This window comes from Eulemur rufifrons, chromosome 7 (genome assembly GCF_041146395.1).
Source record: "Eulemur rufifrons isolate Redbay chromosome 7, OSU_ERuf_1, whole genome shotgun sequence".
Classification (NCBI taxonomy): domain Eukaryota; kingdom Metazoa; phylum Chordata; class Mammalia; order Primates; family Lemuridae; genus Eulemur; species Eulemur rufifrons.
Genome location: NC_090989.1, coordinates 192221691 through 192365869, shown reverse-complemented (window position 1 = coordinate 192365869; position 144179 = coordinate 192221691). Strand labels below are relative to the sequence as shown.

General features: G+C 41.3%; 3 protein-coding genes and 1 pseudogene across 8 annotated transcripts; 1 reads left to right on the top strand and 3 right to left on the bottom strand.

Moving 5' to 3' along the window:
- Positions 1 to 40239: 40239 nt before the first annotated feature.
- LOC138385876 (ADP-ribosylation factor 4 pseudogene) lies at positions 40240 to 41100 on the bottom strand (annotated as a pseudogene).
- An 8774-nt stretch (positions 41101 to 49874) lies between these two features.
- MGAT1 (alpha-1,3-mannosyl-glycoprotein 2-beta-N-acetylglucosaminyltransferase) lies at positions 49875 to 67977 on the bottom strand. Of its 4 annotated transcripts, none has more exons than XM_069476242.1 (3): positions 67880 to 67977; positions 66543 to 66973; positions 49875 to 52439 (listed from the first exon to the last, which is right to left on the bottom strand). In XM_069476242.1, exon 3 carries the CDS (start codon positions 52313 to 52315, stop codon positions 50972 to 50974), a length of 1344 nt encoding a protein of 447 aa, XP_069332343.1. In that variant the 5' UTR covers positions 52316 to 52439; positions 66543 to 66973; positions 67880 to 67977; the 3' UTR covers positions 49875 to 50971. The 4 variants fall into 4 exon arrangements, with proteins under 4 accessions (XP_069332343.1, XP_069332344.1, XP_069332345.1 ...); XM_069476243.1 differs by lacking the exon at positions 67880 to 67977 and adding an exon at positions 67153 to 67727; XM_069476244.1 differs by lacking the exons at positions 66543 to 66973; positions 67880 to 67977 and adding an exon at positions 60831 to 61005.
- Positions 67978 to 96454: 28477 nt separating this feature from the next.
- ZFP62 (ZFP62 zinc finger protein) lies at positions 96455 to 110587 on the bottom strand. 3 transcript variants are annotated; one of them, XM_069473977.1, is made up of 3 exons: positions 110532 to 110587; positions 98023 to 100374; positions 96455 to 96935 (listed from the first exon to the last, which is right to left on the bottom strand). In XM_069473977.1, coding segments are annotated over exons 1-3 (2373 nt in total). In that variant the 5' UTR covers positions 110533 to 110587; the 3' UTR covers positions 96455 to 96915. The 3 variants fall into 3 exon arrangements, with proteins under 3 accessions (XP_069330078.1, XP_069330076.1, XP_069330077.1); XM_069473975.1 differs by lacking the exon at positions 96455 to 96935 and having other exon boundaries at positions 97486 to 100374; positions 110532 to 110555; XM_069473976.1 differs by lacking the exons at positions 96455 to 96935; positions 110532 to 110587 and adding an exon at positions 102222 to 102272 and having other exon boundaries at positions 97486 to 100374.
- Positions 110588 to 121057: 10470 nt separating this feature from the next.
- On the top strand, positions 121058 to 133278 carry LOC138385875 (butyrophilin-like protein 3). The gene is given in 6 exon segments (XM_069472072.1): positions 121058 to 121141; positions 130360 to 130471; positions 131193 to 131213; positions 131746 to 131769; positions 132075 to 132104; positions 132746 to 133278. Coding segments are annotated over 6 exon segments (804 nt in total).
- The last annotated feature ends 10901 nt before the right edge of the window (positions 133279 to 144179 follow it).

Here is a 144179-nt window from a genome sequence, read left to right as displayed (position 1 = left end):
AACTCTATTTTTCAAAATCGTTACAAGTTCTTGGACTGAAAAATATAATAACAAAATTTAAAAATTTACCAGAAGTGTTCCACAGCAGATGAAAGAATCAATGAACTTGAAGACAAATCATTGGAAATCATCATGTCAGAGGAGCAAAAAGAAAAATAGAATGGAAAAGAGTGAAGACAGCCTTAGAGACTCATTTAACATCACAAAGTGGACCAACATATGCACTATAAAACTTCCAGAAGGAGAAGAAAGAGAAGGGAGCAGAGAATTTATGTGAATCCTTAATGGCCATTTCCCAAATTAGAGGAAGGAAATGGATGATAAAATTCAAGAAGCTCAATAAACTCCAAGTAGGATAAACCCAAAGAGACCCACACTGAGTCTCATTATCATCAAACTGTCAAAAGGCATAGACAAATAGAAAATCTTAAAACCAGTAAGAGACAAATAATTTGTCACATACAATAGAGCTTCTATAAGATTATCACTGTATACTTCAGGGAAACCTAGCATGTCAGACAGCAGTGGAATGATATATTCAAAGTATTGAAAGAAAAAATTCAACCAAGAACAGTATCTTCAGCAAAACTGACCTTCAAAAATGTAGGTGAAATTAAGAACTTCCCAGTTAAACAAAAGCAGATAGATTTCATAACCACTAGGTGTAATCTATAAGAAATGCTAATAGTAGTCCTTAAAACGAAAACTAAAGAATGCTAGACACCAACATGAAGTCACACAGAAGTCTCTGATAATAGTAACTGTATGGAAAAATATAGACCTAGCTAGGCCCTTTTGCCCTTCTGTTCCTCCTGCCACATGAGGACACAGTATGTGCCCCTTCTACTGTCTATGAGGAACAAGCCCTCAGTAGACATCAAATCTGCTGGTGCCTTTATCTTGATATTGAACTTCCCAGGCTTCAGGACTGTGAGAAATAAATTTTTCCAAAACTGTAAGAAATAAATTATTTTTAAATAAATTACCTGGTCTCTAGTATTTTGTTATAGTAGTATAAACAGACTAAGACTATACACAAAAAGAAATGAGAAGGGAATCAAAGCATGTCACTACAAAAAAAAAAAAAACCAACAAAAGGCAGTGAGAGAGAAAATGGTCAAAAACTCTATAAGACAAACAGAAAACAATTAATAAAATGGCAGTAGTAAGTCCTTTCCAATCAGTAAGTACTTTAAATATAAATGGTTTAAACGTCACAAGTAAGACATATTATAGATTGGCTGAATGAATTTAAAAAACTTGGATTGAACTATATGATTTCCACAAGAGGCTAACTTTAGATCTAAAGATACATATAAGCAAAAAATGAGAGGATGGAAAAAATATTCCATGCAAATGGGAACCTAAAGAGAGCATGGGTGGTCATACTATGTCAGACAAAATAGACTTTAAGACATAAACTATCACAAGGGACAAAGAAGGACATTATATAATGATAAAAGGATCAATTCACCAGGAAGACATAACAATTATAAATATTAAATATATATGCACCTAATATTAGAGCTACCAAATATATGAAGCAAATATTAACAGAGTTGAAGGAAGGATTAGATGGCAACATAATTATAGTAGGAGACTTAAATATCCCACTTTTAATGATGGATAGAACAATGGGACAGAAGATCAAAAAGGAAATAGAGGACTTACCACTATAGACCAATTGAACTTAACAGACATATCTAGCACATTCCACCCAAAAACAGCAGAATACACATTCTTCTCAAGTGCACATGGAACATTCTCCATTTTTCCATGTGACCAGGTGTTAGGCCACAAAATGAGTGTTAAAATTTTAAGATTGAAATAATACACAGTATCTTTTCAGATTACAATGGAATAAAACTAGCAATGAATATCAGAAGTGAAATCAAAAAAATCACAAATACATGGACATTAATTATCATACTCTTAAACAATCACTGGAGTCAAATAAAAATCACAAGAAATTAGAAAATAGCTTGAGGCAAATGAAAATAAGGAAACAACATACCAAAATTTCTGTGATACAGAAAAAGCAGGGCAAAGAGGGAAGTTTATGTCAGTAAATCCTTATGTTAAAAAAAGAAGAAAGAAATCAATCAACAACCTAAGTTTAGACCTCAAGGAACTAGAAAAAGAACAAACTAAATCCAAAAGATAGCAGAGGAAGTAAATAATAAATACTAGAAAAGAGATAAAAATAGAAAATCAATAGAAAAATCAATTGATGAAACTAATATTTTGTTTTGAAAAGGTCAAAAAATTGATAAACTTATAGTTAGACTAGTGAGAAAAAACAAAGAAGACTCAAATAACTAAAATCAGAAATTAAAAATGATACATTACATCCATGCCACAGAAATATAATGATAAGAGAATACTATAAAAATTATACATCAAAAATTAGATAACCTAGAAGAAATGGATAAACACCTAGAAACACACAACCTATCAAAGTTGAATGAAAGAAACAGAATGTCTGAACAAACCTATAACTAGTAAGTAGATTGAATCAATAATCAAAACCTCCCATTAAGGACCAAATGGCGTCACCAAATAATCCCACCAAACACTTCAAGAAGAAATAACACCAATCCTCTGCAAACTCTTCCAAAAAAGTAATGAGGAGGAAAAACTCCTTAATTCACTCTATGAGGCCAGCATTACCCTGACACTAAAGCCAGACAAAGACACTACAAGTAAAGAAAACTACAGGTCAAGGCCGGGCGCGGTGGCTCACGCCTGTAATCCTAGCACTCTGGGAGGCCGAGGTGGGCGGATCGTTTGAGCTCAGGAGTTCGAGACCAGCCTGAGCAAGAGCGAGACCCCATCTCTACTAAAAATAGAAAGAAATTATATGGACAGCTAAAAATATATATAGAAAAAAAATTAGCCGGGCATGGTGGTGCATGCCTGTAGTCCCAGCTACTCGGGAGGCTGAGACAGGAGGATCGCTTGAGCTCAGGAGTTTGAGGTTGCTGTGAGCTAGGCTGATGCCACGGCACTCACTCTAGCCTGGGCAACAGAGTGAGACTCTGTCTCAAAAAAAAAAAAAAAAAAAAAAAAAAAAAAAAAAAAAAAAAAAAAAAGAAAACTACAGGTCAATATCCCTGATAAATATTGATGAAAAAGTCCTCAAGAAAATGCTAGTAACCCAAATTCAAGAGCATATTAAAAGGATCATACACCATCACAATGTGGGATTTATTTCTGGAATGCAAGGATGGTTTAAGATATTAAAATTAATGTATGATAATGTATCACATAAACAGAAAGAAAGACAAAAACCACATAAGCATTTCAATTGATGTTGAAAAATCATTTGACAAAAGTTAACAACCTTCCTGATAAAAAATACTCAACAAACTAGGAATAGAAAGAAACCATCTCAAAATAATAAGGCCAGATATGAAAAGCCCCAGCTAACATCATACTCAATGGAGAAAGGCTGAAAGCATTTCCCCTAAGATTGTAAATATAAGGATACTCACTCTTGCCACTTTTATTCAACATAGGACTGAAAGTCTTAGCCAGGTCAATTAGGCAAGAAAAAGAAATATAAGGCAGCCAAATTTTAAATGAAGAAGTAAAATTATCTCTGTTTGCAGATAACATAATCTTACAGGTAGAAAAGCATAAAGATCTCACCAAAAAATTATTATAACTTATAAAGAGAAAAATTTCAGGATTAAAGATCAATACACAAAATAATACAAATTACACATAATTAATATTCATAATAAATAATTAAACATAATTAATACACAAACATCAGTTGTGTTTCTATACACTAACATGAATAGTCTTAAAAGGAGATTAAGAAGACACTTCCATTTTTGTACATCATCAAAAAGGATAAATATTTAGGAATACACTTAACCAAAGAGATGAAAGATTGTACATTGCAATTATAAAATATTGCTGAAAGAATTAAAGACTCAAATAAATGGAAAGATATCCTGTGTTCATGGATGGGAAGACTTATTTTTAAGATGTCAGTACTACCCAAAGCAATCTATAAGTTCAACAAAATCTCGATCAAAATTCCATTGGTATTTTTTTGTATAAATAGAAAATCCATTCTAAAATTCGTATGAAATCTCAAAGGACTTGAATAGCTACAATCTTGACAAAAAGAAACCAAGTTGGAGACTTCACACTTCCTGATTTAAAAACTTATTACAAAGGTACAGTAATGAAGCCTCAAACACCTGGGCTGAAGGAGATCCTCTTGCCTCAGCCTCTGTGCCTGGCTAATTTTTAAAAAATTTTTGTAAGAGTCAGGTGTGATGGCTCACACCTGTAATCCTAGCACTCTGGGAGGCCAAGGTGGGAAGGTAACTAGCTCAGGAATTTGAGACCAATCTGAGTAAGAGCAAGACCACGTCTCTACTAAAAATAGAAAAAATTAGCCGGGCATGGTGGTGCACACCTATAGTCCTAGCTACCCGAGAGGCTAAGGCAGGAGGATCACTTGAGCCCAGGAGTTTGAGGTTGCTGAGAGCTAGGCTGATGCCACAGCACTTACCCAGGCAACAGAGTGAGACTGTGTCTCAAAACAAAAAAAAAAAAAAAAAAAAAAATTTTGTAGAGATGAGGTTCAGGCTGGTCTTGAACTCCTGGCCTCATGTGATCCTCCCGCCTCAGCCTCCCAAAGTGCTGGGATTATAAGCATGAGCCATTATGCTTTGTCTTTTTTCTTTTTTTCTAAATAAATTTTATTATGTATATTTAAGGTATACAACATGATGCTATGGAATACATATAGATAGTAAAAAACATTACCATATAGCTAGTCATGGTGGCTTGTGCCTATAATTCCAACTACTCACAAGACTTAGGCAGGAGGACTACTTGAGGCCAGGAGTTTGAGACCAACCTGGCAACACAGCAAGACTCTATCTCTGAAAAACAAAAGGTTACTATAGTGAAGCAAATTAACATATTCATTAACTTACAAAGTTACCCTTTTTTTAATGGCAAGAGCAGCTAAAAGCTACTCATTTAGCATGAATCCCAAATACAGCACAATTTTATTACTTATAGTCCTCATGTTGTACATTAGATCTCTAGACTTGTTCATCCTTTATATATGTATCCTCTGAGTTTTATCTCCCCATTTCCCCCCCACCCCTAGTAACCACTGTTTTATACTCTACTTCTGCATATTTAATTTTTTTAAGAGTCCGTATATAAGTGAGATATTGCAAGATTTTTCTTTTTGTGTCTGGCTTATTTCACTTAGCACAATGCCCACCAGGCATATCCATGTTATGGTGAGTGGCAAGCTCTCCTATTCTTTTAGGGCTGCATAATATTCCACCGTGTGTATATGTGTGTGTGTGTGTGTGTATATATGCATGTGTGTTTATATATCACAGTTTCTTTATCCATTTATTTGTCCACTGACAGACACTTAGTACGGGGAGTTAGCTACACTCCCCGCAAAGAGATTTTCTCTTTCCGATCAGGTCTCTCAGGCAGGGGTCGTCGCAAAGGATGAAAAAATAGTAGGAAACAGAAATAAAGGAGTAATAATATGCAGAGCCAAAGATATAGTTTATAAAGTAAAGGTTTATGAAAATAGACAAAAGGAGGGTGTCCGGAAGGATATATTTCTTCCCGCAAAAATATAAAAGACTGAAACTCCACACAGGTATTTTATAGGGTAGATACAGGCTCCCATTGGCAACGGGATTTACATTCTAACAGGCAGTTTGGTTTAGGGTCAAAGTCTTCTAAAAGGCTACTACTACAGATACTTTAACGAACTCTATCTAGGGGAACAATGAGTTACCAAATCTTCCTAGGGCAAAATTCTAAGTTTTATGATAAGGCTAGTACTTTAGCAAAAAACAGAGACATCTTGGCTCCAGTGATTGTGTTCTTGGAGACAGAGAGGATCTCAGAAGTCAACATGAGCTGTGCTTTGTGTTAATTACTTTAACCACATGGCCTGGCTTGGGCATTAGCATATCTATTTGATCAGCTCTCATCTCTAGGGGTCTTTGTTGGTCAGCTCTGGCAACCTATGGCCCTAGGTGAAGCCTGTCTTGTCTTTCAAAACAGGTGAGAACCATAGACCCAGTTTACAGCTGTCTCTTTGAAGTGCAGCTGTTACTGACCAATGAGACACCCTCCTGAGGTGAGGCAGCTTGTGAACTAACACATTTATTTTTTCTTTAAGGCAAAGCCTTATTTGACTTCTGAAATCAAATCTTGTCTCCAAAAATACAGGGGACATTTCTATAACTCAGTATTCTTAGGCTCAACAACTTAGGTTGTTTCCATATCTTGGCTTTTGTGAATAATGGTATAATGAATGTGGGAATGCAGATATCTTTACAAGGTGGTAATTTTATTTCCTTTGTATATATGCCCAGAAGATGGATTGCTGGGTCATATGGTAGTTCTATTTTTAATTTCCTTAGAAATCTCTAAACCATTTTTCATAATGGCTGTGCCAATCTACATTTCCACCAATAGTGACCAGGAGTTCCCTTTTCTCCACATCCTTTCCAACATTTGTTATCTTTTCACTTTTTGGTAATAGCCATCCTAATGAGTATAAAATGGTATCTCATAGTGGTTTTTATTTGCATTTCCCTGATGATTAGTGATGTTCGGCACCTTTTCACATACATATTGACAATTTTTATGTCTTCTTTAGAGAAATGTCTATTCAGGTCTTTTGCCACCCTGATCAGTCAGCAGCCATCAACACTGAGGCAAGATGCTCCACCAGCAAAAAGATTATGACTCACTGAAGGCCTAGGTGATCATTATCCTTTTTTAGCAATATTGGATTTCAAAATTAAGGTATGCAAATTTATAGACATAATGCTATTGCACACTTAATAGAATACAGTATAGTGTAAATATAACTTTTATATGCCACTGGGAAACCAAAAAATTTGTATGACTTGCTTTATTGTGATATTTTCTTTATTGCAGTGGCCCTGGAGCAAAACCCACAATGTCTCTGAGGTATACCTGTTTTATTAATATCAAGGATAAAGCTGGAGATACAAGAGCAGACTCTGCAGAAATCAAAAGGATAAGGTAATACTATGAACAATGTTACACATATAAATTTGACAACATGGATAAAACAGACGACTTCCTCAGATAACACAAACTAGCACAAATCGCTTAATATAGAATAAATAATTTTAATAGTCTTATAATAATTAAAGAAATAGAATTGGTAATTTTAAAACTTCCAAAATGGAAATCTCCAATTCTAGACTGATTCATGGGAGAATTTTGTCAAACATTTAAAAAATTAATACAAATTCCACACAATCCCTTCCAGAAAATAGGAGAGGAAGGAACACATCTCCATTCATTTTATGAAGATAGTATTATCCTAATGTCAAACTATTAATAAAGATAATAAAAAAAGAATATTACAGAGCAAGATCCCCCATTAATCCAGATGCAAAATCCTTAACAAAACATTAACAATAGAATTCAGCAATACATGCAAAGAATTACACAACATGACTAAATGGGGTTTATTCCAATAAAGCAAGACTGGTTCAATATTTAAAACTCAATCAATGTAATTCACCTTACTAATAGGCTAAAGAAGAAAAATCACACAATCATATCAATCAAGGTAGAAAAAGCATTTGATAAATTCAACAGCCATTCATTATAAAAGCTCTAAGAATAGAAGGGAACTTCTTCAACTTAGTAAAGAGCATCCACAGAAAACTATAGTTAATATTATATTCAGTGGAGAAAGACAGAACACTTTCCCTCCAACAATGGAAACAAAGTAAAAATATCCATTATCACTACTCTGATTTGTCATCATGCTCTAAGTTCTAGGCAGTGCAGAAAGAAAAGAAAAGGAAATAAAAGGCATACAGATTGAAAAGGGAAAAAACTGTCCCTATTTGCAAATGAAATGATTGTTCATGTAGAAAACCCCTGAGAAATCTGCAAAGAAAAAGCATACAGAACAAGTAACTCAGTGAGTTCACAGAATACAAATAAAAATTTAAAAATCAACTGTATTTCTATATAGTACAGTGAACACATGAATACTGAAATTAAAAATACAATACCACTTACAGTTGCTTGAAAACCACTTAAGTGTAAATGTAATATAAATGTAAATTGTAAAAAAAATGATATACAGAACATATACAGGACTTGTATGCTGAAAATCACATAATACTAATGAAAGAAATCAATGAAGATCTGAATAAATGAAGAGACATACTGTGTTCATGATTTGAAAGATGCAGTATAGTAAAGATGTCAATCATCCCCAGATTGAAATACATATTCAATGAATTGTAAACAAAATCCCAACAAAAACTTTTAATCGATATGAGAAAGATTATTCTAAAATTTAAATGCAAAGGCAAAGGAACTGGAAAAGCTACAACAATATTGAAAAAGAAGAATAAAGTGGAAAGAATCAGTCTACCCAATTTTAAGACTTATTATAGAGTACAATAATCAAGACCATGTGGTATTGGTAGGGAGAGATAGACACATAGTTCAATGGAAAAGGATAAAAGACCCAGAAATAGGCCCTACAAATATGCTGAACTAATTTTTGACAGACAAAACAAAAATAGACAGTAGAAAAACAATAGAGAAAATCAATGAAACTAAGAGTTAATTCTTCTAAAAGATCAACAAAATTCACAAATCTTTCACTAGATTAACCAAGAACGAATGTGAGAAGACAAATAACTAACATCAGAAATAAAAGAGGAAGGATTACTACTGATTATACAGAAATAAAAAGGATTAAGAAAGAATAATGTGAACTGTTGGCCAACAAATTAGATAACTGACATTAGAGAAATTTCTAGATGCACAAACTACTGTAATGTATTCAAGAAGAAATATAAATATGTAGTAAGTGAAGAGATTGCATCAATACTATTTAAAAGAAAAACTTCCCAAGAAATAAAAGTTTAGGCCTAGAAGGCTTCATTGGTAAATTCTACCAAACATTTTAAGAAAAATTACCACAAATCCATCTCAAACTCTTCCAAAAATAGAAAAGGAGAAAATACTTTCTAATTGATTCTATGACACTAGTACCCTAATGCCAAAGCCAAAATATCACAAGAAAATAAAGCTACAGACCAATATCTCTTATAAATATAGACATAAAAATCCTCAACAAAATAGTAGCATTCAATCCAACAGCACATTAAAAGGATTATACACTATGACCAAGTGGGATTTATTCCAGGAATGCAACTGTGGTCTGATATGCAAAAATTAATTAATGTAATACATCACTGTAATAGAACAAAGGGAAAAAAACACATGATCATCTGAATTGGTACAGAAAAAGCATTTGATAAAATATAACACCTTTTCATGATTAAAAACAACACCACCACCACTCAGCAAACTAGAAATGGAAGGGAACTTCCCCAACATGATAAAGGGCACTTATAAAAAATTCCATAGCTAACAGAGTTCATTGGTGAAAGACTTTATCTCAAGAGCAAGACAAGAATGTCTGCTTTCGCCACTGCTGTTCAACATTGCACTGCAAGTTTCAACCAGAGCAATTAGTCAAGAAAAATAAATAAAAGCCATACAAATTGGAAAGGAAGTAAAACTATCTCTATTCACAGATGGTATGATCCTATGTATAGACCATATGAAAAAAATCCACAAAATACTTATAGAGCTAATAAACAAATTTAGCAAAGTTTCAGAGTACAAGATCAGCACACAAAAATCAGTTGTGTTTCTATACACCAGCAATGAATAATACAAAAACGAAATTAAGAAAACAATTTCATTGACAAAATCATCCAAGAGAATTATATATCAAGGAATAAATTTAACCAAATGGTGCTGAAGCAATTGGACATTCATAGGCAAAGAGATGAAAGATTTGTACATTGAAAACTATAGTCTGGGCACAGTGGCTCACACCTGTAATCCTAGCACTATGGGAGGCCATGGTGGGAGGATTGCTTGAGCTCAGGAGTTCAAGACCAGTCAGAGCAAGAGAGAGACCCCGTTTCTGGAAAAAAAGAAGAAGAAGAAGAAGAAGATGAAGTAGAAGAAAACTACGAATCATTGCTGAAAGAATTTAGAGAAGACCTAAATAAATGGGAGAAGACCCTCCATGTTCACAGATTGGAAAATTTACTATTACTAAGATGGTAATTGATCTACCGATTTAATGCAGTTCCTATCAGAATCCTAGCTGGCTTCTTAGTAGAAGTTGACAAGCTGATCCTAAAATTTACATGTAAACTCAAAAGATTCAGTAGCCCAAATAATCTTGAAAAAGAATAAATTTGGAACACTCATACTTCTTGATTTCAAATTTTACTACAGATTGTCTACAATAACCAAGATAGTGTGATACTCACCTAAGGATAGACATATAGAATGGAGAGTTGAGAAATAAGCCTATACATTTATAGTCAATTGATTTTTTTCAAAGATGCCAGTACAATTCAAAGAGAAAAGAATAGCTTTTTCAGTGTGGGACAAGTGCATATCCACATATAAAAGAATGAAAATGGACCCTTATCTAACACCACATGAAAAATTAACTCAAATTGTATTATAGAACTAAACTAAAGCACTAAAACTATAAAACTCTCAGAAGAAAACATAGAAGTAATTCTTTATTACTTGGGTAAGGCAATGTTTTCTTAGATATGACACCAAAAGCATAAGCAACACAAGAAAAAATAAATGGGACTTTGCCAAAATCAAAATTGGTGAAAGTTTTTAAGGCTCTACTTTTAGATCAACCTGCTCTCATGGTGTAGTACTCCAAGATCACAATAAAAGTCCCTATTTTTTCTTTATTAAGCCTCTTCTCCTTGATGAATACTGAACTCAAAAGTTGACTACTACAAACTATGGAAATAGCAAACATTTAGTTCTCAAATGTTCAGAAGTTTTTGTTTAGCTTCTTAGCCTCTTGCCCTACACACTGTAAAAATATGGTCAATGTCTTAAGGGAAAACATGAATTACTTCTCTGGGTCACCCTACTCTTTGGGATTTTCAAATCCTGGTTGTCACAGAAGCCTGATATCCAATTTTGTCTCTCTAGCCCCATGAAAGAATCAAGAACACTCCTGGTTTCTTTACCCATTGTAGGAGGCCCCCCTCTGTATGTCTATCATTCTTTTGTCTTATGTCGATGATTGACGTAATTCCTATGGGAAGAAGTTGTTCATAAATTGCTAGTCCACTGCTGTGCAGTTCCTTCTACTGTGTGATCTTGGCTTTCCAAGCCTTCGTCACCAACAATTCTTCTGAATAATTTTTTGGGTTTTTTATTGTTGTTGTTGTTGTTTTGCTTTTCCAAGTAGCAGTGTGGTCCTTTCAAAATTATTGCAGCCAAAAGCAAAAGTCTGCATCAGTTAATCCTGACAGATAATTTTATTTCTATTTTAGGTATTTCTATTCATTCTGACTCTTTGACTTCCCTTCTAACAACATTACCAAGAAAATGATTTTAAGTGATGTAAGAATTTTCTTCTCAAACTAGTTTTGGTTTTGGGGTGTAACTTATTACTGCTCATTATCTATACTATTATAATATCTTATTAATTCATATTTATGAAAAGAACTCCACAGATGAGATTCTCACCCATTTGACATTGGCTAATATGACAATTATAATTTGTAGAATATGCTCAGAGATAATGTTTCTTTTGAATTTAAAAATATTCTGGATGATGGCTGTAAGGTGACCAACGTATGAATTTCTCAAGTGGCAAAGGGACTTCCTACCTGCATATGTTTCCTGAACATATTCTAGGCATTACTGTCAGTCCCAGCAACCACCACTGGGCATGGATTAAACCAAAGATTCCACTTTTATTCTTCTCTCCTCTCTGTTCTTTTGGACCATCAACATCTGTGTTGACATCCCAGAGGTACAAAATAGTGTGACTATAAAAATATCTCTGATTGGGCATAGTTATTTTATGAAGTACTATTTGTCAGCAGAGAATAATGTTGAACTTATAAGAAAGAGGTGTCATTATTTGTGATATTCTCGTCACATTCTCCATGATATGGGCTGGTGTCTGAGTCCAAGACACATACCAGAGCAAGCACACAGATATTCTCCCCAGAGAGGAAAGCCTCACAAACTACCTTTTGCCCAGTGGCATGTTTGGTTTTCATTTATTTAGGCAACTGTTTCCTCATTATGCTTTTTTCTATTTACATGAGAAAGATCTTATTGTACAGGACAGTAGTGTCTTTTTATCTGCCTGTTACTCAACTCCCTCCCTTTGAGGCTGTCCAACAGTGACAGCAAGGCTCCCAAATGCTGTATTGCTCTTAGGACACCAAGCTCTCCACCTCCAAAACAACTAAGTGATGGATGCCACATTAAGACTTTCTGTTGTATCTAAAGATTCCATGAGGAGAAGATTTCCATTTCAAATCAAGAGATTGCTTGGGGGAATTGAATATAGACTGTCTTCTTTGACTTAGCAATATGCACTTAAAGTTCTTCCACATCTTTGCATAGCATGATAGCTCTTTTTTTGTTAATTATTGAATATTTCATTGTACAGATGTACCTGTTTGTTTAACCACTCACCTATTGAAAGACATCTTGGTTGTTTCCAGTTTTTGGCAATTATCAATAAAACTGGTATGGGGATATCAGTTTTCAAATCAATTGAGTCAATACCTAGAAGTGGGATTGCTGAGTCATAGGATACCACTTAGCTTTTTGTTTTTTAAACTGAAAATATTAATTGGCTGAATTCAACTGATTTTTTAAAAAACTAGGGGTCTACGTGGTTAATGAATATTATCCCCCTGGTCTTAATCCAGAAAAACTGGTTGTATGAGGATGAAAATTATGCTAATTTTTCTTGGGTAAATTAAAGGACATATCAGAAAACATATGTAATTTTGCAACCTAGCTTTATTTTAGTGTTTTATTTCCACAAATTATATTATTTATGTACATTTAGCCAAGAATCACTACTATAAATGCCACAGATCTTATCATTATTATTATTATTACTAAATACAAAAAGAAAAAAAAACCTGCGAGCTGTTACAACTAGGGAGTCTGCCTTCTTTTCTTTCCTTCTTCTTTTCTCCAATAGTGCTAGCACATTATTCTTCCTTCTCTTTAAACTAATAAAATTCTGGTGACCATTTACACACTACGAAGCATTTAATAAAACATTTATTCACCTGCAAATTTTAGAAGTTCAGAGGAAGCTTGGAGAAATAGGAGTTACTGCTTCAGCTACTTCAGCTCCCTTGCTACCCACCTCTTCTCTCCAGGGCCCCTCACTTTCTGCTAATTGGTCGCTGTGGGGCTCCTCCTTCAGGGAGGTTTCTGCAGAGTAAACAAGCTAGGGTTGCTTGTGGGTTTGAAATGTGAGGTCATCACCCTTCTCACACTTTCCTGGGTATTTAGTATAAAAGCCACCTGCAATGATAAACTACATCTTCGGGACAGGCAGAAAGAACTCCCATCTACACAGATTAAAGTCTTCTAGGTCTGCAGGCACTGCTGGAGAGGTTGTCAGCTGAGAGGTGCTAGAAATTGACTTAGCTAATAGAAACCCTGGGTGTACTATTATCACATTATCCTTTGATCCGTTACAGATCCTTTTCCAAAAGACTCCAGGATAATGCCTCATCTCCACCACTTGGTGGGACGAGGGGGGGGCGGGGGGAATGAGAGAAGAAAATAAGGACAGATTTGGTGCTCCAAAGCATTTCAGAGTGAGACAAAGAAAATGGTCTGGGAAGCGAAGCAGGCAGAGTAATAGGAAGAGGAAGCAAAGGAAGCACAGGCAATTTCACCAAACCCCAGTTTGTTTCCCTGGTCTCAATTTGCTGTTGTGGCAGGTCAGGTTTACATAGTCTGAGGCTTGATAAACAGCCTTGGCACAGAGAAGACACAGTTCCACATCTTGGCTTCTTTGGCAGTTGGTTTGTTTATAACAGGGAGGTGAGAGCTGTGTGTCTTGGAGGGCCCTAGCACAATCTCCTTTGTCTTCTCCCCAAGAATTCTTCTCTCTCATCCCATACTAGAACCTTAAATGAATGATAAAGAATATGACAAGAATGTGACTTTCAACACATTAAACTGAAAAATATCTGTGAAGGTGAGTGTGTTCCTTTGTCTTCAGTCTCTGGATGCCAGGTTTTAGCTGGAAGGGCCTGAAAAGCCGAGATGCAGTTCTGTTCATGAGTGCCCCACTCAGGCCCATCAGCGTGAAACCGGCCGTTAAGCTTTCAAGCTTCTAGGAAGCTTTTCTTTAAAATAAAAAAGACACTTCAGTATATAATGATGGCCCTGGGGATGAACACTTGCTATTTTCTTCCCTCTCCACAATCTTGAATGATCAGGATTGGCTATGTTTTTGCTGAATGCCTTACACTCTGACAGCTCCACCTCCTCCCTTCCCTCAGCAAACACTTACTGAGAGCCTGTCAGGTGCCAGGCACGGGGAGAGATAAAATACAAAGGAGTATATGCATAGCCATCTAAAACAATGCAGGCATTGTTGTACAAAGGAGCATATGCACAGCCACCTAAAATAATACAGGCATTGTCATATGGTAGTTTAGAGATCGTGAGCTTTAAAACCAGTGAGTTCTGACTTTGAGTACTAGTTCTACCATATCCTGCAGATGTGGCCTTGGCCTTACGGACTAAGTCACCATAGGCTTCATTTTTCTACTCTGCAAAATGAAGTTTTAACATGAACAACCTCAGAGATTACGTATGACTATAAAATACGGTAATGCATGCAAAGCACTTTGCACACTGCTAAACTTATAGTGTGCACTTGAGAAATGTTACCATTATTCTTACTACTACCATTATTATCTAGTGAATAACAGTTTAAATTTACTTTCATATGTGTGATCTTTTATAATTTTTAAGATTTTAATCCTATGAAAGGAGTAATATTGTGGTATTGTTATTCTCATATTACAGAGGAGTAAACTAAGACCCAGAAAGGTTAAAGACCTTCCTGTTTACACATGTAGTGAGTGTGGTTGAGCCAGGATTTGAAGAGATGCCCCTTGCGTTCATGTTCAATACTTCAGAGTCTACATCACGGTATTGCCAGGCTTCTCTAATTTAGTTATTCTAAACAAGAATCATTTAATAAACTCATCCATTATTGATTATATAATGATAATGACTTTAACATTATCACTGATTTTTTGTTTTATATAATTTCAGCAACTTCTCCCAACTCCCTGATGAATTAACTCCTTTTATTCCAATTAATCCCTTCCTCTTCACCACCACTTTTCTCCTCTCTCATTCCCCCAGTGAAGAATATGAACAGTTTCTGTAGGAAAGACACTATATGGTGGAAAATGCAAGGGATTTATAGCTAGTTGCCCTGGATTCTCTACCACTTATATGCCATTTTACATATAATACAGGCTAATTAATATGAGCCTGTTTATATCTTTTCTACTTCCTAATGCCATTGTGAGATTCTATTACCATGATATGAAAGAGTAAAAAGTGACTTTTATCACAGTTGACTCTTATAATAAAGACTTTAAAGTAGTCAAAGAAAATGAAGACTTGAGTTTTCTTCCCCACCAGTCTATGGAATTTTGTCACCATTCCTTTGTTGGCCAAGTTCATGTTATTCAGATTTATAAGATATGCCAAGCTTCTTTCCAGGAAGGATATGAAAGATTTTGCAATAAAAAGCATAGAAACCAGCAGATTCTTCATGGGCCTGGTAGGAGCTGTCTGGATCTGAAGGAGCCACAGGGTCACATGGTGCAAGATCTTTGTTTAGATAGAAGATGAATGAGGTTCAATCTCGCATGCCTGAAGACAGCGGATAAGTAAGTAGGACATGTACAGCAGGTGGAGCAGAAGAGGAATAGGTAATGGCGAGGACTGGAAACCATTTGTTTAAAATTTACCTCCAGTAAATTAGTGTGTTGGATGAACATCAGCTTAGTGGTACCAGTGACTTATTTTTTTATAAGATACTATATATATATATATATATATATATATACACATCAATTTGTTAAAATAAAAGCCCCAATTTAAAAATTCTAAGTGGGTCAAACAAAATGTAGGCATTCCATATTTGATTCAAAGATCACACCCTTGGGATCTTTGGACAGACGTTAACTGAATGTAACATTTGGCAGTTGCTGCAGACTTAACAATGAATAAAATAAAAACCATCTCAGACTACTTGTCTACCTCCTGTCCTTCCTGTGTCACACACTGAGCTCTGTCCCCAGAGTGTCTAAACCAAGGAGAAGAAAGAATCTCAGAGCTTGAAGACAAGGCTCTCAAGCTAAGCCAGTCATTAGGGAAGCAGAGAAGAGAACAAAAAAGGTAGAGCAATCATTTAGAGACACATGGGACTATGCAACGTGAACTAACATACAAATTATAGGTATTCCTGAAGGAGAAGAATAACAAGCTAAAAGCATGGAAAATCTATTCAAGGGAATTATTGAGGAAAACTTATCTGGTATCACCAGAGGTCCAGATATCCAGATACAAGATAGTCATCAAACAGCAGGAAGATTCATAGCAAACAGGACATCAGCAGGATACATAGTAATTGACCTTGCCAAAATCAAAATGAAGGAGAAAATTCTAAGAGCAGCTGGATGTAAGCAAGGAAAACTCATCAGGGTAACAGCAGACTTCTCAGCAGAAACCTTACAAGCCAGAAGGGAGTGGGGCCCCATCTTCAATCTTCTTAAACCAAACAACTGCCAGTCTAGAATTTTGTATTCTGCAAAATTAAGTTTCACAACTGATGGAGAAATTAGATCTTTTCTGAACAAGCAAACAAGCAAAAGAGGATTTTTTATGACCAGTAGTGCCCTACAGGAAATACTCAGAACTGCATTATACATGAATCAGTACAATAGATACCCACCAGTGTAAAATCACCCAAAAAAGCTAAAGCTCACAACTCTCATAAAACAATAGCACAAGAGGGGAAACAAAGCAATAAGGTACTACCCAACATGATGAACAGTACAGCATCCCACATATCAATTCTATCTCTTAACATGAACAATTTAAATGTGCCACTCAAAAGACACAGGATGGCTGAATGGAAGAAAATACAACCCAATCATCTTCTGTCTCCAGGACACACATTTAAACCACAAGGATGCACGTAGGCTCAATGTAAAAGGATGGGAAAAAATATTCTATGCAATTGGTAACCAAAAGACAGCAGTTGTAGCCATTCTCAAGTAAGACAAATTAACTTGTTTTCCTCCTTTTAAATTATATTTATTTATGTACTTACAATCATAAAAATAACATATTGATTATAAAAAATCACTCAAAGATAATCATTACATACTTCTAAAGTATACTCAGAAGAGTATTTCAAACAGCCAGCATTTTAAAAATAAATTTGGTCTCCCAAGAGAATTCATTTAATGGGGACAGCAGATATGTATCTATTACATGTGTTTGTTAAGTGGTAGCATTGGTTTTTTTTTTTTCTTTTTATTTCAGGATATTATGGGGGACAAAACTGACTTTAAATCAATAATGGTAAAGATGACAAAGATGGTCATTATATAATGGTAAAGGGATCAATTCAACAAGAAGACATAATAATTCTAAACATATGTGCACCTAACATAGGTGCTCACAGATACATGAAACAAATTCTACCAGAGCTAAACAAGGAAATATACAGCAGCATCATAATTGCTGGGGACTTCAATACTCACTGTCACAGCTGGACAAATCATCAAAGCAGAAAATAAATAACAAAACAGTGGACCTAAATGGAACCCTGAAACAAATGGACCTAACAGACATTTACAGAACATTTTACCCAAAAACTACCAAGTATACATTCTCCTAATCAGTACATGGGACATCCTCCAAGATTGATCATATCTTAGGACACAAAATGTGTCTCAACAAATTTTTAAAAATTAAAATCATACCATGTATCTTCTCAAACCATAGTGGAATAAAACTAGAAATCAATTCCAAGAGTAACACTCAATTCTACACAAAGTCACAGAAATTAAACAACCTGCTATTGAATGATTACTGGGTCAATAATGAAATTAAGATGGGAATCAAAAGATTCCTTGAACTGAATGACAAAGGGGACACAAAGTATCTAAATCTATGGGATTCAGGAAAAGCATTCCTATGGGGAGAATTCATATCCCTAAATGCCCACATCAAAAAGTCAGAAAGATCACAAATGAAAAATGTAATACCACATCTCAAGGAACTAGAAGAGGAAGAGCAAACCAAACCCAAAGCCAGCAGAAGAAAACAAATAACAAAGGTCAGAGAAGAATTAAATGAAATGAATAAAAAAACCACAAAAGGTGAGTGAAACAAAAAGATCGTTCTTTGAAAAGATAAACAAAATTTGATAGACCTATTGCTAGATTAACCAGGAATAGAAGAGAAAGTATCCAAAGAAGCTCAATCAGAAATGAAAAAGGAGATATTACAACTGATAGCACAGAAATACAAAACATCATCCATGAATACTATAAAAATCTCTATGCACATAAACTAGAAAATGTAGAGGAAATGGACAAATTCTGGGAAACACAAAACCTTCCAAGACTCAATCAGGAAGAAATACAACTCCCAAACATACCAATAAGGAGCAGCAAGATTGAAGTAGTATTAAAAAGTCTTCCAACAAAAAAGTCCCAGATCAGATGGATTTACAGCCAAATTCTACCAGACCTACAAAGAAGAACCAGTACCCACACTGCAGATATTATTCCATAACATTGAAAAAGAGGAAATCTTCCCCACTCATTCTATGAAGCCATTATCACCTTGGTAACCAAGACAAGAAAGGACACAACAAAAAAAGAAAACTACAGACCAATATCCCTTATGGATATAGACACAAAAATCCCCAATAAAATACTAGCAAACTGAATTCAACAGCACATCAAAAAAATAATCCACCATGAACAAGTGGGCTTCATCCCAGTGATGCAAGGATGTTTCAGCATATGTAAATTGATAAATGTGATTCACCACATAAACAAAAGCAAAGATCATATGATCATCTCAATAAATGCACAAAAAGCATTTGACAAAATTCAGCACACTTTCATGATAGAAACCCTCAACAAACTAGGCAGAGAAGGAACATAGCTCAAAATTATAAAAGCCATATATAACAAAACCACAGGCAACATCATACTAAATGGGAAAAAGTTGAAAGCATTAATTGCCCTTAAGAACTGGAACAAGACAAAGGTGTCCACTGTTACCACTTCTATTCCTCATAGTGCTAGAAGTCCTAGCCAGAGTAATCAGGCAAGAAAAATAAATAAGTGGTATTCATATTGGAAAAAGGAAATCAAGCAATCACTTTTTGCTGATGATATGATCTTGTATCTAGAAAATCCCAAAGACTTCACCAAGAGACTCCTACAATTAATAAATCAATTCAGCAAAGTCTCAGGTTATAAAATCAATGTATACAAATCAGTAGCATTTCTATATACCAGTAACAATCAAGATGAGAGTCAAATCAAAGACTCAATACCATTCACAATAGCTACAAAGAAAATAAAATACCTAGGAATGTACTTAACTGAAGAGGTGAAAGATCTCTACAAGGAGAACTATGAAACACTGAGGAAAGAAATTGCAGAGGACACAAACAAATGGAAAAATATATCATGGTCATGGATTGGATTCTGAGGACACTGAATAGATACATTTGATTTGGGCAGAGTCCAGGCACTAGAAATTGAGGACTCCAAGTTTCAGTCAGCTTCTTTTAATTGCCACATTGGGGCCCAGAGGTCACCAAGGACACACCTGGTAAACAGGACTCATGGAGGTGAATTTCTCAGAATAGGTGGCACAGCTGGTCAGTGGTAGGATTGATCTGTAGGGACCTGATATAGACTTTAAGGCCATTGCACTCTACTATGGGGATCATTCAGAAAACAGCTTTGACATATTGGATACACTGTATGTGAATTAACACTTTGTTATTATTAATTCATATAATATCTTTGCCACAAGGGCAGCAAGGGTGGCATCCCGATGCCTTGCTGCAATCTCTGATCAAGCATTGACCCATTGATGATGGTCTTCCAGTTCAGTAGACTTAACAAAAAGAGGAAGGGGTTAATTTGGAAAAATTGTTCATATTGAGAATATGCTAGGCTCCTGGTGATCACCAGTTCCTTTTTGTTTTTTTTTATTTCAGCTTATTATGGGGATACAAAAGTTCAGGTTATGTATATTGCCCATGTCCCGCCCATCCCCCCAAGTCAGAACTTCAAGCGTGTCTATTCCCCAGACAGTGTGCATTGCACTCATCATGTAGTTATACCCCCATCCCCTCACCCCACCCCCATACCCCCGAGACAGAACATTCAAGTGTGACCATTCCCCAGACGGTGCGCAATGCATTCATCATGTAGGTATACAGCCATCCCTTCTCCCCACCCCCCACCTCAGTCCAATACCCAATTGGTGTTATTCCGAAATGTGCACTTCGGTGATGATCAGGGAAACCAATTTGCTGGTGAGTACATATGGTGCTTGTTTTTCCATTCTTGAGATACTTCACTTAATAGAATGGGTTCCAACTGTCTCCAGGAGAACAAAAGAGATTCCATATCACCATTATTTCTTATAGCTGAGCTTTACTTCATGGTATACATATACCAAATTTTACTAATCCACTCATGAATTGATGGGCATTTGGATTGTATCCACATCTTTGCGATTGTGAATTGTGCTGCTATAAACATTCGGGTGCACGTGTCTTTTTCATAGAATGACTTTTGTTCTTTTGGGTAGATGCACAATAATGGGATTGCTGGATGCTTTCCACAGGGGTTGCACTAGTTTGCAGTCCCACCAGCAGTGTATGAGTGTTCCTGTCTCTCTGCATCCATGCCATGTATTGTTTTGGAACTTTTTGATAAAGGCCATTCTCACTGGAGTTAAGTGATATCTCATTGTGGTTTTGATTTGCATTTCCCTGATGATTAGAGATGTTGAGCATTTTTTCATATGTTTGTTAGCCATTCTTATATCTTCCTCTGAAAAATTTGTATCCATGTCCTTTGCCCACTTTCTGATAGGGTTGTTTGATTTTTTTCTTGCTGATTTTCCTGAGTTCTAAATAGATTCTTGTTATCAGTCCTTTATCTGATGTGTAGCACGCAAAAATTTTTTCCCATTCTATAGGTGGTCTGTTTATTCTCGTGACTGTTTCTTTGGCTGTGCAGAAGCTTTTTAATTTAAACAGGTCTCATTCATTTATTTTTGTTGTTGCTGTGATTGCCTTAGGGGTCTTCTTCATAAATTCTTTGCCTAGGCCAATGTCTGTAAGAGTCTTTCCTACATTCTCTTCTAGAATTCTAATAGTTTCACACCTAGGATTTAAGTCTGTTATCCACCGTGATTTGATTTTTGTGAGAGGTGAAAGCTGTGGGTCCTGGTTCAGTCTTCTACATGTGGCTATCCGGTTTTCCAAGCACCATTTATTGAATAAGGACTCTTTTCCCCACAGTATGTTTTTGTCTGCTTTGTCAAAGATTAGATGGCCATATGAGGATGGTTTTATATTTGGACTTTCTGTTCTGTTCCACTGGTCTGTGTCCCTGCACTTGTGCCAATACCAAGCAATTTTTATAATCACAGCCTTGTAGTATAGTTTGAAGTGTGGCAAATTAATACCTCCGATTTTGTTTTTATTGCTTAAAATTGCTTTTGCTACACGGGGTCTTCTCTGGTTCCATACAAAGTGTAAAATTATTTTTTCTATATCTGTGAAAAATCATGTTGGTAATTTAATAGGGATTGCATTGAATCTGTAGATCACTTTGGGCAGTACAGACATTTTAACAATGTTGATTCTTCTGATCCAGGAGCATGGTATGGTTTTCCAACTGTTTACGTGCTCTGCAATTTCCTTCCTCAGTGTTTCATAGTTCTCTCTGTAGAGGTCTTTTACCTCCTTAGTTAAGTATATTCCTAGGTCCTTTATTTTCTTTGTTGCTATTGTGAAGGGTATTGAGTCCTTCATTTGGTTCTCTGTTTGACTGTTATTGGCATATAGGAATGCCTCTGATTTGTGTGTATTGATTTTGTATCCTGAGACTTTACTGAATTCATTGATCAATTCCAGGGGTCTCTTGGTTGAATCCTTGGGGTTTTCCAGATATAACATCATATCATCAGCAAAGAGTGAGAGTTTGATCTCTTCTTTCCCTATTTGGACTCCTTTGATTCTGCTCTCTTGCCTGATAGCTCTCGCAAGGACTTCCAATACTATGTTGAAAAGTAATGGGGACAGTGGGCAACCTTGTCTGTTTCCAGTTCTAAGTGGGAATGCTTTCAATTTTCCCCCATTCAGTATGATGTTGGCTGTGGGTTTGTCATATATGGCTTGTATCATTTTTAGGTAGGCCCTGTCTATGCCTATTTTGTTAAGCATTCTTATCATAAAAGGGTATTGAATTTTGTCAAATGCTTTTTCTGCATCTATTGAGAGGATCATATGGTCTTTGTTTTTGCTTCTATTTATGTGGTGAATTACATTTATAGATTTGTGTATGTTAAACCATCCCTGCATCTCTGGGATGAAGCCCACTTGGTCATGATGGATTATTTTTTTGATAAGCACTTGGATTCGATTTGCTAGGATTTTATTGAGAATTTTTGCATCTATATTCATAAGAGATATTGGTCTGTAGTTTTCTTCTTTTGTTGCATCATTTCCTGGTTTTGGTATCAATGTTATATTGGCTTGGTAAAATGTGTTGGGGAGAATTCCATCCTTCTCGATGTTGGAGAATAGTTTATGTAGGATGGGCACCAGTTCTTCTTTGTAGGTGTGGTAAAATTCAGGTGTGAACCCATCTGGACCAGGGCTTTTCTTTTGGGGAAGGTTTTTTATTGCTGTTTCAATTTTAGTTCTTGATATTGGTCTATTCAGGAATTCTATTTCTTCCTGGTTGAGCCTGGAAAGGCTGTGTGTTTCTAAAAATTTGTCCATTTCCTCCACATTCTCCAGTTTGTGTGCATAAAGATTTTTGTAGAATTCATAAATGATATCATGTATCTCTGTGGCATTGGTTGTGATTTCTCCTTTCATGTTCCTGATGGAGGTTATTAGAGATTTTTCTTTTCTGCTCTTGGTTAGTCTAGCCCGAGGTGTGTCTATTTTGTTTATCTTTTCAGAGAACCAAATTTTGTTTTGTTACTCTCCCTTATGGTTTTTTGTTGTCTTTTTCATTTAGTTCTGATTTTATATTAATAATTTCTCACCTTCTGCTGGGTTTGGGGTCGGTCTGTTCTTCTTTCTCCAGCTCTTTGAGTCTATTCATTAGGTGAGACCTGGTACCTTTAATCAGAAATCTGGTATGCAAGGAGAGAGTCCCAACACTCTTTACCCTCAAGGTCAAAGTTTTTCTGTCTCTGTTCTATCATACTAACTTTCTTCTGCCTAACCAAGCCCTGACCCTTGCCTGCTAATTTGCAAGTCCTTTCTTTGTAGGATATGTCCTGCTTCCTGATCCTCATGTCCCCAGGTCCTGCTGAGAATGGGCTGATCTCTAGAACCATGACACCCATGTCCACCTGAAGTGTTACATCAAACGTCTCACAAGACTGAGGCCACTAATCCCCTGTGTTCAGCTCAGCTTAACACATTCTCCCTGCATTGGCTATGTGTCTGAGCTCAGGAACTTGTTGTTGCATTTTACCAACCCCTCTTAGAGCTTCTCCCCACTTTTCCCCTGGGCTTGGCTGTTGGGGTCTGCTTCATGCTGACATCTGATAATCATGAAAAGAAAAGTTCTTCTTACCCACAAACTCCCTGGGAACCTTTTTCATTTTTCAATAGCAGTTACAAGTTACTTCTCACAGGAACCCAATTCTGGTAGATCCTACACATATTCCTAGTCCTACATCTCAGAACCCCAGAGATTTTGACCAGAAGGAAAGCCCTGCCCTGGTCAAACTGCCCCAGGAGTTGGGTGCACTGATCCTTCCTGTGATGGTCCCAGTGCATATAGCAAAGAAGGGTGAGGAAGGTCTCATTTGGGGGACACTCAATGAACACAAACTTCATTCCAACTGGCAGTCCTCCAAATATTGAAGGAAACAATGAAGATACAAAATTTTTACTGGATTCCATAGTCCTCAAGTGAAAGTGATAGCTTCAAAATGTCCATATCCTTTCATGTTTCCCAAATCTATCTTTCCAGGAAAGGAAGAAATGATGTTAGGCTGATGTTAGGCTGTTATAAGTGGCTCCAAATGACTTGTTTTCATCTCAGCCATCTCTAGATGTTCAACAATGGTCCCTCCACCACTTCATATTTAAATAAAAGTACAGTACCCACACTCTGCACTGGTCAGATAGAATTTTGAGGGTTTTGCATGTTTTTGGCATTAGACTTCAATAAAACCTTGACAAAATATATAGAATCAAAGAACAATAAAACTAATAAGGCATCTGAAAACATCCTGCATGAGAAATAGGTGTTTATATTGTATTTTTAATTGACACAAAACAAGTGTGCATAGTTATGAGTTACAGAGAGATATTTCAATGTGCACAATGTGTAATGTTTAATTTAGGGTAACTAGCATTTGCATGACTTTGGGTGTTTTTAATTGAGTTTTTTAGATTAGAAAATAGAATGTTCAAAGAGAAGCATGATAGCTTGTATAAAAATTTAAAGATCTGTTACATGGAGAACATGGTGAACTACTTTTGTTCCTCTACAAAGGCCAAAACTAGGACCAACTGGTGAAACGCACAAGAAGCCAGATTGTGGCTCAATATTAAAAAACAAATACAATGAAGCAATCTAAAAATAGACTGCCTGGAAATATAATATTCTTATATCTAAAAAGTTTCCTGCTCATTTAGAGGCTGAAAGTTGACTTCCAGAATGTTACAAAAATGTTCCTACATTAACTATAAGATTGGGTTAGATGGTTTCCAGCATCCCACCCACCCCTGATCTTCTATATTTTTGTAACCTTAAATTATCTTTTTAAAGTTTAACCCCTATTCATAATCCCCTTGGTACACACAAAACATTTTGACATTTGCATATTTGGTACTGTTGATTTTCTACATTACAAAGATCAATAATGGTCTGTGCTCATCTCTCTGTGTGTGTGCGTGCATCTGTGTCAATGCATGATCTCTATAAATAATAAACTTAAAATAAGAAGTCATGTTTAAAATTTTTTTCAATAGCACGTGGTACTGTATTCTTCATGGCAGTCTGCTTAATTAATGATATTGTCTGACAATAACGGAATCACATTCAAGACAGAAAATTTACTCTTCTCAGCAAAGGAGGAAGTCCCACAGACTCCTTCCAAATCACCTTCATTGTTAGAACACCCATCCTTAGATTTGAATCTAATTTCACTTCCTCTTATTATGCCTGCCTGTGTAGCTCTCTTATTAGTTTTTGGAAGATTGAACCCACTATCAAACCTTGCCAGGCACCAAAGCATCATTTTACCCATTCTCTGTCACAGTCTCCTCTTCTACAGACTCAAGAATTCTCTCATCCTGACCCCATTCCTCTCACACTAGAAAATATCACCCAAAAGTCGTAAGAGTGATCTTCAAGATTCTTCTATCAAATACACAATAACAACGTAACATTTGTAGTATAAAACCTGAAAATTACAGTTTGAGTCCAGTCAGCTTAGTTGACACTTCAAGGCTGAATCGATAAATTGCTTGCTTTAATTCTGACTCCCACATAGAACGTGGTCTCCAAATAGGATGGATTCCCTGCTGTTGTGTACTCCTTGAAGAAGTCTTCCTTGATTTATCCTCAATAAGTCTGGCCATGCTTCTATTCTTTGTCTCCTGGGACTAATGCCTACAATTTACTTTGCATATTAGAGCCTTGGCATCATAGGATTGCACTTTAGAAGGAACTTCAAAATTATTTTAAGCCTCACACTTTTTACGTAAAGAAACATATTTCCCTAAGTTTATGCAAGTTGGAGAGGGAAAAAAATTGAGTGAGAATATTTTTGACATGCTGTGTGCAGGTTAGTGAGCAGATGGGTCAATGGGTGGTGGAGAAAGAAAGACTCTTATCAGTGATGAAATATGTTCTCACATGATTTTCACATCTCTATGTTCTCAAACTGGAAACACAACATGGTGGAACACAGTGCTAATTGCTGAATGGAATATTTATAGTTTTCAGCATTTTAACTGTAAAGCCAGAGTAGCTCACCCAGAGAGCCTGTCCTCGAAAATCATGATCAAATGTGGTTCCCTCCTTCCAGCAGGGAAGACTACTGAGGCCCCCAACCCACAAGGTGGGAGCATCCTCCCCACAGCACACCTAACCAACTCAGACCTGAAAGGAGCTTGTATGTTATCAACTCACCTCCTGACTCTAAGCCTGAGTACATCAATTCTGTCCCAGGGATGTTGCCAAGACCTTAAGAGCAGTAGAGAAGTGGAGGGAGAATCATTTACCAGGTGTCCTTTGGAAACCTTTGGGCCCCAATGTGGCAATTAAAATCAGCTGACTGAAACTCCAAGATATGCCTTGGAGTCCTCAATTCTCTCTAGGCCCTGTACTCTGCCCAAATCAAATGGATCTATTCAGTGTCCTCAGAATCCACCTTCTCACTTGGTTTGTGCATCTTGGAACTCCTCACACTGCCCCTAATGACTCAAATCCTACCAACTCTTCACCAATCAGACCAAGTTCCACATCTCTCTTGGAGACTACCATGTTCACTACACATCAATTCTCTTCCTGTTCTGAACTCCTCATGTAATGCTTATTTTTTCCCCATTTTTGCATTGATTAATCCAAATAAATGTTAGCTTTCTTGATGACAAGCTTTATGCCTAGAATCTTGTACCCTGGAAAGCTAAGTTTTATATAAAAGGAGAAATTAAGACATTATCAGATAAAGAAAGACGAAGAGAATTCACCAAGACAAGACCAGCCATCCAAGAAGTACTCAAAACAGAGTTGTACACAGACCAGCACAAGAAACACTCACGAATGTAAAACTACTCAAAAGCTAAAGATCAAAGGCCAGATACCACAATGGCTCAAGAGAGAAAACATAGCAATGAAGTTCTACCCAACAGGATGAACAGAAATCTGCCCCACCTATCAGTTCTCTCAATAAGTGGCTTGAACTCCCCACTCAAGAGACATAGGTTGGCCCAATGGATAAAAAAATACAAGCCAAGTATCTTCTGTCTCCAGGAAACTCATCTAACCTGTAAAGATGCAGACTGAAAACAAAGGGGTGGAAATTGATATTTCAAGCAAACGGAAGCCAAAAGAAGGTGGGCATGGTGGTTTTATTTTCAGGTAACTTAGTTTTTAAATCAATAAAAGTAATGAGAGACAAAGATGGTCACTATATAATGGTGAAGGGTACAGTTCAACAAGAAGACATAACTATACTTAATATGTATGCACCTAACTTAGGTGCACCCAGATTCATAAAGCAAACCCTACTTGATCTAAACCAAATGATAAACAGAAACACCATAAGACTTCAACACCCTTCTGACACCACAGGACAGATCCTCCAAATAGAAAATAAACAAAGAAATAATGGACTTAAACAGAATGCTAGAACAAATGGGCCTGACTGACATTTACAGGACATTCTATCCAAACTCCACTGAATGTACATTCTTCTCATCAGCTCATGGGATATTCTCTAAGATTGACTATATCCTAGGACACAAAGCATGTCTTAAAATATTTTAAAAAATAGAAATGATGCCATGCACCTTCTCAGATCACAGCGGAATAAAAGTAGGAATTAACCCTAACAGAAATTTTCATTTCTACTCAAAGTCATGGAAGCTAAACAACCTTTTCCCAAACAATTATTTTATCAATAAAGAAATCAAGATGGAAATCAAAAGATTCTTTGAACTAAATGACAAAGGAGGCAAAAGTTATCAAAATCTGTGGGACAGAGCTAAAGCGGTGCTGAGAGGAAAATTTATTTCCATAAATGCCTATATCAAAAAGACAGAAAACTTACAAATAGGCAACCTAATGAAGAGACTCAAAGAGCTGGAGAAAGTAGAACAGACTGACCCCAAACCCAGCAGAAGGCGAGAAATTAATAAGATTAAATCAGAACTAAATGTAATGGACAACAGAAAAATCATATGGGAGATTAATAAAACAAAAGTTGGTTCTTTGAAAAGATAAACAAAATAGACACACCTCGGGCTAGACTAACCAAAAGCAGAAAAGAAAAATCTCTAATAACCTGCATCGGGCATATAAAAGGAGAAATCACAACTGATGCCACAGAGATACAAGATAGCATCTATGAATTCTACAAAAAACTTTATGTACACAAACTGGAAAATGTGGAGGAAATGGACAAATTTTTAGAAACACACAGCCTCCCTAGGCTCAACCAGGAAGAAATAGAATTCCTGAACAGACCAATATCAAGAACTGAAATCAAAACAGCAATAAAAAACCTTCCCAAAAAGAAAAGTCCCGGACCAGATGGTTTCACACCCAAATTTTACCACACCTACAAAGAACTGGTGCCTATTCTACAAAAGTTCCTCTACAACATACAGAAGGACAGAATCCATCTGAACACATTTTATGAAGCCAACGTAATTCTGATACCAAAACCAGGAAAGGATTATTTTTGATAAGCACTTGGATTTGATTTGCTAGGATTTTATTGAGAATTTTTGCATCTATATTCATAAGGGATATTGGTCTGTAGTTTTCTTTTTATGTTGCATCCTTTCTTGGTTTTGGTATCAAAATTATGTTGGCTTGGTAAAATGTGTTGGGGAGAATCCCATCCTTCTTGATGTTGGAGAATAGTTTATGTAGGATGGGCACCAGTTCTTCTTTGTAGATATGGTAAAATTCAGGTGTGAACCCATCTGGTCCAGGGCTTTTCTTTTTGAAAAGGTTTTTTATAGCTGTTTTGATTTCAGTTCTTGATATTGGTCTATTCAGGAATTCTATTTCTCCTGGTTGACTAGATGAGTGCGATGCACACTGTCTGGGGAATGGACACGCTTGAAGTTCTGACTGGGGGGGATGGCAGTGAGGGGAGGGGATGGGTGTATACCTACGTGATGAGTGCAATATGCACTGTCTAGTGAATGGACACGCTTGAAGTTCTGACTTGGGGGGATGGGGGTGGGGGGCGAGGATGGGTGTATACCTACATGATGTGTGCAATGTGCACTATCTAGGGAATGGACATGCTTGAAGCTCAGACTTGGGGGGATGGGGGGGTCATGGACAATATATATAACCTGAACTTTTGTACCCCCATAATAAGCTGAAATAAAAATAAAAAAAAAAAGGAAAGGATGCAACAAAAATAGAAAACTATAGACCAATATCCCTCATGAATATAGATGCAAAAATTCTCAATAAAATACTAGCAAATTGAATCCAGGTTCTTATCAAGAAAATAATCCATCACGACCAAGTGGGCTTCCTCCCAGAGATGCAGGGATGGTTCAACATATGCAAATCTATAAATGTAATTCACCACATAAATAGAAGCAAAAACAAAGACCATATGATCCTCTCAATAGATGCAGAAAAAGCATCTGACAAAATTCAACACCCTTTTATGATAAGAACGCTTAACAAAATAGGTATAGATGGGGCTTACCTAAAAATGATACAAGCCATATATGACAAACCCACAGCCAACATCATACTGAATGGGGAAAAATTGAAAGCATTCCCACTTAGAACTGGAACCAGACAAGGTTGCCCACTGTCCCCATTACTTTCAACATAGATGCAAAAAATGTCAACTAATACAGGCAAACTGAAATCAACAGCATGTTAAAAAGAACATTCACCATATTCAAATGGATTTCATCCTAGGGAGGCTTGCTGCTTTTGATTTCCTTTGTTAACTCTCTTTGAGATAAAGTTTTTTCTATATAACTTTTTTCCATGGGCTGATTTAGAACCCATAGATTTTAAAAAATTACCATGGTAAAATATACATAATATAAAATGAACATTTTTAAGTGTACAGTTCTGTGGTGTTAAGCACATTCACATTGTTGGGCAACCATCACCACCATCCATTGCCAAAACTTTTTCATCTTCCAAACTAAAGGTGTGTACTTATTAAACAATAACTCCCTATTCTCCCCTCAACCAGCCGCTGAAAAGCAACATTCTACTTTCTGTCCATATGAATTTCACTATTGTAGGTACCTCATACAAGTGAAATTATACAGTATTTGTCTTTTTGTATCTAGTTTGTTTCACTTAGCATAATGTTTTCAGGGTAGAACTCACAGATTATATTTTTATTATGTTAATGGTGGTCTTGAGTTTATTTTTTTAAGATTATTATACCATAAAATTGCCTTTTTATGGTGTGCAGGTCCAGGAATTTTAATACGTATAGAGATTTATGTAACAATCACCACAATCAAGACAAATAATAGTTCCATAACTACCACCCCCAAGTCCCTCGTGCCTTCTCTTTATTGTGATACCTATCCCTGTAGGAGCAGGAGCTGTGAGCTGGCTGTCTCCTTGATGCTGAATGGGTGTGAAGGAAGGAAAGCCGAGTCCAACCTGGCAGAAAGCCGTCTGGTCAGCAGCCCGAGAAGTTGAAGTAAATAGCCACGTCTCCAGTGACTGCAGTCACTAGGAGGTCTGGGAATGTACTTTGAACAGCGCATTCTCAAAATATAGAGATTGGGGAGTAAATGGCCATTTGTTTCCTGCCATTGAGTTCCCTCATCCCCTCTTGAGTTGTACAAATGAAAGCAATGTGCTGCTCACCAAGGATGGGACTCTTTGCTATTAGAACATCGAGGCCCCTGTGCCCATTTCTCCTGATAATTGGCTACTTTGTCTTCATTTCTGCGGAGCTGCTTGGTTTTGGGTTACCTGTGCTGAGCCGAACTCAGCATATCCCCACTCCAACCTGTGGCAACCATTGATTTTTTTTTATCACTGTAATTTTATCTTTTCAAGATATCATATAAATCAGAAATCCATTTAAGATTGATTTCTTTGACTCTAGATAATGTCATTGAGATTCAGTCAAATTTTTGCATGTATCAATAGCTTTATCCTTTTTATTGATAAGTGTTGGGAAGATAGGCTAAGAGACAAGAACGGTTTCAGGAGTTTTGCAGGGCTTTGCCTTGAAGGAATCTGTGGACATCTTAGTTCACAGAATAGAAGCTGCTTCCAACACAGGAGGCATTGTCAGAGGACATTTGCAAAGCAACATTTCCTCTTTGCTGCCGGCCATCGCCTTGAGCTTTTTTGCAAGGCAGAAGCTCGGTTTGGGTCTTTGGTGGAAAAGCTGATTAAAATGCCTGCCCAGCAGATAACGTGCAGCTGGAACTATCCTAGGCTTCAAGGCTATTCTTGCTTCACTCCTGACTACATGTCTCTGTGCTTAGAAGAAGTAGATTAGAGTACTACACAGACTCTGTTCTCCTTTTATACATTTTATCTTTAATTTGTATGCTCAGCTAGGTCTGCTTCTAACTTAGGACTTAACATGCTTATCTTAGAAAAATTTCATAACCATCTATTCTTGTAGACAGAATTAGGTAAGTTTCCCCTGGAAACCAAAAAATGATCTGTACACATAATTTTTTAACAAAAGACAACAATTTGCTGTAACAATAAATATTGATGTGGGATTTCAATCGGGGCATCAAAGCTAACGGGAATGCTGGAGTACCCCTAACTCCCCCATCATTTAAACTGCACTTTGTCTCCATCTCAATCACTTCTCCATTTATATTATTTCTTTATTTTGTATTATTTCCAAATCCCTTGCAATGATCCTGCCTTGGGGCCCATTTTGCTGGGAGAGTAGCTAACTCCCAGCAGATAAGTAGTATTCCATTGTGTGGGTGTGCCAAACTTGTTTATCCATTCACCACTGAAGGGCATTTGGATTGTTTCCAATTTGGGGTGGCTATGAATGAAGCCACGATTGAGCAATTGTGTACAGGTTTTTGTGTCAAAATAACTTTTCATTTCTCTGCACAAATACCCCAGGATGTTATTTCTGGGTCATACAGTAAGCATATATTGAACTTTATAAGAAACTGCCAAAGTGTTTTCTGGGGTAGCTGTACTATTTTACATTTCCATAAGCAATGTACGAGAGTTCCAGTTGATTTATATCCTGGCCAGCCTTGGTATTGTCAGTTTTTTTTTTTTACTTTACCCATTATAATAGGTGTATAGTGGTAACTCATAATTTTATTTTGAATTTTATTAATGGGCTAAAGATGTTGAATATCTTTTCATGTGGTTTTTTTGCCATTGTCTGATTCTTTCCAGTGAAGTGCCTATTTAAGGTTTTTCCCCCATTTTTAATGAGATTATTTGTTTTCTAATTATTGAGTTATGAGAGCTATTTAAATACTCTGAACATAGGTCAGATATGGGACTTGCAAATATTTTCGACTAACATGTAGCTTACCTTTTCACCCTTTTAACAGGGCCTCTCACCAAGCAAAAGTTTTTTATTTTGATGAAGTCCAATTTATTAATTTTTCTTTTTATGGATAGTTTATTTGGTGCCTTGTCAAATAATAATTTGGTACTCAAGGTCACAAAAGTTTTTCCTTTGTTTTCTTCTCTAAGTTTTATAATTTTATATTTAGATCTATGAACCATTTTGAGATTATTGTCACATAAGGGATAAGGTATAGGACAGGATGCATATTTTTGCTTATCATGTCTAATTGTTTCGATAATACTTGTTAAAAAGATCATCCTTTCTCCATTGAATTGTGTTTCAACTTTGTCAGAAGTCAAGTGTCCAAATTTGTATGTGTCTATTTCTGGAATCTCTATTTTATTCCATTGATCTGTGAGTCTATGTCTTTGCCAATACCGCATAATTGGTTAATTTGCCTGATAGCAAATCTTCAAATTAGTGAGTCCCTTCCACTTTCTTATTCTTTTTGAGAAACATTTTAATATTCTAGTTTCTTTGTCTGTTCATACAAATTTTAGTCAGCTTCTATATATCTATAAAAAATCTTTTTGGGATTTTGATTAGAATTGCATTAAACTTAGAAATCAATTTGTGGAGAATTGACATCTTCACTGTGTTGAGTCTTCCAATCCTTGAACACCATGCATCCCTTCATTTATTTAGTTTTCTCTGATTTCTCCCAGGAACATTTTTTTTTTTTTTTTTTTTTGTAGTTTCAGCACACACAGATCCTGGACATGTTTTTTTAGATTTATACCTAAATATTTCTTTTTCTGAGCTATCGTAAATAGCACTGTTCCTTAAATTTCTACTTTCCATTTTACATTGCAAATATATAGAAATATGACTGGTTTTATGTGTTGACCTCATATGCTGTGGCACTCATACTAGACTCATTTACTAGGTTTTTTTTTTTTTTTCCAGGATATTATGGGGGTACAAACATTTCGGTTACAAGTAATGATCTTTTTTAATATAGATTCTCTTGGATTTTCTATGGAGAAAATCATGTCCTCCATGGATAGGGACAGTTTTATTTCTTTATTTCCAATCTATATGACTCTTTTCTTTTTCATGATATGATGTTGTCTATAGTTTTGTGCAGACACTTTTATGAGATTGAGGATGTTCCCTTCTATTATCAGCATGTTGAGAGTGTTTTTATCATGGATAGACTTTGAATTATGTCATGCTTTTTCTACATCAATTTCCATGATCATGTGGTTTTTCTTCTTTGGACTCTCAATATAGCAAACTTCATTGGTTGATTTTTTAATATTTAACCAGCCTTGTATTCCTGGGATGAATCCACCTTAGCTGTGATGTGTTCTTATTTTTATAATTTCTGAATTCAGTTTACTAATATTTTGTTGAGGTTTTTCTGTGCTCGTAAGCATAATAATTAATTTTCTTGGGCTCTCTAGTTTTGGTATCAGTATAAACTGGCCTCATAAAATGAGTTGGGAAGTGTTCCCAACTCTTCTATTTTGGGGAAGTGATTATGAAATTTGAAGCTCTTCATTAGGTACACACACATTTGAGATTGTTATGCCTTGGTGAATTAACCCTTTTATGATTATGTTATATCCCTGCTTGTCCTGGGTAATTTCTTTTCTCTAAATTCTATTTTGTCTGATATTAAAATAGCCATTTCAGATTTTCTTGGCATATAATTTTTCATATTTTAATTTTAACCTATGTATATGATTATATTTGAAATTAGTTTATTTGAATAAACTAATTTGAGTATAGTTGGATCATGTTTTTTATTGGTTCTGACAATACCAATCTTTTAATTCATGAGTTTAGGTCATTTACATTTACTGTAATTATTCATGTTTGGATTCGTAGCTACCATTTTATTATTTGTTTTTTGTTTTTTCCATCTGTTTTTCATTCTCTGTTTCCCTTCTCTTGCCTTCTTTCAGGTTATTTGAACAATTTTAGTATTTAACTTTAATTTATTTATTGTGAGGCTGGGCACGGTGGCTCACGCCTGTAATCCTAGCACTCTGGGAGGCCGAGGTGGGCGGATCGTTTGAGCTCAGGAGTTCGAGACCAGCCTGAGCAAGAGCGAGACCCCATCTCTACTAAAAATAGAAAGAAATTATATGGACAGCTAAAAATATATACAGAAAAAATTAGCCGGGCATGGTGGTGCATGCCTGTAGTCCCAGCTACTCGGGAGGCTGAGACAGGAGGATCGCTTGAGCTCAGGAGTTTGAGGTTGCTGTGAGCTAGGCTGACGCCACGGCACTCACTCTAGCCTGGGCAACAGAGTGAGACTCTGTCTCAAAAAAAAAAAAAAAAAACAAATTTATTTATTGTGATTTTAACTATATCTCTTTGTATAGTTTTTTTGTGTGGTTATTCTGTGGATTACAATATACATACTTAAGTTTTCACAGTTTGCTTAGATCAATTTTACCATTTCAAGTAGAATGTGGACGCTTTACCACCATAGAGCCAGTTGAAAAGAATTTGAACCCCGACTCTGAAATCTGTCCATGGAGCAGCCTCAGGCAAGTCACTTAACATTCCTGAACATTTTCCTCTTTTGTAATATAAAGAAAATGAAATCTACCAATATGAGTTATTTTTAAAATTTAAGATTATAATCTATGAGGCATATATACACACATATATAATGTTGTGTGTGTGTGTATATATTATATTATATATATAATACTGTCTTAGAGCAGTGATTCAGTAGTCACTTATTTAGTGTTCACAGTGACTTAATAGAACATGACTACTGTGAATAATGAGAATCAAGTGTACATTGAAAACTTCATCAAATAGTGTTATAATTTTTCTTTCAACTTTATATTTTAAGGAGCTCAAAAAGAGAGGATAATCTATTATATTTACCCAAATATTTACTATTTCTATTGCTCTTCCTTCATTCTTGAGGTTCCAAGTTTCCTTCTAGTATTATTTCCCTTCTGTTTGGAAAACTTCCTTTAACAGTTCTTCTATAGCAGGTCTATTATAATAGCTATAAACTCTCTTAATGTTCCTTCAACTGAGAATTTTTTTTTTATTTCATCTTATTGTTATGGGGGATACAGAATTGCAGGTTACATACGTTGCCCATGTACCGCCTTTCCCCCCAAGTCAAAGCTCCAGGCGTGTCTGTTCCCCAGATAGTGCACGTTGCACCCATCATGTAGGTATATAACCCTCCCTTCCCCACCCCTCCTTCCCGAATCAGCACCTTCAAGCGTTACCATTCCCCAAACGGTGCGCGATGCACTCATTGTGTAGGCATACCCCCATCCCCTCCCCCATCCCCCACCTCAGTCTGATATCCGATTGGTATCGTTCCCAGATGTGTATTTAGGTGATGATCAGGGAAACCAATTTTCTGGTGAGTACATGTGATGCTTGTTTTTCCATTCTTGGGATACTTCACTTAATATAATGGGTTCCAACTCTCTCCAGGAGAACCATAGAGATGTCGTATCTTCATTATTTCTTATAGCTGAGTAATATTCCATGGTATACATATACCACAGCTTACTAATCCAATCATGTATTGATGGGCATTTGGGTTGTTTCCACATCTTTGCTATTGTGAATTGTGCTGCTATAAACATTCGGGTACATGTGTCTTTGTTACAGAATGACCTTTTTTCCTTTGGGTATATGCCCAATAATGGGATTGCTGGATCAAATGGCAGGTCTACTTGAATCTGTTTAAGATACCTCCATAATGCTTTCCACAGGGTTTATCTTAATTCCTGAGGCACATTTTTATTGGATATAGTATTCTGGGTCAACAGTTTCGAAGTCTGATTATTGTATGTTCAGGGCATAGATTTGGGGGAGTTTACCCTGTATGGGGATCAAAAAGCCTCTTGAATCTGTAGGTTTATGTCATTTGCCAAACTTAGGAAATTGTCACCCATTATTTCCTCATGTTTTTTTTTTCAACATTATACTCTTTCTCTTCTTCTTCTGTGTTTCTGACATCATAAACAATAGATCTCTTATTATTATTCCACAGATCCTTCTGGCTTTATTTTAAAAATCTATTTTTTTCCTTTGTTGTTCAGATTAGATACTTTCTATTGATCTATTTTCAAGTTCTTTTTCCTCTGTCATCTCCATGCTGTCATTGGGCCCATCCAGTGAGGTATTTTTGTTGTTGTTAAAATTTTCAGTTCTAAAATTTCCATTTGGCTCACTATATCTTCTATATTTTTCCTGAGGCATATTTTCCCCTTGTTTCAAAAGTGCTCATAATTACTTGTTGGAGTATTTGTATAGAAGCTGCTTTAAACTCCTTGTCACATTAATTCCAAATCTTGTCATTGGAATCTGTTGATTATCTTTCCCCATGTGAGTTGAGATGTTTCTGGTTCCTTGTATCTGAAGTAACTTTGAATTGTGTCTTGAATAATTTTAATATTATGTTGAGATTGTGGTTCTCATGGAGAATGTTAACAGTTTTGCCTTAGTAAGTAATTGATCTTGTTAGTTTCAAGCCACAAATTCCAACATGTCTTATGTGGTTTATGGTTCCAATGTCAATTTTCAAAGACTTTGTATTACTGTTCTGGTCTGCTCCACTTGGGTACCATCAAAGTGGTTAGTCTATGAACTAAGCGGTACTATTAGTTGAGTACTCAAAGTAGTTGCCATGCTAGTTATGATCAGATCTATGAGTGTTCAGCTCAAGGTGAGCTCAGGAGTTCATAAAAAGTTTATGGGGTCATCTCCCAGAACGTCTCTTTCTTTCTTTCTCTCCCTCTCCTTCTCCCTCTCTTTTTCTCTCTCTCTCTCCTCTCTCTTTCTCTCTCTCATTTCCCCAGTACTTTCTAGCTCCCTGGGGCTCCCCATTTTTGTTCTTCAGCTATAAATGTATTGCTTTGGTTTTCATACTCTACCATGCACTTCTGTAACTACACCCACATCTGGAGCCAAGAGATGGGAAGACAGAGAAAGAGAGGGGGAAAAGCGAAAAACAAGGAAGCTTTGTGGATTGGAGAGGAAGGTTTCCCTCAGGGTATTGACTTTTGTGGCTCTCATTGTGGGTTTCCACTGAACCTCTACTTTCACATGTTTTAATGATGAAAGGATCCACCCTTCAAGGATATAATGTATTAGATAATATTAATAATATGATTTTTGTCCCTATTCTATTAATGTAATATAGCATGTTTATTGATTTGTATATGTTGAACTACTCTTGCATTCCTGAGATGAATCCCATTTGAGCATGGGCTCCTTCTTTGGAGTAAGGCAGCTTTGTGAACTCCAGGCAGCTCCCTAGACTGGGCTCAGGGCCTGTGAGGACTGCAGAGTTCTCCAACAATAAAGACTGTAGGTGTTCAGAGATTTAATGGGGCTACAGTCTGCCTTCTGCTTACCTTTTCCTCACAGGGAGAGTCCTTCCTGGTTTTGATCTGATCCCAACTGGGGAAATGGGGTGTCAAAGGCAGGGTTTTTAATTCCCTTTTTTATGCAGCCATCTGAGTCCCAGTGCTCCACAGCAGCGGTCCCCAACCTAATTGGCACCAGGGACTGTTTTCATGGAAGACAATGTTTCCATGGACCAGCAGTAGGTGGAGGGTGGTTTCAGGATGATTCAAGTGCATTACATTTATTGTGCACTTTATTTCTATTGTCATTACATTGTAATATATAATGAAAAAATAAGCACACAACTCATCATAGGTTGGGTACCCCTGCTCTACAGGGTCTCTGTCATTCCCCTGTTGTACTCTAGCACTCTCTTTCAGATACTCTAGTAGAAATGTGGTACTTGTTGTTTGGGTCCTTTTTTGAGGGTGGGTGGGAGGGACAACTGTTAGGCACCTCTAGCCAGCCATCTTCTTTTTTATTCTTGTTAGCTTCACTCATTATTTAAACACAAAAAAATAATGATCTTTACATATATTAGTCAATTAAATTTACTCAGTTTATTAATAACTGTGCTCACCATTTTTTATCCCATGCCTTCTCTCTGTAAGAAAGTATTTATCTTATGTCTTCTTGCTGAAGCACAACCTGCAATAATTCTTTTATTGAGAATATGTGGATGATAAACTCTTTTACATTTTATACAGCTGAAAATGTCTTTATTTTATCTTCACTTACAAATGAAAATTTGGCTGAATATAAAATTTATTAATAGCTAATTCTCCCATCCAAGTACTAACCAGGCCCAACCTTGCTTAGCTTCCGAGATCAGACGAGATCAGGTGCATTCAGGGTGGGTGGTGATATAGAATCTCTTATGTTCTCCTGGATAGAGTTGGAACCCATTCTACTAAGTGAAGTATCCCAAGAGTGGAAAAATAAGCACCACATGTACTCACCATCAGATTGGCTTCCCTGATCATCACCTAAGTGCACATTTGGGAATAACACTAATTGGGTGTCGGGCAGATGGTGGGGGGATGGGTGTATACACACATAATGAGTGCGATGCGCACCATCTGGGGGATGGACACACTTGAAGCTCTGACTCGGGTGGGGGGGCAGGGGGGCATGTGCAATATACATAACCTAAACTTTTGTACCCTCATAATATGCTGAAATAAAAAAATAGCTAATTCTCCAAGCTCCTTTTATATTTTTTAAATCATGTTTTAGAGATAATTCCAAGCGGGTTATGAAGAAAATTTATTCATTGAGTTTGATGAGTTTTCCAAAACTTTAATGAAGGTATTTTCACCAATATATAATAAAATGTCAGCAGAGCTATCATATACTGGGCAGAGTCAGGCTGATACCAAAAGCAATATACAACATAAAAAGATACAGCATAAAGCAAAGCAATGTGGTGAGTATTTAAAACTATCTCAATATGAACTCTTTGCAACCAGGACAGAACTAATTAACTATCAAAGCCAAGCCACACCAAGGTAAGTTTGACCGATGGAAGCCAGGAATCAATAATACAGAGAAAAATAACTTCCTCAGTGCAAGAGAGTTGAATGGTGTTTTGGAGCATTCCCTGGTTGGTACAAGCAGTATTAGAAAATCTTTTTGTCAAGGAAGAGAAATGAACACATATGGAATGCTTCATTTTTTAAATCAGCAGACTGCCCCAGAAATGATAAATGTGTTAGTAAAGTAGCAAGGGGATAACTCTAAAACATTATTTGTTGTGGGCTCAAAGAAATTCAAAACAGTTATTTAAAGGTGTCAAATAGCTATGTCCAGGCATTTAGGCTTAAGGGAAGTAAAATTAAAATATGACACTTTTTTCTCCAGGAGAATTTCTTTAAAACAAAACATACTGTTGGCCAGGTATGGTGACGCACACCTATAATCCCAGCACTTTGGGAGGCCAAGGTGGGAAGATCGCTTGAAGCCAGGAGTTCAAGACCAGCCTGGGCAATATAACAAGACCCCCATCTCTACAAAAAAATAAAAAGCATTAGCTGGGTGCAGTGGTCTCAGGAGGCTGGAGGCAGGAGGATCCCTTGAACCCAGGAGTTCTAGATTACAGTGAGCTGTGATCACACCACTGTACTCCAGCCTGGGTGAGAGAGCAAGAATGAGTCTCTAAAGAATAAACAAAGAAAAATCAAGCATATTGCTAAATAGCAACATTATACCTGGTAAGCAATAATTGGCAACAAAATAAGTTTAACTGCTATAATATTCTGCCCAAACCAGTTCCAGATACTGTTTAATAACCAAGAGGCAAACTAATTTTGTCGTGACAAGCCTGGACCAATTCTATCAAACACATCCTTAGATATCCAGTTTCATTTAATATTTTGAAAGCTCATTTGACAACAAGTCATGTCCCTCATACAGACCACTTCCTTGTGTAACACAAGTAAGTGGCTCGAACTTACTATGTTCTGTTACAAAGAAACCGAAGACCTTATTTACCTGTCATTTCATTGATGGCCATAGCATTCAGCAAATCCTGTCTGTGTGCAAAAAAGCAGCAGCACTGCATCTCACGACTCATCTTCCTGAAGCATTTTCTGCAGCTTTTCTGCACCTTCCTGAAGTCTTGAATGATCATTGCTATCTACCACAGAAATAAGACTCTGAGTGTTCTGGAAGTAATGCCTCCAGAGAGGCCTAATTTTATCTTCACCACCAAAATCCCATACTGTGAAATAAATTTTCTTTCTTTTAAAAAATAATCAATTTTTAATTTAATTTTTTAAGTTTACTAATAGGAATTGTACATATTCGTAGGGTACAGAGTGATGTTTTGATATATATAACGTATGGTGCACAGGGTAATCAGCATACCCATTATGTCAAACATCTATCACGCCTTCGTGTTGGGCATGAACGTTCAATAGCCTCCTCCTAGGTATTTGAAACTATATATTATTGTTAACTTTAGTCATCCTACAGTGGTATCACTGGAACTTATACTTCCTATCTAGCTATAATTTTATATCCTGTAGCAAATCTCTCCCTGTTCCCCGCCCAGCCCTGCTCCCCTTCCCAGCCTCTAATATTCTCTGACAAATGTTCTTATATTCTACTGTGTGCATGCTAGAAACCAAAGGTAGCAATGGTGGCGACTGTCTCCCCTAACTTCAGGTAATACAGAATGGTCGTCTTGCCAGCAGCATCCAATCCAACCCTCCAAATGCGCATCTGCTTCTTGGCCAAGAGGCCAGAGAGAGGCAGCGAGGCCGGGGTGGGTGGGGAACAGGCATTTGCCACGGGAGCAGCGGGGTTTGGGCATCCCCGGCGTGTCCGCTCAGGCTCTGGTGAACTGAGTGAGAGGGAGGAGAAAGAGCTGAGGAAGAAAGGGCGCGGCTGGGACAGCTCGCCGGCCGGCGCGTCCGGGGAAGGCGGGACGGGAGTCCCCAGCAGCACCTCCTCGGAGGCCACGCGGCTCAGCTCCCTGGGCACAGAATCGCCTTCCCAGGATTTTGAAGTTGTCAGGCCACTGTCTTCTGGAACCTGTGTCACTGATGAGAGGTCTATTAGTCGAACTGTCACACTTGTTTTTCTATAATTCGGGATATTTGCAAGGATTTTCTTTCTAAATTATTGCCTTTACCATTCCTTGAATTCCCTTCTTCTGGAGTGCCTGTTAGATGGCTGCTAGACCCTCTCATCTAAATCTGCATCTTATCTGCTGTTTTCCTTCTCAGTATTCCTTGATCTCGCTGTTCTGTGTTCTGGGAGCTCTCCTTATTAATCAACACAGCAGCTAATGTACTCTATGAACTATCCCATCAGTGTTGTTTTTTTCTTGTGTTGCATTTTTGTTTCAAAAAGAATATATTTACTTGGGGGTAAAGGCGGTACATGGGCAACGTATGTAACCTGCAATTCTGTATCCCCCATAATAATAAGATGAAATAAAAAAAAGAATATATTTTATTTCTAAGATTTTATATAGGTTCTTTTTAGCTAACTTATTCTTGTTTCATTTCTACTTGTTTAATAACTTCTTGTTCTATTTTGGCTTTATAGAAAAGAAGGCACTGTGGCTTCTTTTGTCTTTTTTTTTTAATTGCGGTAAAATACACCTAACATAAAATTTACCATCCTAACTATTTAAGTGTACAGTTAAATAGTGTTAAGTATATTCACATGGTTGGGATCCCTTATCTTTCAAAAATATCTTTAATACACTTTTTAAAGTCTTTTTCTCTGGTTCAATAGTGAGCTCATGTTATTATTTTTTTATTTTATTTGTTATCAATCTTAGCATTAGATATCTGTGTTTTGGAATATTGTTTGGCACACTCATTTTCATTTGGAACTTTCAGTTTTCTGTTTTCTTTCTCTTACCCCTTTCCTCTTTCCTCTCTCTCTCCCTGCCTCCTCCCAGTTTATTCTTGGGCTCACACCACTTTTCTATCAGGTCTTTTGCTGCCTCCCCTCAGCCATCTAGGCTGCCAATCCAGAATCAGCATTTATGATGGATGTTACAAATTAATTCTCTGGCCAGGCGCGGTGGCTCACGCCTGTAATCCTAGCACTCTGGGAGGCCGAGGCGGGTGGATCACTTGAGGTCAGGAGTTCGAGACCAGCCTGAGCAAGAGCGAGACCCCGTCTCTACTAAAAATAGAAAGAAATGATCTAGCCAACTAAAACTATATATAGAAAAAAAGTAGCCAGGCATGGTGGCGCATGCCTGTAGTCCCAGCTACTGAGGAGGCTGAGGCAGTAGGATTGCTTAAGCCCAGGAGTTTGAGGTTGCTGTGAGCTAAGCTGATGCCACGGCACTCACTCTAGCCCGGGCAACAGAGCAACACTATGTCTCAAAAAAAAAAAAAAAAATTCTCTGAAGTAATGCTGGATATTTGGGACCTCTAATTATAGCATTTAGGACTATTTTACCATTCAGAAACTAATCTTATAATGACCAGTCCAAACATGGGGAAAACAAGTGCCAGACAAATCAGCCGTGGTCTCATTCACTATTTTTCTCCTCTTTTTCTGTTCCAGATATATTTATCTATATTTAACTAAAGATATTTCTTTACGTTTCTTTTATATTTAATATATTGTTATCATGTGTTTGGAGGAGACAATACTTTCAGAGCATTATTCCACTTGCCATTTTGATCTAGAAGTGAGAATATTAATAATACTAATATAAATAAATATGGCAGATAAGAATCCAGCCCCATCTCACTGATAAAACTGCTCATATACCTCCACTCAACTTCCTATCATCTCAACACTATCCCACCACGACCCTAATGAAGTCCATTGAGCTCCACTACTGCATTTCAGTGTGAACTGGTCCTATTACTAATGTCACATCATGGTTCTCTGAATGTGCTGAATGAAAAGAGGGTTTGAGGCTGTTTAACATTCCATAGCATGAGGTTCTGGACCTCTTTGAGAAGGAGCTGTCTGAGGTAAGAAAAAATGAGGCAAGGAGACAAAACTGTTTGTTGGCCAAAAAAGCTGAGAGCAACACAATTCCATCTCTTCATTGGACTTCAGCCCGCTCTAGATTGATGCTTCCACTTTTTGAAATGTGTTCAAACACCTCACTCATCCTTCACGCTGGCTTCCCACATGCTTGCCTCAAAGCCAAACCATTTCCTCTTCCTTTCTCCTGACAGAAGGGGTATAACAGTAAACCTTGAAGTTTTTAGATTGCAATTACTCATTTAAGTGCAAAAATCACTTCAGTTCCTGTCTGCCACCAAGTGGAGGCACCAAATTAACTCAGCATGAGCTCCATGTGTTCGCTCTCCAGCCCTCCTGAAGCAGCAGCCAGAATACCAACGAGAGTGTCACTGCCCACCTGGAGTCCCGCCAAGTCATGGCCTCGGAGAGACACAAAGGGGATCTTCCTCATTGCCCCTAATTTTGTGAGACAAAGAAACAGAAAGAAATTATATCCTTTTTATATAAATTATAGAGGCTTCGTTTTACACATGTGCATACTTGGAAATGCTAATTTGTGATGAGGCGTAAGTTGATAGGTTGCAAAAAGAGCCGGAGTGAAGTGAATTATGCCAGAGGCCCTAGGAGGTGGGAGGTACAAACGAGACAAGATGTGATTGGAGAAAAGGGAGAAGAAGGATGAACTGAAGGAAAAAAAGGAACCTAGGAAAAATTAGAGACATCAGTTCAGTTGGGGAAGAGAGGTGTTGGAACCTCAGGTGTGTGCCACCTACCTAGGGCACACACCTAACTGCTACGGATGGAGTTGGAGCCAGGCGTGCGTCACTGCTGGCTCCAGTTCAGGGAAGCAATATGCCAAGGACAGGGAAGTCAAACTAGCTGTTTCAGGTGAGGCCTCACCCAAGTCTTTGATAAAGAAACCTCAAGTGTGAGGCCCTCAGGCTCTATTCTGCAGTTACAAAACTCAGCCTTCTTGATTCATCCATCTGTAAGGAGTATGAGGAATCAATCCAGCCCAAATCCACAAGAGACGGTCAATGAAAAGCCCAGCACCTGACAATTCACACAGCAGTCAGTAGGGGGCACCCCAGCCTAAGGAAGACCAAATCCAGACCTGAAACTTGCTCGGCAAGCGGAGAACCAGAGTTAGTTAATGTGGGCAGTGGAGTTAGGTATAAATTTTATTTTCTTTTCATTTTTCTATATTTTTAGGTAATTATACAATGATCACATATTATCTATATGAGTAAGAAAAAATTATTTTAAAAATAAGATTAATTCTGCAACTTTCTATCAAATGGTACATACCATACACTATGCATTTGCCATATGGCAAAATATTTTATCATGTCAGTGGAAGAAATATAGGTCTTCTTGCTTCTAGTCTTTCAATTTCCCTGTGGGTTTGGAAATTTTCATAATAAAAATGAGGAGAATACTTAGAATATAAAATTGAAAAAAGTTTTGGGAAGTAAAAAAGATATTGACATCCTTTAATTCAAGGACAAATTCTACCTAAATAATAGAACCAGCCTCCTAGATAACACTATCCTCATCCAAGGGGTACTGATGAGTAAATGTTTAAAAATTCTTATTCTCACAATGTTTGTTTAAACATTCCTTTCTGGTTACATAAGATCCTCCAACATTTCAATGACAAAACACAGTATCCAAGAGTTTGGGTTACTATTGTTGGTTATCAAATTACCTCAGAACTTAATAGCTTAAAATAACCATTTCGTTTTGGCCATTATTTGTGGGTCAGAGATTCAAGAAGGGCTTGGCTGGGCAATAGTTACTTGGATGTCCCACGCAGTTGCCATCAGATGTTGGCTGGGTCTGCGGACACCCAAAGACTTCATGGGACTGGACATCCAAGGCAGCTCCTCACAGGGCCACAGAACATGCTGGTCTCCCCAGCAAGGCAGTCTTAGGATACTTAGACTTTTCCATGGCAGCTCCGTGTAGCTCAAGGCCCCAGGTAGGAGTGTTTCAGCAGACGCGACAGAAGCTGTATCCCATTAAGACCTTGCTTGGAGTTCACACACCTCCCTTCTGTTCATTCAGGGGCAAGGCAGCTGTTCCCACTGTGGGTGCTCTTGTTGCCTTCCTCAGGAAAGTCATCGAGGACCCTTGGTGAGGCCTGATCACCGTTCACCTATTCCTGGTCCTGAGGGGTTTTCCCTTTTTCTTAATAGAAACTTTGAAAAGTAAGCAAACATTATTTCCAAGGGAACCTTCTGACAGATTTTGCCACACTACCCGTGCCCAGGGCCGGCTGCATCTCACCAACCATCCTCCTCTTCTCATGGGTGTGCTGAGAGAAGTTTTAGCTGAACACATGGCTGCCAAATGAGGCTCCACTTCCCAATTCCCTCCTGAGCACGGGAACCAGACTGAGTTCTCGCGAGTGCAACGTGAGGGAAGACGATTTCTATGTACACTGGTTTCATCCTCTAAATAAAGAGGCTTGCCCTCCCTTCCCTTTCCCCCTTCCTGGAGGCTGGAATCAGGGCACCATTTTGGCTAGGAGCTGGGAGCCCTGTGTTGAAGATGGTGGAAGACAAAAGAGACAAAAGAGGAAACTGAGTTCCTAGTCCATCTGTCCTTGTCAATCAGCATTTCTGGGACTGTGGCCTTTAAGAACTTCTGTTGTCATGTGTGATCCTGCGAAAGCCTAGCCCCCTGGAGCACAGTACGATGGATTTCTCACACAACCCACTAGGGTTAGGGGCCCACCGGAAGTTTGATTCTGCCCCTCTCCAGGTCAGGGTTCCTAATGCACTACCTGAAATTTTCCCATCATCCTGCCCTCTCCAAATCCTGCCTGCCATTGTCACATGCTTGGTCTTCCAGGCCCAGTGTGTGGCAGAGCTTCCTGTAGTTGCCCACACAATCACTTTCTTGTTCTATTCTGTTGCTAAGGCAACAGAAATCTTAATTTAATTCAGCTGAAAAATGACTTTCTCCCGCTTCTTTTGCTGACACTTGGGCCTGTCTGATCAGTCCTGGCCAGGGATCTGTGATTAGGAGCCCCTGTGGGCTTCCAGGAGAGAAGGAGACAGCTGGCATCTACCTTTTCCACTTCTTCCTTCCTCTTTCTTCCTGCCTAAAATGTGAGTGTGATGGCTGGAGCTCCTGCAGCCCAGATGTGACACCTGCCATGAAATCCTCCCAAAAAGGAGGGTGAGGCGAGACATAAGAAGGCGTCAGGGGCCTGAGGGCGTCGGGAACCACCATGCCAACCTACACTATCTACTCTCATTCCTGCCAGGCCCTAGGATGCAGGCTTCCTGCTGGCTGCAGCTGGATCTGATTCTGGCACACTGTCTTTCAGATGAAGTATGAAGAGCCAGACTTCAAGGTAGCCAAGGGAGGCAGTAGGGGAAGTCTCAGAACTGCCAGGTCTTCTCTCTAGCAACCTCCGTGACCACCCCCCTATCCTTGGACATTTGTGCAGGGTGCGTAAGTGTGGGGGAACCCAGGTGAACACTAGGGAAAGGAAAGCAATGGAGGTGAGGATCCCCATGGGATTTTGTTAACGTTGCTTCCACACATACTATCAGTAGTTAATCTTCACAACCAGCCCAGGAGGAGGTTCCGTTAGCCCCACCTCACAGGAAGGGGCTCTGGCAGGACGAATGAGTAGTCCTGAATCAGCCACACAGGTGGTGGCCCCAAAGCAGGAGCCAGCCCTCACACTGACTTCAACCTTCAGGACTGGTTTTCCCTGCCTCGGGACAGATGTGGCCCCTGACCTTGGCCCCAAGTATAAACTCCCTGCGACTTGACCAGGCCTAGAAGGTGGGTGGGTGAGAGAACAGATGGAAGTTCAAGGACCCCTCTGGTGGCAAACCGGTGACCTCTATCTACAGAGATCCCATCAGGAAGTCTGAAATCCCACTTTTGTTAAAGATATTTAAAAAAGAGGGCAAGCTTATATATTATATAAATTTATATAAGTCCTATAAACTTATGAGCAAAACAAGTATTTAGATATCTTTATGGGTTTTACCAATAAATATTTTATCTATTTATGCATATATGTGAGGAAGAAGTCTGGTAGATACACAACCAAGGTGTAACACACAAGGGAGAGTGTGGAGTATGGATGTTATTGTGTTTTGGTTTCCTAAAATGAACATGTAATAAGAAAAACCAATACATTTTAAAAGGGGTGCTTTGTGTCTAACACTCCAAATGCCCTCCACTCCCACTTCCTGTCCTGCCCTGAGCTTTGCCTCAGTTCCCTCCACAACCCAAAACTCGTAGGGCCGGGGACTTCATCCAAGACATTTGTCTACACTGGGGGCAACTCATCCACAAATGAGATCCCACCAGAGTGACCCAGGTAAGAAAGGACTCAAAGGGACTGCGGAGGGAAGGCTGGAGGGAAGGCAGGATGGCTGTCCTGAGCTCTCGGGGCCATGAAGAGAGCAGGAACAAGAGCAAGAACGAGCAAGGACAGCAGGAGGTAGAGGAGGAAGGGGTCAGGGCACAAGTGGAGGCAGAAGCAGGATGCAGCAGCGGAAGCATCAAGGTGGAAGGCCACCTTTCTGGAATTATGTCTAAATCTCCAAACTCCGTTAGCCGACTTCTAGTGTTTAACGACATGGTGCTTTTTCCTTTGGCATTTCCATTGCTTTGTTATCCCCAGGAGCAACAGGTTTTCTGTGGTGGCAACCACACACCCATGGCCACCACCTGAGGATGCTTTGACAAAGCGAATACCAAGGGACCCCTGAAATGTTCCTCACTTCAGGAGGAACCTAAGAAACCAGGCTGTCTTGTGTCCTTCTGGCCCCCACAGGCCTCAAGCCTTGCTCCTCCCCTTCTTCCTCCTCCCTCTCTCCTGGACCTCCCCCCACTCGCCCACTACACCCACCACCCCTGGCAGACCGCCCACTGCCCTTGGGCCTGAGAATCCAAGAGAGGCTGGGGAGGAGACTCAGAGGAAGGCAGTAAAGGCTAGAATGAAACAGTCCAGTGTCACACGGTGGTAACAGCATGGTTCCATTCCAATCCTGGTGCTGCCCCCACCATCTCTGTGACTTTGGGCAAGTTAACCTCTATGTTTACTGCCGTTTCCTCACCAGTAAAATAGCAGTAAGACAGTACTGACCACCCAGGATTGCTCTGAGGATTAAATAAGTTAGTATTAACCATGGAGCACTCAGAACAATACACTTGGTTAGCAAATGTTAAATAAATCAAGTGCTAAGAACACAGTCTGGCAGCCAAACTCTTGGCTTGAATGACAGGCATCATGTGGCTCTAAATGGATTATTTAACCTTATTTAACAAAAAAAAAAGGTTAAATAACCCATTTAAGAACAACAGGGGAAGGCAAAAGTAACTCCACCCAAATTTTCTGACAAACAAAGTATCTGACACTGATTAAAATAAAACAAATATCTGACACTGGTTCCCTAATTACAACTTGGAACCCTGAGCCCCTGAGAAGGGGGACTGGAGCCACGCCCTCAGTGACCATGCAGCCACCACCCTCAACACAGCTTACGGAGACACCTCTGCCACCATCTGGTTTGCCGCTCCCGAGTGGTTTCTGTCAACAAAGTCACGTAGCCCAGGGTTTTCAAACCCACTGATGAAATCAAGTTGGTGGGTCACATTGTGGTTTTTTTTTTTTTTTTTTTTTTTGAGACAGAGTCTTCTCTGTCACCTTGGCTAGAGTGCCATGGTGTCAGCCTAGCTCACAGCAACCTCAAACTCCTGGGCTCAAGCAATCCTCCTGCCTCAGCCTCCCAAGTAGCTGGGACGCATGTGCCACCACACCCAGCTTATTTTTCTATTTTTAGTAAAAACGGGGTCTCACTCTTGCTCAGACTGGTCTCGAACTCCTGAGCTCAAACAATCCTCCCGCCTCGACCTCCCAGAGTGCTAGGATGACAGGCTTGAGCCACTGCATCCAGTCACAGTGCTATTTTTAAACAAAAAAAAAATGCATTAGAATATAGAAACTCTCAGGATGTGATATGGGTAAATGACATTTCAGGCAACATTTGGGGGGTGTCTTCTGGGTTTTAGCGTGAAAGGCACTCTCACTGGGGTCACAGTCAGGAGTCTAAGTGCCACTGCAGAACCTGCCTTGTATCAGGGGCACCCCCTGGGGCTCCCTGACTGGTCGTGAAGGTGCCCAGTAAATGCTGCCTCTGCCAGCAGAGGGCGCTGGCACAAAGCACCCACTCAGGGATGCCCCGGTTCTCCCCCAGAGCAGGTGGGCTCAGCTAGGGAGACAGGAACCGGAAACGGGGTCACTAACCATCCTGCTGAGGGCCACAGCCTGGCTCCAGAGAAGAGTAGCGGAAGGAGTGCAGCCTCAGGGGCCTGGCCTCCCTCAGCTGTCCCTGGGTTTCTCTTCTGCTCTTCTCTTCCCGTCATCTGCTTTCCTTCCTCAGCTTCTCCCCTTCCTCTCACTCAACAGCCCCCTCCCTTAGTCCTTGTTCTCCCTGCTTTTCCTGTCTTTCCCCACCCTTCACCAAGACCCACGCAGTCCAGGACACACGCACTCACACAAATATTTTTGAGACAATTCAGCCTTTATTTTTCAAAATAATTCTGTAGCTTCCACATTTTTCCATGAAACTGAGGTCAGGCAACAAACAAAAACACACAAATTCCCCTCCAACCTGCCATGTGTAACCTGGCCTGTGAGGACACGAAGATGCCCGAGGGCAGGCGGCAGCCAGGGCCAAGCTTGTTCCAGGTCTTGGCTGCTCTCCCTCACTATGAGAGACCATCAGAGCCACAGCCCTCAGCGAGCAGCCTGTGCACTAAACCCCAGGGGGGAAAAAGGGGCACACGGAGCTAAATTCCGTCTTCTACCAAGCTGGCACGGCACGGCACGGAACCCTCCTAAAGCAACAGGGAGGGGACCAATTTTGAGAAAGGGAGTCAAGGGACAGTGTCTCTCTGAGCAAGATGACGCAGGAGCTGTCCCAGCCTGAGGCCTTCCTTCCACCACCTCTCCCCCAACAGCTGAACATGAACTGAGAAGAGGTCTTGCTTTTCCCCTTCAACTTTCCATCTTAGAACCACAAATTGCTAGGCTGCAGGGAAAGATGGGCTAGGCAGGGGTCAAGGATAAGGAGACAACGCCACCCTCGCCTTGACAAGAAAGCCCTTTTGGTTAGTCTCATTTTGGCCACAAATATGCCCCCTTCTCCCATAACCCAGGGCCCCAACTGGGAGAAGGGGAGAAAGGGCGCAGGTAGAGGAGAAGGGCTCATGCCCTGGCTGCAAGAGCCAGTCAGGGAGAGGGGCCTGGTCAAGAGAGCTAAAGTTGCCAATCCCTCTGGCAGATGCCCCCAGAGAAAGCTCAGGACATGGACATTTCTGGCCTCAACAAGCTCAAGTGTCCCCTACCACACAGTGGTTTCTTGCTTAACACCCTCCAGTAGACTCCAGAATGGTTCCCCTGGTCTGACTCCCTTGAGAACGAGAGAATAATCCTCACATTATCATCTGTGCACTCGAATGTCACTCAAAAAAAAAAAAAAAAAAAAAAAAAGATAAATGGGCCCAAGAGGGAAACACAGACAGGACAATGCAGCCCGAGGACTGTGGTCCCATCTCAGCTCATGATATGGCAAAGAACGGTCCCAGGAAGAGCAGTCAGGCGCTGCTAATTCCAGCTGGGATCGTAGCCATCCCAGGTCTGCGGAGGAGCCAGGTGGACTCGGCGGCCCCGGAACTGGAAGGTGACGATGCCCCGGTAGCCAGCCCTGGGCACCCCCGACTTGAGGTCATCCATGACACCCAGGGCCTTGGCAAAGGCCTTGAAGCTGTCCCTGCCCGTGTACTGCACCCGCACCTCCCCCAGCTCCTTCCGATCATTGGCCTTCACTTTCTCCACCTGCAGCTGGGGAGCACCATAGACACGGGCGAGAAAATCCCGGTCATAGGCCTCCCGCTGCAGGTACGACAGGTCCAGTTGGGAGAAGTGCACGAACTGCTGGTTCAGCTTGATGAACTTGAGGTGCTGGTCAAAGAACTGCCCATGGCTCACACCTTTGCGGCCAAAGGTCATCGTTCTTGAGATTTCAGGGCGTATACAGGCCCGCCCCTTCCGCTGCTCCGGCCGGCGCATCCAGTCATCCCAGAAGGCCTTGGGCCACTTAGGCTCCAGCTCAGCCCAGAGCTCAGCCAACAGCAGCCAGCCCAGACCTGGGAAAAAGTCCGTGCGGTAGAGCAGCTCGGGCTTGCTCGAGTCCACCATCTGCTCCTTGCCATTGTCATTCCAGGCAGATACACACCAGAGGGAGGGATCAGCCCTCAGCAGTGGATAGGTGGCCTGGAAATACTCGAAGAAGTCCGGAGCCACCTCTAGATCATCCTCCACCACCACAGCTGCTGGGAACTTGAACTCATGGAAGATCTGGCCCAGCGCCCAGCGGTAGTGCCGGGCGATCTTGTAGTAGCCCTGGAACTTGCGGTGGTCAGGTGGTACAGCAATGCTGCTCAGGTCGGGCTGGCGGATGTGCGTGACTGTGCTGCCATAGGAAGCGATGACCTGGGCTGTTTCCTCGTGCCCACAGTCCTGGCTGACGATGATGGGGAAGTGCTCAGCTGAGGGCCGATAATGCAGCAGCTTGTCTAGGCAACGCCTGACAGTGCTGCGGTCACAGGCGATGACCAGGATAGGGATCACTGCTGGCAGTGGGGTCACAGGCACACGCGGCTGGGCGGGAGGGGCCGCAGTGGGTACCCTCCAGCGCTGACTCCATAGAGCATGGTGCTCCCTAATCTGCTGCAACAGCCCCCGCTGGCGCTCCAACTCCACCTCAGCGTCTTGGGCCAGGCGAATTACTTCTCGGGTGAGGCTGGCAGGGTCGTCATCAAGAGCACTGTCCGAGGGTGGCCTGTCAGGCGCTGGGCGTGTCCAGAAGAAAAGGAGCAGTAGGGCATTCCAGGCCACAAAGAGGACAGCGCCCCACAGCACAAGCCCTGCAGACTGCTTCTTCAGCATCCTGGCCCCCACAGGGGAGCGCAGGCAAGGGGAGGGCTCAAGGCTGCCCTTGGCTTGCCTGGCTCACTCACCCAGTCCTAGGGATGCTGCTTCTGGGCTACAGGATTAGGAAGCAGCCATGCACCTAAAGAGAGGAGAGAGAAAACCAAACATCACCACAAAGGCATATGGCTCTACACCTCCAGAAGGTTGAGGAACCTGGTGGAGGACATAGAAACAGGAAAAAAAAAAAAAAAAAAAGAAAGAAAGAAAAAAGAAAAACAGAGGGAGAAGGAAGGCCAGGAGGTTAAATCCAGAGCACTCTTAAAAAGAGCTGTCTTTCCCCTAATCCAGGCAGTCAACCTGCATGGCAGAAATAGGATTAGGACACCATGCTCCACCACTCCAAAATGAGCTGATGAGTCCCCAGAAAAGCACATGTGTTTGAGGGGGAAGTAGAGAGTGATATTGGTGGAAGGGAGAGAGCAAAATAACCCCAACTTCTCCTTCCCTGACAGATTTCATTTCTCATCTTCCATCCAGAGCTTAAGGGGAAGAGCAAGGGGCATGACCATATGCCTCCCATTCCTCAAATCAAACTGCCCCAAGATCACTGATTTTAAAAATCAAATATTATACATCAGCACTAAAGCTAGCACCTTACCTATTAAGGAAGCACCAGAGGCATTCCTACAATGTCAAGAGCAAAGCCAAGCTGCCCATGATCTCCAGGGGTATTTAACATTCTGTTGGCTGCATCAGCCAATGCAAATGAACCACAAAAAACAATTAAAAACAGAAATGGAAAAGAAACAAAAGTATCTCTATTTGCTGATGCTGTGAGAACATGCCTGGAAAACAAATCAATGATAAAAACTAAACCAAACAAAGAACTGAGCAAGGTTAGCAGGATATAAAAATCAACATACAAAAATCAATAGCCTTCATATTCACAAATAGTGACTCATTATAAGGAATAATGGATGAGAAAACCTTATTTACAAAAGCCATAAAATGATAAAATATTTGGAAATAAACTTAACAAGAAACATTCAAAACCTATATGAACAAAACTATAAATCCTGAAAGACACACAAAAATACTTGAACATCACTTATTCTTGGTTAGGACATCTCAGCATCATCAAAAATCCCAATAAAATACTTTTTTTTATAGAATTAGACAAACTGACACTAAAGTTCACATGAAAAATAAACAACACAAGAATCTAGAAAAATGAAAATGAGCTGTGAAGGGGGACTAGCCCTACAAGATATTAAAATACTCACATACTACAAAGCCTCTGTAATTAAAACTGCATGGTACTGGTACATAAGCAAATAGGCCATCCAATGGAATAGAATTTAAACTCCAGAAATAAACTCACTACACACAGAAATCTCATATATGATAAAGGTGATAATTAAAATTACTGGGGCAAAGATGGTCTTACAGATAGTTACAATAACTATATAGCTATGTCATGGTTTGAATATGGTTTGTCCCTCAAAACTCATGTTGAAATTTGATCCCCAATGTGGCAGTGTTGGGAGGTAGGGCCTAGTGAGAGGTGTTTGTTTTTTCTTTTTTTTTTTTTTTTTTGAGACAGAGTCTCGCTTTGTTGCTAATTTTTTCTATATAAATGTTTTAGTTGGCCAGATAATTTTTTTCTATTTTTTTTAGTAGAGACGAGGTCTCGCTCTTGCTCAGGCTGATCTCGAACTCCTGACCTTGAGCGATCCACCCGCCTCGGCCTCCCAGAGTGCTAGGACTACAGGCGTGAGCCACCGCGCCCGGCCGTGAGAGGTGTTTGGGCCATGGAGTGGATCCATCATAAATAGAGTAATGCCCTCTCACAGGGGTTAGTGAGTTCCCAAGAGACAGCAGACTGTTACAAGCAAGCCCAGTGTCTCCAGCATGACTCTTTAAATGCACCCATTGCCCTTTCCACTTTTTGCCTTGAGTTGAAGCAATACGAGACCCTCACCAGATGGGCTGCCTGATCTTGAACTTTCCAGCTACCAGAATCACTGGCCAAATAAACCTCTTTTCTTTATAAATTACTCAGTCTCAGGTATTCTGTTACAGCAACACTAAATAGACTAAGAAAAGCTATTTGGAAAAAAATAAAATTAGATCCATACACAAGAGTAACTTCCAACTGGATCAGAGATTTAAATATAAAAAATAAAACTACAAAAACACTAGAGAAAAATATGAGTAAATTCCTCTAGAACCTGGGCATAGGGAAAGGCTTTCTAAGTATGACTCAAAATCCAGATGCAATGAAAGGGAAGACTAATATATTTCACAACTTGAAATACTTTTACATGGATAAAAACACCATAAACAAGTAAAAGACAAATGACAAACCACGAGAGAATTTTTGCAACATACATCACAAATAAAAAACCAATATCCTAAGAGACAATGACCTTTCAAAACCAGAGGGGAAAAAAAGGACAAAAATTCCACAGAAAATGGGACAAAGAAAAAGGTAACTCACACAAATGGTCCTTATATGAAAAAATGTTCAACTTCACTCACAGTAAGAAAAATGCAAATTAAAACTATCCTGAGATGATATTTTTCACTCATTAGACTGGCAAAAATTCAGAAACTTGTCCTTCTACTCTCTTACTTGTCAACTGAAGAAGTTCTGAATTTTGATAATGTCCAATTATCAGGGATTTTTTTTCTTTTATGGATCATATTTAGGTTTATGATTCATTTCAAGTTGATTTTTGTATATGATGTAAGGCTGTAAGGCATGGAACATTTTAATATCCTTTTATAGTAGTTTGTCAAAATGCTAAACATAGAGTTGCCATATGACCCAACAAATGTACTCCTAGGTACACATCCAAGAGAAATGAAAACATTATGTCCACACAAAAAACTTACACACGAATGTTTACAGCAGCTTCATTCATAATCACCCAAAACTAGAAATAACCCAAAGGCCCATCAGCAGGGGAATATGGATAAACAAATTACGGTTTACCCATAAAATAGAATAATATTCAGCAATAAAGTCAAATAAACTGATATACACAACACATGGATGAATCTCCAAGTAATTACAGAACATGTTAAAGACCAAAAAAGAACACATACACTATGATTCCACTTATATAAAACTTCAGAAAACAAAAACTAATCTATATTGCTGGAAAGCAGATCAGTGGTTGCCTGAGGATGGTGGGGGAGGGCCAGTAGAGAAGGTACCAGGAAGGGCATTAGGAAGCTTTTAGGAGGGTGTATGTTTATTATCCTGATCATGGTGATACTTTTTTTACAGGTATATACAAATTATACATTTTAAATATGTGCACCTTATTGTATGCCAATTATACCTCAATAAAACTTTAAAAAAAAATACATCATTGGGTAGAATGACAAAATTGGAATACAGAGACCAGGTTAACTGATTAGTAATAGCTATGGGTATGTAAGAGAATATCCGAATTCTTAGGTAATACATCCTGAAGTATTTAGAGGTAGAGGGCCAACTTCTCAAATGGTTCAGAACAAAAATATAACATAAATATATCTGGAAAGAGAGCAAATGGAGCAAAACGTTAACATATGAATCTGAGTCAAGGGAATATATATATGAGTATCTTTATACCATTTTTATTTTTTCAACTTTTTTGTAATTTGAAACTATTTCCAAACAAAGTTTCTTAAAAATCAAATATGTGGACACAGCACACAGCTCTAAATAGCTTTGTCCATCAATATGGCTCCTCCTGGGCACATCAGTAAGGCAAACTGAGACCACTTGTTTACCCTGAATGCCTCGGTCACTCGACAACATGTATCACACACCTGCTGTCTGCCAGGCTCTGGAAAGGGACCAGGACACGCAGTCAACAAGAAAAAGGCTGGGTCTCATGCTCTGCCAGAGCCCATTACTGGAAAGAATCTGAAACACCACCCAGTTCCCAGACAGCTGCCATTCCAGACCACATGTCTCCCGGGCCCTCCTGCCTCTGGTCTCAACCCTGCGTACCCAAGGCTTCCAGCATATGCCCTCTTATGCAAACTGCTCTACAGTTACCCTCTGCCTTACAGCCCACTTCTCTAATCCTACCTAAAACCCTGGGTCCCAGATTTAATCTCTGGGGCCCTGGGCTCTCAAGCCAGCCAATCTGGTATAAAAGGGCTGATCCTGAAGGGTTTCTAAAGGGACGACCAGGATTCTGGTCGTCCAGTCCCTGCCAGCATCCAGTACCACTTGTCTTCCTCCAGGAAACCAATTACCCCTCCAACTCCAGAACATCAGTCTTCTCAGAAACCTCAAGTACGTTTCCATTTTAACTGTGTAATTAAATTCCTATTTTATGAGCGCTCATATACCTACCAATTAGAGTCTCCTGGAAGGAGAGTGTGATGCACAGAAGATTTCCAGTTTCTTTACTCTCCCCCAGGATGTGGTCAATGTTGGAACTTTCCCTCCAATTTCATGGCCAGGATTCCCTATCTCTCAGCTTCCTGCCTCCTAAGTGCCTGGGCAGGAAAAAGTCTTTAGGTAAAAGGATGGGGGAAAGTGAAGAGACACTGAACCCCACTAGCTTAAGTGCTGTCCTCAAGGCCAGATGAAACAGCCTGTCCCTGATTTATCAATGAGCCACCTCAGACCTGCAAGCTCTGATGATGAAACCCCAAGGGACCACATCCTCTCTACCCTTCAGATGACTTCTGTACCCTTCAGGTAACTTTTTACTTTTCTCTAGACATTGGAATTAGGTGGCCCACTCACACTAAGGAAGGCCTAGAAGACCTCCTGTCCCACCCCCTCAAAGCCATGCAGATCAAAGCAATCTTCTGAGCACCAAGTTGCTGTGCTAGGAACCCTCAACATTCAGATTTGCCTGGGGCGGAGGCTGGTGGCTCACACCTGTAATCCTAGTACTCTGGGAGGGCAAGGCAGGAGGATTGCTTGAGGTCAGGAGACCAGCCTGAGCAAGAGTGAGACCCCGTCTCTACCAGAAACAGAAAAAATTAGCCGGGCATGGTGGCGCATGCCTGTAGTCCCAGCTACTTGGGAGGCTGAGGCAGGAGGATTGCTGGAGCCCATGAGTTGGAGGTTGCTGTGAGCTAGGCTGATGATGCAGCACTCTATTCTGGGCAACAGAGTGAGACACTGTCTCAAAAAAAAAAAAAAGATTTGCCTGGGACTAAAAACTGGCTTCCGTATGGATGGCACACATACTCACAAGCCCTCAACTACAATGCCCAAATCGAAAAAGCAATGAAAAGCAGAAGTTTTCTAAACTTATTTGGCAGTAAAACCTCACTCAACCTCATTTGGTGAAATCTGATCTGATCTAATGTGAGGCTACCTCGCCTAGTGTGACTATTCATACATTTTGCTACAGAAATAAACATGGTGGCTTATGGTGTGCTGCTCCAGACCTTACACTACAGAGTAAATGCACTAGTTCATCTTTTCAAAATCCAAAACATTGTAAATTATGACACACATCTAGCCCCAAGAACTTCAAAGTTATGAAAATGGAAGAGACAAGGTTACTCATTAACTGCCAAAGTCCCATTTCAAACTCTCCAACCCTTTAACCTGAACACTTTCCTTATTATAATATTAAATATTGTTTAAACCTGAACTCTGGATGTACTAATAGTTTCCCAGCTGGTCTACCTGTCACTAATCTTGCTTCCCCCTAACAAACCTTCAACAGCAACAGAGCATCCTTCCTAAAGTGCATGCCTAGACACACATTAACCTGCCTTAAAAACTAGCAAAGGCTTCTGTTGCCCACAGAATAAAATTCAAGTTGGTTATTATGACACACAAAGGCCTTCCCAACAAAATGCCTCAGACATCCTTTTTCAACCTCTCCTCCAACCTGATCTCAGCAGGCTATTATTTCCCCAATAAGTGTGGCTGTATAGAGCTGTGTCTTTGCTCCAGCTGGTCCCTCATCCTGCAATGTTACCCACAGCCCCACCTGCAAGCCACCCACACATCCTTTAAGGCCCAGTTCAGGCGGCTCCTTCCATAACATCCCAGACTGCCCTGTGACTACATACCCACAGCACTCTCTCCATACTGTAACAGAGTCTGTGGCTGTCCCTTACCTGGCTCTTGCCTTCACTCCTTAGGGAAAAGGGCTCTATGATCTCTGTGCCCATCACAGAAGTGATGGGCACATGTATGAGGTTCAAGTGGCCACACGGAAGACTGCTTGCATTATTAACTAAATCGGGGAGAAAGGCCAAACCAGCAGCAAGAGAGTGAAAGGTGACATTTTCCAAAGATGACCACCACATATCTCATCCCATAAGCTCTTCTAACAAAGTGACAATGACACTCCTCTCCCCAGAGGTGAGGGTCCATGTTTCTTCCCTTTGATTCTGGGAAGAAGTGATGCTATGTGACTTGTGGCACCTCCACGTGGACATGGCCTAGGCTTCCTCTGAACATGACGGCTGCGTTCCAAAGGTGAGTGTCTCAAGAAAGAGAGCAAACTAGATGAAGCTGGATTCTTTTCCTGATCCAGCCTTGAACTACTTCTGTCTTACTCACTGGTCAAGGAAATCACAAATCCCTACCCACATGCAAGGGGAAAGAAGGGCAAACCTACTACTGGGTGGGAGGAGGACAATGTCAAGTTATATAACATGTAGAATGGAGTATTTATGGGTGAGGCCATTTGGGGTAAGTCCAATCTGCCACACCTTCCTTTTTAAAATAGGACTATCCTTAATCCTGACCTGAGTCCCTAAAGATATTATGTATGAGATTTGCCTGCAAGGCACAAACTCAAAACTGGCTTTAATTTTCTACAGTTTTCACAACTCCTTTAGAGAAGTAACACAGCCAGTCCACACCAAATACCAAGACATCTGTACTGTGGTGGGAGATGAGTGAGTCTTTTCAGTATACAAAACCGTCAGCCAAAACCCAGGTGGCTCTGGGCAGGGCCTACCAATTCCTGTGGGGCTCACTCAGTTTCTTCATTTCAAGTACTGTCTATGAGCTGTGAGAGTCTTTCTAACACTCTGATTCCATGGTATTCTCCAGCCTATCGCCTTGCTCTGGCAAAAAATGTTTCTTAAACAGCAAGTTAGTCAACTTCCAATCATGAGCAATAACAGTGAAGTCATACTTAGCTTTAAAATTAAGTATAGGGGTGGAAAGACTATTGACAGACTTTCCCTTATATCTCTGCCTTGCTTAATATGTTGAAAACCACTATCAGAAAGTCCAGAAAGCACAAAACACATCACAGATAATGGAGATCTAACTGAATTACCTTTTTGTTCATTCTTAGACTCCTATATCATGTACCAGGCTCCATAATTTCAGGAAGGAAGAACTGAAAGGGAATCAGAGAAGATACACTAATTCGAGGGCTTAGAGAAAAAGACCTAGGAGAGAAAAGAAAAGGCTAAGAGGAAATGCAATACTGGTGCAGCAAAAAGCATGAAGGCCTGCGATTCAGGCAATCCAGCACCAGCAAGCCAGGTAACCTTGGACAAGTCACTTGACCCATTTGTGCCTCAGTTCTCCTATCCGTAAAGTGACAGATTGATTTGGATCACCTCCAAGGTCCCTGGTGTGTAGATGATGAGAATAGTGACAATTTCCCCAAGACCACTGAGGTTAGACATACTGCAGTGCTTTCTAATCGTGAGAGTAAGACACCGAAGCAGGGATCCAGGTGAGCTCAATGATCTCCACTAATGGGAAGGATCAGAAAGCAGTGATTCCCGGTGGAAGGCAGACTCTGCATGATGTGTGCATCTAAGAGCAAGGGCTACATGGTCTAAAAATATTATAAACAACAGAAAATAAAGCTGGATAACATCGCAGTGAGTGATGTTCTAAAAGGAAGACTGAACACACTGCAGCAGCAAGGGTTAACCAAAGTGAGGCTTCACTTTTCGGTTCACTCTTTGGTGGAGACAGGCCCAGCAGCCACAGTCCCTCTGCTCCAGAGTTTATCAGGTGGGGGCCCTACACGTCTTAGGAGCCTCCTACTCCACACACGTTAGCAAACAGGTAGGAAAGAAAGTTTCCTAGCCAATTTACATATTTCAACATTGAGTCAGTATTTCCTTGCGACTGAGCAGAAAGAATTCCTAGAAACTTGTGGTAACGATACTGGCGTTAAGTTTGGAAGAAAGGTCACTTCCCATTCCCGCTCCCCAAATCCTCTGCGGAGATCCCACCTCCTCCCAGCCCCGCACCCACGGACGCCCTGCGGCCGAGTTTCACAACATCCTCCCCACCCCAAGGAGCCCGCCCTCCCTCCAACAGCTGGAGGTCCGGGATTCCGAAGGACAACGCGGAGTTCCAACTTCCCACCTCGGGAGGGGGCTGACGCGCAGCTGGGACTTGGGTCTGGCCGGGCCGCTCCCGAGGCAAGACCCTCTCGCTGGGACTCAGTTGTGACACCAGAGCTTTCGGGCGACAGAAGGACTCGGAGCCGGCGCCCCTGGAGCGCCCTGTAGGTGCCCGCGGGGCCTCCCTCAGGCGGACTTCCGTCCCCGGACCCCTACTCACCAGGTCCTCCCAGCTTCCCCGCCCCGAACTTGGCCCGCCCCCGCTCGCGGGGACCGAGCCTGGTGCCCAGGCGCTCGAGCGGCTGCCGTCGCTTCTCGCGTCGCGGGTCCTTCCTGCTGTGCGCCCGGGCCCGGCAGCCGGGCGGGCAACGTGGCCCTTCCCCGGGAAGGCGGGGCGGGCTGAGGGGCGGTACCGGCCGCCCCTCCTCGCCCAGCGCCCGGCGTCCGCTCCCCCGTCCGGCCCCTCCTCCCGGGCCTGCCTCGTTTCCCCGCCTCTTCTCAGTCACCGCCGTGGACTCAACACCCCAAGTTATTCTGGGCCCACGACTTCGAGGGGCGGCTGTACCCGCGGGCCCTTCCCTGCTCCGGGTCGCGACTCTAAGGACTGATACAGGCTCCACCCCTCCCCTCAGCCCCCTCCAGTCCGGGCCTACCCCGCCTGGAGCCCCCAAGCCTCGTGGAGGGGCTGCGGGGTGGGGTGAAGAGCCCTTCCCCGACGTAGGCGTGGAAGACCTGTGGGGCGGTCACCAACTCAAGACCAAGGATCTGGAAGCCAGTGCCCCCAACCCCCACCCCGAGCCGGGGCAACAGAGGGGCGCGCGGGGCAGGGATGTAAGAACAGGAACCAGGGTGCCAAAAGGGAACTCAGGGAGGAAACACCTGCTGCCAAAACAGGTCAGGGCCAGCAGTTTCTTTTTCTTCTGTTTTTTTCCTTTGGGGGTGGGGAATGAGAGCTGTTAGTTCTGATTAAAAAAAGCAGAGAGACAGACCTGTCAGCAGGGTTAGGACCACCAGGCCTAAGAAGGGAAGGAATCGATCACAGGCTTTTGTGGCAGCCTGTGAAAGGCGATGGGGGAGCACACTGGAAAAGCCTAGATGTCTGCATCCATTTAGTATTTTAGAGGGAAGGAGGGTAATAAACCTGAAGAAGAGGTGGAGGAGAAATTCAGGACCCTGGCCTAGCAAGGGAGGCAAAACTCATAAAGATACCTGTGGCTGATCCTTGAGCAAAGTCCCAGTGAAGAGGAGGAGAGGCGCAGAAGACCAGGGACTTCAGGGCCTGACTCTGGGGTGGGTACCAGCCCCAGAACAGAGGGCAAGTTTCCCCAGCCTCCCAGGCCTGAGGCCTGAGCCCTGGATTCCGGACAGGCCTCCATGCCAGGGGAGGAGCCATTTCTCCAGCGTCTCCCCTGGCTGACCCTCTGCCGAAGCCTCAGCTCCCCACCACCCCTCACACCATCTGACCCTGGAAAGTGAGGGTGGGAGGCTGAGAACTACTGGCTGCTCAGTAGGTGACTTTCCTGAGAAGGGCTGCTGCCACGTGACACAGGCTACTGACATCAACCCCTCCCTCATGCTCCAGAGCACAGAGCAGCCCGGAACACTGCAGTGTGTGGTTTCTGACCGACTGACTTTGCTCACTAACTTGTTTCTACATGAAACCAGGAATTGTGCAGGGTCCTAGAGAAACAAAAGGCAGGGCATGCCCTACAGGCTCCTGCACTGTGGTGAGGAGTTAAACCAAAATTGCTAAGGGGTCACCAGGCATGGAGACAGGCCTCCACATGTCAGACCCTTCCCTCCCTAGACTCCCTAGCAACTCTGCAGAGTGTGAATCATCCCCACTCTACAGATGAGGAGTTTGAGGCTCAGGGTAAGTGCCAACTTCCTGGAGGTCACAAGACCTAGTGGGGGGCATGGCTAGGTTTTAAACGTGGCATTCTTGCCTCCAAGCCCGGCACTTCTTCCCCCAGCCCCCACCCCCCACATCCTCAAGTGCCAGTGCTTTCTTTGAGGGCTATGTGCCCGATACAAAAGGGGCACAGTGGGGCAGCAGAGAATTCTTGGTGGAAGCAGCTGGAGTGCCACCCTGAAGGAGTAGAGTGAGAGAAAAGCTGACACACCAGTGAAGCTGGACTGTGTGTTAGGGGGATAAGGGTATATGCCCAATGAGTCTGGTTTAGCTGACTTTGTGGACTGTGGCAGAAGAATCGAGCTCATGCTTATGTGCCAGTCAGAGGCAATTTTCTCTCACCGCTGCCTTCTCTCTACGTTTTCCAAATGAAGGGAGTTGGGGAACCCAGGGCCTTGCAAACTCAAACTCAAGTGTCAAGGCACGAAGGAAAATGAGGTTTCCTAAAAGTGTAAAAAGTCGGGAAAACACTGGTTTGTAGATACAACACATAGAGAACTAAAATCACCTTCCAGGAGAAAGGGCAGACATAATGGGGTGCTGAAAGGTAGGGGAAGATGGACCAGCCCATGACATGTCAGATTCCCATCTCTAAGCAAGATACTTCTCCTTGTAAGGCCATTTAATGGGAAACAGGATGGGGGACTGTTTGTGCAGCATAACTCACATCCCATCTCCACAGTCTTTTGTTTAAATTCCAAGGTTCACAGGAAGATCTATGAATAGGAATTCCCTGACTGCAAGTGGAGTATCCCAAGAAGGAAGAGCCTGGTTAGAGAATCGGGATGTCCTGAATTCTTAGATGGAAGAAGAAAAAACATTTAGTCCGAGAGACAAGAAATCAGGGTATGAGTGCCAAACCGATCTGGGAAAAGAGGCCCTGGGCTTTGGATAGAGGTTACATGGGGAGGGGTGATTGGGGAAGGGCAGAAACAAGGGGCCAAGTGTCTGGATTCTGGGAATGAGCCTGGGATTAGAATATGTGCAAACAGAAGAAAGAAGAGGATCCAGTCACAGGATAAAACAGAATTAGAAGGGGTAAGACTCTTTCCTCCCCACCTCACCACCACCAAAAGAGAAATGAAGAGAGGAACAGGAAATGAAAACTGTTCCAGGAAATTTCTCCCCCATTAACTATGCCCAAGATACCCCCCAAAATTTTAAGATTTAGAAAGAATTCATGCTTAGAACTTAAGACAGATCTTGTCTTGAAACCATCAGTAAAAGCAAAATTTTAAATCAGTGTTTTGTTTCCAGATATGCCCCTCCCAACATCTCTTGCCCTCGCCTCCCATGGAGATCCAGAAACTTACCTCATACAGGACAAAGAAAGGAGAAAAGATTACCACAATGATCACTGAGCAATGTCTATGAAATGTAATTTCTGGTTAGCCACCTACAATTCCTTTTGGAATAAACAAGAGTAAAAATAAATTCAGTCATAATACACTCACACAGCTTGGTTAACTCCATCACTGGTCCTAGCTAAGTGTCCTGACACCTGACAAGTGCCATGCCCTAGCATCCTGGTGCCCCTGTGAGAAAGCCAATGGCTGTCTTGAGAGGACAGTCTTTCGGAAGGGTCAGGCAGAAGGCAGAACCAATGACAGGAGAGAGGAATTCTGGCTCACTCCTAGAAGGAAGAGAGGCTGTCTGACAGGGCCCAGAGTTTCCCTCCCTGGAGGTTTACAGCAGAACCGAGATGGCCCTTGTCACATCAGATAGTGTATTAACAGCCCAGCCCTGGGCAGGCAATATCAGTGTCTACCACTTCACACTTAGGCAAGCCCTCGCCACTCAGGGCTTCTGTAGCTTCCCCTCAAATTGAGGAAATAAACCCTATTCTATCTTTCTCACAACAAAGTGGTAAGGGAAAACTGATACAACAGACAGAATGCATCTCATGATATAAATACTATACGACTACAACACAACCCTTGGTACTTCCAGTGCTTGGAAGCACTCATAGGCACTCACAGGATAGGATAGCCTCCCAGCTAGGATGAGGAAAAGCCTTGTGACGTGGTGTAGGATTCCAGAGATGGCTGAAGATGCATCCTGGGATCATACATTCCTGAGGGATCACTGTGATTTTTGTGCCTAAGCAAAGACTGGCACCAGGAATTTGCTAGGCAATGCTGTGCAAGGTGACTCACCCATCCTGGGAGGAGAAAAGAACAACTCAGGGCCACCAACTCCACGCAGGCCTGCCTGCCCAGCCCTCTGGCCCTCAGGCCACAGATGAAGGGGCGGGGGGCAGTGTGGAGAAAGAAATTCAGGAGAGAAAGATAGGAGAGAAAGAAATTCAACAAAGAAAGTAAGGCATAAATACAGGATTTTCAGTTTGCAAGTGACCTTAGTTATTGTTGCCAGTCCCCAGTGAATATGAGAGGCCCAGATGTTACTCAACTATCCAGAAGTAGGGATGCTAGAAGCCAAGTTTCCTGCTCCTCACCCAGCCCACCTTATCCTACTGTCTCTCAAAATTCCCAACACCATGCTCCACCTCTCCTTTCTGCTGTTTATTGTCACTAGGAAGAGCAGGCATCCAGGCACAGGTAAACCAAAGTTCAAAGAAGCAGGTAGGAGGTGAGAAGATAACTACAAACAGGTCTATTTAAGTGGGAACACTGCCTACCAAAATACAAAGGGTGAAGAGATGTCAGTGTGAAAAAAACCTTTATCTTAAAGAGTAGGAAAGAAGACTAGGATATGGCACAGGGAGGAAAAGCCCAGCACTTACTCCAAAAAAGGCAGTTCCAACTCCTAACCAGACACCTGGCCCTTGAGTCTTAAACTTTCCTCCACCCCTCCTTAACCTGCTGCCTCAAAGGTGCATGCTGAAATGGGACTGGAGAGCCAGGAGGGCCAAAGTCACATCTGGCAGAATCCCTCTATCTAATTTCTCCTTGGAGCCATTCACCTTTTCTACAACTTGATGATCTCAGGTATTGTTTAACAGCCACAGGATGAGACAAATTGAGGGCAGGCTTTTACTTAAGGATATCTAAAGCTTTTGCCAGCACACTAATCCAATAAAAGAACAGCACTCTTAATTCAGAGCTTTTCTGTGACAATTAAAACAGGCATATCAAAAATGTTACTGTTATATATACAGAGCCCTGGATCCTTTCCAAAATCCATCATTATTTCATTTGCTTCTTATGACAACTTGCCAGGGACCTGGAAAGTTAGTCATCCCCATTTTGTAAGTGAAAATGACAGAGGTTAATCAACATATGCAGGGTTGCACACTGACTAAGAAAGTCAGAACTAGAACCTGAGTCCTGCTGATTCCCAAAACTGTGTTCTGTTCCTCTGCTCTTTTCATGAGGTTTCACAGTCTAAGCTCCATTATAGGGGAGACAAAAATAAAGACAATTTAGGAGGTTATCTAGACCAGCGGTGCCCAACCTTTTTGGTACCCGGAACCGGTTTCACAGAAGACAAATTTTTCCACGGACCGGGGGTGGTGAAGTGGGGTGTCGTGGGTTGCGGGGGGCATGGTGCAAAGCTCAGGCAGTTTCCTGACAGGCTGCGGACCGGTACCAGGCCGCAGCCCCAGGGGTTGGGGACCACAGATCTAGACCATTCCCTTCCCCTCCCCCTCAACATTCCTATTCAGTTAGCTCCCCAAAACAGAGCAGCCCGCCTTTGAGAGTATTAGACTAAACTGATTTGGAATCCTTTTATCTCAGTGTTGGAAAGACCCTTAAAGGTAATCTAATCCAACCTCCCTTCAGAAGCCTGAATTTTTTTCATGTTCTCCTTGGCCTAACCTCACCAGCCTAACCTCACAATTGCCATTGCTCACAAGCCCTTACGAGGTACTCCTCCAGCCTGGGTAAGGAGAGATTGGAAACAAGTCTATACCCAATGAGAGTGAAGGAGAGGTGAAGCTTCCTGTGTACTTATCAGAGTAAGACTTCCAGAATGGTAGTGTCTCCAGACTTGATCTACTCAACACTTCCTGCACAGGCACTGCAAGACACTAAGTGGGAAATGAGACAGGAACCTTACCTTTCTCCTCTTTCAGCTGCTCCCCTGGAGATATCAAACCTCCATGCAGCATTCCACATTGCCACAACTAAGAATTCCAAATCAGATCCAACAAACAAAGTGCAGCTTCTCTCCTCTTATCCAGGTCCAAAGTCCATGGCTGAGTGGACCCTGAAGGGGAGGAGTCTGGGGGGGAAGGGGTGTGTCCAGGCCCCTCCCCCCCCACTGGAGGCTTCAGTGTCCCTCTCTGGAGTCTGTTACATCCCTTCATTCAGCTGCCTTATTAAGCTCACAGTCTGATGATGGACAGATCCCAGATACTATCCCATCTTTTGTTCAGGCAGAGGATATCATCCATTATGAGGACTGGCCCATCTCTCTTCTGTGGAGACTCATGAGAAGAAACTGGTCTTAGAAACGACATGGCCCAGGAGGCTGATTTCTGTGTTAACCTGCGGAACATTTAAACATTAGGTTTAATGTTCTAGTATATACTCTCTAATCAAGTATATACCCAAATGGGTTCTAAGACTTTCTAGTTCCCACTTCCTACCTAAATTAGAGCACTTTATTATGCTTTAGCTCAAAAACCCTTCGTTAAACATTCCACAAGGTTATGTAAAGTACCTACCTCACTCCCATATTGTACCCCAAAACAGTCACCTCATCAAGTGTGTGTGTGTCATATATATGATTCAGGATAAAAGAAGGCTCGTATCTACTCTCCCTACAGAAAAGTAACCAGGAAACTGTCCTCCAAGAAATACAGAAAAGAATGTTCTCCTCCTGCCCTCCTCTTGTCTAAAGCACCACATACTAATCGAATCTCCCAAGCTTCTTAGGGTGCTCAGTGTTTTAATCCTACAGCTCTCTTAGACTGAACTAAATCCTTTCCAGGCAGAGATGCTGGCATCTTCCACACGCATTCTTTCTTTCCTTCAACCCTCACCTCCCTCTCTGTTTCTAAAACTGTGCCAGGGAATGTAATTCCCAATCTTCGTCAAACTCCTTCCCGGGGTCACTCCCGAGAGCTCTCAGAATGTTTGAGGCCCAATTCCTGCTTGCAGTAGCCCCACAGCGTTGCAATTTTTCGGTCCGGGAGCCCTCGCCTGTCGCCCCCTCCAAAAATTATTCCTAAACACAAACACACACACCCATTCCTTCCTTCCTGTAGGGGCGTGGTGTCCACATGACCTCCCCCTTCCCCTTCAATAATTTAACTCCTCCCACCCATCTCCTCCGAACCCCATGTTCGGTGTTCTCAGGGGAAAGGGGGTGACACGGCGACCCTCCTTACACTCCGACCTCTACCGCTCTGCCCTGCGGACGACCCTCGCCTAACCAAGCTGGGTCATTACCTGGTTCCCGCCCGCCCCGTTTCGGCTGGAAGCCACTGCCCGCCCCAGGTCGCAATCCAGGCCTCAGGCCCGCTCCCAATCGCCGGCCCAGGCCCCACCCCCTCGACCCCCGGCGGCCCGGCCCTCCCCTCGCACTCCTTTCCCCCTCCCACCATCCACCTCAGCCACTTCCGCCCGGCCTCCGGAAATGGGCCCACGGCAACCGCCGCCTCCCTGCATCCCGCCTATATTTCTACCCCACACCCCCCGCCCATCACCACCGCCACCCCGGGAGCAAGGGAGGTGGGTCTGCAGGGCTTGAGGCTGTTCTACAGTCACTGTTCACGGGACTGAAGACCAGGTATGGGCAGAATCAGATCTGGGTGAGATCGGAGCTGGAGCACACCGACCAGACAGGAAGGGGCGGGGCAGAGATTGTTTCCAAGAGCGGGAGTGCGCGTCACGTCGAGCCGCGCGGGAAGAACCACGCATGCGTCGCGGGACCTCAGCAGGTCGCGAGCGTGAACGCGGGTTGAGCCCGACCGGGCGGGGCTTGGACGGGAGGGGCGGGGCGAGAAGCACGGCGGTGGGGGCGGAGCCTGCGCGGGTCGCCTAGCAACGGTCTGCTTGTCAAGGCTTGCGGAAAGGCCAGTGCAGCTCCGGCTCCGGATGCCGGTCCTCCAGGCGAGAAACGATTCAGAAAGCACCGAAGTCTGTGTTTACCTGTTCTTCTTCAGAGAGTTCTGTGTAGCAATACCAGAAGAAGGCTGTTTTATGTTGTTCATCGCTTACTTTTTCTCGCTGCCCCTCTTAAAGAGGCAGGAACTTCGTCGGCTCTAAAAATGGAAAGAAGAGGATGGGGGTGCCCCTTCACCCCGTAGCCCTCGCCCTCGGCTATACATTCACTGTGCTGAGGTCTTTACAAGTATTAATGCGACACCAGCGGGTCGGGACGACGGTTACTGTCGGCGGAGCGACAGAGAGCTTTGCCCCAGGTTACGGACTGGAGATTTGGAGAGGCTGGCCGCGACCCTTCCAGTCGGGTCCACGCCTGTGACACCTCACGGTTCATCGCACGCCATGGCCACTTCAAAAGGAACGTTCCGCTCCTTCAAACACTGGACCTCCAAGTTCCAAAACTGCCCTGTTGCTTTGTTTCTTGACTTCACGTGCCATCCCTCTAACGGCATGTTCTAGAATCTGGCCAGGACTGTGGATGGATTTGTAGCGTTTGTTTTTACCCACTTTTTGAAACTGGAACCTAGTCTTTGGTCTTTTGGCATATCTTCTATCCATGTAATTTCTCCGTATCACGAATAGTGACTAACTTGAAAATTTTCAGTACTGGGAATATGATAGTTGCTGGATCATGAGTCTTGAAATGATTATTTTATTTGGAAAGTTGTCATAACATTGGAAAGGAAACTTTCTTTAAAAAATCATATTGTTACTCCACTCAAATATAACAGCAGGTCCGCAGATAAGTCCCTTTTCTTTCCGCAGCCCTAAACCTACTTCGCCCAGCTGTCTTTCCCACCAGAATTACTGGCAATTCCATCTACTCAGACCAAAACTGGGAAGAGCCATCTTCGTGCTCTCCCTCACACTCTCTACCCAATCTAACTGAAAATCCTGTTAACTCTACCTTCAAACTATGTCTAGAATCCAACACCTCAGCCTCTCCACAGCCATCCTCATCCCTCACACCTCAACCAGTCTCTGCTGTTCCACACAGCAGCCAGAGGGATCCTTGCATTTCTCTGCTCAAAACTGCACAGCAGCTCCCAGTTCAATTCAAATAAAAAGCCAAAGTCCCTGCAATAGCCTACAGAGCCCAACACCAACTGGCCTGCTTAGCCAGTTATGTACTATAATTCTCTCCCGTGGCTTTTTACATTTGGATTGTTTCCAACTTTTCACTTTTGCAAAGTTACTTGTCACTAAATCTCTGTACACATCCCTAATTATTTTTTCAGTATAAACTTCTGAAACTGGTGTCAAAAGTTGTGCTCATTGTTGAAGGCTTTCAATGCATGTTGTCAAAAGACCTACAGAAAGGTGGCACTGCACTGACACGAGCTTTTATCCACACCCTGTCAAGCACTGTCTTATTATTTTTTGTCATCTTTGCTAATCTGTTAGAACAATGTTTTTGCATTGTTTTATTTTTTTTAATTACTAGTAAAGTCAAACCTGTTCTTATGCATCACTTTTGCAAATTGCCCACTCATCTCTTTTGCCTATTTGGATTCATCTTTGCCTTACTCATTTGTAAGAACTCTATATAATAGACTATCAGCCCTTTGTTACCTATGTTACAGCCATTTTCCCAGCTTAAAGCAGGCTTTTAAGTCCGTTTATGTGCTCTTTTGACATTGCAGGAGTGCTAGCTGGGCCAGAAGTCTGGTCTCCTGTGCATATTCTGCCTTCAGAATAAATACTTAGGAGTAAGCTAGAGATTTTTGGTTCAGTTACTCCATCTGGAGGACCAGCAGGCAGAGTGTCCGTAGGCAGTCTCCTGGACTGGGATCGGGGTAGCCTAGAGGGACTGAACACCTGGAGAATATGGCCACAGAGCTGTTAATACCAGGTGGGTTCCTTACCATGGAAGTGTCAAGTCTCCATGAGAAGCAGCAGGCAAGTGCCTTCACCTCTCTTCTGCCTTCCAAATTACCTCAAGGGCACCTAATTAGCTGAACCTAATTATGAGGGAGTTAGATTTTCAACATATTCTATTCAACTAGACAGAAGGTAGCCAGAGACCAAGGAGCTGATCCCCAATCCCCAGCAAGCTCATGTGTACTGGGGCTTACCATCCTGGTTTGTTGAGTTATCTGTTCTGGTACTTGTTACAGTCAGTGAAGCTGATAGTAAGATTTAATAAATGGCGGTCAGAGTCTACCCGCATTAACCTTGGTTTTCAGTGTTTTCTTGGGCATTAATCCATTCACAAGCACAGAGCCCTTATGACCTATCACCTCTTAAAGACCCCACCTCTCAATGCTGCCACATTGGGGATTAAGTTTTAACATGGATTTTGAAGGGGACATTCAAACTATAGCAATGCCCAAATACACACCCTCAAGCCCCTTCTCTGTCCTCCAGGCCCACATATCTAACTTCCTGCTTGGCTTTTCATCTTGGTCCCCTCACAGGTACCTCTAATTCAAGCGTCCAGAACTTACCTCATGGTGTTCCTCCCACCTCCTCTCCCCGCACTCTCCCAGCACTCTCATTCTCAGGAAATGGCTCTATCATTTGCTGTGTCAGAAACCCAGAGGTCTTCCTCAAAGTTACTACATCCAGTCAATCCACAAACCCTGCAGAGTTCAACTGTGAATTATTTTGTGACTCTTCTTGCTCGCCCTCTCCTTTGGCCTGGGTTGGTTTTCTTTCCTGAACGCCTTTTCTTTTACATCTCTTTTCATGTGTGATTCATCAATCATTGCACCATTTTCTAAAATCCACTCCCAAGAGGTGAGGGTGGACTTTTCTGGAACACTGAAGACAAATTTCCCCCATCCCCTTTTTCATGTTCCTGTGACTTTTTAAGATTTCAGAAAATTTTTGTTTTGATCCAGAACTGCACTGCAAATATAACACTGAAGGGGACATGACAATCCCAGACATTGCCACAGCAAAGGTGTAAAGCTGAAGATTTTTTTTTTGTATACACCATAAGGAATCCAAGCAAAACCCAGAATATTAAACAGGGACTTGAAATGAAGGAGGCAGCAGAGGACACTTGGGAATTTCAGTTCATTTCAATAATGGGATTTAAGTACACTTGAAAATCGCAGCACTGTCTTGCCTCATTAGACAATGAAGGATGTAGGTTACTGCCTTATGTCTGGTCTTGCCTTATTTAACCCTTGTATTGTTATTTTAATTATTTTTATTTTGAACATTTCTCCCCAAGATTATGAGCTTCTTAAGGGCAGACATCCTGTTTACCTTAAAACACTCAGATATTTCTTTTTTTAATTTTTTAAACAACAGAAATTTTCTCACATTTCTGGAGGCTAGAGGTCAAAGATCAAGGTTTCAACAGCATTGGTTTCCTCTGAGGCCTTTTTCCTTGGTTTGCAGGTGGCCATGTCCTCCCTGTGCCTTCATATAGTTTTTCCCTCTGTCTTCATATGGTCTTTCTTCTGTGTGTCTGTGTCCTAATTGTTAGTTCTGGAGCCAAGAGGGAGACACAGGAAGACTTGTGTGTAGCAAAGTGCTGTTTGAGCATCTGGGTGCCGATGGGTGGAGGCTGAAAAGAGCGTCCACGCTGAGGGAGGGGGAGCCTTGGGTTTTATGGAGGGTTTTTCTGGGGAGAGTAACTGGGCCAGAACAGCTGCTATAATAAACTCTTTGCAAACAACCGGGAGGGATAAGGAAAGTAAGTTCCCTCTTGCATTCCTTTATCTCCTTAGGAGTCTGGCAAAGGCTATGTGCCTAATACACCCCTAGGAAGGGGAGAGCGTTGGGTTTTATAGGAGATTTGGACTGAAGTTTGGGGAGGGTGAATTCTTTAAGCCTAACACTAATCTCCTCTTCCTAGGAGGACATCAATCAGATTGGATAAGGGCCCATTCTAATGGTCTCATTTAACTTAATTACCTCTTCAAAGGCCTTACCTAACTCCAAATACAGTAACATTCTGACTTGTTATTAATACATATGAATTTTGAGGGAGGACACAATTTAGTCCTTAAGACACATATGTAAGATTAGGAGAATTTCTGTATTTGTTCAATCAATCAGTATTTACTTGTGGGCTCAGATCCCTGCTCCTCTGGTTTCTATGTACTCCAGAGATTCAATTTCCTCTTCATAAAGTGAAGATAATGAAACCTGTCCTTCACCCCTGGCCAGGTATTCATGAGGATCAGGTGAAACTATGGGTGTGAGAACCCTTTTAAAACTGGAAAGAGCTCTGTAAATATGTGTGGCATTTAGAAATGCACAGATAGCAATCAGAAAGTGCCAGGGTGTTGATATATCCTGAGCTTCCAGGGGTTGCACTCTCAGTGGCAAGCCCTGTACATCCCCTCCCTAAGGAAGCTGTTCCTGTTTCTCACCTGGCCTCTCCTCTTTTCAGGGCTCCTAAAGAGTGATTATCATAGAGAAAGTCTATGTTGTAACAATATTATAAGTTCTGGCCATCACCAGGTTTGGGGTTTTTTTTTCTTTTTTGGTTTTTTTTTTTTAAGTCTGAATTTATATCTAAATAGGGAGCATTTGTTCAGGTTAGTACTTTCTTAGACCAGGTACATCAGCTGGGGCATGTCTAGTTACTCAGGGAGTATTTGAAACCTTGAATCCTGATGGCCAGAGTCTGAGGGTTTCTGTACTGGGCCTCCACTTGTGTGTGGTGGGGGAGAGAGTCAGGGAGGGGTGGGGTGCAGAGGGAGAAGGGTCTAGGGAGCACAGTCAGAACCTCTAGGGGATTTCTGGTTTCATGGAGAAAGGAAACTCATTCCCAAGAAATAACAAAGAAACAGGTAAAAAACAAGTCAGTTCACAAGTGCTGATGTAAAGAAGTGTTTAGAGGGACATCAAGTTAATCACAATACCTCCTGGAAGTAGGTGGGTCACCAGCAAGGTATTGAAGGCAACCAGGGGAGAAAGGAACTGCTGGTGTGGGGCTCATAAATCCTTCAGTACAACCAAGCTCAGGTGGGAATATGTATGCTCCTGATAATCAAAGCTGGTTCTGGTGTTGGGAGCTTGGATTCTGGTTCTCATTCCGCTGACCAGCGCAGCACATACCCTGACCACATTCTCTAGGCATCTCCTTGTGTAGGAGCAGTTGAAAGTACTTTGGGGAAAACAGTTATAACTATTACCCCCAACCTTAATTATAACCTTATAGTTCCTTTATCTTTTTCAAAATGAGTTCTAAACCACAGCCACCATTTCTAATTATTAGAAACATTAAATGATTGCCAGTAAAAATCTTTATTAATCAAAAGGGGAAGCTCATCTATTAATCTTTCAAAGTACTGTTCTGTGATCTTTAGCCAGGTGTGTAATTCACTTGTTTCTTCCTTATTTTGGGACAAAGGTGTGGTCCACTTGTGGCCCCCACTCAGAACCAACAGTAGGTTTCTTCAAAACAATGGAAGAACATAGGTTCAAGACACTTCAACCCCCTTCAAATGTTCATTGGGTGGTGTCTGGAAACTGTTCAAGGCAAGTAAAAAAAGAGGCCACAGGCTCCTAGGAGTGAATAATCCTCTGTGCCTGTCACTTCCCAGTTGTCTCTGATTTGTGGCAGTCATATCTGCATTGTGTCATACCACTGATTTATTCCTAGGAACTATAAAAGGGCTGACGTTTTCAGATGGCTGGCCTGCCTAAATAAATCAGACCCATCTGAGGTCATGTCTATGGGCACAGCAAGATTATTTGCTTGCATTCTGCCATGCCTTTTTGAGTGGGTGAAAAATAATTGGAATTTCCAAAGAGAATTGGGTGTAATATATGAAATAGGCCAGATCTACTCAGCTTCTCAATCCAAAATATTCCAAGGAGAATATTCCAAGACAAAAAATCTTGATTTACCTTTCTTGGCTTTGTCAATATCTGAAACAGGCAGTTGGTTCCAGGGAATTGATCAGGCACAGCTGGCCTGAGGGATGGGAAACACCTCAGCCTGGGGCACCACCTCTCCCTTCACCTGCCCGCAAAGTCCTCAGACTTTTTCACCAGCTCAGATGCCACTCTCCTTGAAACCTCAGTGCACATCAGCACTTTGCTTTGCTTTGTATTGGAATTCATTGTGGGACAGCTGTCCCTGGTCTTAATCCTTCCTGTATTTCTCTTTTCTGCACCACCCACAGCAAAGTCTTGAGAGGACTCGAGTGAACATGTAGCAGCTGCAGGGATGTAGTAGACAGGAGCAGCCACGGAAGAAACCCAGATTTTAGTGAAGCACTGTGTGGAAATCCTCCCAGGGAGGCTGTGGGATCAAAATTAAGAAAGAGGGGTAGAAAAGAGAGTTACAAAATGAAGATTAAACCTGGTAAGTCTTGAGAAAATAAAAAAAATACAAGATATAATGGACAAGGCAGGATTTAGGGCCAAAGGCCAGTGAAATTTACAGATTCCAGTAAACCACATCCTTAAAGAGATACAGCCAAGAAATGTTAGAAACTTGGTTGCAAATTGTCCAAGTGTGAACCAAGTATAGAAAAATAGGGCCGGGCGCGGTGGCTCACGCCTGTAATCCTAGCACTCTGGGAGGCCGAGGCGGGTGGATTGCTCAAGGTCAGGAGTTCGAGACCAGCCTGAGCGAGACCCCGTCTCTACTAAAAATAGAAAGACATTATATGGACAACTAAAAATCTATATAGAAAAAATTAGCCGGGCATGGTGGTGCATGCCTGTAGTCCCAGCTACTCGGGAGGCTGAGGCAGTAGGATCGCTTAAGCCGAGGAGTCTGAGGTTGCTGTGAGCTAAGCAGACGCCACGGCACTCACTCTAGCCTGGGCAACAAAGTGAGACTCTGTCTCAACAAAAAAAAAAAAAAAAAAAAAAAAAGAAAAATAGGCATTCCAGGAAGGATGATACATTGTTTTCCTATTAAAAACGTAAAGAAGTACAATATGAAAAGTAAATAAGGGAAAGCTTGAGTTTAGGCCTACAATGAGAGATGCCATAGGACCATGGTTAGGGGCACACTCAGGAGCCTGCTGTCTTGGGTTTAAATGCCAGCTGCACCACGATGCTATGTGCCCATGGGCAAACTGTTAACCTCTCTGGGCCTGTTTCACCACCTGCCAAGTGAGAAATTAATAACAGCCACTGCATGGTGCTGTGAAAATTGGAGGAGTTGCCAGGAATGGTGCCTGGCACTTAGTGAGTACATTATATTATAACAAAGGTAACAGTCTGAAAAAGAGCAATGAAACGTTTCATGAGTTTTCTCTTTGAAACCCCTCCCTTTTTGGGAATTAAAACTTGAATTCCTTCCTGAGGCAGGTGATGAAAGGGGCAAAAAACTGTTCTTTGCTGTTTGTTGTCTACTATCTTAAAATTCTGTTGAGATGGCTCAACAGAATTGTCTGGACAAGGGTCACAAGATCATAGTCACCAGAACTACTTATTATGGTTAAGCAACAATAGCCCAAAGCCACAACGTGTGATACCAGTAAGTCATGCAGACCCACACCCAACCACCCAAAAGCCTCCCTTTAAAAAGCCCCGTTTTTCTGCTTAAAGGCAGGATGGTGGTCTTTGAAACACTAGTCTGCTGCCCTCCTTGTTTGCCAGCAAGTTTTATCCTTTTTCCTCAAACCACTTGTCCTTGTTCTTCATTCTCATTGATTCAGCCTTGGAGACAAGTACCAAGCTTTCGGTAACAGTATTATATTAAATTTGAAAGATGTAGTTGGTTATTCATTTGGAAAAATAAGGGAACTTAAGAGATAATTCAATCAAATCCTCTGTGATTCCACATATGAGAAAACACTGTCCTTATATGACTTTTATTAGTCATTTTAAACTCATTTTATTGTCTACCAGTTTCTTTGGGTCATTCTTAAATAGCTTTCATATATTTAAATCTTATTTTCCAGTAAGATTCTTGAATGCAGAAATTTGTGTATTAACCTTTGTGTCCCTAATAGTGTCATGGTAGGTTTTTTTAAAATACAGATTTTTGTGGCCGGGCATGGTGGCTCATGCCTGTAATCCTAGCACTCTGGGAGGCCGAGGTGGGCAGATCATTTGAGCTCAGGAGTTCGAGACCAGCCTGAGCAAGAGCGAGACCCCATCTCTACTAAAAAAAAATAGAAAGCAATTAGCTGGACAACTAAAAATATATAGAAAAAAATTAGCCAGGCATGGTGGCGCATGCCTGTAGTCCCAGCTACTCGGGAGGCTGAGGCAGAAGGATCGCTTAAGTCCAGGAGTTTGAAGTTGCTGTGAGCTAGGCTGAAGCCACAGCACTCTAGCCTGGGCAACAGAGAGAGACTCTGTCTCAAAAAAAAAAAAAAAAAAAATATATATATATATATATATATATATTTTCAAATTTATCTCAATGTAGTAACCATTGACACATTAACAATGATTAGTAGGTTTTGGGGGGTTTTTTTGTTTTTTTTTTTTTTTGAGACAGGGTCTTTCTCTTTCGCCCAGGCTGCAGTGTAGTGCACAACCATAGCTCACTGCAGCCTTGAACTCCTAAGCTCAAGCCGTCCTCCCACCTCACCTCCCAAGTAGCTGGGACTACAGGGGCACACCACCACACCAGGTTAATTTTTCTATTTTTTGTAAAGACACGGTCTTGCTATGTCGCCCAGGCTGGTCTCAAACTTGTGGCCTCAAGCAATCCTCCTGCTTTGGCTTCCCAAAGTGCTGGGATTACAGGTGTGATCCACCACACCCGGCCACTTTTTTTTTCTTTTTCTTTTTTTTTTTAATGCCACTTTGAAAGACCCAGATGGTCCTGGCAGAGGAGTCTTGATAAGCCTATTGTAGAAACAGATACATCAGCACCCTCACAACACTACGCAGGCCCTGGAGGGAGGCCTTGCAAGGACCAGAGCTCAGAACTTGGACCCGAGGGCCTGGCTGCTGGAAGACTTGGAGAAGCCTTGAAGAAGCCTTGTCCAGGAGGTGACATTTATCCTTGCCTTTCGCCAAAGGTTAAGGGAACAGCCCGACAGGAGGAAAGCAGGGAAGAGCACAGCGCTTCACCAAACCATCTGTTTGTGAGCAAATTCAGGTAATAACTGATTTTCTGCTGGTGAGCACGGGGTAGGGTGGGGAAGAGACGAGTAAAAGGAAAAACCAAGTCCTGACTCTGAAGCAGTAGACAGACTTGGTCTATGTAGGACAGACAGTGAGCTTTGATGGAAGGCAAGAGTTTTCTTTTGGGTGTACAGAACTGGAGGGAGGAAGAGGAGGCAGGAGGGAAGCTGGGGATGGAGGCTGTAGAGGAGTGGCATGGGAAACGATTCTCTGTCCTCCCTGTGGGTTGCCTTTCCTCACTGAGGGATCAAGAATCACTTGTAGAGACTGAGTGACTGCAGAAAGGCAAGACTGGAGTTCTTTCAGCAGTAGGATAGGGCTAACTCTGTCCCTTTAGCTCTGACCAAGAGGTAGCAGTGGGACAGCCTGCATCCCCAAGGTTTGGCCTGCCCAGGTTCCAGGAAGCCCCAAGGGTCAAGTGGACACGGCAGAAACAGTTTGCACCACCTTGCCAAGCCAATGCCTGTCTTACAAGGTACTCACCAGTTGAGGAAACCCTGCCCAGGGCTGCAGGGTGTGTAACCAGCAAGGAAAACTGAGGGGAGAAGGCTGAGCCAGATGTCCCCATTTCTCCCAGCCTGGACTCACCAGTAAGATTTAGGACCTTCAGAGTAAAAGTTCAGAGCATGTGACCAGTAGGAGTTCCAGATAAAATACAGGACACCTAGTTAAATTTGAACTTCAAATAAACAACAAATAATTGTTATTGTATGGGACATACATATACTAAAATTACTGTTTATCTGAAACTCAAATTGAACTGATCTTTGTTTTGCTAAATCTGGCAACTCTAGTGACAGGACAATATGCTAAGTTGGACCTCTACATTATTGAAGATGGTATTAAAGGAGTAGGGCCTTGTCAACCTCACCAGAGGTGGCAACTTCCACAAACTGTGCCACGTCCCCCAGGCTCTAGAGTTTAGTCACTAATTCCCAGTGACAGTCCTCTCTCCAAACACTGAGTCCCTCTATCCTCTAGAAGCTGTGAGACAAAATGAGAAAATAAATACTCTGTACATGCTGGTGTGATTTGCAAGCCAAAGCAACAGGCAACAGCTCAGAGATTTCAAACAGCCACAACTCATAGGTAGAATAGGGCAGGCAGCAGTGGGGAGGATGGGGCAGGGCAAGGGATCAGAGTGTGTTGCCTGTATTTTGTCTCATAAAACATTTATGTGTCTGTGAGTGACTGTGTATGCACTGGCTAATGATATTTCTTACTGTAGTCACAGCCTAGAATGTTTGAAAGCCACTGATACAACGATGAGACTTGCAGGGTATTATTTGTGAAAACTATGTTTGGTCCACAGCCAGGATGAGTTAGTCTCACACCACACGTGAGGGTAGGCTTTGCTTTTTTCTGGAAAGATCACCCCTCTGGAACCACCTTACCTTTTCATGGAGTCTACAATCCCTGCATATAGACAGCAAAGCTTCATTTAATTTGGATTCCCAGTTTTGTTTCATTTTGCTATAATCATTTCTAAAAGCATACACTGGAATCTAATGTTGCATCCAATCTCAGGCAATAAGCATTTAAGGTACCTATGAATCAATATGGAATGAGTCCTTAGATATGTATTATTAAGAGAAAAAAACAAGACACAGAACAGAGTATATAGTTGCTGTAATTTGCATAAGGAAAAATTAAAATGTATGTGCATATATATGTGTGTATACATATATATATATATATATTTGCTTATTTTTGTAAAAAGATGCAGAAAAGGAAAAACCAGAAACTAATGAAAATGGTTACCTATCCATATAGGTAGATTGTAACAGGATAGAGGAGATATGCATGGAAGTGAGACTTCCCTAATTAAACTTTTTATACAATGTTGATCTTGAATCATATATTTTATATATTCAGAAATTAAAGTAAATTATAAAGGAAAATGCCACAAATTTGGATCTTAAAAGAAACAAATGACCTTACTCTATTTAATATTGATTATTGAACCAACAATGAATGAAAAAGTTATTTTGGGTAACTTGAACATACTACTCTGACTATACATACATTATTATTATTGGGAACCATGAATTTTTTAGTATAACAGAAAAAAATAGTTTAAGATAAACGCTGTTATGTTAAATTTCAATAACATGAATTCATGGTATCTCATTTAATATATATATATATTTTTTTCATTACCTATATATAAAATCTAATATGTGTGTGTGTGTGTATGTCTGTGTGTATGTGTGTATATATATGAAATATCCAGTTGTGTTCCTGAAAGAGCCTACAAGCAATGACACCCTAGTGGTAATAAGCATAACTAACCCTCCTGTCTTGTATCCCCCACTGCAATAACTAACACAGGCAGGAATAATCAATGGATACTAAAACCATTACATGAAAAGTAACTGGGCAATAGGTCATTCCTACAGGAGCAAAGTACAGCTCACAAATCATTTAGTAATTTCCAAGGGAAAAAAAAGTCCTTTTTGTGCTGGATCCAATTTATACCCAGCCCCACACATCCATTTGGCTCTGCCTGCTCTCAGGGCCTACTTGCCCTCATCTTGGGTAAAGCAGCCACAGCAATGGCCATGAAGCTCCAGTTTTCCCTTCATCACCTTATCTCCTGTAATGACAGGCATTGCTGTCTTTGGCAAGGCTGTCATTGCACCTGCCAGGGCGGAAGCTGCAGCAACTCCAGTGCCCAGGTCTAACAAAATAGGACCCATGGGTACCCTGGCTTTCCCAGTGGCTGCCTAGAAGCACCTAGTAACACAATCCTGAAGTACAGATACATTAACACCCTGTGAGCTTTGTTCCGTAGAAGACTCATCCAAGATGCAGTGGTGCTACACACACCTCTGAAGATGTCTCACATGACCAGGCTACCAGCCATGCTGTTTATGAAGCCATGGCCAGCTCAGCAGTGGATCATCTTGTATTTTCCCCTTCCCTTTCTGCCTCAATTATTTTTCCCCCTCTTTCTTTCTTAGGATTGCATCCCCCATAAAACATCAGCATGTAAACTTTGCCTCAATGTTTCTAGCAAAGGCACTTTTCCTTGAAGATATGACAGTTACTTTCTCAATCAAGTCAACCCCCTAAGCATCACTAGTAGTGCAAAAACCCAATATATGGACCTCCTCATAGGGGTATCTACAAAGTCTTGCAAAAATAAAAAAATGTTTAACCCAAATTTAATCAGGCCTCCAGACTTAACTTCCATTTTAAAGGAAATATGGACTTAAAAGTAAAAGTTACAGAACACCATCAGGAAACAATCAGACAAACCAAGAATGTGTGATGTTCTGTAAGTCAGCGTGTCCAGACGTCAAGTCAATGTCATAAATTAAAACCAAACAGAAGTTAAGGTGGGGGAGTTTTTCCAGATTAACCTCCAGATGGAATCCATGGACCCTGATTGGATCACAGGGTTTCAAGGAGTGGTACTGCATAACAACCTGTAGGGGGTAGACATACATAATGAGTGCAATGCGCACCGTCTGGGGAATGGACACGCTTGAAGCTCTGACTGGGAGCGGGGGGCCAAGGGCAACATACATAACCTAAACTTTTGTACCCCCATAATATGCTGAAATGAAAAAAGAAAAAAACAACAACAACCTGTAGGGGAAAATTTAAATATGACTTGGATATCATTAATAGTTGTGATTGTAGAATGATCGTTAAGTTTCATATGTGTGATAGTGGTATTGTTACATAGGAGATTCCTTTATCCTTAGGAGATTCATGTTGAAGTATTTAGGGATCATGATGTCACACTGACAACTTATTTTCAAAAACGGAGTGTGTCATGTGTCTGTGGGGAGAAAGAGAGGAGAGAAAGCCAATATGGTAAAACATTAACCACCATTGAATCTAGACAGGGCATTTGTGGTTCTATTCTTTTGACATTTTTAAGTGTTTGAAAATTTCAGTAAAAAGTAGGGAGATAAATACCAAGAAAGTCTAGGTAAAATTTAGGATGTATATGTATTTGAAGAAATGTTTTAAACTACATTTTATTTTCCTCAACCACTTTCAAGTACACAGCCAATACTTTATCACGGACTAATTCATCTGCCTAAATGCTGTGCTTTCAAAAGCTTTTCACCTCTTGCATGCCTCTAGCAGTTCCCCAGGTAGAACTAATTTGATGTCATTTCTGCACACCCAAATTCTTTTTGGCAGGATAATCAGCAAGTAGTACAGAGAGCTGCTTCCTTTAAAAAGCTGCACTCTGTTCGTGAACTGTGAGTGCCAGGCACCAAGCACTATGGAGAAATTATCCTCTAGGGGTAAGTCTTGACTGATCTGGTAGAAGCATCAGTTATCTTTTCTTTTTGTCTTTTTTAAGACAGGGTCTCTGTCGCCCTGGCTAGAGTACAGTGACATCATCATAGCTCACTACAATCTCAAACTCCTGGGCTCAATCAGTCTTCCTGCCTCTGCCTTCTGAGTAGCTGGGAATGCAGGTGTGCACCACCACAACAGGCTAAGTTTTCTATTTTTTGTAAAGATGGGGTCTTGCTCTTGCTCGAGCTGTTCTTGAACTCCTGACCTCAAGCAACCCTCTGAGTTTGGCCTCCCAGAGTGCTAGGATTACATATATGAGCCACTGTACCCCGCCATCAGTTATCTTTTCCATGCATTGCAAATATTGTATATGATCCAAATTGAAGGGTATCATTCTCTACAGCTGTATTAGCAACAGATGGACACAGATGAACTAGTTAATGTGCCAAAATACACAGTTATTTCAGGCTTTTATTATTAGCACCACCTCGTGAGTGAGAAAACTCTTGCCCAGTTTGTTTTGTTAACGCAACAGTTTTGTTTTGACACACTTTCCATTATCATTCCTCCCACTCCAACCTGCCTTTCATCCCCAAGATGTCTCCAGACAGAGGTGCTCCCAGTCTGCTCTTCCCATTCTGGCTCGCACGGGGTCAGCTGACCTCCAGTCCCTGCACCTGTGACAGAGTCCCAGGAAAGCGTGCCCTCTTATGTCATATTTGTGCTAACTAAGCTGCTTAGGAGTCCCCCATAGGTCGGGTCCTCTCTGCTTCATCCAGAGAGGGGCCCCTCCTGTACACACAGAATGCTCGTAGTCCACAAATCTTCACTCTTCCCTGCCCCAGCTCATCACATGGAGCTCACTTGCTTTCCCACCCCACCCCCAATAACACTTCCACATGTGTATTGAACCATTCTCAATCTCAGGAGAAAATGAGAATCCCAAGGTTGAAAAATCCTGTCTTGCTTCAAGTTACTGGTTGTCCTCAGGAAATGTCTTCACAATGGATGTGCTAGACCTTTACACTCCACCACTACCACCAAAGTTCCCCCTCACCCTGAAGATAGTCCTCTGAAGTACTCAGTGGGGTGGGGTGGCAGGTGGGGCTAGCCGTCCTAGTTTTCAGCACTCCCCTTCTGACACAAGAAGAGCATTTGGCCGATCTCATGGCTTGCAGTATCCTATTTCTGAAGCCCAGTTCTGAACTATGGTATGTGACTCGAGCAGAGCGTGCCTCCTCCTGCTCCTTAGGGAATTTTCTGCTGACTGGACGACAGACTGGATGGTGGGATCTGGGGCAGCTGTCTAAGACCACCGTAAGGAAGCTGCCCAAGAGGGGAGTGTATAACAAGACAATGGGAGCCTGGGTCCCTAATGATTGCAGAGCCATCGTGGTGGCCTGGGGCCTCTGTTTTCAGACTTTCATCTTGTCTAAGCCGTGAGTCTTGCTTAAAGCAGCCCATCATCATTCTGATTGATGTAGAGTGGGTGGGTGGGGGTGGAAGGCAACCCTTCAGCTGTCAAAGGTAAAGTAGGAGCACTAGTGAAAGGAGCAAGAACAGATTTTATTTAATAGGGAGGAGCTCCAGCATGAACTGAACTAGGGTTGGTCAAGGACAGTAGGTGATCTGGGTTTGCTAACTGGCACTTACGGAAGTGCTCTGCCCTCCTACAGAAACTGGGAGACAGAGTTCCTATCTTCCGATGTTGGCTGGAGCAAACAGTTAAGCCTTTTGGCAGCGTTGAGCTCTTCCAGGCAAGAACTTAAGGGGACTGAGAATTCATCCTAGGAACGTGCCTTGAGCTGTTAGAAACTATGCTACTATGTAAGTCTCTTAACGCTGGGGTCTGGATGGGTCATTCTGCGCTGAGCATGCTCTTCAGCAGTTCGCACAGCCCTCCCCAACTCCCACATCTGGGACCTTCGTGGGGAGACCCAGGACAGCTCAGCTCTTAGGATGGCAGAAGAGCAAATCGAGTCCAGGGCTTCCTGGCTTGCAGCCCCCACACATTCTGGGTCTCTCTTTTGTCCGCGGGAGACCCGGCAGTTCAGAGGAATCACTGAGACACAAGCCTGAACGCCTAATGGGCAGGGCTGAACCTGACCACCTTGGGGTTCTGGCCAGGTACCCGGCTGGGCCAGCGCACCTCCTCCCCAGCAACTCCTTTCCATTCCCCCATCCGACCCTGTACCTGGTCCCCAGAGCACTTTCCCCCTCTCTTTCACACCTCCTTGACCTCAATTACCACTTGCACTTGCTGGTGCCTTCGAAGTTGGCCTTTCTCCAGCAGTGTCTCTGCCTGTAACTTTCTTCCTCCTCTTCTGCTGGGCTAACACTACCTCTTTGTCCTTCCGAGGTTCCCCAGACCAGGTCAGGCTGAGCTCCCTGCTGTTCCCCTCTCCTGGCTTCCCATCCCTCTCCCCCACCCCCCACCTCAGGACATTGTAATGACCCTTCTAATGGTGTGCTGGAAGGAAGCAGCATAAGGGAACCTCTCACTTTTGCCTCATTCCCAGCACGAAGGAGGGGCTTCAGTAAATATTAGTTGGACAAGCAAAAGTGGAAACCTCAGTGAATGGTGGAAAAGAGATGGGGGCAGGGGTGGGATAAAAGTGGGGCCTGAGCTGTTTACTATTTCATGAAGTTTGTCTGCGGAAGAATGCAGAGAAATGGAGCAGTTTGATGCTACAGCAGAATGAAGGGAGGCTGACTCAACACTGGGGTAAAGCCCACCATGTTTGAAAGCGGAAACTAAGGAGCCAGTAGAAAGGAGAAAATTGGAGAAGAGGGTGAGAGTGGTAGAGTTGAAGAAGGGGACCTAGCTTAGAAAAGCCAGGAAGGAAGGAAAGTATGCCCAAAGAGACAAAGGAGGCAGGCATCCACAGGTTTTAACAGTGTACCTATCCCTGTACCTATTTGCCAATAACTGTTTACAAGTGAGAGGAAAAAAATTGTGGTTGCTTGTTTCAGATGACCTCAGTCTTGTTAGTGAAAATACGAGGTTAGGGCTTCTGAAAAATGGGCATTGGGCGTCAGGGGCCTATGAAGAAATATTCTCATTTGTTGGTGTATTAGTTAGGATCCACTAAATACTGCAATAAGTAGACCCCAGATGCAGAAGCTCTACAGTGTGGTCTCTACCCTAAAGAAATCTAAGTCTTGCTCACTTGACAGTCCAGGATGAGTGTTCCGGTCAGTGGGTGGTTCCCTTCTTTTTGATCATTCAGGCACTGCTATGGTTTGAATGTTTGTCCCCTCCAAAATTCATGTTGAGACTTAGTGCCCAATATGGCAGTATTGAGAGGTGGGGCCTTTAAGAGATGACTGGGATTAATCTCAATGGGACCGGTGGCTTTATAAGAGGAAAAGAGACCTGAGGCAACATGCTTAGTCTTCTCACCATGTGATATTCCATATTGCCTTGAGAGTCTGCAGAGAGTCCGCACCAGCAAGAAGGCCCTCACCAGATGCAGCCCCTTGACCTTAGACTTCTCATCCTCCAGAACTATAGGAAATAAATTCCTTTACTTTATAAATTACCCAGTTTCAGGTGTTCTGTTATAAGCAATGGAAAACACTCTAAGGCATCCAGGTCCACCATCCCGTAAGGTCTTGAGAAAGGTGAAAGAACATGGGGAAGCATGCAAAGGAGGTTCTCATAGATCTCTGGCATGGAAGTAATGCATGGTTCTACTCACAGTCCTTTGGAGAGATCTTGTCACACACCCTCCCCCACCTGCAAAGAGGGCTGGAAAATGTAGCCTAGCTATGTGCCCACAGAAGGGGAGTGCAGACTTTGGCAGATAGCTAGTGGTCTTTACTACTGTGGTAGACAGAATAAATGGCTCCCCAAAGATGTGTGGTGAATCCATTCCTTGTCTTTTCTAGCTTCTAGAGGCTACCCACATCCCTTGCCTCATGCCCGCCTCCTCCATCTTTAAAGCCAGCAATGGCCGACCAAGTTTTTTTCATGTTGCATAACCCTGACACTGACACAAGAACACAACTCCTTCTCGACTCCTTGATTTTAGCTTAATGAGACCCATTTCAGACTTTGGTGTCCAGAGCTCTAAGGTAATAAATTTATATTGTTTCAAGCCACCAAACTGTGATAATTTGTTATAGTAACAATAAGAAACTAATGCAGCCACTTGGTAATTCCTTTTTCAAAAAATTAGCTATTGGTGAAATGAAACATTACTTTAATTCTAAGACGATGTTTTCATTTTCTACCTTGTGCACAAGCTCACTGACAACCTCATGAGCTCTCAGTTACCAATCAGGGCTAGGAGACTTTAATGTGGAGAACTTCTAAAATAGCAGTTCTCAAAATGTCCCTCCAGGCCAACAAAATCTGCATCACCTAGGAACTTGTAGAAATGCAAATTCTCAGCTACCCAGACCCACTGAATCAGAAATTCTGGGGCCCAGCATTCTGTGTTTTAACAAGTTCTCCCAGTGATTCTGACACTTGCTCAAGTTCTGAGAGCTGGTCCAACAGGGAGGGGGTGGCCTCTCAGTTCAGGCTCTGGTGAGGCTGGGGACAGGAATAGGGGAGTGGTGGTTGTGACTGGCATTCAGCAGAGCTCCAGCACAGGCACTGTTCATGAGGCTGCATTTTCCATGTTCTGGTCAGCAGTCTCACAGTTCATCCCTTGCTATGAACTGAATGTTTGTGTTGCCCCAAAATTTGTATGTTGAAATCTGTTTCCCAATGTGATGGTATTAAGAGGTGGGGCCTTTGAAAGGTAATGAGGTCATGATGGTGGAGCCCTGATGAATAGGATGACTGCCCTTGTAAGAAGAAGACAGAGAGCTAACACACTCCTTTTTTGCCACATAAGGATAAAATGAGAAGTTAGCCATATGAAACCTAGACGAAGACCCTCACCATAACCTGACCTTGCTGGCACCATGATCTCAGACCTCTAACCTCCAGAATTTTGAGAAATAAATTTCTGTTGTTGATAAACCACCCAATCTATGGTATTTTGTTATAGCAGCCTGAGCTAAGACACTCCATGTTATGGACTGAATGTTTTGTCCACCCAAAAGTTTTATGTTGAAATCCTAACTCCATTGTGATGATATTAGAAAGTGAGCCTTTAGGAGGTAATTAGGTCATGAGGTCCTCATGAATGGGATTAGTGGCTGTCTTAGTCCGGTTTGTGCTGCTATAACAATACCTCAGGCTGGGTAATTTATAAAGAATAGAAATTTATCCTTTCACAGTTCTGGAGGCTGAGAAGTCCAATATCAAAGCACCAGCATCTGGTGTGGACCCTCTTATTGCATTCTCACATGGCAGAAGGTGGAAGGGCAAGAGAGATAAACTATGTGTCCTCACATGGCAGTACAGAGAACCCACTCTTGCTAGCCCTTTTTATAGTGACATTAATCCATTAATGAAGGCAGAGCCCTCATGACCTAAACACCTCCCATTAGGCTCTACCTCCCAACACTGTTGCCTTGGGGATCAAGTTTCTAACACATGAATTTGGGGAAACACATTCAGATCATAGCAGTAGCCTTATGAGAAGAGGCATGAGAGTCTGCTCTCAGTATCTGCTCTCCACCACGTGGAATATGATGAAAAGATGGCCATCTGCAAACTAGGAAGTGGGTGGGCCCTCATCAGACACCAGATCTTTCTGCACCTTGATCTTAGACTTCCTAGCCTTCAGAACTGTGAGAAATAAATGTGTGTTGTTTAAGCCACAGCCACCTAGGCTATTGTAATTTGTTGCTGCAGCCCAACTAAGATACCCTAAGATATTTAAAAACTCATCAGTGCCTGCTTTCTGCATCTGGACACTGATCTTCTGGTGGGATTATCAGTTATTTGTAGAGTGTCCCTGTGACAATTAATTTTAGATATCAACTTGACTGGATTGAGGGATGCCTAGATGGCTGGTGACGCATTGTTCTGGGTATGACTGTGAGGGTGTTTTTGGAGGAGACTGGCATGTGGGTCAGTGGACTGAGTAGAGAAGATTTGCCTTCAATGTGCGTGGGTACCATCCAATTAGCTGGGGGCCCAGATAGAACAAAAAGACAGAAGAAGGGTGAATTCTCTCTCTTCCAGAACCATCATGCCCCTATCCTCATGCCCTTGGACACCAGAACTCCAGGTTCTTTGACCTTTGGACTCTGAGACTTACACCAGCAGTCCCCTGGGGCTCTCAAACCTCCACCCTTGAACTTAGTTTACACCATACACTTCCTCAGTTCTCAGGCTTTCCAATTGGACTAAGCCATGCTATCAGCTTCTCTGGTTCTCCAGCTGGCAGATGGCCTATCCTGAGGCTTCCCAGCACACATAATCATATGATCCAGTTCCCATAAATCTCCTCTCATCTATCTATTTAGCATCCATCTATTTACTATTGGTTCTGTCTCTCTGGAGAACCCTGACTAATACAGTCATTAATATTTATAGCTGCATCATGGAGGACATTTATCCTAAACCCCATCAAACATAGGTGAGACCTAAAACACAAATGACATCTCTAGCACCTCCTAACAGTGCATTTCTTCACGGAGAATGGGATTTGCCCTGTTTTCTTGGTGGCAGCGTGGTGGCCAGAACTTCTGCTCTGCAGGCAGACTGCCATGGGTCTGAGTCTGACTCTGACATTTAGTAACTATGACTTTGGAGAAGGTCTTAACAATTTTCCCCCTCTGTAAAATGTGGATAATAAAGTTTCTAACCAAGGCAATTGTTATAGCATATAAATAACATAAGCAAAACATAGGACATGAAAACCATCTGAAATGTGAACACTTATTAGTATTTGAAGACATAAATGTTTTCAACTATAAGTTTCACGTACAGTTTTCCTCAGCAAGTTTCAATTGAGCAGACAATAATTTATCAGTGACAGTTTCATTATCAAATTGATGTTCTCACCCACATTTCAAGTGCAGTATGAAACCACATTTGAAACTCTGGAATAAGAAAAATCAAGGTTTGGCTCTTGCAGCCTGTCTTAGTTTCCTAGAGCTGCCATAACAAAGTACAGTCACGTGTCACCACATAGTAATGTTTAGGTCAATGACAGGCCGCATATACAACAATGGTCCCATAATATAATAATACCATATTTTTAATGTACCTTTTCTATGTTTAGATATGTTTAGACACACAAACATTCACCATTGTGTTACAATTGCCTATGGTATTCAGTACAGTAAAATGCTGTACAGATTTGTAGCCCAGGAGAAGTAGGCCATATAGCCTAGGTGTGCAGTAGGCTATACCTCCTAGGTTTGTGTAAGTACACTCTATGATGGTCACACAATGACAAAATTGCCTAATGATGCATTTCTCAGAACATATCCCTATCGTTAAGTGATTCATGACTGTACTACAAACTGAGTAGCTTAAACCACAGAAATTTATTCTCTTACAGACCTGGAGGATAGAAGTATGAAATCAAGTTGTCAGCAGGGCCAACTCCCTCTGAAGGCTCTAGGGAAGAATCCTTTCTTGCCTCTTCCAGCTTCTGGTGGCTCCTAGCAATCTCTGGCATTCTCTTCCTTGTAGCAACACAACTCCAATCTCTACCTCAGTCTCCACATGGTGTTCTCCTCTGTATGTCTCTAAATCTCTTTCTCCTTATAAGGACACCAGTCATTGGATTCAGGGCCCACTCAAACCCAGTGGACCTCACCTTAACTTGATTACATCTGCAAAGATGCTATTTCCACATAAGATCACATTCATAGGTAGTGGGGCATTAGGACCTGAGTACATCTTTTTGGAAGGCACAACTGAACCCACAACAGAGGCCAAGCCACAAAGCAGTTCATGACTAAACCTGTTTTTTAATGAAAGTGTAAACTGAGATAAGGGCCATGCTGCCTTGGAAAGAGTTCAGTGTTGTCATTCCAGAGCCACTGAGGATGGATGGTGACAACAGGGGTGGGTTGCAGACAAGTGGGCTACTCTTTTCAAAGGTAGTGAGTAGGGACAGCCACAGCATTCACTTGATTTCCTATAGTAATACACTTTATTCAAGGTGGTATAAAAAGCTAAACTGTAATTATCAACGTTGCATAACATTCCTGAGCTGTCTAATGGGAATCTCCAGAAATGAGTTTGAACAGCTATAAAACTCAGCTTTTTCTGTGAATACACCTATGGCCACCTAAAAGCCATAACCAGGTACACAGACATAGCCCTGCCACTTACTGACCTGCTTCCCAAAGCAGACGAAGCTCCTGCTAACTCAAGGTCATCCTGATCCACTGACTAGATGAAGAGTTAATTTAATAAGCATGAGTCAGCTTGCAAAGTGTCAGCGAGCAGCTGAGGGCCACAAAGGGAGACCATCTGTGGCCATCTCTGAGGATGAAATGAGCAGTTCATCCAACAGCAGAGACTCTCTGTGGTCCTCCCTGTCATCTTCTATGGCTTTTCCACACAATGGCTTGTTCATGGCGTGTGACATCATGTACACTATGTTGATCTAATTTCTTCTATTTTGTGGGTTTATTTTGCATTAAAGTTTTACTTACATGAGCACTGAGCCATAAGCTTTGACTGTGAGCACCACCTTAAGAGGTGCATGTGTGGCCCCTCACATGCAGTAGGAAGGAGTTGGTGACAGGTGTGGGTAGTGAGGGTAGTGGAAGCAGACACGTAGGTAAATAACTGTTTTAAAGACTAATCATTGAAGGGAAACTCCTTATTGTTGAGTTGGGATAACTATTAGCAGAGATGAACTTGGTCTATCTATGGGGATTTGGTGGCTTTTAGCATAAAGATGTGTTAATTCAGTAATGCATTATAATTTTCCCCATTGAAATTTGAATGAAGGGTAATGGAAAGTAATTAAAATGGTAAATATGTGAATAAATCTAAATAAACATTTGGTATAAAAACAATAGTAATATATTTTAATATCTATGCACATTTAATATACATAATTAAAATTCATCAAAACAATAGCAGATAAGATAGAAGGTAAATGAAGCAAAAGTATTCCAAGAGCCTTGCATTGTCTAGGATGAAGATAAAAGTATCAATTAACATTAGGCTTTGGTAAATCGAGAATGAATCTTTTAATTCCTAGGTGACTAAAGGAAGAGAAAAACTGTGTCACTTCCCAAAAGAGGGAAAAATAGAATACTAGAATAACTGTAACAGAATTCTAGTAGAATCACTCTAATCTAACCTGAAAGAAGGCAAGAAAAGAGATAACAGAACTTAGATCAGGAGAAGTAAATAGAAAACAGTGAATAAGATTTAAACCCAAACCTATCAGTAATTACACATTAAAAGGCTAAGTGATCCTGTTAATAAGTTATCAGACTAGATTAAAACAACAACAATTATCTGCTGTTTTGAAGAGGCACATCTAAAACGTAAGAATACAGAAAGGTTGACAGTAAAAGGATGGAAAGAGATATGCCATGTAACCGTAATCAAAAAGAAGCTTATGTTAATACCAGAAAAGAAGACTTTAAGTAAAAGGAATTACTAGAAATACAGGGTTAATTCATAAAGTTTCCATTAAGCAGAAAAATATAACAATTCTATTTGTGTAGCCTCAAATATATAAAGTAAAATTCACAGAACTCTATTTAAGTAGAAATGAGTAATTTGTGTGGCCTCAAATATATAAAGCAAAATTCACAGAACCCTATTTAAGTAGAAATGAATAACTCAACAATTATGCCATTAATTGATAGAACAAGTAGACAAAAATTCATTAAGAGCAGAGATCTGAACAATTCATTACAAACTTGATCTACAGGCTTTATGTAGCATCTGCAGGACACATGTTCTTTTCAAGTGCCTATGAACTTTCACTAAGGTCAAACATATGCTGGACCATAAAGCAAATCTCAACACATTACAAAGAATAGCAATCATATAAATTATGTTTTCTGACCACAATGCAATAACAAAACTGTACTAGGAAATTTGCACATTTGGAAGTTAAAAATATATACTTATAAATTAATCCATGGGATCTGTTGTCATTTCCCAATTTTCATTCCCAACTTTGATTATTTGTGCTTTCTGTTTTTCCTTGTCCAATCACATCAGGGGTTTATCAATTTTCAAAGCACCAACCTTGACTTTGTCAGTCTTCTTTATTGTGTTGCTTCCTGTTTCATTACTTTTTGCTCTCATCTTCATTATCTCCATCAACTTTTAAAAAGATAGATTAGTCAATTTAACAATAATGTTTGTACAAAGTTTTCATAAAATACAGGGTGCTTTTTCATTAATCCTTAAAGCAACCATGTGAACAAGTCTTTTCCCTCATTTTACAGATGGGAAATTACAGACAGGAAACAAACTCATAATTATTACATTGAGTGGAATACTGCCCTAGGGTTTGCATCCAGAAACTTTGCCTGCCTCCTCTGGGGCTTCTCCCTGCCCACCCAAGGACCGCCTCTTAGCCTTTGGGATCTTAAGGGGACACTCACCAAAAATAGCCATGGTTAAGATGGGGACACTCACCAAAAACAGCCATGGTTAAGATGGTGGAAGTGTGGCTCTCACCAACTCTTCCTGAAGTAAACTCCAGCACATCTGAATATTGCCAGGAAAACACAGGGAAAGCAAAATGCATATGGTATGAGTGGGCAGGCCACCCAGGCCAGAGAAGCCAGTGGGTAGCAGCCCTCACCACACCCAAAACGCTTAGTCACTGGACCAAAGCTGGAGGCTCCTCAAGCTGGTAACCCTTTTCCAGCCTGACAAAGCATGTTTGCTTAGAAAACAATGGACTGCTTGCTTAGAAACAATATACCATGGAGTAACCACATTGAAAAAATCATTTTTCTCACGTCTCACATCTCTTCTCAAGTTGTGTCTGCATGTCGGGTGGTCCTTGAAGGATTTTCTTGACTTTCAGATAGGAGTTGTTTTCCATTGCTTGAGTATCTAGATGCTGAGTCCTTGGGCAGAGGCCACTTCACTGCTGGACTTACTTGATACATCCTTATGCACACTTCTCATTCCAAGCACTCTTCTAAGGGCCCTAATAATACTAATTTTCCAGCCCTCATTACAAACTATGAGGTTGCTACTATTCTTACCCTGACAAAAGACAGGTGACAACACAGAAGCATGAAAAGAGATTAGGCTGGGCACAATGGCTCATGCCTGTAATCCCAGCACTTTGGGAGGCCGAAGCAAGATCACTTGAGGCCTAGAGTTTGAGACCAGCCTGGGCAACATAGCAAGACCCCATCTCAAAAGAAAAATATTTAAAAAAATTAGCTACGTGTGGTGGCACATGCCTGTAGTTTCAGCTACTTGGGAGACTGAGGTGGGAGGATCGCTTGAGCCCAGGAGGTTACAGTGAGCTATGATTGCACCAGTGCACTCCAACCCAGGTGACAGAATAAGACCCTGTCTCTCAAAAAAAAAAAAAAAAAAAAAAATTAAAAAATACTTAGTTACGTATCTAAAGTCATCTGAGAATAAGTGAGAGTGTTCATTTGAATCTGGGCTTCATGGCAGAGAGAACATGCTCTTGGCCACTGTACTTTACTGCCTCTCTACACAGGTTTCACACAAACTGCTCCTTGAGCATAACCAAGATTATCCATGACCTGAGAAGAAGTGCCAGGTCTGAATGGGAACAGTTCCTCAGTGAGGAGATGAATCGAGTTAAAGTACTGTATTCTATTTCCTTCTCCATGTCTCCAGGCCAAGGCCTTTGGCTGAGGCTTGGAGAAGAAACATGAAGAGTCCTCCCAGCCTAGGGACTGCCCTGGGGCAGTTGTCTCCAATTCCTCAAGGCAAGGTCCTCCTGATGCAAGCAGACTTCATGTCCCCAATGTCTGTCTTCAGCTAACTGGTCCTCAGGTATTATCCTAGTGGTGATCCTCTCTTGTTTTTGAACCCCATGAAGGAAATTTCCCTTGCATTGCATGACTGGTGTTCAATGCTATTTCACCCCCAAGATCCCCATACGTGAAACAGACACAATTATTTTTCGGGCTTTCATCTTCAAACAAATTCACTAATAAAGATGTACACTTCTATGAAAGGCTTTTGCATACTCATTGTTTATTCAGGTTTTCGTTTGTGCTTTCTCTTCTCCTCCTGCTTATTTTTTTCTTCTTGCATATCATTCTCTGGAAGGGGTTCGGGGTGGTCCTTAAACCAACCATCTCTCATCCCTGGGGTGCCACACATGAGCCCACTGGGGGCTAGAGACTGAGATACCCCATCATGTTTGGGATCAGCCCAAAGAGGCTCACGTCTGGCTGAAGGCATACATGAGGTCCTGGGACCATTTCCAGAGCATCCAAATAGATGGGGGAGTGTGTCCTGGCGCTCAGGGCACTCAGAATCCCCATCCAAGCTGTGGCCATCCTCTCCATTGTTACTTAACTAACCTGCACCTCCCACAAAAGTAGATGGTTCATTAGGTCCAGCTGGAGCTCAAGCAGGGGTGTGTGGGCACATGGAAACCTCAGCTAACCTGTGATTATCTAAAACAGCCAGAACTGGTCTCATCTTTAGCAAATGGAGACCCAATCAGAGCCACAACTACTGGGAACAAGTACTCCGTGGCCACCTCCTTGCTCACCAGACATCAGTCCTGCCAGAGACCAGCATCACTGGAGGATGCCTGAGTGTTTCCAATGATGCCTTTGCTCAGGCCATCCTATTTCCAATCCTCTCTCAGAAAACCCGATTCGATGTCCCACTCAGATGTCACCACTACCTCCTTTTTCCTGGTTGGTCATGGTCATTTTCCTCTGAGAACCTGCAGAGTCTAGTTGAGGGTATCCATCACAGTGGTTTTGCTTGTGGCCTTTCTCCCTTATTCATCCTTATCTACCAGGGTCTACTTCTGCTGCCATCTTCTCCTACTCAGTGCCAGGGACAGTGGACTGTGCCCAGCAGATCCTCAGTAAGTACTTCCTCAATAAATCAGTCCAAGCTTGTGGGTAGAGTCAGGCTTGCCAGTGCCACATGTGGGGAAGGACAGAGAATAAGTGTGGTCATCATATTACAATGTGGAGTTGTGTCAGAGACACTCTTCCTTACCTCCCCACCACCTCCCCCTTTTCCCCCACCTATCAAAACTTACTGGTGGGTGGAGTCCTGGCAGGGTACTAGAGGGAGGACACGAGAAAGCTAGTAGGTGGGGTCAGAGAGTGGCTTACTCAGAATTGAGATTAAAGAGAGGTTGCAGCTGTTGCTAACGACGTGACACGACTGTGGAATAGACGCCTGAGGTAGGGTGGAGCACAAGACCATTGGAGGAGAGAAGCAGAGGTTAAAGACTTCAGAGGCCAGTGTATGGAAAGCATCACCTGCATGTCACAGAAATTACCCAGAATTAAGACAGGATTATCTTTGGAGAAAGTGACAGTGAGACAGGATGGAGAGCAACCCAGGATCTGCAGATGGCTGCAGAAAGAAGGGCTGGCAGTTGTTTAATGTAATGTGAAGAGATTTCAAACTTTAGTGGGGAGAGGGGGTAGTTTAGGAAGAGGGAGTGACAATGGTCCTCAAGCAGCAATAGGAGCATGCAGGTTACCTATCCCACCTGGAAACATGGGATATGGCAGAAAAGGCAGCCTCCACTTGAGAGAAGTGCAAAGGAAACAGTACCTCCAGAGGACAGCTAGTTTTCAGTTAGCCCAAAAGGTGAAGAGAATATAGGAAATTTTGCTAACGGTGGACTATGAGTTCCAGGGGATACAATGAAAGTTCTTGTGTTACGAGGGGAAGGAAACACAGGTGAAAAAATGTACAATTGTTGGCCTGTCTGATGGCAATATAGGGTACACATATAAGGACAAAAAGCAAAATGGGATTTGTAGCAATGGTCTCCCAGGTAGACTGTGGTAGTGAGGCTGTAACTCTGGTCGGGGAGGAAGGGATGAGGATTTTGCCAAGAGCACGAAGGCTCTGGGGCTCTGCCTTCTATTCTGTGCATGGTGGGGAGGAGGCTAGGTTACTCAATTCTCAGAAGAGTCTACTTTTATCCTTTGAGTTACCTAGTTAATTACTTCATACATAGTTAGCAATACTTCACCATTAAATTCTACCTGGATGCCAGGCACGGTGGCTCAAGCCTATAATCCTAGCACTCTGTGAGGCCAAGGTGGGAGGATCATTTGAGGTCAGGAATTCGAGACCAGCCTGAGCAACAGTGAGACCCCCATCTCTACAAAAATAGAAAAGATTAGCTGGGCATGGCGCCTGTAGTCCCAGGTACTCGGGAGGCTGAGGCAGAAGGATTGCTTAAACCCAGGAGTTTGAGGTTGCTGTGTGCTAGGATGATGCCACGGCACTCTAGCTCAGGCAGCAGAGCGACACTCTGTCTAAAAATTCTACCTGTGGTGACACACACAGCCTGCCCACTCCCAGTATAAGGATCACATGACTTGTCCCCTCAAAATCCACCCTGTGCATCTCCTAGTGAAGCACCATCTAACTTCTGCTGAAACCAGCTGAGCTCTTGGCCCTGAGAGATGAGTCCCCTGCTGCCTTCTCTGGTTTGGATCAGGTATAATTTACCCCACAAAGACATGACACAGGGATTGGCTCTGTGTATCCCTCCACCTAAAGTAAGTCACAGTCTGTTTTCATTTAAGGAATTTCTTTATTGGAATTCCACCTTACTTCCACCTTACTTCACCACAACTATCTAGCCTTCATGGCAAAGAGAGTGAGCCCAGAAGAAAGCATTCATAACATTTTACAACAGACAATTTACACAAATACTGCAAGAAATCTTTACAATAACACATTCCAAAGCAATCAAACATTTAACAAGATTAAGAAACATGAATTTCCTCCTCTCTTGACTTACTGGTAGCTACCTAGCTTTTTAGATCCTACAATAAAATGCCCTCCTTCCCAACATTCCCATCATAGGAATCCCTGAATCAACTGTCATATAAGGTGCAAGTTCATGCTGAAGATGTGTCCCATTGGTTATTGAATGTGTCAAGATCCTCTCCAAGGTAGAACCTTTTATTGTAGCACAAATGTGTGAATACCACACCTTTCAGGTTCTCACTCATCACACATTCATCATTCACTAAGGGGGTTGATTTGAAACTTAAAAAAGTTCCATCCATTCAACTAGCATATCACAATCATACATTCCAATCAGTTTGCCTTTTCTAGCAGTGCCTCTCTCCTATCTCTGTTACATTTATAACAGTCTATGCTTTCTACTTTCCCTACAAGGAAATCCAAATTTTGTTTCAGAAATCATCATCACTGCCCCCCTCAAGCCATTCAATTATATCAAGTTTATACTTCAAGATCACTACTATTAAATAAATTTATATTCCCTGATGCCTATCTCTCCCTGAATTTGTCTGTTGGAGGCCCTTCTTAGATTTTTTTTTCCCCACTGACCAATGTATAATTGGGATTCAAAAGTATACCTGAATCTCCTACATTTTTATTGACAGAATTCATCCAAATATGAACTTTCTGATCATGACTCTGTGACTTCTAATTGAAGTCCTTTCCTCAATTGTGTGTTTTATGTCCAGAAATGTCTGCTTATTTTGAAGATTTTTGCATATTCTATCACTTCGATAGGTTTTATCCCCAGTATGGAGTATTTTATATTCTATAAGGGCTAAACTACCTTGACACTGGAGCCTTCCTTGCTATGACTAAAAATCACATAGAAAAGATTACTCACAATCCTCTACAGTGATTTATACTATGTAAAGTATAACCCATGAATAAGGACCTCAGACACTCTTACATTCATAAGGTTTTTCTTCCACTTGCAATCCTTGAGACACAGTAAACTCCACCTGCTACAGAGGCATCCTCATCCTGGTCCCATCCAGAGCATTCCCTCCCTCCTCACAGGTTCTCCTCTGGGATGTGTCACAATGACTTCCCACATTTGTCACATTTAGAGACTCCTCTCCAGTATGTGTTCTTTTATGCTTGGTGAGATTTGATCTGATATTAAAAGCCTTACCACACTCATTACATCGGTATGGCTTCTTTCCAGTGTGGATCCTTCTATGTTGGTCAAGGACTGATCTATAATTGAAGGATTTCCCACATTCACAATCATAGGGCTGCTTCCCACGGTGGACACTTTTATGGTTGATAAGACTTGAATGTGAGATGTACGCCTTCCCACACAAATCACATTCATAGGGTTTCTCACCTGTGTGGATCCTTTTATGTACTGTGAGGCCTGAGCTGTTCCTGAATGCCTTTCCACACCTATCACAAACATAGGGTTTCTCCCCTGTGTGGATCCTCTTGTGTTGTGAAAGGAGAGAGCTGTAACTGAAAGACTTCCCACATTCGACACACTTGAAAGGTTTCTCCCCAAGATGGACTCTTTTATGGCTTATAAGAGTTCTGCTTGAGAAAAAAGCTTTTCCACATTCATTACATGTATAGGGTGTCTTGCCAGGGTGAGTACTTTTATGATTAATAAGGCTTGAGTGTGAGATGTAGGCTTTTCCACACACATCACATTCATAGGGCTTCTCCCCAGTATGGATTCTTTTATGAACTTTAAGGCTTGAGTTGTTTCTGAAGACCTTCTCACACCTGTCACATTCATAGGGTTTCTCTCTAGTGTGGACTCTTTTGTGTTGAGAAAGGAGTGAGGTGTAATTAAAAGATTTCTCACACACATCACATTTGTAGGGTTTCTCCCCAAGATGAACTTTTTTGTGGTTTATAAGGGCTCGGTATGTGATGAAGGCTTTCTCACACTCATCACACTTAAAGGGCTTCTCCCCAGGGTGTACACTTTTATGATTTATAAGGCTTGAGAGTGAGATGTAGGCTTTCCCACATTCTTCACATTTGTAAGGTCTCTCCCCAGTATGGATTCGTTTATGTACTTTAAGGCCAGAATTATTTCTGAAAGCTTTTCCACACTCGTCACAGCCAAAGGGTTTTTCCCTTGTATGAATTCTTTTATGCTGTTCAAGAGCAGAGCTATAGTTGAAGGATTTTTCACAATAGCTACATTTATAGGGCTTCTCCCCAAGATGGATTCCTTTGTGATTTTTAAGGCTAGAGCGTGAGATATAGGCTTTCCCACACACATCACACTTATATGGTTTTTCCCCAGTATGGAGCCTCCTGTGGACTTTGAGGCCTGCATTGTTTCTGAAAGTTTTCCCACATACATCACATACATAAGGTCTCTCTCCAGTGTGAATAGTTTTATGTTGAAGAAGAAGCGAGTTATAACTAAAAGATTTTCCACACTCCTTACATTCATGGGCTTTCTTCCCAGGATGAATACTTTTATGGACTGCAAGGCCTGAGCTATAGCTGAATGCTTTGCCACAGACATCACACTTGTAAGGTTTCTCTCCTGTGTGGATCCTTTTATGCACTATGAGGCCTGAGCTGTTCCTGAAAGCCTTCCCACATTCATCGCATTCATAAGGTTTCTCTCCAGTGTGGATGACTTTATGCTGAATGAGAAGAGAGCTATAATTAAAAGATTTCTCACACTCATCACATTTATAGGGTTTATCTCCAAAGTGGATGCTTTTATGGTTAAGAAGTGTTCTGCAAGTAATGAAGGCCTTCCCACACTCATCACATTCATAGGGCTTCTCACCAGTGTGGATCCTTTTGTGGACCCTGAGGCCAGAGCTGTTACTGAAGGTTTTCCCACAAATGTCACATTCATAGGGTTTCTCCCCTGTGTGGATCCTTCTGTGGACTCTGAGCCCAGAGCTGTTCCTAAAGGCCTTCCCGCACTCGCCACATTCATAGGGCTTCTCTCCAGTGTGGATCCTTTTGTGCTGGTCCAGGACAGAGCTATAATTGAAAGATTTTCCACACTCATCACACTTACAGTTCTTCTCCCCAGAATGGGTGCTTTTGTGGTTTATAAGGCTGGAGTAGGACATGTAAGCTTTTCCACATTCCTCACACTTGTACGGCTTCTCTCCAGTATGGATCCGCTTGTGGACCCGAAGACTCGAACTGCTCCGGAAAGTCCCTCCACAGTCACTACACTCATAGCGTTTTTCTCCTGTGTGCATAATTTTATGTTGAACTAGACGGGAATTATATTTGAAGGATTTCCCACACTCATCACATTTATGTGATTTCTTAACAGCACTGGTTTTCTGCTGTACACTGGGGTGAGAGCTTCCATTAACATTCTCCACACACTTGCCTTGTTCACTGCTTTTCTGCTCTGCAGGGACAGTCTGGTGTGGGACGTGTTTTGGGCTCAGTTGTGAGCTATTTTCAGATGTCTCATCCCCCTGTTCCATCTTTAAGTTTGCCATGTTCTTGGCTTTGCCAACTATCTCCCTGATGCCACTGTTGTCTTCCTTCATCCTTTTTCCTGCTGGCTTTTCCCATTGACTCTCTACTTTGCTATCCCAATCACATGTTTCACCAACCTTAGATTCCTGCACAGGATCCTTGTGAAGACTTTCCACTTTTGGCCACTTAGATTCTACATTTCCCACATTTTCAGATTTTTTGGTTGGTTCCTCATCCTCAGTGCCCATCTTCAAATGTAACACTAAACCAAGAAAATAAAAAGGATACCTGTTCACTTTGTTTAGAAAAAACCTGGAAGAATCACATCAAAATTCACTAATTAACTTGACAAATATTTACTGACTGCATGCTATCAGAGAGGTACCATTTTTAAGTACTAGGGACACAAACGTGGACATGACAAAATATCTGCCCCTGTGGAGCTAATATTAAACTGCTAGAGTCCTATATTTTCAATGGAACAAAGAGCTTTTCTATTCTTGCATAACAGCTCAGCATTAGGACAAAGTGAAATGACACACAGAACCAGAGGCAACACTGACCAGTATTTGAACAATGTCACTTAATCATGGAAAAACAGAAGACAGAAGAAATCTCTGAAGAATACGAAACAGAAAAATTAGTAAGACAAATGTTAGGTGTAACTTTTTTTTTTTTTTTTTGATTATGAGAAGTTAGACATAATCAACAAAGGACAGGCAAAACTAAAGAAAAGGAGAAATCAGTACCTGGGTAAAGGTATCAGGGAGACAGTCATGAAATTATGATAGTCATTTCAGAGATGAGAAACAAAGCAACCTGCAGCTGTCTGGAGTCAATTTGGCCTCCTGGACTTTCCCCTCCCAGTAAAACATCAACTCTGGAAAGTGGGTGGCCAGGGAAGAACTCTATAAGGAAGAACATGCACTGGCCTGCTGTGGAGAGGCTTTCATTCCTAGTTATGAACCGGCTACCGTATTCAGTGCATATCAAAGATGAGAAGCAAAACCTCAAACCATCAAGCAAAGGAAGTGACACTGCCTAGGTTCAAATACCTAGCTGGATGACCCTGAGAAAATCAGCCTCTTTGTGTAGCAGCTTCATCATCTGTAAAATGAAGGCAATACGGTCTTTGCAAATATGAAATGAGATAGTGCACGTAAAGCATTGAGAACAATACCTGTCACTTGGTGAGTGCCATATGTCATTGTTATTTATTATTCATTATAGTATTATAACTAAGAATATGCAGTGAGGTTACTGGATCAGGGTCAGAACCTGGAGATAAAGCACATGACTCAGGAAAGTCCGCACACTCCTTCTCAAAGGAGATTCTAGGCCCGAGCAGGGACCCTTTGTTCCCTTGAAGACAATCTACCCATGACTAGCACTCCACCAGCATCCACTTACTGACAGACGAGTCCTGAGAACACACACAACAGTTCTAGGCTAGTTATTCTTCAGCCTTAGACAATTAGACATTTGTGATTAGACTTTGTTAAAATTTGGATCTCCCCCTTGTGCCCCGGGTATCAGACTCTCTTAGGTCAGTACATGGCAATTCTGTCGATCCTACTCAGAAATTCTATTTGTGAACATGCGAGGAGGTGGCAGGGGCAACACAAGTAAGGTACAGACTTTGGAGTGGCCCTGTATAAAGAATCACACTTACGATACGAGTTATGCTGATAAGAACAATGGACTCTGAATTAAAACTTATAGGATAAGGTATGAACTCAGGGGATCGCTAGGAAGATAAAATAAAGCATCACTCCATAGACATTAAACCCAAAAGTGGTTCAGCTAAGAGAGCTTCCACAAATGACTATTTGGTAATTAAATATTAAGCAATATTAAGTACTAAGTAAGATCATCAGAGGCCATTGAGGGATGGTAGCATGGCCTTGTTCCCCGACTCCCTTTCTTTATTACTCCAAACAGAGCATTCCACATCACTTAAAATATGAGGGCTACTGGGTAGGCAGTGGAATTCCAGAACCATAAACAGCAACATACCATCTATCTATGCTCAGAATCCTATTCCCTCACACACCAGGGACCCTGCTCCATCCGTTTCCTTTTCAGCCCTGGCCCTACATCTGTACTCACCCTCAGCCCTCAGGACAGAAAGATGTTCAACTTCCTGTAGCCATAAAGCCAAATCCCTTAAGATAAATACACAAAAATTGCTAGAAAAAAAAAATGAAAAGAAGAGTTATGAGGAGGTACTAGCCATACTAGATATCAAAATATACTATAAAGCCCCTATAATTAAAAGTGTGGTACCAGCATATAAATATACAGGCAAACGGAATAGAACAGAAAGTCCAGAAATTGTCCCAACTACACATAGAAATAAATGATAAAGATGGCATTGCAAATTACTGGGGGACAAGATAGTCATTTTATTTATTTTTTTTGAGATGGGGTCTCACTCTGTTGCCTTGGCTAGAGCACCGTGGCATCATCACAGCTCTTTGCAACCTCAAACTCCTGGGCTAGAGTGATCCCCCTGCCTCAGCCTCCCAAGTAGCTAGGACTACAGGTGTCCACCACCATGCCCAGCTGACGTGTTTATGTTTTGTAGAGATGAGGGTCTCACTGTGGTGCTCAGGCTGGTCAGGAACTCTTGGCCTCAAGCAATCCTCCTGCCTCAGTTTCCCAAAGTACTAGGATTACAGGCATGAGCTACCACACCTGGCCAAGGATGGTCTTTTTAATAGTGTTGTAACAACTATAAAGCCATTTGGAAAAAGATAAAATTAGATCCATTCTTCACACCACAAACAGGGATAAACTCCAAATGGAACAGAATTCTAAATATAAAGTATAAATAATAGAAGAAAACATCAGTAAATGCATCCAAGATTTGGGTATAGAGAAAGCTTTCTAACTATGACTCAGATGAACAACATTTATAAATTTGACTATATAAAAACAAAATTGCATGGCAAAAATACCATAAGCAAAATTAAGAAATAAATGACAAAGTAGAAAAAAAATTGCAAGATACATCATATATAAGGGCCAATATCCCTAATATACAAATAATTTTCAAAAACTGAAGAAAAATAGACTAAAATGGTCCTTAAATATGTGGAAAGATATTCAACTTCAGTCACAATAAGAGAAAGGCAAATAACTACAGTAAGATACTATTTCTCACCTGTCAGATTAGCGAGTAGTCAAAGCTTAACAATATACTCTGTTGATGAGGCTATGGAGGAAACAGGAACTCTCATGCTCTGTTGAGTATGCAAATTGACACAACCCCTGTTGAGGGGAATTTGCCAATATCTATGTGTGCGTTTACCCAGAAATCTCACTTCTAGGAATTTATACTCAGGATACACCAACAATGCAAAACTATACATGCACAAAGTTATTCATTGTAGCGTTACTTGCAACTGAAAAATCTGGAAAACTACCTAAATATCCAAACATAGAAGACTGGTTAAATAAACTATGGTATAAATACACAATGCAGCACTAAAAGGGAATGAGGATATACTGTAAAATCAAAAAAGGCACAGTGAAAAAAAGAGCATATATGCTACTTTGTGCACAAAAGAAGGAAAACAAGAAAACAAGTATGTATCTGCTTCTCTTTATAGTATAATGATGAAGCAGAAAACAATGAAGTTTGTTACTTACAAGCGGTTGAGTGGAGCAGAAGGGATGGCAGGTGGGGGCAGACAGACACTCTATAACTTTCTGTATAGTTTTTATTTATGGAAGCATAATAATATTCTCCATATTCAAAGAATAAAATTAAATCCACAAGGATAGGAAAGTAGAAAAACTAAAACAGAAAGCAAACAGAAACAAATGAACTCATTTGTTTTACATGAATACCATAACCACAGGAAGAGAACAAAGAACAAATCTATGTAACTTAGGGACATAATATTTGACTATAGAGGTATATTCAGTCTTGGGAAGGCTGGAGGGGGTGATAGGGAAGAAGTGCAAACAATGGAACTATGTTAGCAGGTCTGTTTTCTGTAGTGGTATGGGCAGAACAATTCTGAAACAATTTTAGATGTATTATGGAAGTGAGTAAATCTGTTGATTTTCTTGGAAGCCAGGGCTCTCCTGGAAGAAGAAAGGACATAAAAATAAGGAATAGGGGAAGGCAAGAAAGAACCTGTGGGGATGAATTGAAAGTACTGGTGTGAACTTAGGGTTTCTAAATTATATATATGTGCATGTATATAAATGTATGTATATTCACATCTGCACATTTGTATGCACAGGTGTATATATGTGCATATGTTCCCAGCTCTCTTTGCCGAAAGGCCAACAAACAAAAATACCTCAGTGGTAATGAGCACATCTAGGACCATCTCCTGGGACTCTGTTATAATACCATCACCTACTAAAAGGAACCAAAGGTCCTCAAAGAAATGGCTGATTCCTTGCTGGGAAAAGGAAACATACAAGATGAGCTTGGGCATCTTGTTAGGCCAGCAAGTAAGGAAGGGCTCAAAACAATGGTGGGGACATGGCACAAGACCACAAGAGCCAGGCTACACACCTGATTTAAGCACCATAGAAATTCAGGACAGCAACGAATTATAAGCCATCAAAGATAGGATTTTGAGTCCACAGATACAAAAAGGGGAGAAACGGAGGCCTCTTGTTGACAGGAGAATGTGAGCACTAGCTGGTAAATATGAAAGGAATGGTAGAATTGGAAAAATCGGTATTCTGCAACTGTCAGAGTAAAGACTGGATCAGGGGAGAATCATCAGTGAATCTAGGGGGAAATTTTGACAAGGAGCAGGACATCTGCATAGTCTTAAATATTCCCCCAGAGACCGTGTCTTTAGTTACAAGGAAAAACATAGTATTAATTACTATATAGTGGAGAAATTAGACAACGCCTTGGCCTGCATTCTAAATTAAATGCCTCCAGTGGAGGTAGACGGACATGATGTGCTTCCCGCAGTGATATCTTGAGGACACATCACCTATAAGAATACATTACGTGAACTGAATCACAAGGAAACATCAGATAAATCCAAAATGAAGCATATTCCATTAAAACAGAAGCAGGAAAAAGGGGACTGTATTTTTCAAAAATATCATTTTCACAAAAGACAAAGAAAGGCTGTAGAAATGTTCCAGATTAAATTAGAAGGCCAAAGGGACTTGACCACTAAATTCAATTTCTGACCACAACTAGATCTGTACCAGAGCAAAAAATTGTTAAAACAATTGAGTCAGCTGACAAAGTTGGAATATGGATGGTAGATTATATAAAAGCAGTATCAACTTTAAATGTACTGAATTTGACAACTGTACTGCAGTTATATAAGAAAATATCCCCATCCTTAGGAAATATCTACCAAAGTACTTATGGGTAAAGGGCCATGATGTATGTAAGTTACCTTCAAATGGTTCAGGAAAAAAATCTTATGTATGAAAAGAACAAGAGGACGAAATGAAGTAGAATGTTAACTACAGGTGAATCTGCTGAGCAAAAGGTATGTTTTTATTGTTCTTATTATTGAAATTTTTCTGCATATTTAAAACTATTTCAGAAAGTAAATTTAAGATTCTCTCAACTATACCCTCCCATCCAGGTACTGCTTCACCATCCTGCCTCCTATTCACGTCCCATCTCCCTTGTGCCTCGTCCACTCAATCTCACTTCTTCCACTCAGATGACACTGCATTAGCTTCTTCCAGTGCTTGCTCCTGGCTGTTGCCCCCTGCTTCCACCTTGAACCTCTCCTCTTTGGACTCTGCATGCTCCCTGGGCAGCCCTGTTCATACGGAGGGCTCCTGCTACTCCTAAAAGCCATGTCTCTCAGATCCTGACCTCAGGCCTAGAGTGCTCTCTTCAGTTACAGATCCTCATATGCACCCCACCCTTCCCTTTGCCAAAATCAGAAATGAGCTTTTCTATTTTTCTCACCACATCCAAAACAGCCCTTAAGACCAACTGATTTTATTGTCTAAACAATTCCCAAGCTCCCACCCTTAGCCCCACCACCCACCATTCCTACTGCGAAGGCCTTACTTTAAAGCCCCTTAAATTCTCTTCTCAACTACTGCCATAGTCTCTCTTCCTTCACTGTCATCCTGCCCAATTCTTCCTCCAACAGTAATCAAGAGTTTTGTAAAATGCACACCTGGTCACTCCCCAATGCCAAGTTCTCCCAGGCTACTTATTGTGGCACTTGAAACCTGCATCCAGCCACTTGGAGCGACTCCCTGGACACCAAATGAACTATGCTAATTCACCCCTCACTGCCATTGCACTCACTGATTCTCTGCCTGCCCTTTCCCCAACTCTTTTCAACAGACTAATTCTTAGTTCCTTTCACGTGCTCTAGGATTCCCTGTTTGACTGGTTGCTGACTGGCCTAGTCTGCACGAAATCACAGACACTTCACTACTTACCTCTCTAACTTCGGCAGAGGCCAGGAGTCTCCCTGTTCTGGTTCTGCTTAACCTCCTGTTTGGACTGGGGGCACAGTGGCCCATCAGCTGATGTAGTTCGTCTAATCCTCTTATTGAGTGAAATCAAAATGTATCAATATAAAGGTGCATCCTCATTGAAAATAAGATGGTTTAAAATGAAATAAATACTAATACTAAGAAAAGATCCATCAAAAACAGAGGCAGAAAAGCACCAAGATAGCACTAGAGTAAATGTTGCTAAAATATAAAAGCAATCAAGAGAATGTAACAAAACAATTAGTTATCCTTAAACAATACTGAAGATGCATTCTAATATCTAAGTCATTTCTGAGGTTGAGTGTCAGGCAAGGAACTTAGATTATGATCTGTATCCTGTTTTGTTTGTTTTTTCCCAGGCCCTGGGCTAGTCTTGGGGACAAAGAGATGGATAAGACATGGCCCTGCCATCAAGGCACCTGCAGACAGTAGGAGAGCCTGACAGGAAAATAATAATGTGATGAAAACAACAGAGACAAACACAGGGCACGGAAAGGGGAAGAAGGGGAAGGGACAGACTCTGCCTCAAAGGACTAGGAAGAACTTCAGGAAGAGAGGAGTGGGCATTCCCAGCTGAGGAAAGAACAGGTGCAAAGGGATCGATGCTAACCACTCTCCACATATCTCGGGCAGAGGGTGGCAGGTAAAGCCAGACAGGTGGGCAAACACAGGGGCTGTCTCATACTAAGGAGTCCAGACTTGATCCTTGGGACTTTCAGGCAAAGGAGTAGCAAACCTGGATATGCATTTTGGGAGATCACTTATTTACTAAATCAGGGGTTGGCAAACATTTTCTGTAAAGGGCCAGATAGCAAATATTTTAGGTTTTGTGGGCCATACAGGACTGCTGATTATTATTTTCAATATTCCTTAAAAAATATAAAAACTATTTTTAGCTAGTAGGCCATACAAAAACAGACCACAGATCCAGTAGTTTGCCAACCTCTGTTAGATAATACCAAGGAGTCAGAGTTAATTTAGGATGGTGTAATAACAGCACTGTAGCTATAAGTGTCCTTTTTTTTTTTCTTTTTTTTTAATACAGACTGATGGAAGTATGCTTGCTTTAAAATACTTCAACTAGGAAAAAATAAAAAGGGAAAGATGAAACAAACATAGCAGAATCCTGATAATTGCTGGATCTGAGCAATGAGTGTACTAGAGTTAATAAGAAAAAATTTTAAAAAGAAAGATCACTCATATTTATTAGTTGCAGTGGGAGAATGAATTGAGGGGAAAAAGAACAAAGTCCTGGAGTTCCAGGAGAGGGTTATCATAATCCAATCAATTAGACAAATGTGGTAGCTAAGTCATGTGTCACCTATGACACAAGGAATTATTCCAAAAGCACATCTCCTCCATAGAGAGGGCTGCAAAGGTTTGAATTTTTTTCCCCATTTTTTTTTCTGTTTGTTTTCTTTTTGAGACAGGATCTTGCTCTGTCACCCTGGGCTGGACTACAGTGGCTCAATCATATCTCATTGCAGCCTCCAACTCCTGGGCTCAAACAATCCTCCTGCCTTGGCCTCCCGAGTAGCTGAGAATACAGGCAGGAACAACCATACCAGGAAGGTTTGAGTTTCTTAAGTGTTCTAAATGCTGAATGAGAAAGTCCTCTCCAACCAGTGTTTAACAAGGAGCATGACCCTAATAGCCTAGTTACATTACTCAAAAGTGTCAACCATAGAATGCCATCTACTCCTTCCAAATTACGTATGACCCACAACCTCTGGGCACTTCTGTGCTTGTTCACACACTACCACCAATGCCTAGAGTGCAAATATTAAGATCTTGCCCTTCATTCTTGCTGTCCCTGCCCTGGAGAATCAGAAGCCACTTCTCCAAGAGCCTACACAACTCACAAGAGAAGAACAGTGACTCCCTCTGGCTAAAAATTCCTTCCTATTAATAACAGATTGCAACAAGCAACAGCTGCAACATGCCAGCAACTACTTTGAATTTTCAGAGTCCAACCATATTCCACAAGGCAATCTACCATCTCACATGTCAGTTGTGAATTCTGTACCTTATGTTCCTGGACATTATATTTAACTTGAAGATGACCAGAAAAACAAAAAGAGAAAACAAGATGAAATGTGACCACAAAATGCTTACCAATACAGAAGAAAAAGTACCTGAAGGGGGAGAATGTGCAAATGAAAGATGGGACTAAGGAGTAAATGATATGCAGATGAGCAGAGAGAGAATATGGTTTGTGCTCTAGTAATTCTTGCATTTAATTTATGAATATCAGAATTATAAATGGCTAACAGAAGTTGGATCTATTGCTTAAATGCAGAAATAAAAATGAAAGGTGATTTTTCTTTAAAGTAAAAAAAGAAAATAGAACATTGTCATACCTGGCAGTGGAGAAGAGATTTCTAGTCATCCTAGGGAAGGAAGTAAGCAAAGGAGATTCTGAAAGACAGGCTGAGACATTTTCTGAAGCTAAAGAGGCAGGGAACGGCTGGAACAAAGACATGGATAGAATCAGTCTACCAAGCTAGTGTAAAACTAAACTTCATAGATACAAGTCTCAGGAGGAAATGGCTGTTTTATCTGTTCTTGAAACACTACATGACAGAATGTAATAATGACTTGGCAAATTTAACAACCTGCCAATAAATGGTTGAGTTAACGTAAAACATAAAACAAACATTATTAAATGTTTACCCTAGTAATGTCATTGAGTATACCATTGTTTGAGGTAACAAAAAAAAAAAATGGAAACAACCCAACTGTTCCCAAATAGATCTAAAAAAAATTATGGAACGTTGAAAACATCCGAATAATAGCCAGTCCAATACCACAGCTCTGTAAAACAAAAAACTGTGTTCTGATGTGTAGAGATCTGCAAGATAAAGAGAAAAAGGGCTTCTACCACTTATGTAAAAAAAAAAAGAGGGAAGAAACTACATTTACATTTGCCAGTATTTGCATAAGAAATCCTGGAAAGATACACTCAAAAGGAACAAAAGTGGATACCTAAGGGGGGAGAGCCTAGGAAGAGAGCTGAGCAGAGCAGTAGGAAATCTTTTCACTGATAACGTTTCATACTTTTAATATCTGAGCCATATGAATGTATTACATGCTCCAAATTCATTTTTTAAAAAACCATTGTGCTTTCAAAAAGAAAACACTCCTGCTGGCCTCCTAGTCTAAACATCCGAGCAGCACACCCAGCACTGGCACTCCCCTTTCATCTTTGACATACCCACACCTGGGTTCCCGCAGGCTGTCCTCGGTCTAGGAAACTCTTTGACCTTCCTCTCCCTACCAGTTAAGCCCTTCTAGTAACTTCTCAGCTTTTGGAGCCCGCGGCAGGTCGCCTCTTCCAGGCGCACCCCTATCTGTATACAGGTGAGCGTTCACAGGTGAGGGCCGGGAAGTGCCTCCGGGGGGTCCATCCACACCTGCAGCCGGAGTCTCTCAACATCACCCCCCACCAAAAAAAAAAAAGGAGTGGGGGGTAATGTCGAATCAGATCACCCCTAGGAGTCCCTCTGACGCTCGTATTCACTCTCAAGTCCCAGGGCCAAACTTAACTGCAACGGGAGCACAAAAGCGGGGCGTTTTAAAGAGCTAATTTTCAGAGTTCCCCTCCCACCCAAGAGAGCGGCGAATAGTTGAGGAACACCTGAGCTGAGCCCCAGCCCTTCTCTGGATACTGGGAAGGCCCAGCATGACCCTGGACCGTTCAGACGGCCTGAAGTTGGGGCCTACAACGAGCCCAGTCTGTTCCGCGGGCGCGCCCTACACCCTTCAGCCCGCCCGAGGTCTTCCCTCCCCTCCACTGCTGCGGAACGCGCCTCCTCATACGTGTGGGGGGAGGGGGCACGCTTCCTCCCAGACCCCGCCGGAGACTGGAGGGGACCAGACTCGGCCAAGAAGGGAAGGGCGTGGCAGGCAAGGGCCGGGGGCGGGAGCGCGGGCGGCCGCGGACTCACGTACTGGCTGTGGCGGCGCCGCGGGAGCCCGGCCGCCGGCGGGACAAAAGCGCGGACGGCCCGGCCGGAAAAACGCGCGTCGGCCCTGGGGCACTTCCGAGCCCTCTCTGGGATGTTGGAGGACTGACTCGGTGGTACCAGCCGGCGGTGGTGGGGATGAGGGGGTGGAGTCCTTTCAACTGCTATTTACCGAGTGTCGGCTGCGCCACGGGCGCTGATGGCGGGGCCTCGAAACTGCAGGCGGGTCTTCCTGTTTTCATGGAGTTTAGGTTCCGCGGCGGAATAGGGGCGTGGGGGTGGACACAGAAAATAAATAAGTGGCTCGGTACGTGCCCGGCGGGGGTTTGGCCGCCGTGGGGAGCTGGAGAACCCTGACGTGGGGCGCGCAGGAGCGCCCGAGGTGGGTGGGGGCCGTCCTCCTTCTCGGATAGCTGGTAAGGGCGAACCCAGGAGTGCTGGCCGCTCCCGGGGGGCGCGCGCGTGTGCGCGCGCGCGCCCGCGGAGAACCGCCTGCCAGGCGCCCCCGCCCAGCATGCGGGTGCGGGGATTGCCTGAAGCGGCTCCCGGGACCAGCCAGACCCCCACCCCTCAGGGGCGCAAGCTTGGCGGTGGCTCGCCCCTGCCTCCGTGCCCCAGATGTCGGCTCCCAAACCCAGGCCCTACAATGACTTTGAAAAGCTATGGTTTGTTTTTTTAACAGTATGATTTAAACATTTTTCATCTGAAGTTTAAATAATTGCAAAGGATGTATATTTTTTGGCATGCTATTAATACTGACATTAAAAAAACAAAATTGCTTATTCTTTCAAATGTATTCAATGAAATCTAAATCCATGGCGATTTGACACTGTCATATACTTTGAACAGTCAGAAATTTTACAAATTGTCGGGGTTTTTCTCTTGAACTTTTATTTATGTCCCTCACTGGAGTTTTATTCAAATCCAGAATATTTTCATTCTATGTGCCTCATTGAATTTTATACTACTTTTTGCTTTAAAGTTTATTGTTCACCGTAGAATACATCCCCACAAGGAAATTAGAAGTTTCCTTTTTTTATCGTGTTATTTTCTGGATTATTAGCAAAATTTTATAAATATATTGCAAAATGTTACTGTCAGTTGTTAGACGAAAAGTGAAATGCTTTGTCTGAAAAGAAAAGATAATTTCAGGACCTTCCAAATTGTTAGGCCCAGAGCCCAGAGACAGGAAGCCTCAGGTGTAGCAAAACGTTTATTTTGGTCATCTGGGTGCAGATGGGTGAAGCCAAAGAGCATCCACACTGAGAGAGGGGAGAGCCTTGGGTTTTTTGTTTGTTTGTTTGTTTTGTGACAGAGTCTCGCTTTGTTGCCCGGGCTAGAGTGAGTGCCCTGGCATCAGCCTAGCTCACAGCAACCTCAAACTCATGGGCTTAAGCTCCTGAGTAGCTGGGACTACAGACATGCGCCACCATGCCTGGCTAATTTCTTCTATATAGATTTTTAGCTGTCCAAATCATTTCTTTGTATTTTTAGTAGAGATGGGGGTCTCATTCTTGCTCAGGCTGGTGTCGAACTCCTGAGCTTGAGCTATCCACCCACCTCGGCCTCCCAGAGTGCTAGGATTACAGGCATGAGCCACCGTGCCCGGCCTGAGCCTTGGGTTTTATAGAGGGTTTCTTAGGGGAGAGTGAGTACCTGGGCCAGAACAGCCGCTGCAATAAAAAAAATTTTTTTAAGCAGCCAATTTCTGGGACCCCTGGGTCAGTTTCATCCTGTAGAGATAAGGGAGGGGAGTAGTTCCCCCCATATCAGGGGGATAGGAATGCTGGGGTCTGTCAGGTTTACAACCTCTGGGGCCTCTCCAGACTCCAGCTATTGAGTCACAAACCTTGGTTTTCCATTGGCCGTATTCTGTCCCATAACATACTTTTCAGGTTCCCACCTGGAACAAACCCAACACAAATGTATTATGCCAAGGAGAAAAGTTAAGCCCTGGAAACTGAGTCACGTAATTCGGCTGTTGTTCTTGTCATGGCTTCCTGACCTTTGTGTTGAGAGGTTGTACGTTCACCAGCCTCCCTATTCTTCATTAAAAACTAGACCAATTGACTCTGGAGACAAAGACCCTTGTAATTGTTACCTCTTCACAATAGAATGTTAAGCAACCGCCTTAGAGTGTAATCAATAGTAGCCAATCAAATCCCATATCTGTATGTTAGCCTTATATAGAAAATGTCATAATTCTGTTCATTGCCCATTTTTTGCCTATATAAACTATCCTCACCTTTACCCACAGCAAGGAACACTGGTCACCAATTTTTTGGTGTACATGCTTCCCCCATGGTCACCCTCCCACATTGCACTTGAATAAACTCTAAACTGGATCGTGAGCCTTTTGGTGATTTTAGGTTGACAGTTTGGAAGCACAACTTTTTTTAAATTTTTTATTTTTATTTTTATTTTTATTTTTTGAGACAGGGTCTCACTCTGTTGCCCAGGCTAGAGTGCTGTGGCGTCAGCCAAGCTCACAGCAACCTCAAACTCCTGGTCTAAAGCAATCCTATTGCCTCAGCCTCCCGAGCAGCTGGGACTACAGGCATGCGCCACCATGCCCGGCTAATTTTGTCTATGTATTTTTAGTTGTCCAGCTAATTTCTTTCTATTTTTTTTTTTTTTTAGTAGAGACAGGGTCTCGCTCTTGCTCAGGCTGGTCTTTAATTCCTGAGTTCAAATGATCTGCCTGCCTCAGCCTCCCAGAGTGCTAGGATTACAGGCATGAGCCACCGTGCCCGGCCGGCCTGGAAGCACAACTGTTAATGAGATGGGTTTTGCTTAACAGTTCAAATTATTCATATTACTTGGATGAATATTACTTATTGCTGGAGTGAGACGGTGTTCAGCATCAACTCTATGCCTCTTCTTCATTTTTATAGATTCAAGCGCTGAGACAGCGTGTTCACATAAGTAGAGGGAATAATAGGAGTTTTATTGTAGCAATGAGCTCTTGGCGGATTTGGGCTCCGTGCCTCAGAGAGAGTTTGAGCAGGTAAGAGGTGTGCTCTGTGGTAGAGCAGACAGTTGAAGATTGGAGTGGATTTCCCTAGAGCTGCCCCCAAGCGATAGCCCGCAGCCGAGACACGTGTACCTGTTGAACGCTACAGATGTAATCCCAGTGCTTTGGGAGGCCAAGGGGGAGGATCGCCTCAGCCCAGGAGTTCAAGGCAGTGAGCTCTGATTCTGCCACTGCTCTCCAGCCTGGGCCACAGAGCAAGATCCGATCTCTGAAAAATAATAATGGCTAGTGCTCCTGAGGATCTCGATTCTTAATTACATTCAATTTAAATATTGGCCACATTATTGGACAGCAAAGCCCCAGAAGGAGCTTTGGGCTGTCCTCGCCTGCCTACTATTAATATTGGCCTTGAAAAAAAATTAGCATTTTACATGTGTAAGGTTTTTTGGATTGGCCGGTGTCAGAGAAAGAAAGACGAGCAGAGTTGAAAGATAGGAACACTCATACACTGCTGGTGGGACTGCAAACTAGTGCAACCCCTGTGGAAAGCATTATGGAGGTATCTTAAACAGATTCAAGTAGACCTGCCATTTGACCCAGCAATCCCATTACTGGGCATATACCCAAAGGAAGAAAGGTCATTCTTTAACAAAGACACATGTACCCGAATGTTTATAGCAGCACAATTCACAATAGCAAAGATGTGGAAACAACCCAAATGCCCATCAATACATGATTGGATTAGTAAGCTGTGGTATATGTATACCATGGAATATTACTCAGCTATAAGGAATGATGAAGATACGACATCTCTATGGTTCTCCTGGAGAGAGTTGGAACCCATTATATTAAGTGAAGTATCCCAAGAATGGAAAAACAAGCATCACATGTACTCACCAGAAAATTGGTTTCCCTGATCATCACCTAAATACAAATCTGGGAACGACACCAATTGGATATCAGACTGAGGTGGGGGGTGAGGGAGGGGATGGGGGTATGCCTACACAATGAGTGCATTGTGCACCGTTTGGGGAGTGGTAACACTTGAAGGTGCTGACTCGGGAAGGGGGGGTGGGGAAGGGAGGGATATATACCTACATGATGGGTGCAACGCGCACTATTTGGGGAACAGACACGCCTGGAGCTCTGACTTGGGGGGAAAGGCGGTACAGGAGCAATGTATGTAACCTGCAATTCTGTATCCCCCATAACAAGATGAAATAAAAAAAAAAAAAAGAAAGAAAGAGATAAGTAAAGAGGCTTTATTGGAGTGTTCCTGGGTGAGGGTAATGAGTCCCAAGAGAGGGACTCGGGCGAGATTTTCAGGTCCTAGGAGAGAGAGAGAGAGAGAGACCCAAAAAGTCGTGCCACCCAGAAGTCTGAGTGGGTTTATATATGTTTTTAGGGCTGGGGATAGGGGGTTCTTTGGCAGGAAGATTTACGGTGGGGAGAGCAAGGAATTTTCCATTGCAGTTTTAGGGTGGGTATTGAGAAATAGGAGGGGCCAGTGGTATGTGTGGACTCTAGGAACCAAGACTCTTGTCAGGGTAACCATCCAGGTGTGGTCATTCTTTAACTTAGCTGGGCCTTGCAGGCATTGTCCTTGGCAGGTCTCGTGGGCTGCTTCTTTTTCTATTAGGGAGGGGAGGGGTGCCTGCCACCAGCCTTACAACATGTTGTTATTCTTTGTGATATTCCATTGAACTACAGTCTCCTTGACTGTTCTCCTGTTGTTAATTATTGATGTTTTTACCAATTGTCTTTTTAAAAAATAAATTAGAACTGTGATAAATAATAGTGTGCACAAACTTTTATCGTGTTTTCCTTGGAATAGTTGATGAGAGCAGGAATTACTGGATCGACAAACAAAACATTTTTAGGAGTCTTAAGAACAATAGGGAATTAGAAGTACTGATAAGCTCAATGGGTAACCATTGGAAGTGAAAAGGAGGGGTGGCCTTGCAAAAATAACAGGAAAATACCTAATCCCACATAGGATGATACCTAATCCTACAGTTTCCCCAGTAACCATTAAAGATTCATCCTATGAGTTCTCTCACTAACAGGCACCCGGCAGGAGTTCCGTTTTGCACAACTTCTGAAAAAGCTGAATGAATGGAAAAGAGATGTAAATCTCTGTCATTCCAAATTGTTTTTTGAGAATCTGCTTTTACAGAGTTTCTGAGTAAACAGCAGAAGAACGAGCTACAGCCTCAACCATATCTCGAGGACAGAGTCACATCTCCTGTGATAATCCCTTCTCCAAGGGAAGGCAGAAAACCAACTCTTGGACTTTGACATGCTTGCAGTTTTGTTATCTACGTGCTGCCACGTTTGTTATCAACTGTCAGCCATTGCTAATTTTTTTCTCTTCATCACCCTTAAAATCAGGGAGCCACTTGGCCTCACTGCTGGCACCCCCTTCTCTTTCTTTGGGATGCCATGCCATCTCTCTGCTCTTCTCCCCTCCCCATTCTCTCTTTCTCTTTCTCCCTCTTTCTCTGTCTCTCCTCTAAAAGGATAAAATAATTTTTTTTACTTTTATATATCTTAATTTCTACATGAGAAATCTTTCTCCACCGTGCAGTGAGCAGTGAGCCTTTCCACCCTAACAGGAAGTAATCAGAACAAAGAACTAGGCAAGGATGTTACCTATCGCTACCATTATTTCTCATTGCAGCTGGATAAGAAACAAGAAGTCAATATAAACATTGGAACGCAGGCATATAATTGTCCTATTTGCAGATAATAAGATTTTATTTTTGGAAAGCTCATGAGAGTTAACTAAAAAAAAACTAGAAGAAACAATAAGGGAATTCTGTACGATGTGTGTTTTCAAAATTAACATAGAGAAATGATATACAAATAACTCATAATAAAACATGCAAACCCAAGCTATATGGAGATGCCATTTTTCTCTTACTAGAATGGTAAAGATCCTAAGTTTGCTCACACACTGTGGAGGCAGCAGCAGGAGGAAAGTACGCTTCAGGCAGGCATGCAGACTGACTCACCTCCAGGGAAGCCACTGGGCAGTATGGAGGGACATGTAGTGTCTTTTGGCATGGCAATTCTGCTCTAGAAATTCACCATGCTGGTGTAATCAAACACTCATGAAATGGTGTATGAAAAGGTTATTTACTGCAGCGTTTTTAAAGTAAAAGATTGGAGAAAACCTAAAGTCCAAACTGAGGACATGATTGCACAAACTATCGTACATCCACGTGTATTAGTTTGCTTTGGTTGCCCTAACAAGGTGCTCCAAACTAGGTGGATTGAACAAGAGAAAGTTATCATCTCACAGTTCTGGAGGCTAGAAGTCCAAGTTCAATGTGTCAGCAGGGTTGGTTCCTTCTGAGGGCTGTGAGAGAGAATCTGTTCCATGCTTCTTGCCTAGTTGCTGGTGGTTTGCTGGGAATCTTTGGCATTCCTTGTCTTGTGGACCTATCACCCTAATCTCTGCCTTCACTTTCGCATAGTGTTCTCCCTGTATGCATATCTGTGTCCAAATTTTCCCCTTTTGTAAGTAAACCAGTCATATTGCATTAGGGGCCCAACTTATTCCAGTATGACTGCAACTTAACTAATTATGTCTGCGACAACCCTATTTCCAAATAAGTTCACATTCTGAGGTATTCAAGTTAGGTGTAACCCAATTCAGTGATCTTCTCCAGGGACTGCCTGTCTTGTCCTTACATCAAATCTCTTCTTGACATCTTTTCTGGGATTTTGTCCATTGTAGGAACGCGTTGTATTACAGAAATTCACCTTTTTGAATTTGCCATCAGTGCTGCTATTCTCTATATTGTTCACCCTTTAATGTCAACAGTTTCCTTTCACGTTCACACTTGGAAGCTGTACATGGATGTGTGAAATCTGTGTGGTGGGTGGTGCTGTTGAGCTGGCAGGGATGGCAGGCTGCACTTGGAGAAACCTCAGTCTTCGAGGGCTCTCGAGGGATAACTCCCAATCCCTGAGAAAAGGTCTAGAAGAAACAAGCAGCCTCCTCCCATTCTCATTTCTGGGTCCTGTGCAAAAGGAGATGTGTCTTTATTCCAGAGGTCCTAACTGAAACTTGGATTTACAATGATAATGGACAATAGCAAGATATTTTATGGGGCTTATTTTGTGCCAAGAAGTATCTTAAGTGCCTGATATATATATTGATATATTGAATCTTCTAAACCCTATGATGAAGGCACTGTATATATCTCCATTCTAAAGATGGGGATACAGGGAAGGTAAGCAAATTGTCACAAGACACACAGCTAGGCAATTTGGAAGGGAGGATCTTTGACACCTTTGAAATGCTTTCCTCCTGGACATACTGTTTTTCTCTAGTTGTCACTCATGTACTGCAGGGTGCCAAGACCAAGCAGGAGGCTGCTAGGGTACCACACAGGCCTCTGCTAACTTGGCAGGAGGAGGGAAATGTTTTTTAAGAGGAGAAAGAATTTAACTTCCTGTTGTACACATGAACTAACTCATAGTTATAGAAGACTTTGGGGAAGCTGAAAATCAAAGGAGCTGTTTTGTTTCTCTAATTTGGAGGGAGAGCTCTTTGAAAATGGTACCCTGCTCCAAGGTATTTCTCTTGAATCCGTGTTGGACTCTGGGTTTCTTATGGGACTGGATAGCTATGTAACTTCATGCTGATACTTAACTTGCCTGGGTCTCAGTTTCGTCATCTGGAAAACAGGTAAAAATAGTACCTACTTCATAGGATTGTTGCAAAAATTAAATTAGCATATGTAAAACACTTAGACCAGGGCCTCCCATATAGTAAGAACTATATAAGTGGTAGTGATTATTGTTGCTGTGGTCACACTTCTGTAGATATTGGGTCTTCCTGTGGGGAGTGGATCACCTTTCTCTATCTCTCTGGGAACAGAAAGATCTTGAGACAGGACCTGAGGACTTGAAAGTGCAGCTTTAGACTGGGTCACTGGTTACCTCCCTCCTCTCCCTGGGTCTGGCTCTCTTGGGTCCAGAGAAGCACTCAGGGAACAGGTTGGGAACTGGCAGGAGGTGCCCTGTATGGGCTCCATGAGACTGCCCAGGCTCTGAGGGTCTTGAAAGTAGCCAGTATAGGTTACTCTGCTAACAGTAAAGACTTGCGAAACATTATGACCTGGTCTTGGCTGGGCTAGGGAAAATTACAGGAAAAGCTCAGGTCCACATCTGGGTCTGCAAGGTGGGCACAGGAGGGGACATTTAGGGAAATCTCAGGAGGTAATCTGGCTATGCAAAGCACTCTAAGCTGGAGGGGACAGCAGTGTAGATACATACACAACTTGGACTGGCCCTGGAGAATAACATGGAATACCTCCAAAGACCCAGAGACACTAGAAAAGGGCCATGGTTTCATCAGGATAGGTTAGGCTAGGCTGCAGTAACAGATATGCCCTCCAGCCCTGTGGGCTAACACAAGAAGGTTTATTTGTTGCTCAGGTCAACATCAATAAAAGTCAGTCTGCCATCTTCCATCTTGCAGCCATAGTATCTGAATGTGTGGCCTTCAGAGTTGCCACCGTAGGGGAAGAGAAAGCTAAATGATCCCACGGGATGCTTGTAAGGTCTAGGCCTGGAAGTGCCTAATGTTATTTACACCCACATCTCTTTGGCCAGAACCAGGTCACACAGATCCATTCTAACTACAAAGGAGGCCTGCACATAGAGAAGCTCATGGATATTTAGTGAGCACTGATAATCTTGCCATAGTCAGGGAATTTCAAAAAGGGATCCTATGGCCACATTTGACTCTGGCCCACAAGCTGGCATCATCCAACAATGGGATCAATGTGGCCTCATTTGTTGCATGAGCTGGCAAAACCCATATTCAGGTGACATGAGATCTTTCCTTAAAATTCAGAGGTCCTTTTTCCTCCAAAGCCCAGTTCTGTTTTCGTTTTCTTTCTTTCTCTCTTCCTTCCTTCCTTCCTGCTTCCTTCGTTCCTTCCTTTCTCCCTCCCTCCCTCTCTCTCTCTCTCTCTTTCTTTCTTTTTCTTACTTTCTTTCTTCTTTTTGGTTAGAGACAAGATGAAGTCTCCTTTTGTTGCCCCGGCTGGAGTGCAGTGGCACAATCATAGCTCACTGTAAACTCAAACTCCTGGGCTTAGCCTCCCATGTAGCTGGGACTACAGGCATGTGCCACCATGCCTGGCTAATTTTTCTTATTATTATATTTTTAGAGATGGGATCTTCCTATGTTGCCCAGGCTGGTCTTGAACTTCTGGCCCTGAGTGACTCTCTGGCCTCAGCCTCTTAAGTCACTGGGATTACAAGCATAAGTCACAACAATAGTTTTTTAATTGTTTTTAGAGACAGGCTCTTGCTCTGTCACCCAGGCTGAAATGCAGTGGTGCTATCATGGCTCACTGCAACCTTGAATACCTGAGCTCAAGTGATCCTCCCATGTCAGCCTCCTGAGTAGCTGGGAGTACAGGCATTCACCACTAAACCTGGCCAATTAAAAAACATTTTTTTTTTTTTTTTAGAGTCAGGGTCTCGCTACATTGCCCAGGCTGGTCTCAAACTCCTTGTCTTAAGCGATCTTCCTGCCTCGGCCTCCCAAAGTGCTAGGATAACAGGTGTGAGCCACCATATATGGCCTGTTTTTTTTCTAATTTACTTTTTATATATTTTGCTTTTTAATCTTCGAATTAGTTACGTATTACTGTATAACAGATTACCCTCAAAACTTGGTGGCTTAAAACAACATACTTATGATCTCACAGTTTCTTTGGGTCAAGAATTTGAAAGCATCTTAACTGAGTGGTTCAAGATCTCTCATGACAGTATAGTCAAGATGTTGACTGGGACTGTAGTCATTTGAAGAAATATCTCTACTGGAGTTGAGGATTTGCTTCCAAAATGGCTCCTCCCATGGCTTTTGGCAGGAGGCCTCAGTTCCTCACAGTGTGCCCCCTGACCCACAGGTCTACTTGAGTGTCCCCATGGCACAGCAACAAGTGATCCAAGAGAGAGGGCAGGATAGGAGCCACATACTTTTTATACCACAGTCTCTGAAGTTGTACACCATCACTTTTGCCATATGCTATTCAGGTAGAAGCAAATTCCTGAGTCCAGTAAGCTCTCAAGAAGAATTAAACTCCATCTCTTGAAAGGAGGAATGTAAAAGAATCTGTGGCTATATTTCAGAGCCACAATAATCTTCCTAGAATTCATTTTGCAATATGAGTTTCCCTCCCCTCCGATGAACTGATTGCTCCATTACCATTTACTCATTATTTACCATCCCCATTGATGTGAAACACTTTATCACATCATTAAATCATTATATGGAAAAGAATCCTGTTATGGGCCACCTATTTAGTTACATTGACCTGTCTGTTCTTGTCATGTCCAAGTAACTTTAATTACTGCAGAGTTTATAAAACTTTAAGCCAGACCACAAATTCCCTGGTAGTATCACCTTTAGACTTATAAGTGATTGTACTATGGTGTACTAAGTGCAAGAATGAAGTCAGAGCATGTGGTGGGTGGGGAGGTGGATAGTAAAGGCTCCCCATTAGAGGATGAGGACACCTTCTGTCCTTGAGAGCAGTAGCAACCAGACTGATAGAGGCTCTGCCTCAGGCAAGAGGGTGACCAAGCTGAGGGTGAGGTAAACCGAGGGTGTGAGAGTGTGTGTGTGTTGTTGTTGTTGGGGGGGGGGGAGGTATGGAGAAGAGTTCAACATACAGGATCAGATGGGGGGCAGTGTAAGAATTGGAGCTGAACTTCATCTTTTGTTAAAAATTCAAAACTCTCAGTTTGTGGGACTTTATTCACAGGTATAGGGTGATGAAAGATTTGAGTCATGAAAGCAACAACATCTCATCTGTGTCCCATAGACATGGCCCTGGCACAGCCAGAGTCAGGACACTCGGTCAGAAGTGGCAGGTTGGAGGCAGGAAGGTGGCACAGGGATGACATGTGTGAGCACTTCCAGGACATCTGCCAGAGCCAGCGGTGTGAGGCTTCTAACGGCAGCAGGGAGGGGACCTGGTTTGCTAAGCGATTTTCCCCTGGGATTTGGGCAGAGCCACAGAGCCACCAAGGCAGTTGCTCAGTCTCAGGACCTCCCTCCTGCACCTTGGGAAGTTTCAGTGCAGCCATGCATTCGGTCCACAGCGAGACACCTCCCCTAACCTCACAAGACATAGAAACAAGGGGGAAGAAAGCTGTGACCTGGAAGTTAAAGTGTTAAACTCCAGGCTGATAAAGAGAATCAGCTTTTGAGAAGATAAGCCAAGAAACTGATATTTTTTAATTTCAGCATATTACAGGTGTACAAATGTTTAGGTTATGCATATTGCCTTTGCCCCATCTGAGTCAGAGCTTCAAGTGTGTCCATCCCCCAGACGTTGCACACCACATCCTTTATGTGTGTATATACCCATCCCCTCCTTCCCCCAAACGTGTACTTAAGTGTTGATTAGTTAAAATCAATTTGATGGTGAATACATGTGGTGCTTGTTTTTCCATTCGTGTGATACTTCACTAGTAGAATGGGCTCCAGCTCCATACAGGATAATACAAGAGGTGCTAGATCAACATTGTTTTTTGTGGCTGAGTAGTAGTCCATGGTATACATATACCACGTTTTATTAATCCACTCATGGATTGATGGGCACTTGGGTTGTATCTACATCTTTGTAATTGTGAATTGTGCTGCTATAAACTTTTTTATAGAATGTCTCTTGTTATTTAGGGTAGACGCCCAGTAATGGGATCGCGGGATAAAATGGTAGTTCTACTTGTAGCTCTTTGAGCTATCTCCATATCGCTTTCCACAGAGATTGTACTGGTTTGCAGTCCCACCAGCAGTGTGTGAGTGTTCCTATCTCTCCACATCCATGTCAACATTTATAGTTTTGGAACTTTTTGATAAAGGCCCTTCTCACTGGAGATAAGTGATATTTCATTGTGGTTTAGATTTTCATTTCCCTGATGATTAGAGATGTTGAACATTTTTTCATATGTTTGTTGGCCATTAGTCTATCTTCTTTTGAAAAGTTTCTGTTCATGTCCTTTGCCCACTTTTTGATAGGGTTGTTTGATTTTTTTTCTTGCTGATTTTCCTGAGTTCTAAATAGATTCTAGTTCAGTCCTTTATCGGATGTGTAGCATGCGAAAATTTTTTCCCATTCTGTAGGTTGTCTGTTTGCTCTCATGACAGTTTCTTTGGCTGTGCAGAAGCTTTTTAATTTAATCAGGTCCCATTTATTTATTTTTGTTTTTGCTGTGATTGCCTTTGGTGTCTTCTTCATAAATTCTTTGCCTAGGCCAATGGCTATAAGAGTTTTTCCAACATTTTCTTCTAGAATTCTTATAGTTTCATGCCTTAGGTTTAAGTCTGTTATCCACTATGAGTTGATTTTTGTGACAGGTGAAAGGTGTGTATCCTGTTTTAGTCTTCTACATGTGGCTATCCAGTTTTCCCAGCACCATTCATTGAATAAGGTTTCTTTTCCCCAGTGTATGTTTTTGTCTGCTTTGTCAAAGATTAGATGGCTATATGAGGATGGTTTTATATCCATGTTCTCAGTTCTGTTCCATTGGTCTATGTCTCTGTTCTTGTTCCAGTACCATGCTGTTTTAGTTACTATGGCCTTATAGTATGGCTTGACGACTGGGAAATTCATGCCTCCCAATTTTTTCTTTATGCTTAAGATTGCTTTTGCTATACAGGGTCTTGTCTGGTTCCATATGAAGCGTAGAATTATTTTTTCTAGATCTGTGAAAAATGCTGCTATTTTAATAGGGATTGCATTGAATCTGTAGATCACTTTGGGTAGTAGAGACATTTTAACAATGTTGATTCTGCTAACCATGAGCATGGTATGGTTTTCCACCTATTTACATCCTCTGCTATTTCCTTCCTCAGTGTTTCATAGTTCTCCTTGTAGAGGTCTTTTACCTTCTTAGTTAAATATATTCCTAGGTATTTTATTTTCTTTGTTGCTATTGTGAAGGGTACTGAGTCTTTGATTTGGTTCTCAGTTTGGCTGTTATTGGCATATAGAAATGCCACTGATTTCTGTACATTGATTTTGTAACCTGGGACTTTGGTAAATTTGTTTATCAATTCCTGTAGTTTCATAGCAGAATCTTTGGAGTTTTCTAGATATAAGAGCACATCGTCAACAAAAAGCAATAGTTTGACTTCTTCTGCTCCCATTTGGATGCCTTTGATTTCCTTCTCTTGTCTGATTTCTCTGGCTAGGACTTCCAGCATGATGTTGCATAGACGTGGTGATAGAGGGCAAACCTGTTTGGTTCCAGTTCTAAGTGGGACTGCTTTCAATTTCCCCATTCAGTATGATGTTGGCTGTGGGTTTGTCATATAATGGCTTGCATCATTTTTAGGTAAGCCCCTTCTATGCTTATTTTGTTAAATGTTCTTATCATAAAAGGGTGTTGAATTTTGTCAAATGCTTTTTCTGCATCTATTGAGAGGATCATATGATCTTTGTTTTTGCTTCTATTTATGTGGTGAATTACATTTATAGATTTGCATATGTTGAACCATCCCTGCATCTCTGGGATGAAGACCACTTGGTCGTGATGGATTATTTTTTTGACAAGCACCTGAATTTGATTTGCTAGGATTTTGTTGAGAATTTTTACATCTATATTCATAAGGGATATTGGTCTATAGTTTTCATTTTTTGTTGTGTCCTTTCCTGGTTTTGGTATCAGGATGATGTTGGCTTCACAAAACGTGTTGGGGAGGATTCCTTCCTTATCGATGTTGTGGAATAATTTCTGCAGGATAGGCACCAGTTCTTCTTTGTAGTTCTGATAAAATTCGGGTGTGAAACCATCTGGTCCGGGAATTTTCTTTTTAGGAATATTTTGTATTGCTGCTTCAATTTGGATACTTGATATTGGTGTGTTCAGGAACTCTATTTCTTCATTATTGAGCCTAGGAAGTCTGTGTGTTTCTAAGAATTTGTCCATTTCCCCCACATTTTCAAGTTTATGTGCATAGAAGTTTTTATAGTATTCATAGGTGATATTTCATATTTCCATGGCATCAGTTGTAATTTCTCCATTTTCATTCCTGATGGAGCTTATTAGAGTCCTTTCTTTTCTGCTTCTTGTTAATCTAGCAAGAAGTATGTCGATTTTGTTTATTTTTTCAAACAACCAACTTTTTGTTTTATTGATCTTCTGTATAGTTTTTTGTTGTTGTTGTTGTCAATTTCATTTAGTTCCACCCTTATCTTTGTTATTTCTTTTCTTCTGCTGAATTTGGGGTTGGTTTGCTCATCCTTTTCCAGTTCTTTGAGATGATTCATTAGAGTGTTTATTTGTGACCTTTTTGTCTTTTGGATGTAGGCATTTATGGATACAAATTTTCCTCTCAGGACTGCGTTAGCTCTGTGCCACAGATTTTGATAACTTATGTCTCCTTTATCATTTAGTTCAAAGAATCCTTTCATTTCCATCTAGATTTCCTCCTTAACACAATAATCATTCAGCAGAAGGTTGTTTAGTTTCCATGACTTTGTGTAGAGATGAGAATTTCTGTTGCAGTTGATTTCTAATTTTATTCCACTGTGGTCTTAGAAGAAGCATGGTATAATTTCTATTTTTCTTTTAATTTGTTGACACATGCTTTGTGGCCTAGGATATGGTCAGTCTTAGAGAATGTCCCATGAACTGATGAGAAAAACAAAAATTCAGAGGTTTGGGGGTAGAATGTGTTGTAGATGTCAGTCAGGCCCATTTGTTTTAGAGTTCTGTTTAAGGCCATTGTTTCTTTGTTTATTTTCTGTTTGGAGGATCTGTCCTGTGCTGTTAGAGGGGTGGTGAAGTCTTGGACTATTATGGTTTTGCTGTTTATCATTTGGTTTAGATCAAGTAGAATTTGCTTTATAAATCTGGGTGCACCTGAGTAGATGCATAAATATTTAGAATTGTTATGTCTTCTTGTTGAATTTTACCCTGCACCATTATATAGTGACCATCTTTGTCTTTCATTACTTTTGTTGATTTGAAGACTAAGTTATCTGAAATCAGAACTGCCGGGCTACCTTACTTGTTTCTTCTGTTTGTTTGAAATATTCTTTTCCATCCCTTCACCTTAAGTCTGAATGCATCCTTGTGGGTTAGATGTGTTTCCTGAAGACAGCAAATACTTGACTTGTGTATAATTATTCATTAGGCCAGCCTATGTCTCTTTAGTGGGCAGTTCCAGCCATTCACATTTATTGAGAGAATTAATAAGTGGGGCAAATTTCTGTTCATCCTGTTGAGTTGAACTTTGTTACTTTGTTTTCCCTCTTGAGCCATTGTGGTATCTGGCCTTTGACCTTTAGCTTTTGGATGATTTCACACTGCTGAATGTTTATTGTGCTGATCGGTGTATAACACTGTTCTGAGTACTTCCTGGAGGGCAGGTCTTGTCTTGATGAATTCCTTCAGTCTTTGCTTGTCTGAGAAAGTCTTTATTTCTCATTCATATATGAAACTTAGTTTTGTAGGGTACAACATTGTAGGCATTATTCTCTTTGAGAAGAGTGAGAAGGCGTCCCAGTCTCTTCTTGCTTGTAAGGTCTCAATTGAGAACTCTGCCATTATTCTGATGGGTTTTCCTTTGTAGGTTACCTGCTTCTTTCACCTTACAGCTCATAGCAGGGCAGTTATTTTGGTCAGTTTGATGTGTGTCATGGTGTCTTCCTGTTTGTGATGAATCTCCCAGGAGTCCTTTGAGCTTCTGGGACCTGGATATCTATATTTTTAGCAAGGCCTGGGAAATTTTCCTCTATTACATCCTCAAATAGCTTCTCTAACTCTTATGTATTTTCTTCTTCACCCACAGGAATGCCTATGATTCTCCCATTAGGCCTCTTCACATAATCCCACATTTCTTGTAGGCTTTGCTCTTTTCTCTTATTTCTCTGCTCTAACTCTGTGACTGACTTATTTAATTGAAATGTGTTATCTTCAATCCATGAGATTCTTTCTTCTGTTTGATCCACCCTGTTCTTGAGGTTTTCCACTGTGTTTTGTAATTCCTTGAATAAATTTTTCATTTCTGGGAGTTCGGTTTGATTTTTCTTTAATATTTCAATTTCTTTAGTAAATTTTTATTCCAAGTCCTGGATTTTTTTTTTTTTTTTGTGGTTTCTTTGTATTGGTTATCCATTTTCTGTTGCGTATCATTGAGTTTTCTTACAACCCATGTTCGAAATTCTTCTTCTGTCATTTTAGTGTTCTGAATTTGGTTGATGTCCATTGCTAGAGAGCTGGTCTTCCCCTTTGGGGGTGTGCTTTCTGTTTGATTCTTCATATTTCCAGAGTTCTTTTGCCGATTCCTTCCCATCTGGATCAGCTGTTTCTTACCTTTAGATTTTCGTTTGGATAATGACTTGCCCTGTTTAGTCTCTGAGCCAGTAGGTGGTTTTTGTGGGTGAGATTTGACCACACCCTGTATGATGAGTCAGTAGATGCAGTGAAAGTGTGTTCAGAATGACCTCCCTGTCAGTAGGTGGTGCTTGCTGGAAGGATCAGGCTGCAGTGTTGTTTTGGGGTCCTGTAACCAGCTTTTGTTCCTCTGGAGAGGCACTCCAGTGCCTCAGGTGGTGGGTGGGGCCCTGGAACTTCCATGTTAGTCCTTATTATCCCCCTCAGTGGGGGCAGGTGGGAGAGTGAGGCAGGGCAGTGCTGGGTTGGGTGAGCCTGCCCTCAACCTCCACAAATGCTGTTAGCAGGAGTCAAAGGTCTGTTCTCTGCCTCTGGGCAAAGCTGCCAGGGAGGGCCTGAAATGGCCCCACTCAGCCAAAAAGTCTTCGTGTGGGAGTGGGGCTGTCTGAGACCTGCAGTCTGGAGCAGATCCGCTCCATTCCAGCCTCCCCTATTCCGCAGTTTCTCCCAAGCCTCTGGCAGCAGGCAGGACCTCAAGCCAGCGGATCTCCCCTGGCTGTGATGCTAGCTGTGAGGTTCCCTGCCCAGGATCGCAGCCTGAGCTGGGCACACAGCCCTCCCATGGGAGGAGGGTTGCCCTTCATGCATACTGATCTGCCCCTGAAGGCACACACACCTTAGTGAGCTCTCAGAAATGTCCCTTTTGTGCCCCTGAGCAATGCAATTGAGACCTGGTCGTACGGGATCTGGTCTGCAGTCCTGTCCCCTGGGCCCCAGAGATCAATCCCTGACCCTGCCAGGGAGAGGATTTCTGGTCTGAAGTCACCCGCGGGGTGCCCAAGCTGGATCAATGTCTCTCACCTCAGGATTTGCCCTGCTCTCCTGTAGTTACCAGGCAAGCAGCACTTGGGTGGGCTGGCGGGTAAGGGGCTCACAGTCTGAGTACCCCTCAGTCTGCTGTAGGGCCCCAAAAGGAAAGGTCCTGTTCCCTGCAGATGCCTCCAGGTGGTGACTAAATTGTCTCTCTCAGCAGCCACAGGTAGGGAAGGGGACGAGGAGAATGAAGCAATATGGTGCCTGCCCATTGGCTTGGGTCTGTGGGTGGGCAGTGCCCTGAGGGAGCTGGGAGCCTGGTGCCCTATCTGCAAGAGGCTCACCACTCACTAGTGGCAGCCATCTCTGGGCTGATGTTAGCAGGTCTCTCCAACTGCTCAGGAGTCCACCGGCAGTCCAAGATGCAAGGGAGGGGAAGTTTAAGGCTCCACCTACCCTTGTGGCTGGTCTCCAAGCCTCACAGGGGCCTTTCTGCTTTCAGTTCTCCTCTACAACTTCTTCCCATGGAGTCTCCTGTAGTTTCAGGCACCCTTCCTTTCTACCCTCATCCAATCTATGTTTGTCTGCCTTTTTATTTTTTTTTTTTTCACTTTCTTCTAAAATCTGTCTTTTTGCAGAGATACTCTGGTGGGCAGTTTTTCTCCTCGTCCATCTTGCCCCTCCCCCACCAAAGAACTAAAAGTAGATCTCAACATTGGATCCAGCAATCTCACTACTGTGTATCTACACAAAGGAAAATAAGTCATTATATCAAAAAACACATACACTCATGTTTATCTCAGCACAATTCACAATTGCAAAGATATGGAATCAACAAAAGTGCCCATCAGCTGATGAGCTGATGAAGAAAATACACACACACACACACCCTGGAATACTACTCAGTGATAAAAAAAAAAAAAAAAAGAATGAAATAATGTCTTTTGTGGCAACTTGGATTGATCCGGAAGCCATTAACCTAAATTAAGTATCTTGGGATTGGAAAAACAAACACTGCATGTACTCATTTATAAGCAGAAACTAAACCCTGGTTATAGATGGCCATACACAGTGTTATAATGCACTTTGAAGACTTGGAAGTGGGGAGGTGTGAGGGAGGTGAGATAAAAAATACCTTATCAGGTCCATGTACACTATTCAGGTGATGGTTTAACTTTTAGTTAAACCATCAGGGCTTTTAGCCCTGACTTCACTGCTATACAATTCATACATGTAACAAAAAAATCATTTGTGCCTTCTATATCTATTGAAACAAAAAAAATGGTTAAAATATAAGAAAAATCAGTGTGTTGTGACATTATGCAAATATTAAAAATGATTATGATGTCAAAAAAGAGAAAAAACAAACCCCATTAAAAAGGGGCAAATGACATGAACAAATATTTTTCAAAAGAGGATACAAAATTGGACAAGAAACATATAAAAATGTTCAACATCACTAATCATCAGAGAAATTCAAATTAAAACCACAATGAGATACCATCTTACTCCAGTTAGAATTGCCATTACTAAAAAGTCAAAAATAATAGATACAGTAAAAAGGGAACACTTGCATACTCTTGGTGGGCATGTAAATTAGTACAACCTCTATGGAGGTTAGTATGGAGATTTCTCAAAGAACTAACAGTAGATATATTGTTAGATCCTATAATCCCACTACTGAGTATCTACCCAGAGAAAAAGAAATCATTATATCAAAGAAAACCCATGCACTTGTATGTTTATTGCAACACAATTCACAATTGCAAAGACATGAACTCAACCTAAGTGCCCATCATCTGATGAGTGCATAAAGTAAATGTGGTATACACACACACACACACACACACACACATACACACCATAGAGTACTACTTAGCCATAATAAAGAATGAAATAATGTCTTCGGTAGAAACTTGGATAGAAGTGGAGGCCATTATCCGAAGTAACACAGGAACAGAAAAATGAATGCCACATGTTCACACTTATAAGTGAGAGCTAAACCATAGATACACAAGGACAGACAAAGTGTTATGGGCATTGAAGACTCACAAGAGAGTATGGGGTACAATGTACCTATGGGGTACAATGTACACTACTTGGGTGATGAGTATACCAAAAGCCCAGACTCCACCACTGTGCGGTATATACACATAATAGAGAATTCAACTTGTACCCCCAAAATCGATTAAAATAAAAAAATTTAAACTGATAATCTCAGTTTAGTATATATCAAGATATACTCCATCATTGTGATAATTGAGCCAGTCAAAATTATGGCACAGAGATATATAAGTGGGCCAATGACACAGAACAGAGAGTTGGGACACATATTCAAGCCCAAACAGAAAATTTATGTAGACAAAGATGATGTGTGTAACAGTGTATAAAGAAAAGCCCATTCAATAAATGATGCTGGCACAGTTGTTATCAATTTAGAAGAAAATTAAATAGAACTTCCTCATTTTATATACAAAAAGAAAATCCAGGTGAATCAAGACATTCCGAAATGCAAAGTTTTAAACTTAAAGCAGAAATTATAGAAAAATATCCTCTTCATCTTGAACTACAAGATTTTTTAAATGAGAATTAAATTGTCTTAACTGTTTAGCAAACATTAAGGGTTCTGTGGAATTGTTTTTCACAGACATTTTTCCAGCCTTCACCCTGGTTCCTGGCTTCTATTTTACTGACATTACTCTGCTTTGGTGTATGTGTTGTTATCATTGGGATGAGGATTTCATTTTCCAAATCCCAGGGTAAATGAAAGAGAGAGAAGCATGGGCTTATGGCTGATGGATGGTCTAGTGGGGTGAGGATCAGGGATTCTCCCACCTCCTGTGTCTGTTCTTACAACCCTGGGCACCAGGACTCTGTCACCTTGGCCACAGAGAACATAGTCCTCATTCTCCTCTATGCTGGCCTGAAATGATTCCCTTAGGAAATTCCAGCACTGTCAGGCCCATCATACATCACAGAGAGCCCATATTTAAAGAAATGAATGGTTTTCAGAACCTATAGAACTAATATAAATTTCTAGGACGTATACCAAGGCTTCATTAAAATGTTTCACCGTAGTTGAAAAGACTATATACAAGAGGAAATAAAAGTGAAGACAACATGATGAAATAATATCCACCCTAACTATGGAATTTTTACCCCAAGAACAAATTTTCTCCTCTTTGGAGGCAATACAATCTCACCTTCTCTACCTTCCCACTTTCTTCCTGATGATCTGCAACCTAACCTTCACATGATCCTAGAATTCTGTCCCTCTCTTCAGTATGAATGATCCTGATATCTTGTTTTACCCAACAGAGATGCTCAGTATAGGAGCTGGGGGTGAGGCACAAAAGCAGAGTCCTAGGAGAGCCCTTGTCCTTCATACTCACAGCTTGTCCCACCTAAGCAAGGAGCCAGGGTTGCATTTGTATCTTACACATTCCTGTGTTGACACTAAACACTCCATTTCTGTTTCAGGGAAAATCCAGGCAGAATTGAGTAAGTGTCATGTCATGTCATGTTCTGAGCCTTCCACACATAGTTCTCCTAGGTCCCTTCCTGTTCCATGTTTGGGCCATCTCTTCCCTATCTTGTCTCCAGATTGGACAGGAAGCATGGACAGGCCAATAACAGCAGCTGGTTTCCTCTCTCCATCACATTAACGAATCAGTCATCAGACATTTAGGGAATTTAAAGTGGGCAACAGGGTCTGTAACCCCCCTAAAATTGTCTACAAATTTAGCCTAGTGATACATTTTGTGGAGAGAGGAACTTTCAATTTCATGAGCTCTTTGAGTGTGTGTGGACTCAGATGGTGAAGAACCTGTGTGGTGTCTCCCTAAGCTTCCACCTGGCCTGATTATTTGAGTCTTCATCCAGGCCTGTATCAACACTCAATATTCTGCTTTTTGTTTCAGGAAAACTCTAGGAAAAACTGGATGAGAGTGTTATTACATGCAGAGATTTCCCCTACATTATCCCCTGGGCCTCGGATCTGTGATTTGAGCTTCTTCTGTGTTTTCATTTTCAGAATGGAGAAAGATACACAGACAGGCAGGAGCATCTGCCCATTATTCCACATTTATCTCTTTCCTTTATGTCCCTTCTTTATGGAATCTTATAAACTGAGACCCATGGGTCCATGTATAGGCAAGCTTGTGGTGGGCTGCAGGGTTGTGGAGACCCTAAAACTGTCAGCAGATACCGGGTGAAGTACACTTTGTATAGAAGACTTATAGCCCTCATCAGATTTCTGGTGGTGCCTTGACCCAAAAAAGGCAACCATATTTTGTCCCTCCCCTCTCCCTGTCTCTTGCTCTCTATGTCAGTGCTGATATGACTGTTCTGTCTGCTTGTTTTCAGATTTGAGAGAGTAACAGAAACATGCAGGTACAAATGCTAAAGTTCTGACAATGAGAAAGAGCCCTGGGTGTGTGCAGGAGAGGGAGCTGACCAGTGACAGATACAGGGTTGCTGCATGATACTGAGGTTCACACAGGAGCTGGAGATGAAGAATCTTTGATGTTCTGGTCGACCCCAGGGTGCAGCTCCCCTCAGACATGCTTCTTAGCCAAGACCTAGGAAGAAGAGCATCAACTAGGGTGGGAGTCACACACAAACTCCAGGAAATTGAGGGAATTAGTAACTAGCCAGTGGGCTTAGATGATGGGGAAGTAAGTAAAATTGGGCAAGAACTGAAGATGAGAGGAAGCTGAATAGTAGGGTCACTCAAAGTCTCACAAAGTTAAATAATGGGCTTACATGGGGGGATAGCGGGAGCATTAGGATAATAAACAGGAGTTCATGATCTTACAGCTGGGCTTCTCCAGCTGGCTAGTTGGTGAGGCCCCAGCTTGCACTGGAGATGAGGGAGGGTCTGAAGGAGCAGTGTTCAGTGGAGACTGTCTCCTGGACATCACCTAATCTCAACCTGAGTCAGTGTAGAGTCAGAGAAGGTGACCCCAGCGCCCAGTTTAGGTCCCCCCTCTCATAGTAACTTATATTCTTTCTCCTTTCCCCAGTGTGACCAGTGGAGGTGACTCTGGACCCAGACATGGCTCACCCCCAGTTCCACATTTTTGATATGAAAGCTGTATGCTATAGGAATACTCCCCAGGAGGTGCCCCACTCAGAGAAGAGATTTGCAAGAATTTGTGTGGTGGCTCCCCAGGGTTTTCAGGCAAGGAAACATTACTGGGAGGTGGATATAGGACACAATAAAGTGTGGTACTTGGGAGTGTGCTGTGATGATGTGGACAGAAGTACAGAGAATGTGACTTTGTCTCCCAACAATGGGTACTGGGTCCTTGGACTGGAGGTGGGATCTTGGTATTTTGCGATCAATCCCCATACAATCAACCCCTTCCCAAGAACTGCCCCTGAATGAGTGGGGGTGTTTTTGGACTGTGAGGGTGGGTCCATCTCTTTTCTCAGTATAAATAATCACTCCCTCATTTATATCATGACATATCAGTTTGAAGGCTTATTGAGACCCTATATCCAACATGAGGCCTATTATGAGGAAAATGTAGCTCCCATAGTCATCTGTCCAGTGCCACAGTGAAAAGCCCCCTTTCAAAATATCTCCATACCCTTCCACACAGAAAACTGAGCACCCTCCATACAAGTGACCATGCCCCTCATCTGCAGAACTGATTCCCAGAGGGAATCATGCCTCACAATTTCATTTAAGTTACTAAGGTTTCTCTTTATAGCCCCAAAGCCCTACATAGCCAGCAGTGATGGGTTGCGTTTGAGAGGAGACTGACCCATCCATGTGAGAGTGAGTCATAGGGACTGCCATGACATCCATGTGGGACTACCTGGAGGCAGCAAGGGAAGAAGGTAGACACTGGATTTAATTTGTGAAAACTTCATTCAGCTAAGAGATCTTAGATAAGTCACAACCTCTCAGGCTCCTCACTTATTTATCAGGGACAGTGATTTCCTCCTCAGGAGTCATAGAGAAGTTTAAAGAGAAAATAAATGTGAATGATGCATCTTGTTGATGGCATAGTGTTTGCTAATGATGTATTCTTCAATTACACTTCTCCCCAGTACAACCTAGTTTATTTATTTCACATTAATTAATTTTCCATACTTCAAATAACCCCTGGTATATGTTTTCAGTGCCTACTCTCTGCCAGGCTCAAGCTATTGAGGAGCGGGGAGCACATCCCAACTAATTATAAAAAATCAATATTACCCTGATACCAAAATCAGCCAAAACCATTATAATAGAAAACCATAGATTAACATTCTTCATGAACATAGATGCAAAATTTCTGAATAAAATTTTATTTAATAGCAAATCATATTTAACAACATGTTCAAGGATGGTACATCACTACTAAGAGTGATTTATCCTAGGAATGCAGGGTCAGTTTAATAATCAAACATTAAACAGTATAATTCACCACATTAGCAAACTGGATGGTACAGAGGATACTTTAAGTGGATAATAAGGGCATTATATTGAAGGAAAAACTAGTATCTCAAAAAGTTATACACTGTATGATTTTATTTACAAAATATTCTCTCTATATAAAGATTGCGAACAGATAAGTGGTTGCTAGAAATTAGAAAATGGGAGGGTGGATGTCCTTACAAAGAAGTAGCATAAGGGAGGCCTTTCATGGTGATGGAACAGTATCATGGGGGTAGTTATATGAATCTGCACATGTAATAAAATTACATAAAACTACACACACACACTTATACACACATGTATACATGGATGCAGAAACTGGTGAAATATGATTTAGGCCTATAGTCTAATTAACAGTATTCTGCCGATTTCAGTTCCCTGATTTTGATAATGTACTATAGTTATGTAAGATGTTACCACTGGAGCAAGCTTGTGGAGGGTACTCAGGACTGTATTATTTTTGTAACTTCCTGTGAATTTATAATTATTTCAAAATAAAAAATGTAAAAAGCAGCTTGTAAATCTATGATTGTCTTAAAATTCTTATTGAAAAAAAAGTGGTTCAACGAGGCCACAATTCACTGTATACGGCAATTGAAATAAGTATTGTTAAACAGAGTTTCAGAGATTCAACCCAGTGCTACATGACATTGAATAGTAATGAAACAGAGATGATAGCATGATGGCAAACTAGGATGCTGCAAGCCTGTTACCCCCAACACAGGAACACCAAGTTAACAAGAATATATGGATCAGAATACCTCAGTGAGAACTCTAGAGACTAGTTTAGAATCAATAGCATCCAGGCCATCATAAAACCAAGAAGAGATTTCAGTGAAAGCAGTGGGAAGCTTCATGGTGCTTCATGTACTTATCTGTGCCCCTCCCCTATACAACTTAATGCAGTACAACTAGAGGGAAATCTTTCACAATGAGAATCTTACCTAGGAATGGAAATAAAAGAGTGGATGGTGCATCCCACATTCTACCTTGTCTGGGGGCTGCTCAGGGGACTGGTTTCTGTCTTGCTTGACTTGGAGCACTGAAAAAACTGGCAGCATTGTCTGGAAAATGCTGAAAAGAAGAAATGATGTCAATATAGTGGTGGTCTAGGAAGCTTCAGCCACTCGTTCTCCCACAGAGGCACCTAGTTAACAGCAATACAACAATATGTAAACCAGAATACCTTTGTGAGAATTCTAGAGGCCAGTTGAAAAACTATAGCACTGAAAACAATGTAAAACCAAGAAAGGATTCCAGGGAAAGGGGTAGGAAGATTTGTGGCATCTTCCATGCCCATCCATGTCCCTTCACGTCTGCAATATAGTACATTACTACCAGGAGGAAACCCTGCATATTGAAGTTCCAAAATCAGGATGGAAGCGAAAGAGTGGACTATGCATCTAATGTTCTGATTCATTTGGGGGCATCCCCTGTGACTGGTTTCTCTCTCATCTGACTTAGAGTGTTGATAGGACTTACAAAATAAGTCGAAAGTTGCTGAAAACAGAGGTGAGCATCACAGCACATTAGAACTGCAGTTCTGCAGGCAAACACCATGGAGGGCAACAAATCAGAAAAAATTAGAAAGGTCTTAGAACCTCTAGCCAGGCTGCCTGGTGAAAGCCTTCCCCTGCATGAAGCCAGTATGCAAAGTCTAAGAGAGGTGGTTTATTTTTTCACATGCCAAAATGTCAGCAAAAGGGTAACATGACATACAAACAAAAAGGAAAACATGATCCAATCAAAGGAGCAAAATAAAACTCCTGAACACAACCCTAACAAAACACAAATATGTTATATGCCTGACAAAGAATTTAAAATAACTGTCATAAAGATGCTCAATGAGCTAAAAGAGGACACAAACAACTAAACAAAATCAGAAAAAATGACGTGTGAATGAAAGCAGAATATTAACAAAGAGATAGAAACTATGAAGAAGAACTAAACTGCGGGGAGTTAACTACGCTTTCAGCAAAGAATCAGGTCACTCAGGCAGGGGTAGTCACAAAGGATGAGAAAATAATAGAAAATAGAATTAAACAATACACACCGGCAAAAATACAGTTTATAAAGAATAGATTTATGAAAATAGATATAGCGGAGGTTCTTGGGTGTCTCCAAAATATTCCCGTGAATTTTAAGGCAGAGACTGAATTTTCAGATCAGTATTTATAGGTACAGTGATCGGTTGCCAGGGGTAACAGATTTACATAATAACAGGTAGTTCTTTTTAGGTTAAAGGTCTCCCACAAGTCTTCTATAGATTCCTTAATTAACTCTATCTATATGAACAAATCATTACAAAATTTTTCTAGGACAATCCTCTAAGTTCTAAGATAAAACTATCACTTTAGCAGAAAAGTTAAACAGAGACATAGTGGCTCCATATTTTATCTAGTTATTGTGTATTGAGACAGATCTTCAGAAGTCAAGCAAAAGCTGTCCCTTGGGCTAATTGCTCTTAGCCACAGGTCTCTGTCTCTCGGGTGGGCACTTCTTTGATCAGCTCCCATCCCATGGCTCCATGCAAACATGCTTTGTCATTCAAAGCAGGTGAAAACCACAGGCTTGAGACTGCAGCATCACCTTGGAAAGCAGCTGCTACTGACCATTGAGACACCCTCCTGAGGTAAGGCAGCTTTTGATATGCGAACTAACACATTCACATATTCCTTCAGAGCAAAGCCTTGCAAAACTCCTAAAATCATTTTTGTCTCTAATATAGTAATATTAATCTAGTGGCCTGACACCAAACAAATTCTGGGGCTAAAAAATACAATAACTAAACTGCAAAATTCAGTAGAGGTATTTAACTGCAGACCAGATCAGGCAGAAGAAAGAATGAGTGGACTTGAAGCAGATCATTTGAAATAATTGAGCAAAAGGAGCAAAAAGAAAAAGAAAAAAGAATGAGGTGAAGTGAGCCTAAGGGACCTATGGAACACTATCAAGTAGACCAATATACACACTAAGGTCATCCCAGATGGTGAAGAGAGAGATAAAGCGGCAGGGCTTATTTAAGAAATAATGACCAAAAACTTACCAAATCTGAAAAAAAAAAAAAAAAGAAATGAATATATAAATTCGAGAGGCTCAAAGAACTTCAATTAGGATAAATCCAAAGGGAAACTTACTGAGACATGTTATGATCAGATCATCTAAAGTCAAAGGAGAAAAGTGACTTGTCATATAAAAAGTAGCTTCAATAAGATCATCAGTGTATTTCTCAGCAGAAATCTTGCAGGGCAGAAGGATGATATATTCAATATACTGAAAGAAAAATATCTGTCAACCAAGAATACTGCATTTGGCAAAACTGTCCTTCAATAATGAAGGTGAAATTAAGAATTTCTTAGTAAACAAAAGCTGAGGGGTTCACTACCACTAGGCCTAATCTACAAGAAATGATAAAGGAATTCTTCAAGTTGAAACAAAAGGGAAACAGACAGCAATATGAAGACATATGAAAATGTAAGGTTTTCAGGTAAAGGTAATTACATGGACAAATATATTAACCTATTTTATTATAATTTGAAGACATAGAAATTAAATGACAAAAGCATAAAGTAACAATAATTCTATGTTAATGGGTATACAAAATATAAAAGTATAACTTGTGACATCCATACCAAGGTGAGGGAGAGCTGTAAACTAGTAGAGTGTTTGTATGTAGTTGAAGTTTTTAAGTTTAAAACATAATGGTGTAACCTTAAGATGTTTGATATAATTGCAATGGTAACCAGATAGAAAATATCTGTAAAATATACACAAAAGAACATGAGAAAGTAATCAAAGCATGTTACTACAGAAAATCAACAGAGCACAAAGGATGGTAGTAAGAAAGGAAAGGGGAACAAAAAAGCTACAAAACACACAAAAAACAATTAACAAAATGACAATAGTCAGTCCTTCCCTATCAGTAATTACTTTATATGTAAGTAGATTAAACTCCTCAATTAAAAGTCCAGAATTGGAGTGATAGATAAATAAATAGAATCCAATTATATGCTATCTAAGAAAGAATTTATAAGTAGCCTTAAAGTTAAGAGTTAGAAAATTTATAAATAGCCTTAAAGTTAAGAGTTAGAAAAAGATAGTTCATGCATATGGTAATCATAACAGAGTAGGGGTTGTTATATTAGGCAAAACAGAGTTTAAGTCAAAATTTTGATGAAAGACAAAGAATGATAAAAATTCAATTATACAGGAAGATATAATAATTATATATCTTTATGCAGCAAATCTAAGAGCTCCTATATATTTGTGGCAAACCAACAGAATTGAAGAACGGAAGAGAGAGCAATACTTCAACACCACATTCAATAATGGGTAGAATATTCAGACAGAAGTTCAGTAAGGAAATAGAGTATTTGAAGAATACTATAGACCACCTGGACCTAACAAACATATACAGAACATTCCACACAAAAACAACAGAATATACATTCTTCTTGAGTGCATGTGGACAATTCTCCTGGATAGTTGACATGTTAGGGCACAAAACAAGTCTTAGCAAATTCAAGAAGATTGAAACCACACAAAGTATATTGTATCATCACAATGGAAGGAAACTACAAATCAATAGCAGAAGGACAACTGGAAACTCCACAGATATGGGAAAATTCAACAACATGCTGTTAACCAATGAGTCAAAGAAAAAGTCACAAGGCAGATTACAAAATAATTTGAGACAAATGAAAAATTAAAAAACATAATCCAGCAATCCCACTTCTGGGTATATATCCAAAAGACAGGAAATCTGTATGTTGAAGAGATACCTGCACTCCCATGTTTATTGCAGCATTATTCATAATAGCCAAGATATGGGATCAACATAAGTGTCCGTCAATGGATCAATGGATAAAAAAAGTGGTATACATACATGATGGAATAATATTCTGCCATAGAAAGGAATGAAATCCTATTATTTGCAGCAACATCGATGGAACTGGAGGACATTAGGTTAATAAGCCAGGCTCAGAAAGACAAATATCACATGTTCTTATTCATACATGAGAGCTAAAAAAAATTGATCTCATGGAAGTAGTAAATAGAATGGTGGTTACAAAGGCTGAGAAGTATAGTGAGGAGGGGGAATATAGAATGGCTGGCTAATAGATGATATGGTTTGGATGTTTGGCCCCTCCAAATCTCATGTTGAAATTTGATCCCTAGTGTTGGAGATGGGGCTGAGTGGAAGATATTGGGTCACAGGGGCAGATGCCTCATGAGTAGTTTGGTACCCTTTCCATGAAAATGAGGAGTTCTCACTTTGTTAGTTCATGTGAGAGCTGATTGTGTAAAAGAGCTTGACACCCTCTCTTGCTCTTGCTCCTGCTCTCAGCATGTGACACACCTGCTTCCCCTTCTGCTTCCACCTTGATTGGAAGCTCCCTGCAGCACTCACCAGAAGCCAATGCTGGCATAATGTTTCTTGTACAGCCTGTAGACCCATGAGCCAAATAAACCTCTTTTCTTTACGAATTACCCAGTCTCAGCTATTTCCTTTATAGCAATACCAAACAGACTAACACAATGAGTCCAAAAGTAAAATTAGAAAGAATAAGATATAGTGTTCAGTTGCATAATAGGATGAGTATAGTTAATAATTTATTGTATAAATAACTAGAAGACTAAATTTGGAAGGTTCCAAATGCAAAGTAATGATAAATGTTTGAGGTGATAGATATCCCAATTGCCCAGATTTGACCATTACACACTGTATGCTTGTATCACATATACCCCATAAATATGTACAACTATTATGTGTATATATAATACTTTTTTAAAAACCATACCACAACTTATGAGATTTGGATAAAACAGTGCTAAGAGGGAATTTTATAGCTGTAAATGCATACATTAAAAAGAATAAAGCTCTCAAATCAACAATCTAACTTTATATCTCAAGAAACTACAAAAATAAGACAAACTAAACCAAAATCAAGCAGTAGGAAGAAAATAATAAACATTAGAGCAGAGATGTACAAAATAGAAAAGAAAAAACAATAGACACAAATCAATGAGACCAAGCGATCTTTTTTGAAAAGATGAACAAAATTGACCAATCCTTAGCTAGATTAACTTAAAAAAAGAGACTCAAATAAATAAAATCAGAAATGAAAGATTGGCATTAAAATTGAAGCCACAGACATTAGAAAGACCATAAGACAATACTATGCACAACCATATGCCAACAAATTGGATAGTCTAGAAGAAATAGATAAATTCTGAGAAACACATAAATTGAATCAGAGAAATAGAAAGTCTGAACAGACCAATAACTAGTAAGGAGCTTGAATCAGTATTCAAAGTCCAGTCAAATCACAACAAAGCCCAGGGCTAATAGCTTCACTCGAGAATTCTACCAAACATTTGAAGAATTAACACCACCATTCCTGAAACTCTTCCAAAAATTAAAGATGAGATAACACTTCTAAGCTCATTTTATGAGGCCAGCATTACCCTGATACCAAAGCCAGACAATGACATGACAAGAAAATAAAACTATAGGTTAATATTGTTTATGAGCATTGATGTAAAAATCCTCACCAAAATGCTAGCAAACCAAACTTTATAGCACATTAAAAGGATTATACAACATGAAGAAGTGGAATTTATTTGTAGAATGCAAAGATATTTCATTGTATAAAAAGCAATCAATGTAACACTCCACATTAACATATTTAAGAAAAAAACACATGATCATCTCAATAGATACAGAAAAATATTTGACAAAATTCAACACCCTTTTCATGATAAAACACTAAAAATAGATGGAAAATTACTTCAACATAATAAAGGCCATTTACGAAAAGCTCATAGCTAACATCATACTCAACGGTGAAATACCTAAAGCATTTCCTCTAAGATCAGGTACAAGACCAAAATGTCTACTTTTGCATTTTTAAAAAAGATAGAAATTTTAGCCAGTAGAGCTGCCTTGCAAGAAATATTAAAAGAAGTTATTCAGAAGCATTGGAACAGGGACACTCGGATTGAGGAGAGACAGACACATCACCTGCCAATACTCCAGACACGTGGGGCCCACATAGGCCCTTTACTTGAGTGTCAATGAGCCAAAGAGACTTAAACACAGTAGCTATTCCACATGCAGTGGAAGATATTCAAGGAGATGACAGATGAATGTTTTAGCACAACCAAAGACAAAGATGACTGATACACTATTTGTGAGAGACTCCGTGGTGCAGTTAATGAAAGGATTATGAGGTATGGGGAGAGACTTTCCCCCACTTCATGCACTGAATTTTGGAACTGAGGGAGATATAACAAGACATGTTTTGTGCATACTAGGATCTACATAAAGAAAGGAAAAGCAATAGAGAATATATAAGAGCAAAATAGAGATGACTTTTATTTTTAATTGGACTAATGGATAATTGTTCAAAATAATAATAACAACATATTCCATGACTACAGCTTATGGATAAGTGAAATAAAGGACAGCAATGATAAGAGTATGGAAGGGAGTAATTAGGAATACAATATGCTTTCATTATAAAAACCTTCAACAAACTAGGAATAGAACTAAACTTTCTTAATATAATAAAGCACCTATATGAAAAACCCGTATCAGACTCAATGATGAAAAACTGAAACTTTTTCTGTAAGACCAGGAATAAGGCAAGAATGCTCACTCCCACTGCTTCTGTTCAACATAGTCCTGGAAAGATTAGTCAGAGCAAATAGGCAAGAAAAACAAACAAAAGGAAATAGAAAAAGAAATATTGTAAAGAAAAAACCAAAACCAAAATTATCTCTGTTCACAGGTGACATGATCTTATATGTAGAAAACCATACAGATTCTACAAAAAAAAATCTGTCATAACTACTAAGCAAATTTAGCAGTTTCAGAATATAAAATCAACATGTAAAAATCGGTTGCATTTCTGTCTATGAACAATGAAAAATCCCAAATCAAAATTAAGAAAACAATTTAATTTGCAATAGCATTAAAAAAAAATAAAATACTTAGGAATAAATCTGACTGAGAGTTTGAAAGACTTGTACACTGAAAACTTCAAAACATTGCTTAAAGAAACTAAAGGAGACATAAATAAATAGAAAGACATTCCATGTTCATGAATTGGAAGACAAAATATTGCTAAATGTCAATATTACCCAATTCAATCTACAGATACAACACACTTCCTATCAAAATCCCAATGGTATTTTATCAGAAATAGAAAAACTCATTCTAAAATTTATATAAAATCTCAAGGTACAGTCAACAACTAAAACAACTTTGGAAAAGAAGAACAAAGTTGAATGATTCATACTTAATAACCTCAAAACATATTACAAAACTACAGTAATCAAAACAGCATTATAGTGGCATAAAAGCAGACACATAGTCAAATGGAATGGAATAGAGAGCCCAGGAAAAAACCTACATACATGGGGTCAACTAATCTGGCAAGGGCACTGAGAATATGTGATAGGGAAAGGAAAGTCTTTTCAACAGATAGTTTTAGGAAAACTGGATATCCACATGCAAAAGATTGAAGTTGGACCCATGAGTATATATCTTACACCATGGGTATACAAAAATCAACTAAAAATAAAGACCTAAATGTAAGAACTAAAACCATAGAACTCCTAGAAGGAAACATGGGGGAAATGTTTCAAGATACTAGATTTGCCAATGATTTCTTGGATATAATGCCAAGAGCTCAGGCAAAAAAAGTAAAAATAGACAAATGGACTACATCAAACTTAAAAAATCTAGTGCATCAAAGGGTACAATCAACAGTGAAAGGGCAACCTTAAAAAATGACAAATTTTTTTGCAAATTATGTATCTTATAAGGGATTAATATACAGAATATATAAAGAATTTGTATATCTGAGCAACAAAAAATCAACCTGATAAATAATGGGCAAAGGACTTGAATAGACATTTATCCAAAGATATATGAAAAATAAGTAACAATCATCTGAAAAGATTCTTAATGTCACTAATCATCAGATAAATTCAAATCAAAACCACAATGAGATAACATGGCATTAGCATGGCTACAATAAAAAAAAAGAAAATAACAAGTGTTGGCAGGGATGTAGAGAAATTGGAACACTTGTAGGGAAATTGGAAGCCCTCACTAACCCTGTTAGTGAGATTGTAAAATGCTGCAACCACTATGAAAAATAGTACAGAGGTTTTTTTAAAAAAAAATTCAAAGTAGAATTACCACATAATCCAGCAATTCCACTTTTAGATATACAAGGGGTCTTCAGAAAGTTCATGGCACTAAGAAGGATAAGACATCAGCATTTGAAAGGAGCCCCCATCAGAGCACCATGAATTCTGCTAAAATTGAAGCAAGAACCAACATCAAATTTATGATGAGGCTTAATTGGAGGAATGGTGAAATGATTGATGCTTTATTAACACTTTATGGGGGCAATGCCCCAAGGAGCATTTTACAAATAAATAACTTATTTTAAGAAGGGGTGACACAATGTTGAAAATGAAGCCTAAAACAACAGACCATCCATACCAATTTGCAAGGAAAAAATTAATTGTGTTCATGTTTGATATTTGCCTCCTCCAAATTTCATGTTCACATTTGATCCCCAATGTTGGATATGGGGCCTGGTAGTAGGTGTTTGGGTCATGGAGCAGATCCCTTGTGAGTGGGTTGGTGCCCTCCCCACAATAATGTGTAAGTTCTTGCCCTATTGTTCACATGAGAGCTAGAGCTGGTTGTTTAAGGGTGTGGCACCACTGCCTCCTCTCTCTTGCTCCTTCTCTCACCATGTGACATTCCTGCTTCCCTTTCACCTTTCACTTTGATTGAAATCTCCCTGAATTCCTCACCAGAAGCAGATACTGGAACCATGCTTCTTGTACAGCCTGTAGAACTTTGAGCCAAATAAACCTCTTTTCTTTATAAATTACCCACACTCAGGTATTCCTTTATATTAAGAGCAATGCAAAATGGACTAAGACAATGTGCTCTAATTGATGAGGACCAATGATTATCAGCAGAAACAATAACCAACACCATAGACATC

Bases quoted from the DNA above. Each gene is read 5' to 3' on its own strand.
- MGAT1 (XM_069476242.1), bottom strand. From the start codon at position 52,315: ATGCTGAAGAAGCAGTCTGCAGGGCTTGTGCTGTGGGGCGCTGTCCTC.